A 144,179-nucleotide genomic window follows, 5' to 3' on the forward strand; every position below is an offset into this window, starting at 1 on the left:
AGCCTATGGTTATTGAGATATCAATAAACATGATTTGTGATTAGGCAGTGTGTTAGTGTACGTACAAATTGGACATTAGTTTTCTACCCTCCATCGAACTATCAGCTTCTAACTTGTAGCGGAATCAGAGAACAGCTTTCCATACATTGCCTAATCACTCTGAGTTAGGTTCAGCGAAGAGAAAATAAAAACATTTGTAGTGCCTTTCCTACACATTACACATACCCTTTCTCTTATTTCGGTCTTTCAGAGATTGTCTAACTTCAATTATTGAAACTGGACTTTTAACAAATTCACAGAATCATAACTTGAATAATATTTAAAATAGATCTGTAGGTTTTCACTGGCATATTTCCTTATTCTATAACTATTACTACAATTCGTTTTCGGTCTATTTTTGAGGAACCCTGTATATACACATATACTGTAATTACAAGTCATTTTTTTCTTTCTAGAAAAGAAGTTATGTCCTCAGATTATATTAACATAACCATAAATTCATTTAAAATATCCTCTGACTTCACTCGCGATCTTACCTTTCGCTCTGCAGCTAGTCTCTCTCCCAACGGAGCTGTCTACCGCCACTTCGAGAAATCACAACGTGTCTAATCCCGCAATATCTGTGTATGTAAGTGAAACTTACAGGAAGGTGAGTTGGAATTTGACTCTTAAAATTCTCCACAAAGGAAGTGTAACAGTGACATAAGAACTTATTTCATTTTCATTCCCACAGTTATATCCATTGCAGATGTGTTATAAAACAGTATTTTAAAAATAAATTTACGCTCCGGAAGTTGTACCTAACTTATTCAGCTGGTAACTCGCTACAATTATGCGAAAAATGAAAGAAGGAAGTAAACCGGAACAGAAGACTCTAGGTGTAAGTTACTGTACCGGAAGTAGGTTCATATTTGAATATTTCCGTAACTAGGATCGCATTATGTGGATTTATGATTGATAATATTTCAAAGTCCGTTATCCAGTATTTAATTGTCTTTAGGTCGTTGCTTAGAATTTGTTAGTGAAAACAAGTCGTGGTCCGTGGCCCTTTGGTCATCATAACTGCCATTTCATTTAAGATTAGCGACTTAGAATTTGTGTCGTCTCAGTAGTCTACAATGTTGTCATGGCTACCTTTTTATGTAAAGTTTAGGCTATATCTTCATATCTGACCTATTTTATGCCCCTATTAATTGTTTCCGCCTATCATCGTATGATCGGGGGTAATGAATTCCACTTCACCGGTGTCCTCACGTCAGAAATTGAATTTTTCGAACTATTCAAACTGTAAGCTTCTGAGAGCTCTGGAAGATTCTAATTGACCATATGAGTAGACATTGGACACCAAAAACTAATAAAAATCGTTATAATCATCAATGTTCCATTCTACTAATATTTAAATAAATGTTATACATTTTGCTGACGAAGACAAGAAGGATGCTTTAGTAGGAGTTAAGCGAGATGACTTGTAAGTTACAATTTTATTTAACTTGTACGGCTCTCGAATATTATGAGGAAATCCCACCCACTCTGTGAATAGAAATATTTGGGGTGTACTGCTGCCAGGAAGTCAAAAAGAGAATAGTAACGACAAAGGAGGCTTTTAATAGAAAATGGAGCATATTCTGCGGAGCTCTGGAACTAAGGAAGATACTAGTGAAGTGCTTTGTGTGGACTGTGGCATTGTATGGAACAGGAACATGGACATTACGACGAAGTGAAGAGATGCGACTAGAAGAATTTGAAATGTGGATATGGATAAGAATGGAGCGTGTGAAATGGAAAGACGGAGTAAGAAATGAAGCTGTGTCTGTTGGAAATAGTGGGTGAAGAAAGTACTGTATAATGCTGAAACTGATCGGGAAGAAAGAAAGAAATTGGCTGGCTTATTGGCTGAGAAGAAACTGGCTACGGATGACTGCACTGAAAGGAATGATGAGAGGTAGAAAAATTCGGAGCAGAATCATATGCAGAGATTAATAGGAAGGCAGGAAATAGAAAATATTGGAGAATCCTGGCTTTGCAGTGAAAGACCTTCTCTTGGGCAGAAAATTATGAATGAATTAATGAATGAATACCCCGTTATCCTAACGGCTAGAGAATCAGCTCTCAACGATTAAGATTGAAGTCCGAGAAAATCTAGCTATAATTTTTAGTCAACATTAAGGCTATTTGGGACATTTCTATGCATGGAGTAATTCCGATTCTCCTGCACGAATGACGTAATTTTTCCGATAATCATATTGTCTTGCTGTAACGTACATATGGTCAACTTTGAAGAAGCTAACGTGAATTAAAACTTCAACGCATTACTCATAATCCTGCTAAATGAGCAATCCATATCATCGACCCTTGCTTGCCATGGATTTTTCGAGAGTCGTGTCTGGGACAGATCAATACAACTAGGCACTTTTTTCTTTCCATTGTGTACAGTGTACATACAGGGTGATTTACGAGGATTTATTGTCCTTTAAGAAGCTTATTTCTGAAGACATTTTGAGCAAACAATGTCATATACACATTCCTATTCTCAATATTTTCAGAGTTACAATAATTTAAAGTTGTTTGTAAAATACTTTTTTTCTTTAGTTTGGAGGTAAAAGAATAATACAAATATAGAATGAACCATTCTGAAGTATCATTTCTTTAATTGGCAAGTATTATGAAGCTAAAAATGTGCTGTGAACTCCTTAGTTGCTTCGTACAGATAACTTTTCTATTTTTAACTAGAAAATTACACTATTCTTACGCACTTATCACAACAATTACACCACTTCCACCGACTTAATTATTTGCAGTTAAATTTTGCATCCTAACTTACAGTCTTGGAGAGTTTACAACACATTAAAAAAAATGTCGCCTTCCGCTTGAGTACACTTGGCCGCACGCTTGTGAACGGCACTCGTCGCTCTACGTGACTGCATACGGCTATCTTTGATTTCCGTAGCGCTCTCACTGGCTGCTGACTGCACGCTGACCAAGATCACGCGATCACAGCAATGCGTTCCAATAACGAAACGTAACTCTGTAAATATTGAGAATAGGACCCATGTTTATATGACATTTATTGCTCAGAATGTCTTCTGAAATAAACTCCGTAAAGGACTGTAAAACCTCGTGAATCAACCTGTATTTGGGATGATTGTTCAAGTATATACGACAGGTAACCTGGGTTGCATTCATTTACCCGATTTTGACTGGCTGACTATCCTGCCCAAGACATTATGGGCCGTATTCATAGACATTCTTAGCGCGGGCTTGCGGTGGATGATCAGCGAACTAACGTTTTTCTTATTCATAAACCAATATTAGCGATATGATATGATATGAATCCTGTACAAGTAATCAGTCGATAGCCGGGGCTAGTTTAGCACGCTCGTAGCGCGGGCTAGCGAAATGTCTATGCATAGCACCCTAAAGGTCTAGACCCAAAGCCTTACTATCAGACGAGTATCTGACAAGTCCGAAGGCTCGAAACCCCAATATTTTAAGTTCTACGTCAGTATCGGACATACCTACATTACTCCCAACACTTCACTCCAGCCTGTTTTTAACTGAAAATAGAGGGCGTTGGAGTGTGCTTGTGGAATGCAGGAGGGAAACGGGAGTGCTATGATAAAAGCCCTCTGCAAGGTTTGCTTTGTCCACCACAAATTCCATCACAATCTGCTCGGGACTCGAACCCGGTCTGCTTGAATGGAAGACCAGAGCGCTAGCGCTGAGTCACAGATGCGTCCAACTGTTGCTTTCATTGCTACGTGTCAAAGTTACGTAATCACTAAATGCCCATAAAAGGGATTTATTAGAACGACATCCTTAGAGCTGAGACTGCTCTTCTCTACGACCACCATTGCACTGTCAATTGCTGTTTACAATGAATGGGGGGAACTCGCTCGATTGTAAAGAAGTTCCACTTTCACTCCGCGATGCTTGGAAGCTCCTGTTGTTAATGGCAAGTAACACAACCATTGTTTATTGCAGCAATTCAATTATCTGCGCATGCGTGGAGTAACGCAAATTTAAGACCTGTCATTAGTTTACGTCATCGCAGTACGACACAACGAAAGACGAGCATTTAATCCAAAATACAAGGTTAGAACATCGTCTGAGATTATCTATCTGTCTACCTATCCCTTTGTCTGTCACTACATCTATCCACATGTCTACTTATTTAATTCATCTAACCCAGCGTTGTCAGACAGAGACTAAACGGAGCGGAGCGCCGGTGTTTCCACAGACATAAGCAAGTTCACGCTCCGACTCTAGCTCCACAACCGGTTTTGGAGCTTACAACTCTGACACTACTGATCTAACCAATTGTTCTAACTTGTCTCTCTGTCCAGCTGTATCTCTATCTCTGTCTATTTATATTCTGTTTTTGCTCGTCTCTCTGTCTATGTATCTCTTTGTCTGCACATCTATCTGTATATGCTTGTGTCTATCTGTCTATGTCTGTCTTCGTCCGGTGTGTGTCTAATGCCTACCCACTTCACTTTACGTGATTCGGGTTCCGCATACTGGGGATAGATGGCAGGACTGTGACCCACTTTCAAATTGCACACCACTTCGGCTGGCTACGTTATTCATGATGTGTATCTGTGAAGAGTTATGTCGTGTACTAGGTTGAGTGTATGTTAAAGTGTTCATGTAAGTGTAGTGTAGGGATTGGGTGAGGATGATGATAAAGGTGAGGAAGAGACAAGAGGAAACCCGGTGCCTGCACGTAGCCTACTCCTGTCGAATAGCACCAAAGAGGCCGCCAGGCTTAACGTCCCCATCCGACGGGCTCATCACTATCTACAGCGACATTATGACCCAAAAACTGATCTGTCGCTACTGCATTCGATCTGTCGTGCCTGGCTACCCAAACAAAGGGTCAGGCATATTCAGATCTTGGACAATATGATCCTTAAGTAGCTTTGAAACGTCGAAGACAATAAATATAAAATTCTTCTTCGTATGTTAGAATGATTTTATTGTCATTCGTCTCAATTATTACACCCGGTTCCACGCCTTACAGTTTTCAATGAATTCACATGCACTCATTGTAACTCCAGCGCTTTTCACGCGCTTGTTTATATAACCTTGATCCAACTGGGTAATTCTGCCTCTCTCAAGACATGGCGATTTCATGCTCATCCCCGTGAAGACGTTGACCGCACCTTCAATTACCCGGTGAAACCTTTACTCTTAAGCAAGCTGTAACTAAACGAAATGTTAACACGTAATACTCTCTTACGTCACAGTAATTAAAGGGCGTTCCGGCAGACCTATATTGCTCAGTGTTGACTGTTTGAAGTAGCCCCAAGAATTAATTACATACTAGAGTTTCGTCATTTGCTTTATATATGTACAGTAATATAACTATTGCAAAATTGCTCCTACGTGTTCTCGATTCTACAGTTGGAAATTGATTCCTATTTGGAATATTTGTCGACCTAACTGTAGGTCAGAGACAAACAATTAAAAAAAAAAAGATAACTATCCTTAGTTATAGTGAGGATCATGTTAGAGTAGTTACTAAAAGTCTAATTTGCCATCTCTACGTGTTGCTAACTAATACCAGATATCACCAAAGAGGATAAAATCACAATGCTACGTACTCTAATAATAATAATAATAATAATAATAATAATAATAATAATAATAATAATAATAATAATAATAATAATAATAATAATAATAATGTTTTCCTTATTTACTACATTTCATCTTTTGTTGCGAGGTGTTTTCTAAATGGTTCAATAATTTATGAAGTAACATATTTTTCTCCTGGACTTGTCGCATATTATGTTTGTAATGTGGATTAGTATGATCTAATGTTAAAATTTATTTTGTCTGGTAACATGAAATTCCTTGCTTTTACTAAACAGTTCACGATTCAGGAGACCTGACCTAAAAATGTAGTTTGTCACGTGAAATGATTAGTACGAATTCCGAAAACAGAACACCACTTTGAAATGTATAGTCTACTTAAAATACTTGTAAGCACTTTCTTTCTTGGAGAAGTCGCTACCATGATATTTCCTCTATTGGACATATTAATAAAAATCTAAACACGAAAGAAATTCATTAAAATGTGCTTGCTTAATTACACTTAGCCTACTTGAATATGGAATTAAATTAAACTCACAACTCAACAGAACGGAATTGTATATTGATATTAATATAAATACGAGCATTACTAATTTATTAATTCACACGCCTTGGTATTTGCATTTTCATCAGTTTTTATTACTGCAAACCGAAATTATTGCTGCCAACGTAAAAGTTAGAAAATAACTGCTAATTTTATTATTCGTCGTACCCGAAATTCGAAAGAAGTTCTAAAGAAAAATTCAACCTGAGAGCTACAAAATCACTATAATCCACTAGCATATGTAGGTAGTAACAGAGGAAAAATGGTTAGGTTTCACCCTTAATGTATTAAGTAAGCTGATCTGGACTATAATATTTTAAAAGAATTATTAAAACTGTTGTTAAATTACTATAGGGTACCTTCGTCGGGTCAGTGTCTGTTAATACATTATTGTTCCGAAAGAGAAAAGGCAGAAATTACTACAAGATACCTTCGCCGGGTCAGTGTCTGTTAATACATTATTGTTCCGAAAGAGAAAAGGCAGAAATTACTACAGGGTACCTTCGCCTGGTCAGTGTCTGTTAATGCATTATTGTTCCGAAAGAGAAAAGGCAGAAATTACTACAGGGTACCTTCGCCGGGTCAGTGTCTGTTAATACATTATTGTTCCGAAAGAGAAAAGGCAGAAATTACTACAAGATACCTTCGCCGGGTCAGTGTCTGTTAATACATTATTGTTCCGAAAGAGAAAAGGCAGAAATTACTACAGGGTACCTTCGCCTGGTCAGTGTCTGTTAATGCATTATTGTTCCGAAAGAGAAAAGGCAGAAATTACTACAGGGTACCTTCGCCGGGTCAGTGTCTGTTAATACATTATTGTTCCGAAAGAGAAAAGGCAGAAATTACTACAAGGTACCTTCGCCTGGTCAGTGGTTGTTAATACATTATTGTTCCGAAAGAGAAAAGGCAGAAATTACTACAAGGTACCTTCGCCTGGTCAGTGTCTGTTAATAAATTATTGTTCCGAAAGAGAAAAGGTAGAAATTACTACAAGGTACCTTCGCCGGGTCAGTGTCTGTTAATACATTATTGTTCTGAAAGAGAAAAGGCAGAAATTACTACAGGGTACCTTCGCCTGGTCAGTGTCTGTTAATGCATTATTGTTCCGAAAGAGAAAAGGCAGAAATTACTACAGGGTACCTTCGCCGGGTCAGTGTCTGTTAATACATTATTGTTCCGAAAGAGAAAAGGCAGAAATTACTACAAGATACCTTCGCCGGGTCAGTGTCTGTTAATACATTATTGTTCCGAAAGAGAAAAGGCAGAAATTACTACAGGGTACCTTCGCCTGGTCAGTGTCTGTTAATGCATTATTGTTCCGAAAGAGAAAAGGCAGAAATTATTACAGGGTACCTTCGCCGGGTCAGTGTCTGTTAATACATTATTGTTCCGAAAGAGAAAAGGCAGAAATTACTACAAGGTACCTTCGCCTGGTCAGTGGTTGTTAATACATTATTGTTCCGAAAGAGAAAAGGCAGAAATTACTACAAGGTACCTTCGCCTGGTCAGTGTCTGTTAATAAATTATTGTTCCGAAAGAGAAAAGGTAGAAATTACTACAAGGTACCTTCGCCGGGTCAGTGTCTGTTAATACATTATTGTTCTGATAGAGAAAAGGCAGAAATTACTACAGGGTACCTTCGCCGGGTCAGTGTCTGTTAATACATTATTGTTCCGAAAGAGAAAAGGCAGAAATTACTACAAGATACCTTCGCCGGGTCAGTGTCTGTTAATACATTATTGTTCCGAAAGAGAAAAGGCAGAAATTACTACAGGGTACCTTCGCCTGGTCAGTGTCTGTTAATGCATTATTGTTCCGAAAGAGAAAAGGCAGAAATTACTACAGGGTACCTTCGCCGGGTCAGTGTCTGTTAATACATTATTGTTCCGAAAGAGAAAAGGCAGAAATTACTACAAGGTACCTTCGCCTGGTCAGTGGTTGTTAATACATTATTGTTCCGAAAGAGAAAAGGCAGAAATTACTACAAGGTACCTTCGCCTGGTCAGTGTCTGTTAATAAATTATTGTTCCGAAAGAGAAAAGGTAGAAATTACTACAAGGTACCTTCGCCGGGTCAGTGTCTGTTAATACATTATTGTTCTGAAAGAGAAAAGGCAGAAATTACTACAGGGTACCTTCGCCTGGTCAGTGTCTGTTAATGCATTATTGTTCCGAAAGAGAAAAGGCAGAAATTACTACAGGGTACCTTCGCCGGGTCAGTGTCTGTTAATACATTATTGTTCCGAAAGAGAAAAGGCAGAAATTACTACAAGATACCTTCGCCGGGTCAGTGTCTGTTAATACATTATTGTTCCGAAAGAGAAAAGGCAGAAATTACTACAGGGTACCTTCGCCTGGTCAGTGTCTGTTAATGCATTATTGTTCCGAAAGAGAAAAGGCAGAAATTACTACAGGGTACCTTCGCCGGGTCAGTGTCTGTTAATACATTATTGTTCCGAAAGAGAAAAGGCAGAAATTACTACAAGGTACCTTCGCCTGGTCAGTGGTTGTTAATACATTATTGTTCCGAAAGAGAAAAGGCAGAAATTACTACAAGGTACCTTCGCCTGGTCAGTGTCTGTTAATAAATTATTGTTCCGAAAGAGAAAAGGTAGAAATTACTACAAGGTACCTTCGCCGGGTCAGTGTCTGTTAATACATTATTGTTCTGATAGAGAAAAGGCAGAAATTACTACAGGGTACCTTCGCCTGGTCAGTGTCTGTTAATACATTATTGTTCTGAAAGAGAAAAAGCAGAAATTACTACAGGGTACCTTCGCCTGGTCAGTGTCTGTTAATACATTAGTGTTCCGAAAGAGAAAAAGCAGAAATTACTACAGGATACCTTCGCCTGGTCAGTGTCTGTTAATACATTATTGTTCCGAAAGAGAAAAAGCAGAAATTACTACAGGGTACCTTCGCCTGGTCAGTGTCTGTTAATACATTAGTGTTCCGAAAGAGAAAAGGCAGAAATTACTACAGGGTACCTTCGCCTGGTCAGTGTCTGTTAATACAGTATTGTTCCGGAAGAGAAAAGGCGGAAGTATAAACTTTTTCTACAATAGGTTTATGGGTACCTTTAAGTATCTGTAAAAGGTTTGTGAGATAAACTCTTTAGAAACACTTGTGCCTTTAAGAATCCTACCAATTTTAATACCGATCTTCGTAGCTAGCAATATGTTAATAGATGAAAATACTAATATGACCTTGAGCTAAGGTAAAAGCATATATGCCCTTAAACCACGCAGTTTATAAAACATGAACTCATAAGTACAGGAGTCATGAGATGATAAGAATATGGTCTCTTTTTAAACGTAGAAAATTTAAGTGAGCAATTATTCGGAAAAAAATATTCGTAATACTGTAATACCCCACAAGCATCTTGTTCATTAGCAACCTCAGTTTTGTTATTCTGGTGTAGTTTAACGCCATTAAGCATTGTCTTCCACACTACCAAATACGTATAAAATAACAGAATAAATCATTCTATGCGATACATCGACGAATAAGTGGCAGACCTATCGCGGTAGATAATAGAAAGATAGACTAAAAGTGATGATTACTTTTAATGAATATTGGAAAGAAGTCGGATCGTGGCCCTTTAAATTTATGCTATCCCACATTAGCCTGGAACGATTTTGGAAATCTCGAAAAACCCCACTCAGGATACCTGGCTCCTTGGATCGAACCCGGAACCTCCCGAATTCAAAGTGAGAATGATGAACATTGCTCTACCATACTTGCTTTTTTGTTTGCAATGCGCAAAACTAAACTTTATCTTTTTATTTGGATGAACACTGAAAGATTTAATTTAAGTTTGTATTGAAAAATGATGATAAAAACGAAAGTAATAATATACGAATCTGTCATAAGGCCAATATTAACTTATGACTATGAATACCGACCAGGAATTAAAAAAAAATAATATAGAAACAACTTAAATGAAAGTTCTGCAAAAAATAAAATCACAAGAAATTCCTTAAGAGAAAAAATTCTGACGAAAATGCCAAATCGAACAAATAAACCAGCCATGAGCAAAATATTTGGATCCCCGAATCAGTTAAGACGCAACCTTCAATGCCGTTATAGAAGATAGTACAGAAAAGAGCGGAGAGATGGAGAGGTGAACGGATAATGCGAGCAGTGGCGGATTGCTGATTCTTAGTTGTATTACAATATTGATTATCAGTTCATATGTAGCGTACATTATATTATGCAATGTTATGGACCTAGTAGATTTCACTGTTATTTGTTTTTTTTTTTTTTTTTTTTTTTTGAATGTGTAATAATTTTACAAAAATCTGAGTTTATTTCAATTGCCGGCACTTCCAATTGAGCCGATAAATACCCGCAACTCAATCTTAATTTTGATTTTATGTACTTCATTTCTGCAAACATTGTTGCTCACAAAAATAAGAAGATGCAAACGTGGTCTCAATTTCAGCTGCATTTTAAAATTATTTAAATACATCAATACCTAATTTATCTTGATACAGATGATTCAAATCAGTAGCATTTTGTACTGATATTAATAAATTCGAGCTGAACATCCAGCCTCACTTTGCAGGTTGTGAATTTCCATAGAGACACCCATTCGCATTTTGAACACAAAATTCATAGACAATTTTCTCGCTTGAGAACACAGAAGAATTATTTTTCCCATTCATCACGAAATTTGCGTTTAAATGTTTGTTTCTTTTTCTTCTAAAGCCCCATGACGACTTCCTGCTTGAAGTCCGCCAAAGAATGTTTTGATTTGTACAGTACAGAACGAGTGATAAGAAACCGGCACTGTGGATAACAGTCCCATCTCTCGACATTTGAGAGAGGATCTCAAACCAATTCTGTTTCGCGAACCAGTAAGTGCCCGTGCATGCAATAAACCTTAGCATTAGTGACAGAGGAAAGAAGTGGAACGAAATTTATGGCAACACATTAGTGAAATGAGGACGCGACTGAATAACTCAACAAAAACACCTTTAGAAAGACCTCGAAATTGAAATGAATGGTTATGCAACAAATTATTAGCTTTCAGAGGTAGATCAAAATTTCACCCAAAACTAAAACAAAAAAATGTTGTAACTCTTTTGAAGTAAATTCCAATTCTTTGTATTTAAAATGTTTATCTGTCTGAAGATTCCGAAATTTTTCTCTGTATGATTTTATGTAGGGTAAATTAGGGTCTGTTGGACAGTCGGGCATGTTGGACACTTTGTACTTTAACGTGTTACCTTGCCACTTGTGGGCACCACATTCTGCTAGAAGTCAGTGACGGAAGTAGCCACGAGTGGCGAGGTAACACGTTAAAGTACAAAGTGTCCAACATGCCCGACTGTCCAACAGACCCTAATTTACCCTAATGAGAAAGAAGCTAATAATTTTTGCGAATTTTTATATGAGATTATAGATTGAGAAGTGTACTGAGCTGCAAAAGAAATGCCGAGTCGAAATCCTTATCGATTTTAAATATTATCGTATTATGAGGATTAGGAAACAATAGAAATAGAGACACACAGAAGGCATTGCAATAAAATAATTATACAAACACATCTGAATTGGCCGTGGCTATAACGAGAAAGACAGACTACGGTGCGACGTCACATTCTTAGTCATAACATGGCCAACATTGAACAAGTTTATATATAAATGCAATTTTAACATGAGTTTAATATAGCAATTCCTTTGTTTTTTTAGAACTTTGAACGTGTATTTATATTAGGCAATTAAAATGGCCATGACTAGACCATGATAATCACGTGACTTTGATTCGTGCCGAAATCTGTCTTTCTCGTTAGCCACGTGAACTGGCTTGAAATTTCTAAAGAGTTTTTATTCCACGCTAAGGAGAAATATGCAGTTAAAGGTTTCAATTTGATTCAATTTTCAGTTCTATATCTGTATTTATAATAAAATTTTATATTTATATTTATAATAAAATTGATACTTTACAATATGAAATGTAACTGGCCGTATATATCGATTGTAACAATGACAGCATGCATGGATAATAAGAAAGGCTGTGGAATACTACCCTATAAAATGCAGTTTTAGCCTACTATTTTCGTGTAGTATTCTTATTAATGTTGTAAAATAAAAGTATATGAGTAATTTAAAAAAACTAACTTCATCTCAGAAAAATATCTTTGCATCTCGCCATGTTTGCTAAAGTTCTCGGAAAACGATATGATTTCATATCGGCATTTCTTTTGTAGCCCAGTATACTAGGTGTTTAATTTCATATAAAGTAATAAAATAGTAAAAATTAAAGTACCTAAGAAAATATTTTATTTACCAGCTATCATGTTCCCTCCGTACACTGAGCTGCAAAAGAAATGCCGAGTTGAAATTCCTATCGATTTGAAATATTATCGTGTTTCGAGGAATTCACTTATGAAACAATATGAATAGAGATACACAGAAGGCATTGCAATAAAATAATGTATAATTATTATACAGACACATCTGAACTCGCCTGAATTTTCTAAAGAGTTTTTATTCCATACAAAGGAGAAATGTGTAGTTAACTGTTTTAATTATGTTCACTTTTCAGTTCCTTATCTGTATGTATAATAAAATTTTATATTTATATTTATAATAAAGTTGATACTTTTTTTGTTAATAGAATATCAAACGTAACGGGCCGTATATATCGATTGTAATAATGACAGCATCCATGGGTATTAAGGAAGGCTGTGGAATACTATCTATAAGCTACAGTTTCACTATTTTCGTGTAGTATTTTTATTAATGTTGTAAAATAAAAGTATATGAATAATTTAAAATCAATTCATATTAAATAATAAAGTGAATATGTTATAAAGTCGTATTTAGATATTTTTAAAGAACTGACATCAGGAAAATAGCTTTCCACCTCGCCATGTTTGCTAAAGTCCTCGGAAAACGATATAATTTCATATCGGCATTTCTTTTGCAGCCCAGTGTACTAGATGTTTAATTTCATATCAAGTAATAAAATAGTAAAAATTGAAGTACCTAAGAAAATATTTTATTTAGCACCCCTCGTGTTGCGTCCGTACTCTGACGAGGATACTCAGCTAATATTAGACATTCTTGTCCAAAATTACTTCCTTCATACCGGCCAGCATAAACTAGTGTAGTAGCACAATTTAAGACGACAGAAATATGAGAAATACTCGAACTGAAATTGTCACTCCTATCCAGGAAATCTAACTCAAGTGGACTGGATTTGTAGCTACTGCTAAGTACTAACTTATTCGAACTAATGACTTATTTTCTCAGACAAACATAAACAGTACATTTTGGTCGTTCCTTGAGGTCGTCACACAGTTCTGAATGTCACTCAACACTTACAAGCCATGCTCTGTTGAAGCTTCCTCGATACACAAGACTACCGTGCGTTTCCCACCGAGTTACTTCCATCGCACTTCGCCACTGACTGAACGACACAGATCCCTTCCACGGCAACTCAACCTAACGAACAGTTGAATGGGAAGGAGAAATTGTCATATGGAGCTGACATCGTTAAAAATTGGTTAGGTTCAAATCTTCAATCTCTTGTTATTAATAACATAGCCGTTATACCCTTTTCTTTAATAAAACAGTTCTTCCGAAATAACTTTAAAATACTGTAACTTTACATACCGGAAATTTTTCAGATACTAACCCTTGCTTATGTACTAAAATTCTTATCTGAGAGGGTCAGAAGCAAAGAGTAGGGTGACCAGATTCACATCGATGAAAAGAGGACACAAAGCTTCAAAAAGGAGGACATTGTTCGAAAAAAGAGGACAGAAAAATGTATTTAGATTTAGGCTTATACATGTAGTTTAAATTCCTTCAATATCTATTTTATTAGAAAATATTTACACTATAGATTTAGGCTTATATCATACTACTTAAAAGTAAATTAATATCTTATTTTATTACAAAATAATTATGAAAAACTTAATACAGTAATAATGATTTTACAGTTAGCTACATATCAAAGTCAAGGGAACTATAATTGAATCGATTATTTCGAAAACGTAACTTGTGACATTTTCGTGCATGTTGCTTTTTTTAACTAGAGTGCTCTTTACTCTTTCCTATAACATAGTGTTGTTAAAAATCATAAAATAAGTCGTATATTTCATCTATAGAAATGGATAACAAATGGACTTTGTTTGGTTAATGTAATAAGAAGCAGTTTGCGCAGAACAGTACATGTTACGTTTTCGAAATAACTGATTAAATTATTAAAGAGGACAGACAATATCTATTTGGATTTAGGATTAGGGCTATATTATACTTAAAATTATGTCAATATATATTTATTACAGCATAAGTCTACTTATGACAAAACTTAATAATATAAAATGATTTTACAGTTAGCTACATGTATGAAAGCAACGACAATAAGAAATAGGAGCAAAGAGACTTATGATCGTTGGCAAGGAGTATATTCCGTCGTTGCTGCTGCCATCTACAGGCAAATTACTTGAGAAAGGCGTCAAATCAGATAATTTCAAAATATCAGGCATACAAGTTACGAAAAGGAGGACTTTCTTGCATTTTTTAAAACCACCCGGACCCCGGACAAAGGTCTAAAAAGGACGACATGTCCAGACAAAAGAGGACGTCTGGTCACCCTAGCAAAGAGCCTCTATTATTTTATGGAACACGTGAATAGAACATTATGTGAGCGTTTAACTCTTTTGTTCCTTTTAAATTCTTTTTGGTCTTAATTTTAATATTGGAAACATCTACTTTCACTTCCTTCTGCAGTCCTGTTTCGTTGTGTGTAAGCCCTCTGACATTCCATGTAGCTACAGGAATGTCTTTCATTGCACTTACCATAATCGTTTCTGCCTGTGCTTGCCTTTTTTGTGTTGGTTTTGCTCAACCCAATAATTTTTCTATGGATCATCACACATCAGTAATAAAAATTTTCTTTGATCGCGTTACGAGCGCTGCGCAGGTTAAGGCTAATGGCGGGGCTGCCACCTCTGAGCATTCAACCTTGCTCTAGAGTGCATGACCTCCACACAGGTGGTTACTTCTTCCGCTTTTCAAGTATTTTTTTGGAACAGTTGAAGACTTCACAGATTTTCTCAGTGCAAGAGTGATGATTACTAAAAGACTTTTAAGAGTTTTATTCGGGATGTACTTCCCCTAGATGGTTAACGTCACTATACCTCATGATAGTCCTTCTTCAGAGTCTGTTTTTGGAGTTTTTTATTCTCTTAATCCTTTCCATTTGTTCATATATTGGATAATGCATGTAGGGCAGTTTTTGACGGTAATGTTTAGATTCGTCGTCTTCAATAAAAACAGAATCACCTAGGTCAGGCTGTAGTTCTCCACCATGGCTATAGATATTTCAATCTTCCTCAACTCAGACTTGTTTTCGCGAGGACTAGTGTTGGTTCTACTCTTAACAAAATTACTATCTCTGCAATCCTTACACTCCAATTTGAAGAGAAATGATCATAACAAATAGTGCTTCTTAAGTATTTATTTTTAAATTGAAAATAAATACATAAATTAAATAAATATTTACATGTTATATATTACATTCCCGGGACACGCTGTTGATGGAGTATGTCACTTTTATATTAAAACTATTTCGTGATCATATCCACATCCGTTGAAAAGGACAACCAAGTACAGCAATATTGTCATCAGCAGCAGCCATCTGTAATAAATTTATTAATTACCGTCAAGCAAGGTTCATTAACATAGACACAAATTTTATTTGTGAAATCAAATTTATACTGTAAGTTAAAGTTATAGTTTGATTATACATCTTGATTACACATTTTTAACAATTTTGTCACTTAAGAATTTTGTTATAATAACAAACTTTCTACTGTTAGAATGAGAACTAAGTGAGAGATTATCTAGTTTTCATTTTAACATTAGAAAATTTGTTAATATAACTAAAGTCTTAAGTTATAGTTTCTCATTATACAAAATTAGGAAGTAAATATTATTACACTGCATTAAAAAGAAATGTTTTGAGTATTATCAACATCTTTAATACTGAGAAACTGCTTTTCGTCTTGTTCCTCTCTGTATTTTAATTTCTCCTAAACTATTGAATGTGTTTTTTTCTTCATATTCAGATTTATTATTATCAAACACTTTCCCTGAACAGGGATTGCCTAGAAGAGAAAGTATACCATTTACAATACAAAATTTTGAATAGTACATATTACATGCATAATTTGTTATGAATATAAAAACCAATGCGAAAAAGAGAAAGAAATAAATTACAGTGCAATGTCTTATCAATTCAATCAGGAATTATTCACTTGAAGTAAAATAATTGCAGTATATGATATTCAGCCAGTTGATTTTCCGCCAATTTGCTTGATTTTTTGGTCGACTGGACTATAATTACGCAGTCTACGCCGGCCACGCAAGGATGTCTGATGCACGTGCTCTAGGCCGGGAAACAAGCTGAATGCCTTTAGTTGAAGATGCTCAGTGTACTGTAATATGGTAAAATATTAATACCTGATCGTGATCTAGGATTTAGAAGGATCAGCCACTCTACCAGCAAACAGAGGCAAGACGTTCTGATTGTCGATTAGGAAATGGAGGAACGGGTGATTCACGATGATTGGAATGCTGCGCCGGATGGATCGACTGCGTATCACGGAGCCTGAAATAAAGCAATGACATTACAACTGAAAAATGTTGTTGTAGTTCAAATTATCTCAATCCAGAACCTTCCAAGTTAACCATTAACAGCATATCTTAACATTTTTAAGTTATTTTTTATAAAGAGGCATTTAATAGTACATTGTGCAACGAGCCTATAATGATAGTAATTAAGACGCAAGTATGTTTGTTTATGAAACGAGCGCAAGTTTCATGCTCGACCATATTTCTATCTTGAAATTATTCATAAGTTTTCATGTTATGGTTATGTAAGTCACGAACGGAATTGACCTGAATTGTGAGATGTGCGCAGACGCGAAAGTATTGATTTTTTCCGAGGCACGAATATCATTGACCTTGATATAACCTAGAGAACATTAGTCTTGATATAACCAGGAAATTGATTTAGAATTGAAAAATGAGATGACAAATTGAATTTATTTGAATATTATTCACAATTAACGCTAATTATTATAGTAACAGAACATAACCTTCTGCGACAGTATTGGATTTCCAGCCTCCGTGACATTTCCCTAGTTGTCTTTCGATTGCATATCCGAGAATAATCGAAAACTTGAACTTTAATGAATAGGTGTACTTTAATGACATGCATTAAAGGACTGCTACCAGGTGTATAATTACTACATTTCGGCATGGTCGAGCATAAAACTAATTAAATAATATTTTACAATATGCAGCCTGCAGATGTTTCAGATTATAATTTCTGCTTTCGAGCGGACTTCAGGAGAGCAAGGGATAGTCAGAGAAAGATTGTTTCTGTGGGTAATGTCTGCTTCACAGTTAATTTCTCATTATACGAAGTGGGGAGAAAAGCATTATGGTGCTGCAATAAGTACTAGGTGTAATCAATAAATTTCAGAACTGTCCTTGTATATTTTATTGTACCGTTAAAAAACATGCGTGTGTAACTGAAGATCATTGCTTCCATGCCTGTTGAGTCAATCTATCAATCAGCGACAGATTGTCTTTAAAAACTGAGATTCTACAGGTAGTTTTGTGTAAACATGTCAAGGACTTATTGCGATTTTTCATGGAATCTCTCCATATATGCTACCCCTTATGGCTCGTCTTCTTCTCTGCCTTTCAAGTGACGCATTTAGCAGAGATCTGAGGCATTTCTTTGATTATAGATAACTTCTTCGTTTCCCATGTTCTGTGTGTTGCCTACATTCGGGGCAGTCCGGAAACTTATTGATTGTCGCTTGTATAATTTCGAGGTTGTCACAGAAATACTTATTTTTAACATCATCTGTAACAATAATGTTTTGGCATACCGCCTATCTTTTTGTGTACAGCGATTTTTCCTGAACTAGAAGACAAATTTTGTTCTTATACAGTATCTATGAATCAAATAAACTAGAAATGGTGTACGTTAAATGTAATAATTTTATTGGAAGTGAAGACCCCTGTGCCTTTAAATAACTCTCAAAGGCCATTTAGTATACAGAGTGGAAGTGTAATAATTCTGCAGAATGAAAGGAACGATAGGGTACACATAAAGGAATTGAAAACCTTTATTACGTTTCGTGATTATTGCACGGTTAATTAGAAAATTGAGTTGGAAATTTCAGCAGTCTGGCAACATCGCCGCTATCACAGTCTTCCTTCTTCTCGGAATGCAGTTGTAAGAGGTCAACGAACTCAGGTCTGTCTCTGTACGCGAACCTCCCTCTCACGCTATGACGTTGCAATATGTTCACATCATTCACTGGCTTGAAATTAGTGGTATTTAAATTAAATTTACACGAAAACCGTCCACGCTATTCAAATACGCCTCAGGGATAATTTGTTTTTCATTAGATTTTCTATTTTTTTTTTCTTAGAAAACTATGAACGTTCCACCAATATGGTATTACACGTTTTTGTTATATAGTCCTACAACATGAGTTATTCGCTCTGAAAATTTGCAGTGTTATTTCACTTCCACCCTGTATATTAGTTGTAACATATTATCCTTGACATTATTTCTTACATTCCAAGATTAGTTTATAAATAAAATGGTATAGACAGTTTGTCTTCAAAAAACGTTCTTTGGAGGGAAACTAAAATTTACTTATTGTTTACGTAGTAATGCTTCTAGTAGAAACTTTATCAGATAACTTTAGTTCTCAAATATATACGCCTACATAGTGATTCAGTAAAAACCCACAAAAATTACAAGGAAATAGAAGGTGCTCTACTGAAAATATTGGGTTAGGGAACTTAGTCTTCGAAGCCAAATTAAGGAGATGTAAGCTTAAGCATATCTATCGATATCGCTTATTTTTTCCATATTACTTATATTTATTATTTTCATTTTCACTTATTATCTATACTTCAAAATTATTTTCATATAATTTACAAACCTGAGTTAACAACGTGTCATTTTCTACTGCACAACAATTGCTTTAAAATGACTGTCACCAACCTCAATGCAAGCACGACATTGGTGTACGAGATTCTGTAACAGCCTTTCAAATATCCCTCGCGTGATTTTGATCATATAGCAGGCGGATACAATCCTAGCAATTAAATCTCTCTGGAGCTTATAAATATTGCATGTACATTGTTATTTTTAAAAATGAATTTTTCATTTCGATTGCAATATTTTTCAGATATTTTAAGCCAAACTTTAATTATTTTGAAAGCGTCGGGATGCCCTAACGTTCATGGACATGTACTGTTTCTCATATGCAGGGTGTTAAGAAAGAGGTATCCAATATTTTAGAAGGTGATATTATGCATCAAAACAAGAAAATAATGTCTAATAAAAATGGGTCCTACAACATATACTTTCTGAGATCTGAGCACTTGTTCATAGGAGGTGCTCAATGTGACGTCCATTTATGGCAATGCATTTCTCTGCCCTACAATACAGCAGACTACCAGATTATCATACCATATTTGACACCCCTGGTATGGAATATTGATACGTCGCAAGAAATACTGAAAAAAAGTCTGGTTGCGGATATGAGCGGGGTTCAGTAGAGATGGTGTTGTGAATTTTCGTAATCAGCATGAGTGGGCTGATGAAAATCCCCATGCAGTTGAAGAAACAAGACATCAGCATCCATTCTCAATCAACTTGGTGATAGATTAATAGGGCCATATGTGCTACCACAGAGATTAACTGGGGATCGTTATCAGGACTTTCTTATTAACGCATTAAAACAAATTTGAAAAAGTACGTGATTCCTTATGTCGAAGGACAGAGGAATGCATTGCCATGAATGGACGTCATATTGAGCACCTCCTATGAACTAGTGTTCAGATCTCAGAAAGTATGTGTTGTAGGACCCATGTTTATTAGACATTATTTTCTTGTTTTGGTGCATACTAGCACTTCCTAATATATTGGATAGTTTTTTAACACTCTGTATATGAAATACTTGCTATAAGAATTATGATATGTTGTATTTATTTTGTATGTATGCTAATGAGAATAAAAGCTATTCAAGTACAAATTTAGTTTATAACAGAAAAAATTTAAAAAACTATTCTAAAATATAATTCATAATTAAAACCGTTCAAATAAATTCTACACTACAGTTCCTCAGATGCGTCATCTCTTATTACTTCATCAAATCTTTTGCTTTATCTTCTTCAGGGAAATACTATCATGACATAATCACATAAAATAAGGCGAACATGTTACTTTGTCCTACAGACGTTTAAATACACTTATTAGTGTAAGAAACACAATAAACTCGTTTTGGCTAAAAATGGACAAAAATGGACTTGTGTGGTCTCTCAAATAACCGATTTATATTCTTAAACATATCCAAAAATACCATTGAAAATAATAAGTGTAATTCAGTAAATTTTACTGTATTGTCAAATGTACATGTACAATACGAATGAAAAGAAAAATCAAGATATTTTAATTGAACAAGCCGGATTTTCCACAGAAATGCTGAACATTATATAACGTCACACGTGACGTGACGCTTATTTCAGTATTTTACATAATGAGATAAATTAGCTATACAAATTATAAATAACCTTATATCTTGTTTAATTTCCTGATTGTTAATACTTTTCTGATGACTCAGTCTCTTTGAGTATTGTTTGTTATCCAGCAAATATATGTGAAATTCACACAAGATAGATGTCTTAAATTAAACTTTACAATTTCTCTCTTGGGTTGTCTTAAAGCTAAGGAGAAAGATAAGCAGGATAATTCCTGGTTTCTACAATGTCTGACCCGACGCAGAAGTCACAGTTCAATTGAAGAGGTGGATTCCAAAGTATCCCAAGTCCTTTTTTATATTTTAACTTGCTTTATTCAAGTTTTAATTCATCCCTTTCAAGCATATATACAGAGACATTATTATGACGTGATGCGAGTAAACGGCAAGAGACTCATGCCCCACTGCTAGCGTGCTTTCTGGTAAGCGCGTAACCATTTCTCCGGCACTTCTCCAATATATAACAGTACTAATAATAAAGGTTCAGAATTTGGATTTACCATGCTCACAGTCGCTACTGAAAATGGCCTCCAATCTTTCATCAATCTCATCTAATTTTTCTTCTGCAAAAACACTACGTTTTCTGTTCTATTTTCGATTGTTCACTGAGCCTGTTTCTTTAAAGATTTTAGCGAGTCTTCTAATTGTTTCGGTAGAAGGCATAGGTCTGTTTGGAAACTTTATTCGAAATTTACGTATTGTTTTTGCACACGACTTTCTGCCTTTTATGTAGCCTACATATTGTACATATACACACGTTTATGCAATGCGGATTTGTTTGTGGGTATTACCTGAACACACAATAATCACTAAACTTTATACACTAACTTTGTACACTTGAAGAATCAACACTTTGTAACACGACTTGTGACTAAAGTGAAAGCCATATGGCGATTGAAGATCTACTACGCCGCACCTCTAACAGCCCGCACATCGCAGACCTTGCAGGGCCGCCAGTAACCCGCTGTTTTCTCGCATCACGTCATAATAATGTTTCTGTATAACTATGTAGGTTTATTTACGAGACTCTCCTAATTCTTGACTTAATGTCTGCATATGTTTTGTCACACGGATCTAAGGATGTCAAATTTATTTTGTCAGTTGTTGCCATTTTTCTTATAGCTTTTCATTTGGACTTAGGCCAGTTTGGAATCGACCTCTTCAATTCTCTTTAGAGTAAATGCAATTTGACGATCTACTGAACTTTGACATTCTTTATACAGGGCGATTCACAAGGATTTACCGTCACTTATGGAGCTTATTTCCGAAGACATTTTGAGCAAAAAAAGTCATATAAGTTAAACATTTGTCCTCATCTCAATATTTTCAAAGTTACATTAATTTGAAGTTATTTGTAAAATACCTTTTTTCTTTAGTTTGACGGGTAAAAAAATATATTACTAATAGAGAATTAACTATTCAGAAGTGTCATTTCTTTAATTGACTAGTGTTCTGAGGTTAAAAAGTATTGTTAATTGCTTTGTACAGATTTTGTTTTTCAATTTTTAACTACAAATGACATCATTCTTACGCACTTATCACAATAATTGTTATTCAAATCATACGACTTTAGGAACTTGATTCTTTACAGTTTAATTCTGCATCCTAATGTACAGTCTTAAAGAATTTACAAGAGTGGCGTGATTTGTAACAATTGTTATGATAAATGCGTAAGAAAATATAATTTTGTAGTTAAAAATCGAAAAAAAAAATCTGTACGAAGCAACTATGGAATTCACAACACATTTCTAGCTTCAGAATACCAGATAATTAAAGAAATGATACTCCTGAATAGTTCATTCTTTATCTGTAATATTCTTTTACCCTTATAACTAAAAATAATGGTATTTTACAAACAAATTCAAGTTAGTGTAACTCTGAAAATATTGAGATTAGGACAAATGTTGATATGACATTTTTTGCCCAGAATGTCTTCGGAAATAAGCTCCGTAAGGAACGGTAAATTCTCGTAAATCACTCTGTATAATATTTGTCTGACGAAAGTTACATAATACCAATACTAAATTACCCAATTTGTTTCATATATTTCACAACTGAACCGTTCAGAGCAGAAGTGGTGTAAGTCAAAAATGGGTAATGAGGGTTAAAGTAAACATTCTGTAAAATACTGCGCAAAGTAGCAATTAATATTCAATTTATTTAAACTATTACTGGTCAGTGGATAGCATGAAGGACACATTAATTGCTACTTTGCGCTGTATTTTACAGAATTTTTACTTTAAACCTCATTACCCAATTTTGACTTACACCACTTCTGCTCTGAACGGCTCAACTTTCCACTGTCAGTAGTGCTAAATATTGAGTTCCTTTAAATGGATTTAATTTATAAGATCTCAAATATTCAGTGAATGATGATAAATTATATTTTAATTGAATAATTAAACAAAGTTAAAAATTAAACTTTATAGGGAATTAAAATGGTTAATTTACTATTGATGTTATGGAATTATTAGATATTATGTATAATTCTTCAATTATTGATTTTCTAATAATTAGGAATAGTAGAGTTGATGATGCTAGAGCTTGTACAATAAAGTACTTTATTGAGGCTTCTGTTCTATATACATTTTGTTGATATTAGAAGAATAAATGATAATAAATTAATTTCTAATCCAATCACCACACACGTCAACAAATATGGATGAAAATGAAAAATCCACTATGAAGAAATTCTACAATTAAGCTGACTCAAAACAACTTAGTTGCAGATCAGAAGGGAGACGACATAGTCTGTCGAAACCATAACGAGTCACTAGGTTTATAGTACGAGTTAGATGATTATGATGGTGATGATAATAATTGTGGTGGTGATGGTTATGATACTAATTTTCTTCTGCTGAAATAGGACAGATTTCTCTTGCAACTCTTCAACAACAATGAAGTTAATTATGGTTTTACCTCTAAACAAAATTACAAGATGTTATACGAAAATAAACTAAAATCAAAATGAAATTTCTTTCGGAATTGTTCTACTTATTGTACAGTAAAAGTATATTAAAGCATTATAGAATTCATAAAAGAATTAATTAATTTTTGGAATGAAGTTTCTAGGTCATAGAAAATAAATACTTCCACGAAATAAAAGATGACATTATTTATTTATGACTGTTTCTATTACAATTTTCGTATCAATTATGTTTTTTTTTTTTTTTCAAAAAGGAACACGATTTATTTCAGTTTAAAATAAAATTTAATTTCATTCATAGATTTTTTATCAGGTTGTAGAAGGGTCAGAAACTTTGAGGCTGAATAAGGGCAAGCCGTTCAGTGTATCCAGTAAGAATGCTAGGAAAGCGTGATCTGCTTTATATTCAAGCACTTCGGGAACAGCATCTGTCGTGACAATGACTCCTGAAACGAAATAAAAAGTAGTTGAGAGTAAGTTTTGATGTCTTCCATAACGAAGGTTCTAATATGTGTGGTTGAGCATCAATCATTGTCAACATATTCGTAACAGCTATGGCTAAATCAACTGCAAAAATTTATTGTTCTAAGAATTCAGGCCTATGTTCTACTTAAAGAAATACATTTCTGTAAGTATGAAGATCCTCATGTGCTATAGTTTCAATACTTGGATACCTAAAAATATTGTCATAAAATGTAATACTTTTATGTAAAGGAAAATGAACAAATTAACTAAACAGACTCAAAATTTTAGTTCGAATGGACGAATGGACTTATTACATTCGAGGAAGAAGCTAGACTTGGTATGATTCCAATCATTGATAGATGAAGTTGTCGATTGTGATAATGGTGGTGATGGAGGTATAGAGGTGCTCATTGGGTGGAACTTCGAGCATCTCTGAGAACTTCACATCAAATAGCTTTCTTGTGCACCCGTGATGAAATGAGTTATGTGACGATTGCTCTAGACAGCACCACTATCCACCACATCAAGTAATTCCTTTCCAGTCGTCAAATCCGTATCCTATATCTCTGGAGGTGGTCTACTGAACTCACAGATTTAGGCTACATTACTCTTCATGTACCCGCAAGGAAAGAAAAATCATGAGTGACTCCAGTGCCTACTAAGGAGATCTATGAGACACCATCGCTCTAACACCACTGCCGTCTACCAAATTTTATACAAGACTCAACGAACACCTATTCGAACATCATTCGGTGTCACACAAACACATGTGGTGTCATATTTTTCGTGATGGAGATGATAATGGAAGTGGAATTATGAAGAGTGTAGGTGGAATTACACTGAAGAAAATCTTCAGAAATTTGACTTTTTCCACCACCAATATAAATTCTAGATTTGAACTCGGGACCGCGATTATCGTAAGCCAACACCCTGCCAATTGTGCTGCGAAGGTTGCTATGATGGTGATTATTATTATTATTATTATTATTATTATTATTATTATTATTATTATTATTATTATTATTATTACATTGTCCATTTTTTTATCAGTGATTGTATAGATTGTCATGCTCTCTATCCGTGTATAGCGCATTCACCCGAGCTATGGGACAAATTTATGCATAATCAGTATCTACGAGTCAATTTGTGCTAGAATGATACGTAAGAATTGTCACGGCGCTTCCGGTGGGTGGTACTGGACCAGTTCCCCTACAGCCCAGACCTGAGACCCAGTGTAGACGTAGAAAACAAGGTAGGCTTAGGATTACGTGAAAAGAAGAAATAACTAAAGCAATGGAAATTCGCAACCGAGACGACAATCAATGGTAAGATGGACAAAGATTGAAATTAGGAATACAAGGCAGCTGCCGAAGGATGGGAAAACCTTATTAAAATAGGAAAGGTTTGTGCGTCATGGGATCCGGAATTTTCGTCACCGATTTTTCGTCGCCCGGTGATTTCGTCACATATTACATTTTGCCACTGCAACATTTTGTCACCGATTCACTTTTGTCACTAAATTACTTTTGCCACTACCATATTTTGTCACCAATTTAATTTATTCATCACTATTCGCCACCACAATTTTCCTTCTCTTTGTGTCGCTTCCCTTGATGATACCTATACAAAATAATACGTACATGAAATTGTCACATTCGTACCAGGGAAAACCTGCCCACAACAACAAATACTTACAAAAGGTGGCATAGACGTCTCAATACTTTAACCGGCAGAGTAAATCCCTCTTCTTACCATGCCCTTCAGTTACTACAGAAGGAGACTGCAAGGATACATCAGGACATTGAGAAATTAGAAACAGGTCAATTTCTACGCAGAAAAAGAAGAAATACACGTCCTTAGATAACAGGACTGCAAGAATTGTCGATAGGTATGAAGCCTGCAGAAAACAAGATAACATCCTTGGTTACCTGCGTGCCATAGGTCACGTCAGTGGAAATTTTTGTTGAAACTCCATAAAAAGAGAATGAACGTATGCAACTTCAAATTCCATGTTAATACAGAGCAATAAAATAATTATACAGTGATGGTTTTGGACTTATAATAAAAACAGCCTAAATGTAATATTCTGTATTATTTTGGTGACGAAATCCCCTGAGTATAAAAACTATGATGACAAAATGTATATCATGACGAAATATCTTCGGTGACAAAATCTCCTCAGTGACAAAAACATGATGACAAAAGGTATTTGATGAACAAAAAACTAATGACGAAAAATAGGTGACAAACTGTAACGGTGACGAAATTTCCGGTTACGAAATGCCCTAAACCCATGCGTCGCACAGTGATCCTTTTTCGCTCTCTGGCTGCGCAAAATACAAAAATTGAGTATCACATATTTTCATGTTTTATGGAGTTTTTAATAACTATAATATCCAAGGATACGAGATTTGTTATAGTTACGCTTATTTGTGCAGCCCTTGTGTTACAAAAGAAGTCAGCAGTATGGTGTTTTTTATCGTATCCCCGGCCTGAAGCCGTGCTCATAATTTATGTTCGATAACTGTGCTTGAAAGGACGTACTTTTTGGACGATGTTCATCGGTTACTGGTGGATATGGGAGACCAAATTATGTGTTATATTTGTGATATTTTAAAAATCCTACAGAACTTGCTACTTTAAGTGAAATTCTCATGAAAATTGAGAAATTATTGCTATTTTAACTTCCAGTTTGGAGTATTTTTACACCCGGAAATTTAGAATTGTTAACTATTGATCAAATTGTTTTCAGAAGACTAAAGCCAATATCTTATTCCTTCTCCTATAAAAAAAACTAGCTACTACTTTTAGCAACTTTGCCTTTTTTCAGTTTTAGTACTCTCAGAAGAGGTATCGCGGAACGATCTTTTTCATGTCTGGCGCCATATAGATGACAAAGCAAAAAAATGTGATGAACTGTTTAACTGTTTACTGTAAAATAATGGCTTTGAAAACGTACAGATAATCCGTTGTAAAGATACTATTAAGATTGCTAATTTTGCTTGCTTGTCACCGAATCCTCAGTAAATTCCAGTCACAAAAAGAAGTGGCTAGAGAAAAATTTGTTTTATACGAACAAAATATAGAAAAAGCTTCCATAAGTGGCTTGTCATCTAATGCTGAATATGCTTTTGGTATCGTCAGATCTGTAATATGCAGTCTCACAAAGAAAACGCGAAAGAGAAGTGGACCTATACTCAATGAAGTTCTTTGTTTATCAAAACCCCGCGCCCGCTTCAGGAACTTAATATGAAGCTTACAGCAGCACTGAGAACTAAATATTATTGAAAACACTTTTAACACTGAATTACATTAAGGGAAAAATTAGTAGTGACAACTGTTCATTATTAGTGTACATCATATAATCTTCCCCATTACTTTATACTTGTAAAATTTTCCTCACAGTTTATAATAAAAAACTAGCTATGTCATAATAGAAAACACTGAAGTAATAAATGTGTGGTACATCCCTCAAAATGAATGTTTGATTGCAATACCACCATCCTTGGAAGGACCACATGAGTAGCACATAGCTGCAGGAATGGCACGCGCCTCACTGCGACTATAGAGCTGAAATCATTACTGTGAATATATAAATATAGAGAACGTGTATCTAATTTTAATGTATTATGTATTTTGTTATGATAAACTTGTTAAAATTTGAGGCACCCACTACTTTATCTATGGAAAGAAAATGTACTTATTGTAGTGAATTTATATACTTGATTAAAATAAAGGAAATCATATAGTGTTTTATTGAAATATTAGTGTCATATGTGAAGTTAAGAGTGCAATTAAAATAAAAATTATAATGTAACTGATTTCTTCCATATATTTTACTTATATATTTCATACTTGAAGTGATGAAAACCTGAAGTCCTACAGTCTTGTAACCAACAGAATCCCTATTCCTGTGATTGAGAGTTAATATAAGCCTAAATTGAATTCGAATCATGTCGATATGGATAAGGAAAATGCTTGACATAAGTACAAATTGTTATTTTAATCTTTCTACATCATTTTAATATTAAATCATATTTTGCGCGACCAGTTAGAGTAAAAGGATCACTGTGCGTCATGGGGATAGACACCATTTTTACCTTCTTCTGACGATTAAGTACGTCAGTCTTTGATAGCATCATCTTTAATGCTGGATATGCTTCATAAAGAGATAATTATGTTCTCAGAGAAATAAGAAAGAGCTTTGGCGATGCTAATAGAGATAACCAGTCAAACAATTACTTCTATGCATCGTGAAATGCCTATACCGGCTGACATACGCGATCGATATGTCCCCAGTCCAGACAAAAGACACTTTTGGTAGTACTCGAGGGATGGTCATAATAGTCGGAGTTTGCATAAGTGAAATCTCACTGGTGATCGGAGATGGTTTGTGATTACTGGTGGTTGTTGGAAGACATTCTTGAGTAATCTCTGCTATACCTTCATGTCTGAAAATCAATTTAGGCCTACCTTCCCCAGACCGAAAACAAACAGCGCACTTCATGTGGCACTTCGCTTCAATTAGGTCATTAATATATGTCTAAGGCAGGGTTACAGAACTGGTAAGAGAGGGGTGGAAAGCGGGAAAGCGTTGGTTCCCCGCCCACAGAAAACTAGGATTGAATGACGTCATTGTGCCTCATACGCTATCACATAATGCAGACACTGAATACAAATCCCCTCTCCTACCAAGTCAATGACGCGGGGGTAGAAGGAAGGGATGTGTGACGTTTCGATGAGTGACGCAACGCCACAATTGTCGCCCTGTTCTGCAAGCCTGGTCTAAGGCATTGGTTTAATAAGTGTATTTTTAAGTACATATCATTTGGACATATGCACATCGGTATAAAGTGGAGTACATGCATTACTTCAGCAATATTCAGCTAGGACAGTGTTAACAACACTGCTCAATTGTTCATTATCTTGCTAATAATTATTTTAGGGAGAGGATAGGAAAGAAGGGATGATTGCATTGTGTGTAATGAACGAGCGATGTAAATGCAAATATCGTAATTATTTTTATATGTACTATTTCAATGTGGAACGTACAAATTAATTACGATTTCGTTGGATTAGACACTTTGGAGGAAAACAGAAACAGATGATTGAACCCATCCAACAGGAAGATTAGAAACGGATGGTCGATTTTCAACTCGAGCACTTCTCTTACGCCAACGGAAGTAATACCTGCGGAAATAATTCCTGAAACAAAGATAATAAAATTCATACGCCGCCATTTCTTGCAACATATTATGTTCAACCAAATTCATGGCTACTCATCACTAGCTTGAAAATTGCAGGTCACTTTGGACTTATAGATGTTGCTGGTGTTGAATCATGCGAGATGAAGATTATGACTTAAGGAGAGATTGTACCATAAAAACAAACCCTCACCTGCATGTATATGCTGCTTAAAAAGAAATGTCTTTATCTATATCTATGTACAGGGTTTTAAAAAATAGTATCCAATATTTTAGGCGGTTCTAGTATGCATCAAAACAAGAAAATAATGTCTATTAAACATGGGTCCTACAACACATATTTTCTGAGATCTGTAAATTTGTTCATAGAAGGTGCTCAATGTGACGTCCATTCATGGCAGTGCATTCCTCTGCCCTTCGGCGTAAGGAATCACGCACTCTTTGAAATTAACCTGGTTGTTCTTGATAACCCAACTTCTAGGAGGTTTAGGTTTGGAGAACAAGCAGGCCAAGGTGTGAGGCCTCCCCATTCAATCCAGCGGTCCTGAAATGTTAGCGTCAGATGTTCACGCTCATTGCGGAAAAAATGTACTGGTGTGCCATTATACATTGACCACATTTGTGATCTTTGCTGACATGACACATACTCCACCAAGGTAGGCAAATACGTTAATAAGAAAGTCCAGATAACGAGCCCCAGTTAATCTCTGTGGTAACACGTATGGACCTTAATCTATCTCCAAGAACGCCTGTCCATAAGTTGATTGAGATTTGGTGCTGATGCCTTATTTCTTCAACTGCATTGAAATTTTCATCAGCCCACACATGCTCATTACGAAAATTCACAACACTATCTCTACTGAACCCCGCTCATATCCACAACCAGACTTTTCCTTTCAGTATTCCTTGCGATGTATCATTATTCCATGCCAAGGGTGTCAACTATAGTATGATTATCTGGTAGTCTGCTGTATTGTAGGGCAGGGAAATGCATTGCCATAAATGGACGTCACATGGAGCACTTCCTATGAACAAGTGTTCAGGTCTCAGAAAGTATGTGTTGTAGGACCCATGTTTATTAGACATGTTTTCTTGTTTTCATGCCTACTATCACCTCTTAAAATATTGGATACTTTTTAAACACTCTTTATAATATATATAGTGATTCATAAGTAGCCTATGTTTAAAACTAAAATATCGTCAACATGTTGCATGGAAAGTAAAAGCAAATGTTCACATGACAAATAGGAGTCAAAGGTTCATTGTCTAAGCAATGACTACAAACAGATTTCGAGCAATGGCTTCTAATTCAATCAATACCTTTCTATTTATAAGAGATGCTACAAATGTTCGTCATTATTTTCTACACGTGTCTGCGCAGTCGTTCAAACACTCAAGATTTGTACGGAATAACTGACAAGCATTCTCCACACGTATACACAGGTGATCTGATAATTTGCTGACGTTTCATAGACAATGGTCTTCAAATAGTCCCACGGATAAAAGTGTAGTTGTATGATGATCGCAATGGCCATGACACTGAGCCACCGTGTCCAATCCATCGCCCAGGATAACGCACATTAGAATGGTTTCTTATTCTATGAAAGAAGTGTGATTTAGCTCCGTTCTGTATAATCTACATGTGCCTCTTTACATGTATTTCTTCAGGGAGGGTTGGAATGTTAAGAAATACAATACAATACAATATAATACCAACTATTCCCCCTGGATCACTCTGTATATTTACAAGGTAAAAGTCCGGCGCAGTAGCGTCATGGCTTGGACTAGCGTTATGGAATAAGCGCTGGTTCGAATTTTCATTGGGAAGAAATTGTTTCATGAAATTTCAGTTAGTCAGGCTAGTGTATGAAATAATGATCACCCTGCATCATGATGAATTTGAGGCCCTGTAATTGGTAGCCAAATCCAGTTTCGCGAGCCACATATAACAGCTGGGAAGGATCATCGTGCAAACCACACTTTATCCCCGTACTGATTGGAGGAATATTCACCTCTTGTCAGGAATTTGAACGTGAGGCCGTTAGTTGACATATATACCTTGGCCCTCTATGAGTTTTCGAGCAAAGAATTATATTTTACTATATTTAAAAAAAGTTGAAAGTGATATAAGTGGCGAAATTTATATAATGGTACAGTACAATCCATTAACAAACACACTTCATAAACCTTCCTCCTATCTTACGTATTAATTTCAGTGTAATAAAATATAATGTACCAGGGATAGTACGTAGGCGCTGACCTATCTTAAATCTTTTTTTGGGTAATAGCAGCAAACGCGGATGTGCAGGAAATCGTGTCTGAAGAAACCATTCTTGAAGGACTGAAATGCTATATCTGCAAGATATTTAGCCTCTCCATAAATGAAGTGAATACGACAAAATTCCTGAATAGTAAATCCATAAACTCCGTTCATATCTATCTCACTGATATTTGTATTCCTCAATTGAGTATCTTGAATCCTACCCAGTTATTGGCTAAAACAAGAATGTAAACTTAAAAAAAATATATTAATATTCGGGAAAATTATCAGAATTAAAACAAAAGCTTATTAGACTATATTGGGCAGCGGAATTTTTCTGTACTACCTGGTGGTTTTTAGCTTTCACAGACTGTTCTCGTCTGGATGGATGGATGGATGGATGGATGGATGGATGGATGGATGGATGGATGGATGGATGGATGGATGGATGGGTGGATGGATGGATGGACGGATGGACGGATGGACGGATGGGTGGATGGATGGATGGATGGATGGATGGATGGATGGATGGATGGATGTAAGATGCATTTCATACAGAAAAGACGTAGACAGGATGTGGCTCAGACGTCGGGCGGAGACATGACGTGAACAAAGAATACTGAAAAGTCAAAAACCCTTACGATATTTCCTTTTCGCACAGCTTTCATGATGTCTTCAGACGATGAGGATGTCCTGGCTTTCGTAAAACTCGCCAATATTAAAAAAAACAGGTAAGATTTTGTGTGCACTCTTTGTGATTGAAAAAGGGAACGAATTATGGCAGATTCGACATGATGAAAGAATTTAACATGTATCTGGACCATTTCCATATTTTTTATAAAATGTTTCTATAACATATTATAAAATCTCTTTACAAAATCGAATACTAAATTCGAAATCGTCGTGTATTTCCTTTTACAGTCAGACGCCACATGTCGCTTTGAAGGATCACTCGTGACTGGAAAGACAGACAGCGCTATATTCGAAGTAGCATACTCCTACCCTGTCTTTTCTGTATGCATTAATACATTTGTTTACATGGGAGAGATTCGCAAGGTCATCATGTCTCCGCCTGATGTCCGAGTCACGTCTTCTCTGCGTGAAATACACCTAAGTTTTGAGGAACAGATAAATGAACATTCAGATATACGGAAGGACGGACGGACAGACAGACGGGCGGGGTTGGAAGGAATAGATTGGTAAGATGGAAGGGGTAGGAAGGTGGATAGATATGCTAAATCCTTTATTCAACATGTCAAATTACAATTAATAATTAAAGATTTAACGGGATGCTATTGAAAATTACAGTAACAGAAAACTGAAATTTTCAAAGAAAATCTGTTCTATTTCCACTCAAATAGTAATAATTATATTGGTAATTAAACTTTGGATTACTTGATGTGAAGCCAGTCTCAACAGTAGACTAATAATAATAATAATAATAATAATAATAATAATAATAATAATAATAATAATCATAATCATAATAATATCATATGTATTATTATTATTATAATTATTATCATATTTGAAAATAATTCAAGTTATACGGAAGAAGAAAAATAATCACAGATCTGATAACATAATTCATTAAACCCGATATAACATTATCAAACAACAAATAAAGAAAAACTTTTCTATCAGATCTGGCGGTTCCTCTAAATAAAAAGTTATAAATATACAAGGTGATATACCGTTCTTTATGGAGTTCATTTCCGAAGACATTCTGAGTAAAAATTTCATATAAACATGGGTCCTATTCTCAATATTTACAGAGTTACATTTCGTTATTGGAACGCATTGCTGTGAACGCGTGATCTTGGTCAGCGTATCGTCAGCAGCAAGCCCTAGCGCTACATAAATCAAAGATAGCCGTATGCAGTTACGTAGAGCGACGAGTGCCGTTGACTAGCGTTCGGCCATGTGTACTCAAGCGTACGACGACATTTTTTCAAATGTGTTATAAACTCTTCAAGACAAAATTGAACTGCAAATGGTCTAATTAAGTCGGAGGAAGTAGTGTGATTTGTAATAATTGTTGTGATAAATGTGTAAGAATAATGTAATTTTCTAGTTAAAAATAGAAAAAGATGTCTGTACGAAGCAACTAAGGAGTTCACAGCACATTGTTAGCTTCATAATACTTGCCAATTAAAGAAACGATACTTCTGAATGGTTCATCTCTATTTGTATTATTCTTTTACCTTCAAACTAAAGAAAAACGTATATTTTACAAGCAAATTTAAATTAATGTAACTCTGAAAATATTGAGAATACGAACTACAGTATGTTTATATGACATTTTTTGCTCAAAAGTTCTTCAGAAATAAGCTCCGTAAAGGACGGCAAATCCTCGTAAATCACCCTGTATAAAGCATCATGGAGAAACGTCCTAAATATTCAGATCTTGCACAGCTATAGCCTATCTAAGAGATGTGAAATCGGAATAAGTCTAAGTTATTCCGTTTAATTTCCAAACAAAAATTAATAACAAACATTAAACGGATTCAGTTCAAAATATTCATAATCCACCACATAAAAAAGTAGTGCCATTGGACATTTGAGGAATGCAATGGGTTATTTTACAACGCTGTACAACATCTCAGATTATTTGGTATCTGAATGAAATAAAGCCGACAATGCCGGTGAAATGAGTCCGGAGTCCAGCAACGATAGTTACCCAGCATTTGCTCATATTGGATTGAGGGAAATTCACGGAATAACCTCAATCAGGTAACTTGCACCGACCGGGATTCGAACCCGGGCCACCTGGTTTCGCGGCCAGACGCGCTAGCTGTTACTCCAAGTTGTAGACTAATAACGTTTATGAAGCTCAAATGTTCAACATTCAGTGTAAATTGTAAATTATGTATTTAATACATTCTGTTCATTGTAGAGATAATTCACAGTTGAAGTACTCGAAAAACTTGTCCAACAGAAAAATTATTCTATATATTGTATGTCAGAAGATCTGCTCCTTTACAGTGAATGTAACAAAATTAGGGATGGGATCCTCTTGTGATAAATCTTCTCTGACATCATGTCTGAATTTTCCTTGTGGAGGAATGACAATTAATTGCAACACAAAAAACTCTGTCCAGTAATTGCTATATTGATTTGGTTACAGTCATAATACAATGTACATGATACAATGAGATACAGTATGAGAGAGTGTAAGGACGGAGATGAAAAGATTAAATGAAGTGTTCACATAAATAATGGCTTCGAAGTCACTTCCATAGACTTATGAAGCCATAAGATACAAATTAGGATTTCATAGGATCAGACAATTTAGAAGCAAAGAGTGGCAACTGGTTCAGATTATCCAATAAAAAGATTAAAGACGGGCGGTTGATTTTGATTTCAAGAACTTCAAGCGGAAGAACAGCAGGAGTACGAATTTTAGAAATAATCCCTGAAACAAAAAGAATCCTCTGCTCACCCATCTGTATTTTTCCATGGCATTATTGAAATGATGTTATAATTAAACAAGGAATGATATACTGTAAGATTAGATATATCTGCATAAATATAAAATTAAGGTAAAAGTATAAAACTGTCACAACGGATGGATGGATGGATGGATGGATGGATGGATGGATGGATGGATGGATGGATGGATGGATGGATGGATGGAAGGATGGATGGATGGATGTATACACACAGTTGGTTGAATAGATAGATGAATTAATGATAAGATGTGTGAAAGAAATTGTGTATGTGTGTGTGTTGGGAGAGATTATTTGCTGCAGTGGTAGATGAATTGACTAACCGATAAGGGCTGTTGTGTATATAATATGAGTGTGAAAGAGACAGAAAAATGAATGCGTTGGTGATTTGATGAGTTGAAGGATGGATGGGTGGTTGGATCTATAATATACATCTGTATAGTTTAGGGACATCTCGACACGCCAAGGAAAAATGTTAATTTTGGGACCAATTTATGCAAATTTTATTTTAATTTTTCTCCTAATATGTATGCACATCTTTTTCGTAGGTTTTACATATCTGGTGCCAATGTGATTATTTTATATTACTATATATAAGAAATACTAAATCGATGCCAAAGTGTCGATTTCTCCCATAATGGGAGAGATTTTGACGTAGTATGGCAAACGTAGGAAACACTTTAAATTCCAACATTCACAACACAAATTTTGCTCCTGAAATATAAATATTTTATCATACTCTTACTAGCGTTACTCACATGTACATTTTCATCAATGCCATTTTCCACACATGCCGCTTGAAACCAATTTTGGCATTCTACAACACATTGAGACCAAAGATGTCTAGCATTTGTCATCGCAGTAATATACGAGGTACAATAGTTTTTGAATTGTCCATACTGTTTGTTGAACTGTGACCCTCCCTTGCATGCAAGCATTAGATGGCTTCCTTTTCTGGGAAGGTCTAATTTCTTTTTCTTCTGTTTAATCTCTTCAGTCATTTCCTGTAGTTTTCAGACATTATTAGTCTGACGACCCTTGCAGTTGTATTAGTCTTTTGCTCTCTTAAAGAGCTTAAGGAAAGAGAAAACATCAGATGTCATATACCCTGATTCAGACATAACAGCGAATCGAATGGACATTCCTTTGGGATAAGCATCTCTTTGCCTAACACCTTTCATTATGAGAAATGGTGGCATAGCCTAACAACAGCACTTGCGCAAATTATAACGGTTAGATACTGTAGAACCCTTTTTTCCTCCGGTTGGGTGATAGACACATCCCTCTTTCCTTTAGCATTTAATACTTTCCCCAGTTTGAGTATCAATTGAAGGCCGGATTTATCCGCATTGAACACTCTGCCAGGCTCTTCCCATCATTTTAATTCATCTTACATGATGCTAAGATTTTTGTGAAACTTTTCAACTTCTTCTCTATTGTGACCTCTTGAGCGGGCATATGACAGATCCTGAGCATTCCGGAAACTAAATTCAGATTCCTGTCTCGAAATGAATACATACAATCTTATCCGGCAATTGAGTACTCTTTATTAAATTTGTTTATCAGATTATTCCTGTAAGCGAACTTAAAATGCCAAACCTCTTACATCATTAATTGTTAATCAATGTAGCTTTTAGAATCAACGCGAAGGATATATCGAACTAATTGATCTTTCTTTATTGTATCGAGAGTTGTACCTTTTCCTATTTTTCCGATATCAATGAAATTTGAAATGTAAAGTTTACTTAAGATTAGTGAAATTGAAGACGAGTAGTTTTATATATGCAGACAGTCATAGAGGAAAAGAGATAGACGGACAAAGTCGCACTAAAAGCTCCATGAAGGCATTTCGAACTCTCCTAAGACCAAACACACAACAAGGTTGATAGAGGCAGCTCCCCAGATCATCTGAAAAGGACCACAAGCGAAATCGGAGAGAACTCGACACATGTTCGAGGCAGAAGTAGATATCAGATGATTGACGACGTTAAGATATAAGGATCATATGCGGAGACTAAGAGGAAGATATAAAATAAAAAAATATTAAAGAATGTTGGGTTTGCAGTGAAAGACCTACCCTTGGGCAGAAGAATATATATACGTGCGTGTGTGTGTGTACATGCACACACAGACAGTTGGACAGATGAATTAATGAAAGGATATGTGAAAATTTGTATGTGGCGGGATATGGATGGATGGATGGATGGATGGATGGATGGATGGATGGGTAGTAGGTTAATAGGTGAGTGAATGGATGGATTAATGAGTGATTGGATAGATGGATGGACGGATGGGCGGATGGACGGATGGATAAATGGATGGATGGATGCATATAAGGTGTAATTCATACAGAAAAGACGTAGACAGGATGTGGCTCAGACGTCGGGCGGAGACATGACGTGAACAAAGCATACTGAAAAGTCAAAAACCCTTACGATATTTCCTTTTCGCACAGCTTTCATGATGTCTTCAGACGATGAGGATGTCCTGACTTTCGTAAAACTCCCTAATATTAAATAAAACAGGTAAGATTTTCTGTGCACTTTTTGTGATTGAAAAAGGGAATGAATTATGGCATATTCGACGTGATGAAAGAATTTAACATGTATCTGGACCATTTCCAATTTTTTTATAGATTTTTTCCATATCATATTATAAAATCTCTTCACAAAATCGAATAATAAATTAGAAATCGTCAAGTATTTTCTTTTACAGTCAAACGCCACATGTCGCTTTGAAGGATCACTCGTGACTGGAAAGACAGACAGCACTATATTCGAAGTGGCATACTCCTACCTCGTCTTTTCTGTATGCACTAATACATTTGTTTATATGGGAGAGACTCACAAAGTCATAATGTCTCCGCCTGATGTCCGAGCCACGTCTTCTCTGAGTGAAATACGCCTAAGTTTTGAGGAACAGATAAATGAACATTCAGACATACGGAAGGACGGACGGACAGACGGGCGGGGTTGGAAGGAATAGCTTGATAAAATGGAAGGGGTAGGAAGGTGGATAGATATGCCAAATCCTTTATTCAACACGTCAAATTACAATAAATATTTAAAGATATAATGGGGTGCAATTGAAAATTACAGTAACAGAAAACTGAATTTTTCAGAGAAAATCTGTTCTATTTCCACTCAAATAGTAAAAATTATATTGGGAATTAAACTTTGGATTACTTGATGTGAAGCCATTCTCAACAGTAATCGTAATAATAATAATAATAATAATAATAATAATAATAATATTATTATTATTATTATTATTATTATTATTATTATTATTATCATGTTTGAAAATAATTCAGGTTATACGGAAGAAGAAAAATAATCACGGATCTCAAAACATAGTTCACTAAACCTGATATAACATTATCAAACAACAAATAAAGAAAAATGTTTCTATCAGATGTGGCAGTTCCTCTAAATAAAAAGTTATAAATATACAAGGTGATCTACCGTCCTTTACGGAGTTTATTTCCGAAGATATTCTGAGTAAAAAATGTCATATAAACATGGGTCCTATTCTCAATATTTACAGAGTTATGTTTCGTTATTCGAACGCATTGCTGTGAACGCGTGATCTTGATCAGCTTGCAGTCAGCAGCTAGCGCGAGCGCTACGGAAATCAAAGATACCAATATGCAGTTACGTAGAGCGACGAGTGCCGTTCACAAGCGTGCGGCCAAGTATACTCAAGCGGACGGCGACATTTTTTAAAATGTGTTGTAAACTCTCCATGACATAATTGAACTGCAAATAGTCTAATTAAGTCGGTGGAAGTAGTGTGATTTGTAATAATTGTTGTGATAAATGCTTAAGTATAATGTAATTTTTTAGTTTAAAATAGAAAAAGTTGTCTGTACGAAGCAATTAAGAAGTTCACAGCACATTTTTAGCTTCATAATACTTGCCAATTAAAGAAATGATACTTCTGAATGGTTCATCCCTATTTGTATTATTCTTTTACGTTCAAACTAAAGAGAAAACGTATTTTACAAATAACTTTAAATTAGTGTAACTCTGAAAATATTGAGAATAGGAACTATGTTTATATGACATTTTTTGCTCAAAAGTCTTCAGAAATAAGCTCAGTAAAGGACTGTAAATCCTTGTGAAACACTCTGTATAAAGCATCTTGGAAAAACTTCCTGAATATTCAGATCTTTCATAGCTATAGTCTATCCAAGAGATGTGAAATCGGGATAAGTCTAAGTTATTCTATTTAATTTCCAAACAAAAACTAGTAGCAAAGATTAAACGGATGCAGTTCAAAATATTCATATTCCAACACTTAAAAAGTAGTGCCATTGGACATCTGAGGAATACAGTAGGTAGTCATAGTCAAATGATAAAAATAACAAGAGAATATCTGGGTCTTCATAATTGTTACAAATTACTCTTTTACTGTATTCTATAGTTATCCGTTATCCTGAACTGAAATAATATTGGATCAACATATTATGTAAACAGTGATTGAAAAAAATAATAATCATCTTTATCATCATCATCATCATCATCATCTTCATTGACATCATCATCTTCATTGACATCATCATAGCAATAATAATGTTTATTTTTTTGTCGGTTATTTCACAACTCTGTACCATAATCTCAAGGTTATTTAGCGTCTGAATGAAGTGAAATTGTTAATGCCGGTGAAATGAGTCCGGGGTCCAGCACCGATAGTCACCCAGCATTTGTTCATATTGGATTGAGGGAAAATCCCGGAAAAACCTGAACCAGGTAACTTGCTCCGACCGGGATTCAAACCCGGGCCACTTGGTTTCGCGGCCAGACGCGCTAGCTGTTACTCCAAGGTGTAGATTAATAATGTTCATGAAGCTCAAATGTTCAAAATTTATCGTAAATAATTGAATCGGTTGTTGTTGAAAGGAACTAAGTCCACTTTTTAAAGTTTTGAGATGATCGAAAAATACTATTTTGTGGATAATCTATCGAAGATTAAACCAACATATGTTGTACACATAAAAAATAAGTGTACAATATATGTTGGTTTAATCTTCGATAGATTATTCACAAAATAGTTTTTTTCGATTAACTCACAACTTTAAAAAGTGGACTTAGTTCCTTTCAACAATAACCGATTCAATTGTAAATTCTGTATTTAATACATTCTGTACACTAAAGAGATAATTCACGGTTGAAGTACTAGAAAAACGTATCCAACAGAAAAATTATACTGTATATTTCATCTCAGAAGATCTGCTCCTTTACAGTGAATGTAACAAAATTATTGATAAGGTCCTCTTGTGATAAATCTTCCTTGACACCATGCCTGAATTTTCCTTTTGGAGGAATGACAATTAATTGCAACACAAACAACTCTGTCCAGTAATTACTATATTGATTTGGTTACAGTCTTAATACAATGTACATGATACAATGAGATACAGTATGAGAGAGTGTAAGGACGGAGATGAAAAGATTAAGTGAAGTGTTCACATAAATAATGGCTTCGAAGTTACTTCCATAGCCTTATGAAGCCAAAAGATACAAATTAGTATTTCTTAGGATTAGACAATTTAGAAGCAAAGAGTGGCAACTGGTTCAGATTATCCAATAAAGAGATTAAAGATGGACGGTTGATTTTGATTTCACGAACTTCAAGAGGAAGAAAAACAGCAGTACGAGTATAAAAAATAATCCCTGGAACAAAAAGAATTCTCTGCTCACACATCTGTATTTTCCCATGGCATCAGTAGAAATGATGTTATAGTTAAACAAAGAATGATAAAAGATTAGGTATATCTGCATAAATATAAAATTAAGGTAAAAGTAAAAAACTATCACAACGGATGGATGGATGGATGGATGGATGGATGGATGGATGGATGGATGGATGGATGGATGGATGGATGGATGGATGGATGGATGGATTGATGGATGGATGAATGGATGGGTGGGTGGGTGGGTGGGTGGGTGGGTGGTTGGGTGGGTGGTTGGGTGGGTGGATGGATGGATGGATGGATGGATGGATGGATGGATGAACACAGTTGATGAATAAATAGATGAATTAATGAAAAGATGTGTGAAAGAAATTATGTATGTGTGTGTTGGGAGAGGTTATTATTTGATGCAGCGGTAGATGAATTGATGGGTGATAACTAGAGACGAGAATTTCATGCTCTGTAAAATCTCAAAATATGCATGCATTCATGCACTATCAAACAATGCAACATATACGATTAAGCGAAAAATACATTAAAATATGCACCTTCATTTTTGTTCCAAATTTCTTATTTCACTATACTTTTTTCTTGCACGGTTAACAACTAACAATATTTCTAAATTGGTTTCTGTGAGGTTCCTGCGCTTATCAGTCAACATGTTTTTGTATTCTTGCAATATGTGAAGCAGGTGCGACATGCTGGTCGACTTGAAATTTTTTAGTACATTTTATCTGAAATTATAATAGACTTTACGGTTACCTAGATATGATTTAAAAACTGACATCATAATGCAATTAATTATTTTAAAGAAGTTTTGTAATTTTTTACAAAGAACAACTGCCATAGAAAATATTCGGAAACAGAATAGTAGCGCTTACCTATCTACTGCAACAATCGCAGAATATGACATCCCCATCCGATCTAATAAAAATCCTTTCCTTTAATCCAATGTCCAAGAGTACACTTTTGAAACCTTTAATTGGAGGATATTAGAACCATATTAACACGCAAACAGAAAAAACAAACACATTAACCACTTACGGGGTTCACACACTGCAAAGACAGTTTCCAATTTTAGAAGAATCTAAATTGCTACTATTACTGGAAAAGGGAGAAAGTACAAATATTTGGGACTGAAAAGTAATAAAATGGATAAGTACTAAGTTTGAGCTATGTCATCTGTTCCTATAAAATATGTATTTGCATGGAATTCTCGTCTCTAGTGATAACTGACCGATAAGGACTATTGTGTATATGAGCGTGAAAGAGACAGAAAAATGGATGCGTTGGTGATTTGATGAGTTGAAGGATGAATGGGTAGATGGATATATAATATTTATCTATATACTCGTACTTAATACCGTTTAGGGACATCTCGACACGCTGAGGAAAAATGTTAATTTTGGGCCCTAATTTATGCAAATTTTATTTTAAATTTTCCCCTAATATGTATGGACATGTTTTCCGTACATTTCACATATCTGGTGCCAATGTGATAATTTTATATCACTGTATATAAGAAATACTAAATCGATGCCGAAGTGTGTCGATTTCTCCCATAATGGGAGAGATTTTGACATAGTATGGCAAACATAGGAAACACTTTAAATCCCAACATTCACGACACAAATTTTGCTCCTGAAATATTAATATTTTATCATACTCTTACTCGCGTTACTCACGTATACATTTTCATCGGTGCCATTTTTTACACATGCCTCGTGAAACCAACTTTGGCATTCTCCAACACATTGAGACCAAAATTGTCTGTTTGTTGAACTGTGTCCCTCCATTATACGCATGAATTAGATGGCTTCCTTTTCTGGGAAAATCTAATTTCTTTTTCTTCTGTTTAGTCTCCTTCAGTCATTTCCTGTAGTTTTCAGACATTATTAGTCTGACACTTGCAGTTGTCTTAGTCTTTTACTCTCTTGAAGAGCTCAAGGAAAGAACAGAAAACATCAGTTGTCATATACCCTGAATCAGACATAACAGCGTATCGAATGGACATTTCTTCGGGATGAGCACCTCTTTGCCTAACATCTTTCATTATGAGAAATGGTGGCATAGCCTAACAACAGCACTTGCGCAAATTATAACGGTTAGGTACTGTAGAACCCTTTTCGCCTCCGGCGGGATGATAGACACATCCCTCTTTCCTTTAGCATTTAATACTTTCCCCAGTTTGAGTATCAATTGAAGGCCGGATTAATCCGCATTGAACACTCTAGCAGGCTCTTCCCATCATTTTAATTCGTCCTACATGATGCTAAGATTTTTGTAAAATTTTTCAACCTCTTCTCTATTGAGGCCTCCTGAGCGGACATATGACAGACCCTGAGCATTCCGGAAACTAAATTCAGATTCCTGCCTCGAAATGAATACACACAATCTTATCCGGCAATTGATTTTTCTATATGAAATTTATTTATCAGCCTATTTCTGTCAGCGAACGTAAATGCAAATTCTATTACGTCATTAATTGTCAATCCATGTAGCTTTTAGAATCAAGGTGAAGGATATGTCAAACTAATTGATCTTTCTTTATTGTATCGAGAGTTGTGCCTTTTCCTATTTTTCCAATATAAATGAAAATTAAAATATAAAGTTTATTTAAGATTACCGAAATTGAAGACGAATAGTTTCATACATGCAGACAGTCATAGAGAAAAAGAGATAGACGGACAAAGTCGCACTAAAAGCTCCATGAAGGCATTTCGAACTCTCCTAAGACCAAACACACAACAAGTTTGATAGAGGCAGCTCCCCAGATCATCTGAAAAGGACCACAAGCGAAATCAGAGAGAACTCGACACATGTTCGAGGCAGAAGTAGAGATCAGATCATTGACGACGTTAAGATATATGGATCATATGCGGAGACTAAGAGGAAGATATAAAATAAAAAAATATTAAAGAATGTTGGGTTTGCAGTGAAAGACCTGCCCTTGGGCAGAAGAATATATATACGTGCGTGTGTGTGTACATGCACACACAGACAGTTGGACAGATTAATTAATGAAAGGACATGTGAAAATTTGAATGTGGCTGGATATGGATGGATGGATGGATGGATGGATGGGTAGAAGATTGATAGGTGAGTGAATGGATGGATTAATGAGTGATTGGATGGATGGATGGATGGATGGATGGATGGATGGATGGACAGGCCGTTGAATCTTTAAATTTTAATAATTATTTTACTACGTAGGCATTAATGCTCCTTTATATAACAGCTAAAAGTGTGACATTTGTATTTTAATATAATCTTCATGTTCTTGTTCTTCTTCATCATTTGATATACGGATTAAGCTTGAAGGCCTGTTCCGATTTCGGAGTGGTATAATATTTCTTTGCCCAGCGCTTTTGTGCGGGAAATCGTGACTGAGGGAGCCATTCTTGAAGGACTGAAGTGCTATACCTGCAAGATGTTTAGCCTCCCCATTACTGAAGTGAATACGACAAAACTCGTGAATAGTAAATCCATAAACTCCGTTCATATCTATCTCACTGATATTTGTATTCCTCAAGTGAGTATCTTGAATCCTACCCAGTTACTGGCTAAAACAAAAATGTAAACTAAAAAAAAATATTCATTTTCGGGAAAATTATCAGCTTATTAGACTGTATTGGGCAGCGGAATTTTTCTGTACTACCTGGTGGTTTTTAGCTTTCGCAGACTGTTCTCGTCTGGGTGGATGGATGGATGGATGGATGGATGGATGGATGGATGGATGGATGTAAGGTGCAATTCATACAGGAAAGACGTAGACAGGATGTGGCTCAGACGTCGGGCGGAGACATGACGTGAACAAAGCATACTGAAAAGTCAAAAATCTCTGCGATATTTCCTTTTCGCACAGCTTTCATGATGTCTTCAGACGATGAGGATGTCCTGGCTTTCGTAAAACTAGCTAATATTAAAAAAAAAAGTAAGATTTTGTGTGCACTCTTTGTGATTGCAAAAGGGAATGAATTATGGTATATTCGACGTGATGAAAGAATTTAACTTATCCTGTCTTTTCTGTATGCACTAATACATTTGTTTATATGGGAGAGACTCACAAAGTCATAATGTCTCCGCCTGATGTCCGAGCCACGACTTCTCTGCGTGAAATACGCCTAAGTTTTGAGGAACAGGTAAATGAACAATCAGACATTCGGAAGGAGGGAAGGAAAAGCTTGATAAAATGGAAGGGTTAGGAATGTGGATAGATATGCCAAATCCTTTATTCAACACGTCAAATTACAATGAATAATTAAATATATAACGGGATGCTATTGAAAATTGCAGTAAAAGAGAAAACTGAAATTTTCAGACAAAATCTGTTCTATTGCCACTTAAGGAGTGATAACTCTATTGGAAATTGAACTTTGGATTATGTGCTGTGAAGTCTCAGCAGTAATAATAATAATAATAATAATAATAATAATATCATATCTGAAAATAATTCAAGTTATACGGGGCAGAAAAATAATTATGGATCTGAAAACATAGTTCACTAAACCTGATATAAATTACACTAGTCTGCGATGAAATTCCTGCCTCCAAAATTTTAATGTTTTTAAGGTATTTTTAGCATGCTGAAATCAAATTCAAAGCCAAAAAGTTCTATCACGTACCATTTTTTTGTTATTTTAATTTTTTTATAATATATTACGACAATTTATAGCGTAATTATTTAAACTATAATACTTTAACATATGTAGGTTTAGTATGTTAGGATATGAAAATCAAATGTATTCAACATATTTTTAATGTGTTTATATTGAAAACCAAGGACACTGGATGTTTCTTAGCAGATAGGGGGTGCAAGCACATAAGTTAGGGCGAAATAACGTGCAGCCTTGTCATTATTTTTATTTGTGAAAGACAGAAATGTCAGCCACTCCTTGGTGAGAGACTGAACTCAACTCGTCTAGTTTCTCTCACATTTCATTAGTCTGCGTTTCATCTGGAAACGAAACGAAATCAGTTTGAAGCTTTATTATGGAGTAGAATGTTGAAAGTTTTTAGTTTAGTAAGAAAGTATTTACCATGTTGCATCGAGGATGTCTAAATAATCCAGACCATTTTTGTTATATAACTTATGTAGGATATACACATTGCCTAAGCAGAGGTGTAATATTACAGATTTTGTGAAAAAGTCATACCATGCCTATTTTGGAATCAAACTTGGAGACCAAAGTAAAGCTTGGGCACAACACAAAGTATGTAGAGTATGGATTCAAGAACTTCGTCATTTGATCAAGTGGAGAAGACCGTTGCTATCTTTTGGAGTACCTATGGTTTGGAGAGAGCAGTCGAACCATAGTAATGACTGCTACTCCTGTTCGTGTGATGTGAAGGTGTATTATTCTAAACATAAGAATCAAATCGTGTATTCAGTTGTTCGGTCAGCCATTTTATCTGTGCCTAATGTATCAATCCCTGTGCGACCAGAAAATCTTAAACAAACATCATTCTATTGATACTGACAACGTGAAATGGGTTTTAAAATACTTTTTCTCCGAAGATGATAATCTTGTATATTGCAGTAATGTGAAAGAATTTATGCTAAAACTTGGACTTCCAAACTATGACCTAAGTGATTGGAAACTGTTCATTGATGCTTACAGGCGAAGTTTAAAAGATTTCCTCCTTCATAACGGAAACATTTTTGGTTCAGTGCCCGTTGCCTATTCAGTGATCCTCAAAAAGTCATACACAAATTTGCAACTGCTGTTATTGCGACTAGACTATAGGAACACAACTGGCAAGTTTGTGATGATTTCAAAGTTCTTACTATGTTGCTGGGTCAACAATCTGGTTTTACTAAATTTCCATGCATTCTTTGCCTGTGGGATAGTAGGGCACAAGTTGATCACTGGACTATGAAAGACTGGCCACCTCGACAAAATTTGGAAATCGTTTGTAAGAATGTTGTGCGCCAAAGCCATGTGAGTTCTTCTAAAGTTGTGCTGCCATCTCTCCACATCAAACTTCGCTTAATGAAACAGCTTGTAAAAGCTTTAAATAAGGAAGGAGACTGTTTTAAATACATATGTGAGAAATGTCCACTACTATATGTATCAAATTGAAAGAAGATATATATATATATATATATATATATATATATATATATATATATATAATGGTCCTGACATAAGAAACATGTCTGGTGCAGCATTTAAAACAGTATGGATGAAAAGAAGAAATCAGCATGGATGTTGTTTTGTGAAGTTGTTTTAAAATTTCTTGGCAACAAGGATCTTAATTACGAAACATTATAGCTAACATGCTTGAAGCATACAAGGAATTTGGTTGTAGCATGAGTATCAAAATTTTCTGTTTTCCCAGCTAGATTATTTCGCCGAAAATCTAGGATTTTTCAGCTAAGAGGAAGATGAACGATTTCACAAGGATCTGCAGGAGTTCGAAAGAAGGTACCAGGGACGTGGGAGCATCAGTATGCGTGGTGATTATTGTTGGATGTTAAAGCGTGAAATACCTGAAGAGAAACATAAAACAAAGAGGAACAGGAGGACTTTCTCAACTAAGAAGCAAGTGGTGTAATTTTTTGGTTGACACATTGTGCTAATTTATCCATCCAATAGTGAAGTAAACAAGACAAAACAAAGCAAAAAACACTCTAGTGACATGTATGAACAACCATACACATAATTTCAGCAAGTTGTGTTTTTTAAATATTGTTTTTGAATTTTGAAATAAAAAAGTTAAATGAAAAAGTTTGTGATGAAATTCACGTAATTATAAAGTATATTTAAAGTGATTTTGCAAACAAACCTGACGTAATAGAAGAAAACGGATTGAAAATTTGGATTCAGCACATCGACATTATATAAAATCACATTAATTAGTTTAGGTAACAAACACAATTCGCAGGCTAGTGTTATCAAATAACAAATAAAGAAAAACTTTTCTATCAGATGTGGCAGTACCTCTAAAAAAAGTTATAAATATACAAGGTGATCTACCGTCCTTTAAGGAGTTTATTTCCAAAAACATTCGTTATTGGAACGCATTGCTGTGAACGTGTGATCTTGCTCAGCGTATAGTCAGCAGCCAGCGCGAGCGCTACGAGAATCAATGCAGTTACGTAGACCGATGAGTGCCGTTTACAAGTGTGCGACCAAGTGTACTCAAGCGGACGGCGACAATTTTTTTAAATGTGTTGTAAACTCTCCAAGACTGTAAATTAGGATGCAAAATTGAACTGCAAGTAATTAAGTCGGTGGAATTGTGTCATTAATTGTAATAATTTTTGTGATAAATGCTTAAGAATAATGTTATGTTCCAGTTAAAAATATAAATAAATGTCTGTAGGAAGTAACTAAGGAGTGCACATCACATTTTTGGCTTCATAATACTTGCCAATTAAAGAAATGATACTTCGGAATGGTTCATCTCTATTTGTATTATTCTTTTACCTTCAAACTAAAGAAAAAACTTATTTTACAAACAACTTTAAATTATTGTAACTCTCAAAATATTGAGAATAGGAACTATGTTTATATGACATTTTTGCTCAAAAGTCTTCAGAAATAAGCTCCGTTAGGACGGTAACTTCTTGTGAATCACTCTGTATAAAGCATCTTGGCAAAACTTCCTTAATATTCAGAACTTGCATAGCTATAGTCTATCCAAGAGATGTGAAATCGGGATAAGTCTAATTTATTCCATTTAATTTCCAAACAAAAACTAGTAGCAAACATTAAACGGATGCAGTTCAAAATATTCATATTCCAGCACATAAAAAGTAGCGCCATTGGACATCTGAGGAATACAGTAGGTAGTCATAGTCTTCATATTTGTTACAAATTACTTTTGTACTGTATTCTGTTGTTATCCGTTATCCTGAACTCAAATCACATTGGATCAAAATATTATGTAAACAGTAATTGAAAAAAATAACAATCATCATCTTCATTGACATCATCATTGCAATAATAACGTTTATTTCTTTGTCGGTTATTTTACGACTTAGTACCATAATCTCAAGGTTATTTAGCGTCTGAATGAAGTGAAGGTGATAATACCGTTGAAATGAGTCCGGGCTCCAGCACCGATAGTTACTCACCATATGCTCATATTGGATTGAGGGAAACCCCCGGAAAAACCTCAACTTGGTAACTTGCCCCGACCGGGATTCGAACTCGGGCCACCTAGTTTCGCGGCCAAACGCGCTAGCTGTTACTCCAAGGTGTAGACTAATAATGTTTATGAAACCAAATGTTCAACCTTTAGTGTAAATTGTAAATTCTATATTTAATACATCCTGTTCATTATAGAGATAATTTACAGTTGAAGTACTCGAAAAACTTGTCCAACAGAAAAATTATACTATATATTGTATGTCAGAAGATCTACTCTTTTACAGTGAATGTAACAAAATTAGGGATGGGATTCTCTTGTGATAAATCTTCTCTGACTCCATGCCTGAATTTTCCTTGTGGAGGAATGACAATTAATTGCAACACAAACAACTCTGTCCAGTAATTGCTATATTGATTTGGTTACAGTCATAATACAATGTACATGATACAATGAGATACAGTATGAGAGAGTGTAAGGACAGAAATGAAAAGATTAAGTGAAGTGTTCACATAAATAATGTCTTCGAAGTTACTTCCATAGACTTATGAAGCCAAAAGATACAAATTAGGATTTCATAGGATTAGACAATTTAGAAGCAAAGATTGGTAACTGGTTCAGATTATCCAATAAAAAGATTAAAGACTGATTGATTTTGATTTCAAGAACTTCAAGCGGAAAAACAGCATCAGTACGAGCAGTAAAAATAACTCCTGGAACAAAAATAATTCTCTGCTCACCCATCTGTGTTTTTCCATGATGTTATAATTAAACAAAGAATCATATAAGATGAAATATATCTGCATAAATATGAAATTAAGGTAAAAGTATAAAACTATCACAACGGATGGATGGATGGATGGATGGATGGATGGATGGCTGGATGGATGGATGGATGGATGGATGGATGGATGGATGGATGGATGGATGGATGGATGGATGGATGTATGGATGGATACACACAGTTGGTTGAATAGGTAGATGAATTAATGAAAAGATGTGTGAAAGAAATTGTGTATGTGTGTATGTTGGGAGAGGTTATTATTTGCTGCAGTGGTAGATGAATTGACTGACCGATAAAGACTATTGTGTATATGAGTGTGAAAGAGACAGAAAAATGAATGCGTTGGATATTTGATGAGTTGAAGAATGGATGGCTGGATGGATCTATCATAAATATCTGTACACTCATGGTATCGTTTAAGGACATCTCGACACGCCAAGGAAAAATGTTACTTTTGGGACCAATTTCTACCAATTTTTTTTTACTTTTTCCCATAATGTGTATGGCAATGTTTTCCGTATATTTCACATATCTGGTGCCAATGTGTTCATTTTATATCACTGTATATAAGAAATGCTTAATCGATGCCGAAGTGTCGATTTCTCCCATAATGGGAGAGATTTTGACATAGTATGGCAAACATAGGAAACACTTTAAATCTTAGCATTCACAGCATAAATTTTGCTCCTGAAATATAATTACTTTATCATACACTTACTCGCGTTACTCACATGTGCATTTTCATCGGTGCCATTTTCCACACATGCTTTGTGAAACCAATTCTGTCATTCTCCAACACATTGAGACCAAAGATGTCTTATCGTTCATGATTCCCGAGAATAATTTTGTATTTCGATAAAAAAAATTCCGTACTTCAATTGTTCAGGAAATATTTCTGTATTTAAGGCGTAATCTTGCATTTTAAATGATAGTACTGTATTTCGAAAAAGAAAAAATATATATTACATCTGATTGAGTTTCTAACTGATATGTACATATATTATCAGGCAGTACATATCACTTGACGATATTTGACAGAGGAAGAAAAATTCATTGTTTGTATACATCTGAAGTCTGATTAGTGTAATGTGTAGGGCCCGGATTTTGATGACCTAAAGAATACTAAAAATGACCTTAAAATGATGACTTTATGACTTTAAAATCAATTAAAAATGATCTAAAAATAAAAAAGAATGACTTAAAAATTACCTTTATTTGTCGACCTCCTTGCGCAATATGGCAATATCACTTAAACTTTATAACTCAACACTGCATTACAATAACTTACAAACACCTTTTGCAAGTTTTCAAATTTGAAGGACCGTCAATTGTCAACTAATAAGGACTTATACATGAGCTGTTCAGAGCAGAAGTGGTGTAAGTCAGTTTTGACTTAAACCACTTTTGCTCTGAACAGTTCAAATAAATCATATACAAAATACAATTCCTACTTTCTCTTTGTTTTCTTTCTCTCTCTCAATTTCTCTGTTCTTGTATATACATTTACAAGCAAAATATATGTTCATTTCATTTAAATTTGTATAATAACGACCGAATCATTAGCCTAGTTTATATGAGCCGTTCAGAGCAAAAGTGGTGTAAGTCAAAATTGATTTACACCACTTCTGCTCTGAATGGCTCACATGGAAAAAGGTTCTTTCCACATCGACTGAAGATACAGGAGCATACTTAAAGCAGCAAATATCGCCGGCTTCCAGCTCTTCTTCAACGAATGAATACTTCTTGCCTGACAGTACATCAGAAATCTTGCACATTGTGTCATATCCACTATTCTTTTTCAACACATTTTCCATTTTAGCAAATGCAAGTTTGCCCACTTACACTCACACGACTTAAATCACTGAAGCCTACAACTGATTTCACCAATTCTATTTGAGTTGACATAGGACATCCACGTTGTTCCAGGGAAGTGATAATTCGTGGCAGAAATCCAAAATTAGATCTTATGTAGGCCAATTTCCCTTGAACTTCTGAGTGAGAGAGAAGGTCATGGGATATTTTTATGGATGCTGCACTGTCACTATCAAAAGAATCTATGACATTTTTTCACAATTTCAAAATGTTCACAGTAATAATTACAGGCATCTAACCAGATTCCCCACCTAGTAAGTATTGGAGCTGGTGGAAGCGGTATCTCATAGGCTTCACTTTGGAACATATTCACACGAGATGGTGATTTCAGAAATACTTTTTTCACATTTCCGATTAATTTATCCATGTCTGGAAAATTACCCCTTATTTCTTCTGTAACTCTGTGGCAAGCATGTGCCAAGCAGGTCACATGTACCATCTTTGAATACAGCGCCTTAAGGGAGTTTGCGGCCTTAACCATATATGGCGCTGCGTCCGTAAGAAAGAGAAGCACAGAATCATGTTGAACACCGCTAGGCCACTGATAGTTCATTGATTTGTCAAATAATTTGGCTATGGTGGAGAAGTTTGCTTTCTCCAAGACTTCACAATTTAAAAGGAAAATGTCACCACTGTTTTCTTCATTCATTTCCCCAACAATTATATTTACAACATAGCGACCCATGCAATCTGTGGTCTCATCAATTGAGACCCAGATTTTTTTCCCGTCCAGTTTTGCTCGTATGGCATCAATAGTTTTGTTGTAACATGATTCAATATAATTTTTCCTAATTGTCGACTCATCTGGGATGGATTTTCCAGTGTATTTCTGCAGGAAATCTAGGAAGACATTATTATTGAGTTTGTGGAATGGGATGTTTGCCGAGACAAAAGCTTGACATAGCTCTTCGTAAAACACTGAATTCGCTGAGTTTGCACTAGTGCACTGCCCGAGAAGCATCTGTTGTTTTTTTCTTTCTCCTGCTTGAAGACCGTGTTTATGTTTCTCTCTGTTCACATGCTGGTCCACGGTGAATCTCTTCTCTGCTGAAACTTTCACTTCACACATTTTACAGTACAATATAGTACCATCACTAGAAAATACAGTGTCGCCATACTCCGATACAAACTGTTTTAATTTCGCGGAATTGCTTGTTTTTAATTTCGGCATGGCAAAATAGAAATATTACTTCAGTACCTTTAAACGACTACCTTCCGCTCTGTGAATGACTGAATTGTAACCAGTACACAAGAACCCGTGACAGTGCGAACCTCAAGCAGGTAATTTCATCTCCACATTCCTTTAGAAGACAAAGTCTGTCTTAAAATAGACATGACCGGTTAGTTGGACGAGTCCAAATGTTTAACAGAACATGAATAGGGGAGGCCACAATGCAACAGATTTCCAAGAATTCATAGATTTCGTGCTTCAGAAACATAATTTTACTAATATTAACAATAATGCAATCAAAATCGCTGAAAATGACAAAAACCCGGATTTGTTCTTAAAATATGACTAATAGAAAGTAATAATCCGTAAAAAAAATGCCCTATCAGAGAAAAGTGTCCAGAAATGCATAAAAAATTACCCATCAAATTGGTATAATTTCACTGAAGATAATATGAGCTACATTTATCTTCCATAGAGCATTGTCCTAGCATCATCAGAAAAAAAGATGCAAAGTCATCGAAATCCGGGCCCTAGTAATGTGTAACTAGTCAGCGATGTATGCAATGGAGGAGGAAATGAACTGGCCATTCTGTCCCATGATCTCTGACTTCGTTGCCGTATGAGTGATGCCTTATTTGTGTCATTTGTGGGGTTCAAACTTGTCCTTGAACAGGTGCCCAACAACTACAACAATATTAATGATATTAATGTGTCTCACAGAACTTTTCTCTATTTAAGAATTTAGTTTTGTACTTAGATAATAATTCTGTAAATAGTATTCTACACTTTAATTTACATATCAGTGCTTGAAGAGTAATTTCCATGTCTTAACAAATAATTGTGCATATAAGAATTCATTATTTTAATAATTCAATATATATTTCAGGAGAAAAGTAAAAAGATTCTGTATTTCAAGGAATACAGGGTTGTTTCCGATCCTGATAACGAATTTCAATGACATCATGTGCATCAGGAATCACACCGACAGCTGAATTGCGGCGAGAGGTGACAGACTAGTAGTGAGTGATTTCATAATCAGAGTGCACGTTGTATCACAGTAGCAATGCCCAAGAAAATCGAGCCTTTTTGGGAGGGGTACATAACAACCCTTTCCGATGCCAAGTATAGTTACGTGAAAATCATAGGAGCCTGCAAAAAGCGTGGTTTCGTTATTTTCAAGAAAGGCATCTTGTGTGTACTTAATAAGACTGGCAAAGCTCAGATGGAATTAATTACAGAGTGGAAAAATCAAGCAAATCCATCCCCCGTCACAAGTCGCCGCACCCCACGAGATGATACAAATTAATTCTATTCGAGCTTTACCAATCTTCTTGGAAATAACAAACCTCGTTTATTGCAGGCTTCTTTTATTTTCACTTAACTGTACTTGGCATCGGAAACGGTTGTTATGTACCCCTCCAAGAAGGCTCGATTTTCTTGGGAATTTATGCTGTGAGTCGCCGTGCACTTTGACTATGAGATCACTCACTACTGGTGTGTCACCTCGCGTCACAGTTCAGCTGTCGTGTGACTCCTGACGCACATGATGTCATTCAATTTCGTTATCAGAGATCGGAAACAACCCAGTAGTGTTACATTTGAGAAAAGTTTCTCATTTTAAGAAATAATCTTTTGCTTTAATAGATAATTAATTATTTATATAAAAACATTATGAGCTTCAAGACATATTCAGGTACTTTATGATAATTCTCTAGCTCAAGAAATAATGAATTACGTCCAAAATATATATGCTGTACTTTGAGTTAAAATTTAGTATCCCAATATATAATACTAGCCTATATTCAAAAATATAACTATGCATTTAATATGATAAGTCTGTATTTAAGAGGACTATTTTTTATTTGAAGGAATAATTATACATTTCAAAGATTATTTGTGTGACATAAAAGCTAATTGTAAGCTCTTAAGACTTATATGGATTGGATATTTTGCTGACAAACAGAGGAAAACCGTTGAGTTGATCCGTTAAGATAGCTAAGAACGGGTGGTCAATGTCGTACGTAGGTATACGCACAGCTGCCTTGATTACAATAATGACTCCTGAAACAATAAAATAGCAGTCTTTTATGTTACCGAGTACCTAGTTTATCTTCATATAATTAGCAGCTTGTTTTACAAAATTCTCAAATCCCACTTAAAAGCATACACAATTAAAAGAGTTGTTGAAGATACCCACTGCATTGTTTTTATTAGTCCTAATGTATATCTTCTAAAGTTGTAGATTGAGGCTTCGGTGGTATTGGCGTGTTAAAATAAGATTTCATAAATTCTATATATTGCAATGAAAAAGAATGTCATAAATCTCGTCATGGCTTGAAATTATTTAATCAATCACGCCATAATATCGTTATTGCGATATAAAAAGGTTCTATTTTATGTCGTCTGTCCCCTCTATCTAGACCTATCTATGTACAGCGATTTAATTTCTGTTAGGATAGATTTTGTTCATATTTAGTATCTATAATTTTATTCAACCAGGAATGATACCCAAGAAACAGTAAAAAGTTTATGAATTTTGTTTCAAATGAATAGCACACAATCACAATTTATTCAATGTCGCAGAAGATAATTTATTTCGTCATTTTTATTACTAGAATATCACACCAAAAAGTAGGACGAGTTTTCTCCAGATAATTGCTAATTTCTCCATTATTCAGTTTTTTTCTGTATATAAAACTTATATATACATTGAAGCAAAACGAATGATAGAATAACTGAAAAACATAGAAATTAACTATTATCTGGAGAAAAATCTTCTTAATCTTCGGTATGATATTCTATCCAAGTCTGCGCTTCCCTTTTTCTGTCTGCAGAACAAATCAGTCGGTCCAAATGATAATACAATAAATTTTAAAGACAGGTAGTATAACCGAAAAATTTAAATTTACTCTTTCTTGATAGATTAGCGGTCGCTATAAGATAACTTCCTATTTTTATCGCGTGGGCAAATATCCACAAAGCATACTTTTTCATTTCTTCCTTCAACTGTCTGAATTCTCAGTTCTATCGTTTCTTAAAAAGAAAGTACCGTAGACGCAATACACATTAGAGATCTAGTACGAACCGTATGATGAGAGAGAAAGAATTGACAGATGGTGTTGGAACAAACTGATATTGAGAATCATTTAACGACTTAGTCTTGGAGAGGCTCAGTTAATAATGCGAAGCTGCTACTAGCGGAGTGCAGGTGTGAATTATCATGTTCAAGCAGAAAATTAATGCAGTCTTCCACGTCGTTTTTCTTCAATTTAGGCGGCAAAGCGTCTGAGTTTTTGGCAATGTCAGAAGTTATGGTTACATTCCTGGGAAGCAATTTGTAGTACACGACGCCTTCTTTATTCCACCAGACGAGTAACATCATCTTCTGTGGATGGACACCAACTTTTGTACTGGGTATTGTGCTTTGAAACGAGAGAACCTTCTTCTTGCAGTGCTTTCTCCGATGGCATTCTCTCCATACACGGTGCGAATGTTTCGAGCCGTCTCCTTTTCCTTTGCTCCTCTATTAAACTCAAACAAAAGAATATGTCGGAAGTGTTCTTTCTTTCCACTTGACACTCCATCTTCTTTAACCCACAAATAACAGAAATTTCCTTCAAATCCTCAAAATTCAAGACGTTTTTACAAGCACAACACTCTAAATAACAAATGACAAAGCGATAAACAATCTCCTAAAAACGAAGTGTTGTGATGAACAAAAACGCTTGGAACTTGTGTATCAATTCAATAGAATTATTTTATGGCATGTAGTTAAACATATAGCTAACATTATTATTCTAGAAATGAATTTTTTATTAGATTATTAACGGATAACAATATTACAGACAAGTGGCAATGAGTGCAATACTGTATGAAGGTTTTCTCGGCACATACAATACTTCCTGCACAATCTTAAGACTAGCGTTGTCATACCGAAGTAATTCAGTAAAGATGCTATAAACACAAATTTTCATTTGAAAAACTATTCGATTGGAACCACAGTTTCTGTAACAAGAAAATTACTATTTGGGCCTATTGGAGTACCGGTACTATTTGATTATACAGGGTGATTCACGATGAATTACCGTCCTTATCGGAGCTTATTACCGAAGACATTCTAAGCACAAATATCATATAAACATGGGTCCTATTCTCAATATTTACAGAGTTACGTTTCGTTATTGGAACACATTGCTGTGAAAGCGTGATCTTGGTCAGCGTGCAGTCAGCAGCCAGCGCGAGCGCTACGGAAATCAAAGATACCCGTATGCAGTTACGTAGCGCGACGAGTGCCGTTCACAAGCGTGCGGCCAAGTGTACTCAAGCGGACGGCGACTTTTTTAAAATGCGTTGAAAACTCTCCAAGACTGCAAATTAGGATGCAAAACTGAACTGCAAATAATTAAGTCGGTGGAAGTTGTGTGATTTGTAATAATTGTCGTGATAAGTGCGTAAGAATAATGTAATGTTCTAGTTAAAAATAGAGTTGTTCACAGCACATTTTTAGCTCCATAATACTTGCTAATTAAAGAAATGATACTTCGGAATGGTTCATTCTCTATTTGTATTATTCTTTTACCTTCAAACTAAAGAAAAAATATATTTTACAAACAACTTTAAATTAGTGTAACTCTGAAGATATTGAGAATAGGAACTATGTTTATATGACAAGAATGAATGTGGCACACTACGAACAAATTCATATAAATACTTAGGTTTGCTTTGCTGAAACACTGTGTCTGATACTGATCTCACCAAAGCGGTGTCTAACGTATGCAATTACTGTCCGAGAAATTATGATTTTAAATGATTTTCCACAACAGGCTCTAAGTTCTAGAAAGTTTATTTTCTGCATTTTATTTACAATTACAGTTTATTTTCTTACATATTTTACCTTTATATTAACCTCTGATTAACAGGTTAAAAGCTCATAGCTTGCCCGTTTTTACAGAAGAGCGAACATTACTCTCAACATCGATAATTTTTCATCTCGCTTGTTTTGAACTTATTGCAAAAAGACTTTTATTTCGTATTTGTGTTATTATTTCAATTAATTTTAAGCTTCTGCCGTCAAAAAGTTTATTTATATTTACGATTTTGTCTCAAAACTCTCCTCGGTGATTTGCACTTGATGTTTTGTGTGACGGTAACTTGTAAGCACAGAATTAATGCCACCCAATTGTAATAATTCCATTTCCGAGTGATTTTTATAATATTTTACATAACTTTAACTGAAATTTAGAAAGCGATTACATGATTGCTATTGCTTATCAAAATCTTCTAATGTTTTTGTTAGTGTTTTGGATATTCTGCGTCGAATGTTTGATGGTTCCGTTGATTAACATTATTGCATTCAGATAAAAATGAACCTCATCTATGAACGAAATTTTGTTTTTAGACAGCCATTCCTAAAAGTATATGTTTTAACGCTGGGTAAGCATGTTAAAAGTTTTAATATTACGTAGTGACGTGGGAAAAGTAGGGGAGAGTCGGGTAGTATCGGACATCGGGCAGTATCGGACAGTGCGTTTCTTTCATCTACCACCATATGGTAGTACCTGAATGACATGGTTACGTTTCTCTATGCGACATCACAGAAACGTAACCATGTCAATCAGGTACTATCATCGTGTGGTAGATGAAAGAACCTCACTGTCCGATATTACCCGATGTCCGATAATACCCGACTCTCCCCTACTCCTAATAGTAGTGCGAACATTTTTTTAACAATTTCTACTGTTTGTCAATTGTTTTCCACTAGATGTCTCACGACAGCAATAGGCCTACGCTCGTTTTGCAAATATACCTACTCGCAAGATAAAATTCCATTTTAAACACATGTGTCGTATATAGGTCACTAGGCCCTATTATTTCACCAGAATTTTATTTAAGGTAGACATAAATTAATGGGAAAATCGTAGTCAGATTTCTTAGAATTTTAGTTCTTGATACATTTGGTTCTCTGAAGGAATTATTTTGAGATATGTTCGGCGTATTTTGTAAGTTTAACTTCAATGCTCAGAGATTACACAAGATATGAAATCGACTTCGTAGGCCTGCTATCGTTTGTTTCTATCCACACTGTCCTCATTACGTGCATTTCTCTTGTAGCTGATCACACCTTTCAGATTGCCTGAAACGGATCCTGTTGCAACGAATTTTGTTATCAAAATCATTATACAATTCATAATTTGTGATTTACAAAAGTAAAAATACGAGTATCCTAGAGAAAATATTTGCACGTTTGTTATACATCTACAGTCTTACTAATAAAAACTCTTATCCAGGCGTTTAACTGTCTTATACTTACACAGCGAATAGCTCGTTTATAAGTCGCGTGCAAATTTCTAACTAATAATCACAACATACGTCGCGTATAACAATACCACTGTTACACAGCCACTTTATAGTTTCGTCATTATTTTATTACGAAAGGTAACCGAATAACTGAGATTCTCTATTGCACTCGATAGTGTGCACTAGTATGCCACACTAAGTATCTAAATTACAACTGGGTCTGATCGATTACTACGCTGTATTTTGATCAAAGAGTAAAGCTACAGCAATATTATTCTAATTATTCTGTGCTCTTTGTTTTCCTCTTCTGTTGCTACAAGACAAACGTCATCATAAAATGATAATAATCGATACGAACAGCTGTTAAAAAGCAACCATTTTTTTCTACATAAAACATTTAAACAAGGGTTTCGTGTGCATAACTACTGCGAAGCAATTCCAATGCACAGTTACATGCTAGTTAGCCTATTCATCCATCGCTTATGCATAGTTTATTAGCTAAAGTTTTCTGTCCCATCTCTGCATAAGTCTCGCATAAAAATTATACACGGTTTATTAGTAGACCGTTAAACTTTTAAAAATATTCGACAAGTATTGGTATCTCTACAGTGTTTCCCGTCATTTTGATTACTATTGTTCATAAACTAAACTTCAAATTTGTAAACGCAGTTACCCCAAAATTGAAAAGTATAAGCCTACATACATATGAATAAAAATGCAGTATTGCTAATTCACACTAATTAGTCTTTCCATAAAAATCGCCTAGTTCTTGGAAACGAAACAGCCAAGACATTAAGATTCCAACGGATTGGAAAGTTTAGAGATGAACAACGGCAGGCGGTTGATCTCATCCAATAAGGTGATTAAAGAAGGACGATTAACGTTGTACTCAGGCACTCCGAACACTGCAGACGCTTCTTCTAGAATTATTCCTGGAAGAAATATTGAATTGTCTATTGGTTTTTTAATTCAAATGAATTTTAAATATTGTATTTTACACTCAATTAGTTTTCTATAAAAAATGTTCGTCTACCACATTTGAATATTTTATATTAAGAATTAAAGTAAAACACGTTAAACTTTAACAGAAACCTGCACGTGGTAGCAGTGCTTACAACCGGTTTACATACTGCGATCAACATCTTATTGCATGCTTTAAATCTAGAAAACTACTGCTCATCTGTCATTCACACCTACTGAAATCAACATCTGTCAGCATGCCTTATTTATAAATTTACTGCTCACCTTTTTCTAACGCCTGCTACTGTAAATATCTTACTGTTAGCTTGCCGTATCTGTAAATATACCGCTCACTTATCTGTGGTACCTATTGAGATCGACGCCATACTACTGATATGCCTTTATCTATATAATTAAGCTTTGGTTTTTCTGAGGTGCGAGGCTCGCATCGCGCAAATCCGGACTACACGAGAGATAGTGAGTGGTTTCTATAACTGCGAGATGCGAGGTCTGCGCACCTCGCAGCTATAGAGACCACTCATTATCTCTCCTGTAGTACTGATTTGTACGAGGCGGGCCTCGAACCTCGCACGTCGCATGCGTCTGTTCTGAAAAACCAAGGCTTTACTGCACATCTATCAGTGACACCTACCACGGAAAACATCTTACTGCTACCAAGCTTTATCTAGAAATTTACTGCTGAACTGTCATTGACACATATAACAGCCAACATCCTACTGCTGCTGTGCATTACCTAGAAATTTACTGCACACTGTCACTGACACCTATCATGGCCAAAACATCTTACTGTCGGCAGGCCTTATCTAAACATTTAAACAGTCAGGGGGGGAATGTTTACTCTAATAAAGAAGAATCTGAGCCAAACTGCCTAGAGGACCTAAAGAAGAAAGGTAAGAAGGTCAAGAAATAAAAACAGAATGTCAGAAAATTTAGATAGCCGATAGAATGTGGAAATATTGGTTCAATGAGGAAACAAGAAAGAGTCAAAAGAGTCAGGATCATTCAATAGGACGTAATGGCGACACAAAAAAACACAAATCCAGTAGGACCCAAAGAAACCCACAAGAGCGTAGCAAAGAAAGGTTCAATAGAAACTGATTGTAGGATCCCTGAGTTTTATGACATAACCATGAGGACGACAGGAAGGGAACTAAATTCGATCACTCAGTCCAGGGATTCAAATATGACTTAATAGTGTTGACCACTTTTTAAACCTGGTGCCAAAAGATGTACTGTTTCTTGAGGAATAATGTAGTGAAGATTTCATCGTAATATTCATTCTAAGTTGGAAATTCAGATGTACGGTTTCTTGAGGAATAATGTAGTGAAGATATCATCGTAATATTCATTCTAAGTTAGAAATTCAATTTATCCTATATAAGTGGCTATTATATTCAGAACCCATTTTACAAAGTTTAAAGTGATTTTGCCACAAATAATAGTTTTTTAATTGGAAGTTATTGGAAGTGAAATATCTCCTAATATGGCTACACCAGAGTCCTAGAGTAATGAAACTTTGCACACATATTCATAAAAGGTGTCATGAAATGCTCCATTCATGTGCACATATGATTATTATTAATGAAGCTGCGATTTTTTAGCAGTGATCAGTGATGTTCAAACCTCCCCCTCTAAAAAAAATCAAATGTTCAAAGTTAGAAAAAAAAATAATGAAGCACATTAACCAGGAAAAGCCAATGCACAATTTACTTACAGAGATACTTATCTTCATTTTAAATTTTGAGGAAATTGATTATTGTCTTTGGTGAGGCCCAGATGATTGTTTACTAAATATAGAAATTATTTATAACTATAAAATAAAAAATATTATGTTCACATTTTTCAGAATAAAAATTATATATATATATATATATATATAGAGAGAGAGAGAGAGAGAGAGCAGTATCTAACTGATGAAAAATTTTCAAGAAGATAATATGAAAACTGTAGAAGTTACAAAAAACTCAGAAGCGCGTCATCTTAATCGAAGTGAGGAGAGAGAGTGAAATAGTCACAGGAAATGCTATGGGAATGTGTTAAGCTACATTGAGAAATCAACGAGACAAAAGGAGTGGAGTTTGTAATATATAAAAGGATTGAACACTGCATAGAAGGAATGAAAAGATTAAGTTGTAAAATCGTGGAATGTAGACTTTCATGGCCGGCATTATATGGATCGATGTTATCCGGTCTAAAGGGCCTTGGTCTGTTGGCGCTGTTGCTACCAAACGTTTCGTTTGCTGCTACGGCAGACATCGACAGTGCTCCCGTGTGCCACACCACTGACGATGTCTGCCGTAGCAGCAGACGAAACGTATGGTAGCAACAGTGCCAACAGACCAAGGCCCTTTAGCCCGGATAACATCGATTCATGTAAGTTGTAAAATGTTCTTTAAATTGCTGTAAGTCAGGTAAAATTTGTAATAATCTGAATATACGCACAGACAACGAGCACAAACTACGAGTTTGAACATTTCTATAGCGGGATCGATAGAACTTCACATTCGTATAAAACGCAAACAACATTAGTAATTGGTGATTTTAATAGTAAAGCTACGTCGAGTAAGAACTTATGGGACCATATTGTTATGGAAAAATGAACACTGTAACAGAAACACTGATCAATTTGTACAGTAACACAAGGTAAAGATTATGAACATATTTTCCAATAAAAGCGCAGTTTCAAAATGAACCTGGTTGGTCCCAAATGATAAAATAGGAAATGAGATTGATTGCAGCTTAAGTGATGTGATTATGAATAGCCCTATATGTGATGTGTAAGCGCTAAATGATTTGAAGTTCAGTACGGACCATTGGTTATTTGGAGCATCTATTAGGCTTTCCAGCAGAAGATTTACATCAAAGCGAAATAGCAGAAAAAATCAATATTGAACCTTTTAATGCTTCCTAAAAAATACCTAAGATTGAGAAATTCAATATTATCCCAAGGAACAACATACAAATAGGAGATAATTTTAATGCTATGGTCCCCTTCGTGTATGCGTGTGTGTTTGTGGCTTTGTGTGTGTGTGTGTGTATGTGTGTGTGTGTCTACTAAATTTTTATTCTTTAAATAGATTTTATCTCTACAGACAATAATGTAGGCCTATATTAGTTTGGCAATAAGGCATACGAAAACGGATCTGTCAGTCTGTACATTATGTCATCCACGTAGTTCACTGTCGTTTCGGCTATGTGGCGACTATTCATTTTTCTATTACCCTATAGTTAGCCCAGTGGTCGTCAGCACTAGCTGAAATGGGTAACGGATAAGCAGTGCATCGTGATATGCCCCGTCGTGCAGCACGAAAAGAGAGAGAGAGAGCATACCCGCCAGCAGCACCATAGTGCAATGTCTTATCCGCGGGTAAGAGACGCTAGCCCGAGAGTTCACTGTGCTGATGACCGCTGAGTTAACCTTTGATTTAATGGAGAAATTAAAAGCGTTCTCTAGTCACGTGATATTCTTTTTTTTTCTCTCATTTTATTTGCATTATTTTTGTCAAGGATGACAAGAGTTTAAGTTTTCAAATACACACGGCAAGATTATAACCATGTTCCTCATAAAAACACCTAGTTTTGACTGAAAATAATAAACGTTTATGTTCCCCAGTATTGAAATTAAAGCATTCTCGGTGACTACTTCTTGGCTGGATCGGCCACTCTTGCTGCGAATAGAGGCATATTGTTAAGGCAGTCAACAATGAATACCAAAAATTGACGGTCCACCACCACGACGTTCTTCGGTATAAAACGTGCAAGTTTCTTCATTACTATACCTAAAACCAAAGAAAAGAACCGCTCTTAATTTTATTTGTAAAATAATATAATCATTAACATTATTATTTTTCATAAACCAAATCATTGAATTGTACCAGAACACTGGAAGGAGTTCATAATCGTACCAATCTTTAAGAAGGGGGACAAGACTAACTGTAGTAACTTTCGAGGACAAAATTTTGTCCAATATTATTTTGATAAGATTAACTCCATTTCTAGATGAAATTATTGGGGATCATCAGTGTGGTTTTAGGTGTAATAGATCAACTATTGATCAGACATTTTGTATTCGACAGATAATGGAGAAAAAATGGCAGTATAAGGGTACAGTGCATCAGTTATTCATAGATTTCAAAAAGGCATATGACTCGGTTAAGAGAGAAGTTTTATATGATATTCTTATTGAATTTGGTATTCCAAGAAACTAGTTCGATTAATTAAAATGTGTCTCAGTGAAACTTACAGCAGAGTCCGTATAGGTCAGTTTCTATCAGATGCGTTTCCAATTCAATGTGGGCTAAAGCAACGAGATGCACTATCACCTTTACTTTTTAACTTTGCTCTAGAGTATGCCATTAGGAAAGTTCAGGATAACACACAGGGTTTGGAATTGAACGGGTTACATCAGCTGCTTCTCTATGCGGATGACGTGAATATGTTAAGAGAAAATCTACAAACGATTATGGAAAACACGGAAATTTTACTTGAAGCAAGTAAAGAGATAGGTTTGGAAGTAAATCCCGAAAAGACAAAGTATATGATTATGTCTCGTGACAAGAAAATTGTACGAAATGGAAAAATAAAAATTGGAAATTTATCCTTTGAAGAGGTGGAAAAATTCAAATATCTTGGAGCAACAGTAACAAATATAAATTATACTCGGGAGGCAATTAAACACAGAATAAATATGGGAAATGTCTGTTAAAGTTTGAGAAGCTTTTAACATCCAGTCTGCTGTCAAAAAATCTGAAAGTTAGGATTTATAAAACAGTTATATTACCGGTTGTTCTTTATGGTTGTGAAACTTGGACTCAGACTTTCAGAGAGGAATAGAGATTAAGAATGTTTGAGAATAAGGTTCTTAGGAAAATATTTGAGGCTAAAAGGAATGAAGTTACAGGAGAATGGAGAAAGTTACACAACGCAGAACTGCATGCATTGTAGTCTTCGTCTGACATAATTAGGAACATTAAATCCAGACGTTTGAGATGGGCAGGGCATGTAGCACGTATGGGCGAATCCAGAAATGCATATAGAGTGTTAGTTGGGAGACCGGAGGGAAAAATATCTTTAGGAAGGCTGAGACGTAGATGGGAAGATAATATTAAAATGGATTTGAGGGAGGTGGGATATGATTATAGAGACTGGATAAATCTTGCTCAGGATAGGGACCGATGGCGGGCTTATGTGAGGGCGGCAATGAACCTCCGGGTTCCTTAAAAGCCAGTAAGTAAGTAAACCAAATCATTGTTGGATTTAAGAACTGGTCTCAAGGAAGTTATTTCCTAGGGGAAGATTAATTTCCTTCGGAGATATAATTATATTAAAATGCGGTAAATTAATATTTGGATGAACAATCATCACTAGGTATGCCATTCATATAATAAAATCATCTGTTGTATGCAAATATATCAATTAGTAATAAGAATCCGATGGTATGGCTATATGATTATGTTTATTTTACAGCTTACTCTCTCAGATCACTATGTTAAATTAGAGTATATGGCTCTTGGGCTTTTGTTTTAATGAGTCGAATGGTCTTTTATTACGTCAGTGAAATAGAATTTGTTTCGATTTTATGGGGTTGATTGAGGCAAAACTGTGTCTTACTTTGTTGTGTCGTCTAAGGTTGGGTCCTTTACAAGGTGTTTATCAAGCGGTCAATTGGGATGCAAATATCCACTTGTCTTATTTATATATTATTAATGTTATTGTATGCTATCATTTGCTTTGCTCCATTAAAACTCTTTCTTATAAGTGAAAAATACAACTTCTACTCCATTATTATTAATTCAATAATAACTTTGTGCATCCCTGCAATATAGGAGTAACATATAGTTTGATTACTTCTAGTAGCAAGGGGTTTGTTTTAAGGTAATTCGCGTTCAATTTATTTAATAACGATCGTCTTAATAACAATTGCCAAAATAAAGCGATAACATTAAGTACCGTATGTGAGCGAAATATTTTATTATACCATCTATTATTTTATTATTCATATTGTATTACTTTCAGTGCACCTGTTCAAGGATTTAATTTTGCTTCTAACATTTTATATTAAAATGTCGTTTATAATGCTTTTTAAGACTTTGCTGGGTCGGAGACTTTAGCCATAAACAATGGCAGTAGATTGAACTCATCCAGTAGGATCACTAAAAATGGGCAGTCAATGTTGTACTCAGGCACTTCCAATACCGCAGACTCCGCCACAATAATAGCTCCTGAAACAGATATCGAATGATCGACTGGTATTTGGTTCATGTATTGTCTCTTTTTTATATTAATCACATGATATTAAGAATATTTTTGTACTTTACTTCATTAATTCATAATTTTATTCATATAAACTGTCTTTTAATTTCTTTTTTGCACTAACATTTTATAAATTCAGTTCGTAGTATTATATCCAAACATTTAGCAAATATTTCTGTCATTGGAAGGTCTATCGAAAAGATAGAATAATTGTAACATTCAATAAAAATTACCACCAACAACATAAATAATAATTATGGTTTATTTAACGACGCTCACAACTACCGAGGTTATATCAGCGTCACCGGTGTGCTGAAATTTGTCCCGCAGGAGTTCTTTTACCTGCCAGTAACTCTACTGACATGAGACTGTCGCATTTAAGCACACTTAAATGTCATCGACCTGGGCCGGAATCGAACCCGCAACCTCGAGCACAGAATGCCAGCGCTACACCGAACACGCTACCCAGGCCGACCCAACAAAATAAATATGATATTATTATTTAATCTGCTATCAAGGTTTGGAAAATTCCGTTTTCAAATTCTCAGAAGATTGCTTACAATATGAAAATTCTTTGGACCTTAAGGCTTTCGACAAAACGATTCGGATGGATTTTGATTAACAAAGAACAGAGGAAATTCAATTAAATCTAGAATTATAAATAAATAATTTTGGAGATATGTAAAATCCACTTAGAATTAGGCCTATATAGAGGTGTCAATACCTATAACCACAGGATTTGGTCGACACAGAATCCGAACCTTGCTATTCAACAAGAACTATATACTGAAAACGTTATTTTGGAGTGATGTTATATCACAATTCATCGTAGGACCTGTATTTAATTGAAGAGATGAAGTTACAAGACGAGTGTGCGAGATAAATACTGCTAAGAATCATCTATGTTGAAGGGGCAGATGAATTCTGAGCCAAGTATTGAAAATCTTACAAAGGTCTATCTTTTTAAGTTTTCCCCATTTACATCCTGTGATATGTATGTTCATTTTCAACATACGAGAATGTTCCTGGCTTTAAATGTTGAAAATGACCCAGCCAATTCCTTTTTCTCTTCTTGATCAGGTTCAGTATTATTATTTCTTCACCCACTCTTTCCAGCACAGCTTCATTTCTTATTCTGTCTATCCATTTCGCATTCTACATTCTTCTCCATGTCCACATTTCAAATAGGCTACTCCAAGTTGTTTCTATTCACTTTGTCGTAATGTCCATATTTCTGCCCCCATACAATTCCAAACTCCACACAAAGCACTTCACTAGTCTCTTCCTCAGTTCTTTTTCCAGAAGTCCGCAGAAAATGTTCCTTTTTCTATTAAAAGCTTCCTTTCCATTGCTATCCTCCTTTCGACTTTCTGGCAGCAGTTCCTGTTACTGCTTATAGTACATCCCAAGTATTTGAAGCTGTCCACTTGCTCTACTGTCTCGCTTAGAATTCGTACTTTTAGCTTCTTTATTTTCCTTCGATAACCATTATATTCGTCTTGTTTGCATTTACCTTCATCCCATACTGTTCACAGCTGTCATTTAGCTCCAGTAGCATATCCCTTAGTATCATCTTCTCTTCTGCTAACAACGCCGTATTATCAGCAAATCTTATGCTTTATATTCTTCTTTCTCCCACTGTCACTCTTCCCATGTTCCGAAAACAGTTCTTCATTAAATCCTCCAAGAAGATGTTCAACAGCGTACGTAATAAAGAGCATCCTTGTAGTACTCCTCTCTCTACTCGTATTTCACTTCCTTCTGACGTTCCTTCTCCTATCCTGACTAGGCAATTATATAGCCTATTCGTATAACATTAAATTAAAATATGCATTTTCACCAAAACTTTTGAATTATTCACAGTATGCAATATGAAACTCGTCTCATTCGATTATTCTTCATTCGAAAAGCAGATATAATACTTCTTAAATATGACGTATCAATAAAAATATACATTTTCATGTAAATCTTCGGTGTATGCCTACCATATTATAAAGCCACCGACACTTTTTAATATGTACACCGCATTAAACGAACGATTTTCATAAAGGAGCGCAATAACGTTTTAAATTATTACAGTATACGAATAGATATTTTAAGTGATTTGTATGTAATTGATGACATGTATGTACTCATGTCATGTAATTGATTAAATGCATGTACCCAAATCTTGTAATTGATGACATGCATTTACTCAAATCATATAATTGATGACATGCATGTAATTAAATCATGTAATTGATGACATACATGTATTCAAATGATGTAATTGATGACACGCATGTATTCAAATCATGTAATTGATGACACGCATGTATTCAAATCATGTAATTGATGACATTAATGTATTCAAATGATGTAATTGATGACACGCATGTATTCAAATCATGTAATTGATGACACGCATGTATTCAAATCATGTAATTGATGACATGCATGTACTCAAATCATATAATTTATCACATGCATGTAATTAAATCATGTAATTGATGACATGCATGTACTCAAATTATGCAATTGATGACACGCATGTATTCAAATCATATAATTTATCACATGCAAGTAATTAAATCATGTAATTGATGACATGCATGTACTCAAATTATGCAATTGATGACACGCATGTACTCAAATCATATAATTTATCACATGCATGTAATTAAATCATGTAATTGATGACATGCATGTACTCAAATTATGCAATTGATGACACGCATGTATTCAAATCATATAATTTATCACATGCATGTAATTAAATCATGTAATTGATGACATGTATATACTCAAATTATGCAATTGATGACACGCATGTACTCAAATCATATAATTTATCACATGCATGTAATTAAATCATGTAATTGATGACATGCATGTACTCAAATTATGCAATTGATGACACGCATGTATTCAAATCATATAATTGATGACACGCATGTACTCAAATCATGAAATTAATGGCATGTATTCAAATCATGTAATTGATGACACGCATGTACTCAAATCATGTAATTGATGACAAGCATATACTCAAATCATGTAATTGATGACACGCATGTACTCAAATCGTGTAATTGATGACACGCATGTACTCAAATTGTGTAATTGATGACACGCATGTACTCAAATCATGTAATTGATGACACGCATGTACTCAAATCGTGTAATTGATGACACGCATGTACTCAAATCGTGTAATTGATGACACGCATGTACTCAAATGTTGTAATTGATGACACGCATGTATTCAAATCATGTAATTGATGGCATGCATGTACTTTAATCATATAATTGATGACACGCATGTATTCAAATCATGTAATTGATGGCATGCATGTACTTTAATCATATAATTGATGACACGCATGTATTCAAATCATGTAATTGATGGCATGCATGTACTTTAATCATATAATTGATGACACACATGTACTAAAATCATTTAATTGATGACATGCATGTACTCAAATCATGTAATTGATGACATGCATGTACTCAAATCATGTAATTGATGACATGCATGTACTCATATCCTATAATTGATGACACGCACGTACTAAAATCATGTAATTGATGACACGAACGTACCCAAATCATGTAATTGATGACACGTATGTACTCAAATTATGTAATTGGTGAACATAGAAAATGTCTTACTTTTTGAGGGATTATAGAAAAAGCATTTCATACCCAGTCCATAACACGAAACTGTATCTTCTTATTTGGAAGCATAATAAATTACTTAATTGATGTAGCCTATGTCGTTTGAATAATAGCTCAAGAAAAAACCGGTGACAAGGGATATGATTGGCAGCATTATTAGGGAACTGGAGAATGTGAAAGGGGTAAATCTCATAAGGCGTAGTATAGCTTATTTTCGTTACAGTAATATTGTTTGCATGTGTTTTATCTATAGTTCAGCGAAGTAACTAACAGTTCTTTATCAAGAAGATTCAAGTTCGGCATGAAAAACATTTGCAAGAGTTTTACCAGAAAAATATCTGATACGTAATTTCATTTGCTTAGGAAATAAATTTTTCTTCTTATACAATTGCTCCGCTGACACATATTATGTCGCAATTTCTGGAAAGATCCAATAGTTCAGAAAGAACATAAAATGAAGAGTTGCTAGTTACGTTAAGCGCATGAATTTATTTCGTATCACAATTGAAATGAAATGTTACATTTATGACACTGAAGGGTTCGCCACTTTGCAAGAGAAGAGAGGGATGTTGTTGCGTTGGTCTAGAAGGAAGCCAAGGAATGGCCGGTTCGCTGTTATATCAACTGTTTCTCTAACAGCAGTAATTCCGACTATGATACCTAAAACATACAGAAGACGCATTTTTAGGGTACAATATTTGTCATAATTTGATACACTTTCCCACGAGCAGAAGCCATTATGACAAACGAAGAACAGAAGTGTAATGTAACGTTATTATCTTCCATCATGTCTCAAAACTAAATCCTTTGGCAATATATCTAAAAGAAATTAAAGTAGACCTATGTTACGAAAATACTTTGATATCTATGCCCGGTTTCTGGTGAACCTCAGTTATTAGTGGGTTACTTAATTGATTTTCTAAATTTAACTACATTGGTAACTTTCAAGAGTTTCCGGAAAGATAAAAGTAGATTTCGCTTGTAACCAACAGCTCTGATAAATACATATGTATTATCTCTTGTCGTCTCTAGAATATGTCTCCACTAATATTTTGTTAGTGATTTTAGTTGAATATAGTTACTTTTGTTTGTAGAAGTCTTCTGGTGTGACATGGCTGGTAGGTGCTCAGTAAGTTCTATACCATTGTAGAATATATAGAATTATATAAAATTTGATAATTTTTTTTGTATTTTATTAGATTTGTAAATACTGACAGTGTCTATAGTGGAGTATTCCACTCACTGACAATAAAGATTAGACTGTTATTATTATTATTATTATTATTATTATTATTATTATTATTAATTTATTACTTGATTAAAGTTTCTTTCGACTTCTGACAGCTCGCTTGTCGCGTGGGTTACAGGCGTACATCAGCACATATTGCTACAAAATTACTTAACTCTCACCTCTACAAAATTAACACAAGTGCAGACACTAGAGCCCGGGGATCCACGTAGGAGAATCAATTTTTGTAATTGGTTTACTCAATCTGTAAGTGGCGGCCAATTTAGACTCACAGTTTGTGACTTTTAGTGACGAGGCGTGGTTTCACTTCCACGGACGTGTTAGCACTCAAAATAATCGGTTCTGGTCAGTAGGCAATCCACGACTTATTCAGGACAGTCTATTACATGATCCTAAGGCCGGTGTATGGTGTGTATTAAATACGAAACGAATAATCGGTCATATTTTTTATGAAACCATTAATGCTGGCCGATGCAAAACTCTAATTTTGGATAAGTTTTTTCTTCAATTAGCTGAAGAAGAACGAATGTACGGTGTGCTTCAGCAAGACGGAGCTGCAATCCATACAGCTCGAACTTCATTATGTGCTATTGTTAATGTGCTTGATGAGAGGATGATTAAATAAGGTTGTGGACTGCTCGATCCCCATACTTAACGGCCTGCGATTTTTATTTATGAGTCAGTTTAAAAGACAGGTTCTATAGGCTATTAAATCAAATCCACCAACATTTAATGAATTATACAACAACATTACAAGAAATAACCAACATTTCGGAAGCTGAGCTGCAAGTGTGAATCAAAAAATGCTTAGGGCTAAACGTATATGTCATAGCAAATGGAGAACACTTTCAATATAGTATTTGAAAAAGGCAAGCACGTTTTCTGTACTTCACCGGTCGTGCGGTGTTTGGGTTTGTGCAGATGTGCAGCTATGCTGTGCATTGCCGTTTCGGCTCTACTTTCGTAAGCGGAGGAATATAAAATGTATGCACCTTATTTGTCCATATGAATGAATTCATTTAAGTGTTCAAATGGACTTTTCAGAGCCCGAAACACTATTTCAAGAAGAGCGCCGGAAAGAATAGAATATTTATCGTTTGACGACATAGATTCTGAAGTTGATGAGGAAAACGGAAATGAAGATGGTAATTCCAAATTGTATTTAAAAACATATTATGCATCGTTATCTGCCATAGAAATGTAGAATATTTACCAAAGTTACACAAAAAACGCTAAAATGTTCAAAGCTATAAATCAGTAAATGATTATTGTAGACTGCAGTATTACTATTATCACTTATTATAGTTTACGAATTAGTAATGTTGTAGCGCCGCTGATTGGATTTAGTTCGAAATCAGTACCGTAACTAATAGTCATGTAACTATAGGTTAGGAACATTTACCATATCTAGGATTGACAACTGTAAAGATGACGATAATAGACTTTCGTTTCACAAACTTGTTTTAAACACATCAGCAATTTAAATCATAGTTACCTGGCTGTAAATGTGAAGGAAACTGTCGTTTCAGAAACCGTGTATTAGTATTTTAGTCAGGACTTGCGCTTCAAGATTCGTCCAAGGACGATGCAATTTAAAGGTAATAAAACCGGCCATTAGCAAGTCATTAGGAGTTTTGTACTATTAGCTTAAGATACATAAAAAGTTATTTTCAGAATGAGAGGGATACTAGAAAATTTAACTGTTTCTTTATTGCCACGTTAAAATTTAATTCAACTGATACTCTTCCCTTACATACCTATCACTAATACAACATTTATTTCTCTTCACAGGGTCCTTATGTCAGAAATAGTATTTCAAATGATTAATCCATTAGAAAACAAGTCCCAGCTAATGTATAGGTATGTCTGAAGACATTGTCGTTACAAAATATAATATGACTGTATTCCGACAAAAAAATAAATTTAAGCATAAATAATCACATTTTTTTTAGTTCTTCGCAGCGACTTTCTTCCAGTTGGCTCTTATTGTAGAGCTCTTTTTGTAATGTGTGATCCGGTATTGTTTCCAGGGAACATTTAATACTACTTAAATGTTTCTAAAACTGAAGATTTTTTTCTTTTTACAAAAAGCGGTCTATAAATGAAACAAGTAACTAAGTTTTATGATTTTAAGATATTGCCAGAGGACAAAAACTTTAGATTTCAAAACTCCAGTCAATTCTTCTAATATATTTAGCTATGGATCAATTTACAACAAACATGTATATAGAAGGTAAGCTAGTATATTTAAATATTCTGAGCTCTAGTAGAAGGTCGTAAGGAAAATAATTTTGTAAGGTGACTCTTTCATACTAAAGTAACGTCTTTTACTTCATATCATACGGAAGTAAAATATTTCATGTATGGTAGTTGGTGACCCAGCAGCTGAACTCGCTCCCCTCACGGCGGGAGGGGTGGCCTACATCTCACACCGTTGTTGGCCAGACAAAAGGGTGGCTTACACCTCAGACCGTTTCAGGGGGGAATGTGGGGGAGGGCTGTTGGGGTGGAATGGTTTACGGACTTAGAGGGATGTCGGGACTGGTCGTTAGAGTGTCAGGAGTAAGATCGGTTCGGCGTGGGTGCGGTCGTTGGGTTACAACTCATCTCAGGGGCGCACAATAGACCTCAGGTCGCGTTGCATAGGGATGTTCCATTCCCAGCCTCATAGAGAGAGAGAGAGAGAGAGAAATATTTCATTCGGTGTAGTGAGACATGAGATGATTAAGAGCGACGTAAATGAGAGTTATGACATGAAGAGCTTGGAACAACATAGTGACAAGCCACATTTGAACTTACCTTCTCTATGAATAGTATACAATAATCAATATTTCATGTCCAAGAGATCATGGCATCTCAAATTTCAGTTTAAAGCCCGGGCTTATTAATTGTTATAATTTTAACAGTTCCTTTCCTGTAAAATCTCAGTGTGGCTTGTTACCCCACGCCCTTAAAATGAATTTGCGGGATACAGACCCTTCGGTAGGCTTAATTCAATACATATAGTATGAACAAAATTAATTAAGTATGACTAGAAAGTTTCGGCTAACTTAAGCAACGACTCTTTGAAATTAGAATCCAAGAGGCTATAGATTACTTGGAAGACCGAAAAGAATTGGAAGAAACAGTTCTGTTGTGACAGAAAGAAATATACGTGACAAAAATTAAACAAAAATATGGCCATGATGATGAGAGTGACAGATACGATTATGGTGTTGATATACAGAGGCAATTAAATGATCATATAAAAATCTTCTTCTACATCATGGACTAGGTTTTACGGCTTCTTCCATTCTCAAGAAATTTGGTCTTTCCATCTATCTTGGTTTAGGCCTTTCAGTACCCCTAGACCCTCTTGGTTGTTAATTCAGCAGCATTTTTGGAAGTCTGTTTCCATCCATCCGTAATACATATTCATAAAAACTTCTTTTCTGATTAATGTGAGCATATCATTTAAATTGTAAATATTTGATTACCTTCATATATAAGTGCCTCTTTGTTGAGAACATTATATTCAGCTACTGATCTAAGAATATCATCTCTGCAGAATCTGCTTTTCTTTTACCATTTGTAAACAGAGTAATTCACGAGGATTTACCGTCCCTTATGGAGCTCATTTCCGAAGACATTCTGAGCAAAAAATGTCATGCAAACATGTTTCCTAATCTCAACATTTTCAGAGTTACTGTATATTAATTTGAAATTGTTAGTAAAATACATTTCCTCTTTAGTTTTAAGGGTTAAAAAAATATTACAAATAGATAATGATCTATTCATAAGTGTCATTTCTTTAACTGGCTAGTGTTCTGAAGCTAAAATGTGTTGCTAATTGTTTTGTACAAATCCTGTTTTTCAATTTTTAACTAAAAATTACATTATTCTTACGCACTTAACACAAAAACACTTACAAATCATACGACTTTAGGAACTTGATTCTTTACAGTTTAGTCTAATTATGCATCCTAATGTTCAGTCTTAAAGAATTTACAAGAGTGGCGTGATTTGTAACAATTGTTGTGATAAATGCGTAAGAAAATGTAATTTTGTAGTTAAAAATCGAACAAAAAATTCTGTACGAAGCAACTATTGAATTCACAACACATTTCTAGATTCAGAATATTAATTAATATTAATATTAGAGGAGAACAATTTGCTCCGGCGCCGGGGATCGAACTCGAGTCCTTGTTTCTACATATCAACTGCTCTAACCATTGAACTACGCCGAAGTTCAATTCACAGCACCAGATCGAATTCCCCTCCTCCAATGTTTTTCCCTTTGTGGCCTGACTCCAAGTTCGACATGTATGTTGACATTTTTATATTAAGTCAACTGCCAATATACAAGGAGCGTACTCAGTTGAGTGACTTGGTGGTCGGGATTCCACAGTAATATGCACTGTTGCACTGGTTACGTAGAACCAAGGATCCGGGTTCAATCCCCGGCGCCGGAGCGAATCTTTCTCCTCTAATATTAATTGTTACCTTAACAGACGTATTCTGTAGGACCAAAAAATTAATCTTTACTTAGATTCAGAATATTAGCTAATTAAATAAATGATACTCCTGAATAGTTCATTCTTTATCTGTAATATTCTTTTACCCTTAAAACTCAAGAATAATGGTATTTTACAAACAACTACAAATTAGTGTAATTCTGAAAATATTTAGATTAGGACAAATGTTTATATGAAATTTTTTGCTCAAAATGTCTTCCGAAATAAACTCCGTAAGGGACGATAAATCCTCGTGAATCGCCCTGTATATTCATTGTAAAGTTTTCACAGCTCTTGTAAGCAGTCATATTGCCATCACTTTATAGAATTTAAGTTATGCTTCTTGTAGAGCTTACTGCTCCAATGTTCTCCGCAGAGTACCACATATTTGTCCATATTTATTTAATTTAAGATTGTAACAATAAAACATATTAAAACCTAAATATTTAAAACTCGACACCTGTTCTGTTATTACTGTAAATGTCATTATTAATTACGAGACTGATTTAACAAGGAAGAGCGCCCGCCTCGGCAGAGGCAGTCCGCGTTCGTTTGTCGCTGCGCAACCTTAGAGACTCCCTGTATATATAAAAAGAAACTAAATTTTATTGTAAAATAAAACTGAAGGGGGGATCAAATTCACTAAGATCATGTACATGAAGCAATATTCAAGTATACACGGTTATGAATATGGTAAAATCATAGGAACTGAAGAACCGTAAAAGGAAAAATTTCAGCATATGCTGTCATTCCAGACAGAACGTATAAATGGAAACCGAAGTTATTCAACATTAAATTATTACAATTCTTCAGTCCTCAATATCTTATTTTTTATTTTTAATATCCTTAACTTCCGCTGTAAGTTGTTGGGAAGTAACATATTAACGTAACGCTCCGAACGAGTAAAATTCCCACTCTTCTTGTCGCTTTGTATATTTCAAGGTAAACATGTAGGCCTATCTAATCAGTGTAACCAACTACACAAAAATGTATGTAGATCTATAAAATTTTGAAACACGTCAGTTAAAAATAATTTATTTATATTAAATCGAAAGGAATTTTGCCATTACTTGAATGAGTTATTGATTTTCTCATATGAGTAACAAAAATTCGTGTATAAATATAAATTTGTAACTCAGTATTTTTGTATTAAACTATTGTAAAAAAAGAAATAATCATGTTACGTGCATAGATTTATCTAAATGTACTAAACTTACACTTTATGCTGGTTGTGTGCAAGTCTTCCGACCTTATAGATATAATTAATTTCTGTGATTGGCATAATTGTAATTATCACATGTTTACCACGTTCCTGTATGAGATGTTGAGAGCCATAGGCCATTCGTTATCGTGCAACCATGGATGTGTGCGCCATAAATCATAGTAAGAACCTTATGGTGGGGGTAAGTGAACTAGTTAGGTACAAGTGGAAGCATAGTGAGGGAGGGAAGCATCCTAGTTCACTTTTCTTTCCCTCACGCGCAAGTAGGTTCCACGAGATAACGAATGGCCTGTACTACTGTATAGGAACGTGCGTTTCATCAGTATTATTAAATACGTAATTCTCATGCTTATACTTCTGCGAGTTTGACATTTGTAATGTTTCTAGTGACTACAACAGATGTCTTTAAAACGACGAGTAATGTATCATTTACTAATAGGCTATTATTGAGGAAAATAATATGTTTAATATACGCTTCACATATTTATTCGGAATGAACCAACATTGTTGTCGAGATCGTTTATTAAAGTAGGTCTACACGTGCAGCAAGAAAACGAAAGACTAAGTAGGTCTATTGGACTTCTCCTCCCAAATAACATTATGGGAACAGAGTAAAAGTTATGATTCTTTTGCAACCTAACTATAAAATAACGCCATATTTTCGTGTTGTGTTTTACTTCATGCGGAATGTAAAATAACGTAATTTTAACTGTGTACAATAAACCAATATAAAAAGTATCTTTATTCAAATATCTTGGGTGCAATTATATCCTACAAATTAATGTGAATATCGCATCAGAAATTCTTAATTACAGTTGTCAACAGTTCCAGCCAACTAAAGAAATCTTCACAGGTCCAAATGCATGCAAAGCTTGAGCAAATAAGACATTAGCAAAGCCTATCTTAACGTATGGTCGTGGAGCGTCGACCATACGCAAATATGACAAGTCCAGAATTGTGGTTAGTGGAATACGATTTTTTGAGACGTACGAAGGTTATAAACTCCACGATTCCATAGAATAAAAAAATCAGACATACTCAAAGAATTACACGTTACTGCACTTCTCTTATCGAATATACCATACTGTAAATGAAAAATTGAAAGCAGCATGTACAAAAGATGGACCGATCCCGTATTTTCTTTCATTACTTGAGTTTTCGTATTGAGGTCAGAAGATCTTTAGGAAGACCCCTTAAACGCTAAGAGAGACTCCTGATACGTAAGAAGAAAAAGAAGAAGAAAATGAAGAGTTTGAATTATCTTTGTCACTTACGTGAATTGTTATGACAGAGAACATTAAGATATTATATGGATCATATGCGAAGGCTAAGAGGAAGGCGAAAAACAGGAATGATTGTACAATGCTGAGTTTACAGTGAAAGACTGTCCTTGGGCAGAAGAACTGTGAATGAATATATGAGGCACCAGGTTCCAAAATACTTTGGATGAAATTGTGATAGCAGTAGTTTCTGAAAATATTTCCTTTTCTCTATCATTCTATTTACATATCATGTTGTGCCAAACTATGTTTTATCCCCCTTTTTAAATGTTAAAAATCTGTGACTATTCCAAAAAATCTTCTAATCAACTAATTTGTCGATTCCTAAACCAATCTTGTCCATGTTATTTCCATTAACCGCCTCATCCTCATGCAATTATATTGATTCAGATGATGATGGTTCCTTAATGCTGTTTACCTATTCGTATCTTTTTTTAAGAGAAGAATTTGGTTGATATTTTAAAGTTTATGGACATAATCCAATATTGAAATAAAACAGTATGGAAAGTGTTTTATTTTTATAGAAAATCACCACTGCAACATAGTGTTTAGGTTGCTCGTTATACATGGTTTTGTATGCCTGGCATATTAAGGTTTCTTGGTGCTTCATTGTAGTTGAATAATTCAAGACCAGCACCATCAATTTCCTACTTTATGTTCATATATTACATTTTATACTTTACATTCAGCTCAAGATCAATTTCTTTTCATTTATATTTGTTCTGTTTTCATCAGGATGCTAATGACTTATGATGACGTATCATTTAGTTTATAATATCGAAATAATGATATTTCACACTTTTTGAGTAATGTAGATAAGTAATATTTTTCAGTTAATATTTTATGATACTCAAAAGAAAAGGATATCTAAGAATCAACTTTTGAAGAGATAATGCAAATTATTTGTTTTGGTTCCAAATACCTTCATATTCTACCCATGAGTTGCAGTTCCAAAACCAGAATATTTAATGTATTGTACTCACCAAACTTAGTCGACCCCAACTCAGAGGAAAGAATTCAAAGAAGTCACGTCAACATGCTCTCGATGTTTATGTTATGCAGTTGGCCTCCTCTGATAACTGAATTGCTTTATAACAGCGTTGCCAAACATAGACGGCCTCAGCCCGAGTAGAGAGTCAGCTACTAACTTCTATTTTAAAAAACATCGTACTTGCCTCAGCCCAGCGACTGGACTAATTCAGAGTCATAATGTGACAACGCTGCGAGAACAATACTATTCCAGTCAACATCTTATTCATAATATTTTACCTTATTTTATTATCATCTTTAAAGTTCCGAAGTATGACACATTGCAGACTGATTTTTTTTATTAGTTTTTAACACATAGGTTTAAGTAGATTAGCAAAAAGTACCTTACAAACTGGGTAATAAGGATTTTGGTACCTGATGCCTCATATATTCATTCACAGTTCTTCTGCCCAAGGGCAGTCTTTGCCTGTAAACTCAGCAGACTACAGAAGCCTTGTTCATGGTACATATTTACGTCATCATAGACAAAAATCGCTCATTTTACGCAGAATAAACCTTAAAATAAACTTTGAAAACTACTTCTACATTTCTAAAAATTATTCCAAGAAATTAAGCTAATCCTCATTGGTAATGCCGTCTGTAACTCGTGAAATATGATTTCTTACGCTGTGATTCTATAGCAATGAAAAGCCCAAGCTGCTACTCTTCTGACAAATCAATCACTGATTCCTCTCTCATTTAAAATGAACGCCTGAGTATCTGTGTGAGACTGGTTACCTAAGCTAAAAATAACACATCTTTCTCTTCCCAGAAATGATGCCTTAGGTAACCAGAAAATATCTCACGATGCGTGCATACCTTTGCATCTAACCTCCTGTGAATTTATTTCCACTCTAAAACTCCACAATATAACTAATTTTAAGTAATAATTAATCTGCAGATAATGTGACTTTTTCTACCAACTTGAAACATATGCAGCTGCATCATGCAGAAAATTAATTGTTCCTCCATGCCTGTACTTTACCTGTAGCTGCGGACGCAGTTGCTCCTTCCTCATCAACCTCCATCTCGGCTTTCTGAACGACGTCTGACACGTAGACCGCTTCTTTGGAGATGCCTCCTAGTTGGGCTTGGATTGTGAATAAATCCTGAACACCAAGCTGAACAAAAGAAGGAAAATATATTCAATTTTCTTCCTACAGCACGTTAAGTAAGGAAGGAAGTCCGTAACTGAAATTTAATTAATTATGTGCTATTTTCTTTCTCTTTCTCTCTTTCAAACTAATTCCTTCATCCTATTCACCCTCATTCCTCCCTCTACAACCTACATGGCTCCTGGCCTTCCTCACTTCATCAAGATTGTTTTAGCTGTCATATATAATATAGATTTAGTTTGATGAACTTAAATGTACTATAATTAGTGCATAAAACAAATGTGACAAAGCCATACTCAGTTTATATTTTAGACATTTGTATAATTGATCTAACTGTACAATTTTTTTAAATATTTCACACTGTAAAACAGCGGTCGTTATTTCGTGACTCACGAATCAACCCCGTAATACACAAGCAGGGCGGAGAAGTAAGGCATGATCTCCCTCCCCTTAGCCATCACTTGTTCATTCAATATTAAGCAGTTTGCGTATCCTCCCTCTCCTACCTTCCCCTTTGCTGTGTATTGCAGGCTGCCGGCCACTGTTGTACAGTTATGATGACTCTCATATAGCATAAGTATTAGATATTGCAAAGGTCAATGCAAATCTGACAGACCACCCTACCACATTATATCCTGGCTTAGATTCCTCATACGTGATGCCTTATTGGTGTCACTTGAGGTTGAAACCGGTCTTCGGACAGTTGATTAACAACAATAATGTAAACTTGTTGATGGCAGGAGGCGAAAACATTTATTTTGTAGTATGTCAATAAAACAGTAAGTTTTTCTCATAATTCCATTTTCATAAGCCTTTAACATTTGAAATTCTTAAAAGCAATATTTCACTGATTTATTATCATCAGATCTATCGGATCCAAAAACATCAATATCAATTATATTGTAAGAAAAATCTTCCGATCATCCTACGTTTTTTTTTATTCGACATCTTTTTTTTTTTTTTGCTGCTTCCCTTCATCCTGCCTCCATTAATTTTTTTCCTTTTATCCTGCTTTCATCCAAACTTTTATATTTGCTTCTTTCCTTCATCCAGCATTTCTTTTTTTTCCATCCTACTACTCTTTTCCTCTATCCCTCCACTCTTGTTTCCATCCTATCTTTCTTCATTCATCATACCTTTCACATTTTATTCTAATTTTCTTTCTTTACTGTTTTCATTCAATCTATCTTTCCTTCATTCCTGTACTTTTCTCCATTCTTATATTCTTTCTTTGTACCGGTATCTTTTTTTTTCGTTTACTTTATCATTGTACAGAGAGCAAAGACAAAGTGGGCCTACTATGTATTTACTTTCAAGATTTCTAGTAAGTACATAATTTCAGAGTCCCTGATATAGAGAAAGTGACTGTAGTCATATCGTTTGTATGTCTACATGAAGAGATTTTGTACTAAACCCTTGTACGGATTTTGATCGTATTAATTAGGCTAGAAGTCAATTTATCCAGGAATAGTGCAAAATGTTTAATTGAAATCAAAGATAGAGAATGCTTTTCGTGTAAAATCTGCAGACGAAAATGTATCTTTTTACTCAGGTGTATAGCAAGTAACATGTCATTTTCGTAAGATTTTAATATAATTTACCATCATTCGTAACATGATAAAAGAACAAAGTGTGAAACGTATGAGGTAATATACGTGTCATATTCATGACAAATCACCTTTTTTTCTCTCGAAAAATTCTTCTATTTTGTTTTGTTACTTTTCTTTCCTTTCTTTCTTTCTTTCTTGATTTGTATATTTGTTTCTTTCTCTCATTCTTTTTTTATTTTTTCTTTCTTTCTCTCGTTCTTTTTTCTTTGTTACCTGTTTCTTTCTTTTTTCTTTCTTATTTCCTTCTCTCTCTTTCTTTCTTGCGTTGTTTCTTTTTTATTATTTCTTTCCCTTTTTCTTCCTTTTTCTTTCTTTCTTTGTTTGTTCCTTTTTTCTTTTTCTTTCTTTTTTCTTTCTTGCTTTCTATGTTTCTTTTTTCTTTTTCATTTCTTTCTTTTTTCTTTCTCTTTTTCTTCCTTTTTTCTTTCTTTTTTTCTTTCTTGCTCTGTTTCTTTTCTCCTTTTTTATTTCTTTCTTTCTCTCTTTCTTCCTTTTTTCTTTCTTGCTTTGTTTGTTTGTTTCTTTTTTATTCATTTCTTTCTCGTTTTCTTTCTTTTTTCGTCTTTTTTTCTTTTTTTCTCTTTCTTTCTTTTTCTTACTTTTTTCTTTCTTCCTTCCTTTGTTTCTGTTTTCTTTTTTATTTCTTTCTTTCTCTTTTTCTTCCTTTTTTCTTCTTTTTTTCTTTGTTGCTTTGTTTGTTTGTTTGTTACTTTTTTATTTCCTTCTTTTTTCTTCCTTTTTTCTTCATTTTTTCTTTCTTGCTTTGTTTTTTTCTTTTTTTATTTCTTTCTTTCTCTTTTTCTTCCTTATTTACTTTCTTTCTTGCTTTGTTCGTTTCTTTTTTTCTTTATTTATTTATTTATTTATTTATTTATTTATTTATTTATTTGTTTGTTTCTTTCTTTCTTTCTTTCTTCCTCTCTCTTTGTATTTCTTCCCTCCTTCCATTTCACGCTTAACAAAACAAGTTGTAGCATCTAAAATAGTAATGTTATAGTGTAGGAAACTAATTCTAGGAAAATAATTTTTTGAGAAGGAAGTACCGGTAGTGTTACAAGTGATGTAGTCATGCAGCAGGATGTCTCGCCGCGCATTTATACTCCTCCACCCAACCCCGCTCCCCACTCACAACCCTACCCGAAAGTTCACAACAGTGGAAAATTCTATTGCCTTTGTATATTACTAGTTAAGTCTTGGTTCATGTGTACTTATACTTTTTTCTGTTTTATTTTTGTGAAAATATGAAAAACAAGTAATTCTAGTCTTCATCACAAGGTCTTAAAAAAAAGACGCTCAAAACTGTTTTCATTTACATAAAATTGTATAATAGGACCTAATTTTATTTTAGTTTTAAACGGATGTCTCATAGTGCAGTGTGGCTATTTATTGCCTTCAATTGCTTTGTGTACTGAAGTTCTATAAAGAAAGAATTGATTCCACCGCTATGTACTAACGGTTAGCATGTCTGACCGTGAAACAAGCGGGCCCGGGTTCAAATTCTGGTTGTGACAATCACATGGATGAGAGTTTTTCCGGAGTTTTTCCTCAACGCATTAAGAGCAAATGCTAGGTAACTTTCGGCGCTGAAACCTGGACTCATTTAGCTGAAGAGAGTTAAACCAATAACAGAATATGGCAAAGACTAAACTTGGACATTAATGCTCAACTCGAGCGCATTTTTCTCATTATTATTATTATTATTTAGCTTCCATTATCACCTTCTCATTCAGATGTTAGATAACAGTCGCAGTTGATATGGCATAGTAAAATAAACCAATTAAAATAATTGACATAGTTGATCATTATATACTTATACACAGTATAGGTACATGTACGTAGGCTATGTATGTGTGCTAATAGTGGTGGTGGTGGTAGTGGTAGTAGCCTAGTAGTGTTAGCAGCAGTACTAGTAATAGCAGTAGTAGTAGTAGTAGTAGTAGTAGTAGTAGTAGTAGTAGTAGTAGTAGTAGTAGCAGTGATGTTATTCTTATGTAGTTAAGGCCATTAGTCCTTCTCTTCCACACCTTCATTCAGAAACACTATCCGGTACAATAACAGAAAAAATAAAAGCGTAAATATAAAATAAAACCACACGGAAATATAATTATACAGCTACATTCACAGCTCTCAATGATAAAAATAACTAACTGAAATGAAAAAATGTTTTTTCTGAACGGCTTAATAGGCTATTCAAATTTCTGCGACATGCATTTGATATATAAAGGGGGCCATTTTAAGAACTGGTGTGAATGACTAACCTTCTGAAGAGGTTCAACGAGGTTTAAAGTGGACTCCAGCTTAAACTTCGGGAAAGAAAGGTTGATCTCAGTGGGCCAGGTTTTGTTTAGCGAGCCGATGATATTGAACAACGTGTCTCCCGTGATGCCCTCCACAAGAGCGGACAGGCCGTCCACTTCATCTGGTAAAATCACCAATGTACTGAAGCGATCACCCTGTAGAAAATAATAAATTTATACAAATACTTTAAATTTTAGACATTGACGTGCCTTTCATCATATCTCAGAAGAACAGATTTTTCTATTTCTATGAATAAAATTTGTTTAACGCTTTTACAGAAGTATAACGGAAAAAATAATAATACATTAATGTATGAATTGATGGAGAGATGAATGTGTCAATCGATAAATAAATTCCCACATATGAATGAATGTGGAGGGATTAATGGATACCCACAAGTATAGAATATCGCCAGTTAACCATCTTCATTCATCCACCCAGTCACAAAAACATTCACTCATTCATCCATTCAAGCAGCTACCCATAAACCCATCTATTTATTCGCCAATCAATACATTCCTTCGATGAATGGATGGATGGATGGATGGATGGATGGATGGATATGGACGGACGGACGGACGGATGGATGGATAGTTTGATAGATGGATTGCTATAGGAATGGATGTATGGATGGATGCATGTATGTATGGAAGGTAGATATAGGGATAGATGGGTGGATGGATGGATGGATGGCTGAATATGAAGACGGACGGATGGATGGATGGATGGATGGATGGATGGATTGCTATAGGAATGGATGTGAGGATGGATGCATGTATGTATGGATGGGTAGATATAGGGATAGATGGATGGGTGGGTGGACGGATGGGTGGGTGGATGGATGGATGGCTAGATGGATGGATGGATGGATGGATGGATAGATGGGTGGGTGGGTGGGTGGGTGAGTGGGTGGGTGGGTGAGTGGGTGGGTGGGAACGAATCAGTAGGCCAGTGAATTGAGAAGTGGATATTACTTGGTTGGAAGGGTGAATAGATTAAAGGACATGTGATTGGATGTATAATAATGATACATGAGTAATTTTTTTACTTCATTATTTAATGACGCTTTATCAACTACGAGGTTATTCAGCGTCGATGGAATTGGTGATAGTGAGATGATGTATGGCGAGATGAGGCCGAGGATTCGTCATAGATTACCTGACATTTGCGTTACGATTGGGAAAAACGTCGGAAAAAACCCAAACAGTTAATCAGCCCAAGCGGGAATCGAACCCGCTCCCGAGCGCACTCCGGATCAGCAGGCAAGCTACGCCGGTGGCTACATGAGTAAATGAATAATTGGATGAATGAGTATGGATGAATAAGTAGATATAAGCAGATGAATACATCTATGTATGAGAGTAAGAATGAATACATGTATGAATGTCTGAGTGCTGAATATATGAGCGATGAGATGAATTAGTAAGAAATAAACAAATTACCCGTAATGAAGTAGCCTAATTAATTATTTAATAATCTATGATTAGATTTCCTTTTATAACAAGTATGCAACAGAATACCTACTTCGAATGGAAGGCTGATCCATGATGCCTTCAGTTCTGGTAGGGAGCCAATTTTGAATTGTTTCCTGTTTAAATGCATCATAGGAACTTGGATAGTGTTATCCTTTGAGAGATAAAATGTGTCATCTCTAGTATCTTCCTTCCGGAAAGGTGTCGTCCACAAGCCCTTGAAATACACAGCGTTGACCAACACGAGGCGGGTAAGAGCGTCCAGCATGTCTAGAACAGTTGAATGCATTAGTATTAGTATTTATTTATTTAACCTGGTAGAGATAAGGCCATCAGGCCTTCTCTGCCCCTCTACCAGGGGATTACAACTATAATATTAAGAATAAAATTACAATTAATATTAAATTTACAATTAAAATTACAATAAAAATTAAAGTACGACAAGATTACCTGATTAATGGAAGCTAGACAATTTATCATAGAAGTTAAGAACATAGAATATTTTTGTATTTACTGAATTACAAATTAAACCTAAAATAACAAAATTCTATAGTGATAAAATTACCATATATTGAGATATTTTGTTATAGATTAAGAGAACTAAGATGGGTGCTCCTGTTATGGCCATGTTCCTGATATGGCCACCCCTCTATTGTGAGTTAATTAACCAAAAAATCCGCTAAATTGCAGCAGCATCCAGTGAAAGGACATCCTGGTATGTCACTTGATCGTTTTACATCCAGTCAATTGAGCAATATGGCGTCAGTTGCCTGTTTTGCAGTTTTCATATGACCTCTTCTTATTTTTCTCTGTTAAGTCTCCTTTGTTTTATGCATGTTTTTCAAATACTTGTTTCATGAAAACCATAGTACTCCATTCAGTTTTTAATGTTCTGTTAATTGGTGTTGTCTTTGGTGGCGTATCTTTTACGAGTTGTTCATAATTAAACGATTTTCGTGAAAGCTTACCTGCTCCTGATATGGCCATATCAAATGCACCATGGCCATATCAAGTTCATTTCACTTTTATTTTTTCACCTGACAAATTTACATGCCTTAGAGCTGGGATTACGCAAAAGTTTTGTATTTTAAGAAAAACAACTTAATTTTTATGGAAAAACCTGTTTTGACTACACTTTTGAATTATAAACAAGATTATTAAGTGTCATATTTATTCATTTTACAACAAAATTACTTAATTTTAGCACAACTGTGCTATCAAACTGAAAAAAAATCACGATTTGTAGAACATGGAACAAGGGTGACCATATCATGTGCACATGTTCCTGATATGGCCACTAGATAGACTTTTGGAATTTGGGACTTTTTGGACAATTAAAGCTACTTTTATGGGGAATGGAAATTGTTTTAAGAAAGTCCATTAGACTGAGAACGAGTAAGAAAAAAGTGGCTTACATTTTTTTTCAAAATAGCGGCTAGAAAAATTCTCAAACCTTAGCATGGCTATATCAGGGACATCTACCTTATTTACGAGAAACCACATGTGAACGAGTCTCAATTACTGACCAAGTGCCTAGTTAGTTTGCGTTTGAATTCAATTTTATTTCGACAGTCCCTGATGCTAGCAGGTAACGAATTCCAGAGTCTTGGCAGGGCTATTGTGAAAGAGGATGAGTATGAGGAGGTGCGATGGGATAGTATTGTTAGTTTTTTTTAATACTGTACGCTCCGTTACATAGTCTCATTATAATTTGAATTACAATTAGGATTAGGATTACGAATGAACTATTTCGCTTACAATTATCATTACAATTCCTCTAGTTATAATAAAAACCAATAATTTCATTTTGCCTTAAAGTTTGTCAAAGTCGATTCTGGTAACAAATGTTAGAAATTCTTTTAAGTAGACCTTGACGAGATCGCAGTTACTTATCGGCCACTGACCTCCTTTTAGTCTAATGCTTAGTTTTAATGCATCCCTTTCACTGTTCAGTAAAGAACACTCATATATCAAATGATCCACTGTTTGGTCTTGTTGATCGCACTTACACCTTGCACTTTCAGCAATTTTGAATCTGTAATAGTAATCCCTAGTCTTACCGTGACCGGATAGGATGGGTATTGTTAGTACGGTATTGTTACATGGAGAGAGCGTGTGTTCAGATTGTAGTGGGAGGAAAGGTAAGTGAAGCGAGACGACAGGTACGAAGGAATAAAAGATTCAAGATTTCGAAGAGAAGGAGAAGTGAATGTAAATTTCTTTTCTTATCTAATTTAAGCCAACCTATTGCTTCCAGGGATGGGGTAATATGATCATATTTACGAACATTGCTTACGAAACGTACACACAAATTATGAGCACGTTGAATTTTCTTTTTGTTGCCGCTGGAAAGGTCAGTCATTTTTGTTGCCGCTGGAAAGGTCAGTCAGTAAAATGTCAGCATAGTCAAAATAGGAAAGTACAGGCGTCTGCACAAGGGACTTTTTAAGCAAGAGGGAAGATGAACATTTATCCCTTTTAACACATGGATAATAGAATATACTTTTCTGCAGGTTGAATGTTTAACCAAATGTGAGGAACACATTAAAAATGGACGGTTAATACCTAATTAGGTTTTAGATGCAGTTTAATCAGAAAGAAACACTGCCTTACGGCGGCCGAACAGTTTTATGTGTATTAAATAATAATAATAATAATAATAATAATAATAATAATAATAATAATAGTAATAATAATAATAATAACAATAATAATAATAATAATAATAATAATAATAATAATAATTTTTAGATCTATTTCAGTGCCACGAAGTAGAAATATCTCAGATTGTTCAAGCCGTCCTTCTTTTAGCTGCCAGTGTTTCCCTTACAGAAATTGTTTAATATTAATAATATGAAGTGTATTCAATACAGTCGTTTACAAAAATTCTAAACGTATTTCGTGTCTTATATCTTTTAATATTATAATTTTCAGTCCCCTCCTGGAATTTTTATTATTTTGCCATTTAGAATTGTGAAGCCTGTAATTTTCCTCAAAAACTCAGTTTTTCTCATTTTGTGGTTAGAGACCAAGTTCAGAGGAATGATAGAAACAAGCTAAAAATGCTTACTGAGGGGAGACCTTGAAGATATTTTGTAATTATATCGGTTCAATTGTAAAACTTAAAAAATAAATAGCATTAAAGAATCGCTTCATAAGGGAAAAATTTTCGGAAAAATATTCATCACTAGTTCAACTTTCAGCAGTCTTAAAACAAATGAAGAAAACATTAACATTATAAATATATGCGCAATTATCCGCAGTTTAAGACAAAATTTTTTTCATTTCTAATTCACCTAACATCATAGCCTTTCCATGAATTTATAAAATTAAACCTACCCTGACTCATTCCACTTAAGTTAATTCTTACCAGGTGATATGAGTTCCTTTATCCTGTTGTGTGTGTGATCTGACACCCAGGAGTTGATTAGATCAGCTGACTCCACATTGTTCGCGAAATTTACGGTCTTCATTTCTGAGCGGAAGTTCTTGACTAGAGTCTCATTATAATTGGGTTCAATTTCATATCCCACGTTCACAAACGCCCCGTTCGCGAACTCCAAGGTCTCATTGCCAGAATTCTCCTGTAAACAAAATCATAAATCGAATTATATAAATATTTTCTCATTAGATTTGTTTGTTTGACCCTAAACTGAAACTTGGTATTGTTTACGTTACATGCTGACATGAAAACAAACTTAGTATCTACTTTAAAGTAACATCTGAATGTAAGTAGTAGCCCAGATCACATATATAACAGATTGCTCATCCTATGTTAAAATCGACAGCACTTTGAAGAAAACAACTGCCAGGATCGCCACCCGTCCGCCTTAAACGAACACGAGATGGCAGTACAGTCGCTAATGCAAATCAAATGAGAGTTAGTATTAATATTAGTATTAGTATTTATTTATTTAACCTGGTAGAGATAAGGCCGTCAGGCCTTCTCTGCCCCTCTACCAGGAGATTCCAACTACAATATCAACAATAAAATTACAATTAGTATTAAATTTACAATTACAATTACAAATAATATTACAGTTAGTATTAAATTTACAATTACAATAAAATCAAAGTACGAAAAGATTACCTGAATGATTAAAGCTAGATAATTTATCATAGAGAAACAAAGAATATTTTATATTTACTGAATTACAAATTAGAGAGTTATGACGTGACTTCTTATGTAACAACTAGATGGCAGCATAGTAAACCTGACAAAAGTTGTTACCGTCAAAGCCTGTAAGACCGGGCAATCTGTGTATATATGATCTAGGGTAGTAGTCAATATATTAACATCGACATTTAACATTTTTAAGATATGAAAGCGTGACATCAATATTCATATATTCACATCAATATTCTCCTGAGTGTAACATAATATTCACCATAAAAATAGTATCATCATAATCATCATCATCATCATCGTCATCACAACAAACACTATTTTTATCACCATCCCCTGAACTAACTTCTACAGAGTGATTCATATAAAACGAGTGGGATTTAAAATCTTCCTATTTCTGTTTGATAGTAGTTACAAAAGTGCTACTTCTTTCTATGTGTAAAGTATCTTTGGGAGAATTGTTTACATCACAATAGATGTTGAAAATGACCACCTCCCTCCTGTACACACATCCGTACTCGTCGCTCCGCAGTTCGCTACAGTGACTATTAACTTTTCCATCTATTCACAGACGTAATAACTCAAGAATCCACACTTACACCAACAAATTATCGATCACTATCGATTAGTAGGGTCAGATATTCTTGAACGTCAGTGTACCTAAACAGCGGTACTCTAGTGCAGTGATGTCAAAGCAAGCGCATTTTTCTGACCTTGACGTCGTGCGCGGGCAGCAAGCGCAAAGTATGGAAAGAGGAAGGGTTGTGTATATGAATAACCAACCTGTTGGATTAAGAAAACAGTGGTGCACAAACGTCAAACGGAACGTGAAATTTTTAATGCCGTTATTTTTATATGGCTTCTTTCTGTTTAATATTATCTATATTGTCTGTAAAACAAAAGTACTAACACTGATTTCTTAATATTGCACTTGTATTTTAAATCTTAATAACATAATAGAGAGTTAAGAAGGAATATTCACTTAAATTCCATAGTAGTATAATATTATACTGTATTAAGTGGATGAAACACATCATTCATAAAGAAAGTGATATTCCAAAGAAAGAGATTGAGTATGACATGATAAGTTGGAATTGATATTGATGGTATCTTTAGCCTTGAAAGTAATCAATAAACAAATCAAAACAATATTACAGTACAAAGTAAAGTTACCTAGGCACTGTATCTGTTTTAAGTATAACTAATATTACAGAACAAAACTCTTATAGCATTATGCTTTTAAGGTGATATTTGTGAGCAACTTCCTATCATCAGAATATTAAATTATTTTCTCGAAATCTGCTGAAGCTATAGAGCTGACATTTTTAAAACACATGGGCACGTATCCTTTGCGTATGATGTAACAGTACAGTAGTTGCTTTGTTAATTCATTTCCTCACAAACAATTTCCATGCGAATATTTTAAAAATATTGAATACACTATCTTCAGTAATATGTACATACGGTATATTAGATTTACGAAAACATTCTGTAAGGCTACTAAATAAATAGACCTATACCTGAAAATTTCACTTTTCTATACGAAAAGTTGAGAAAATATTTCTTTTGAATAAAAAAATCAAACTTGTGAAAAATGAGCATTAAAATTAAGACTTACATTCTCATAATGCACTTATACTTCTCAGGCAAATCTAAACATTAACATGGAAACAGTTTTAATAAGTTCTCTTCACTTTATCTATTGAATCAGTGCTGGCCATCCCTGAATATAGCTCGACCAAGCGGCATATACCACCTCTTTCGTCTGTCTCTTTCCTTTCCGCTGTAAAGCGCTCAGGCTCTCCTGGGCTCTAAAGCGCGCGCTTGCTCCTGTGAGCATCAATTGACATGCCTGCTCTAGTGAGTCGGCGCTGTCATGACTTTAGCCGCCCAAGCTTAAATGGTCTGCTCCTAAAAATTTCATTGTTTTATTTTCTTACTAGCCATACCCGTGCGCTCCGCTGCACCCGTTAGAAATGAATATAAAGTAATTACATAATTAAAATAGGACATTTGAGTCAGGGAACATTCGTGTTTGATAGAAGGATAAATCGTTTAATATGTTACGTACTTAATTTAAATTGTATTTAAAATATTAAAATGCGATCATTTTGATCCAGAGACACTCATTTGGTTCAATGACAATTCCTTTAACATGTTTCTTAATTGTTATTACCAATTATTTTTGGAAAAGCGAAAATTAACAGAAAAATTTTGGCTACAGATTTATTATTATATTATATTATATTATATTATATTATATTATATTATATTATATTATATTATATTATATTATATTATATTATATTATATTATATTATATTATATTATATTATATTATGAAAAAGTGTGTTAATAACGGATGTACTCGAATTAGAAAGTTTTAATTTGTTGTGGGAGCTCTTGAATCTCAGGAGGAACAACTTTTACAACAGCGCAACATAATCTGCTTGGCTCATTACCCAATTTTTTTGCATTGCATTTATTGCATATGTATTTCATGTATTTTAACACGATTCAATTGAGCATAATTAAAATTTGAATTATAAAATAATGGATTGCTAAGCTAACGTACTATTACTGCATACTAAATCAATACACTCTCGTTGTTCGTTAATTCTCTGAGATAAAAATGAATATGTTCATAAACATTATTATAAGAAATACAGGAAATGAATATACAGAATAGCCTATCAAGTTTTCTGTGCATAAGAAGCTATTTTAATCTTACCTGTCCTCAATTCACTCAAAAGTTACTGTAATAACATTATAGCATTATGTCCATCCAGAGAAACTACACTTTCCAATGATGAAATAATAATTAATTATACAAATCGGTTAATTTAGCTTCCGATATATTACTTCATACAAACACAGAAACATTGTCTGTAGGCTATGTTTCATAGCTTTCGATTGTTGTGTCCAAGGCCCCTTATAGACGAAGTCATTTGTTTTTTATTTCAATACACCGCCTTAGATGGCAGTTATTTTAATTTTAAAACTCATTTATCTCATTAAATATCAGTCCTATCAAAATTTTTCAGAGAATGAAACTTATCAGAAATCATTTTTAAAGAAACTTTTGTTATGTTATATATTTCACAAAAATGAATAATAAGAGAGTTATTTCGATTTATTTAATTCAAGCCCCCTTATAACCCACCTTTTAAGTAACGTATTTTGAATGCCATATAGCCTATAATCTAAGTTACAACGAACATAATTTATATTCCAATTTTCATCGAAATAGGTTCAGCCATTATCGCGTGAAAAGGAAACAAACATACAGACAGACAGACAGACAGACATACAAACAAAAATTTCAAAAAAGCGATTTTCGGTTTCAGGTGGTTAATTATATATGTTAGGACCAATTATTTTTGGAAAATCGAAAATTACCAGAAAAATTTCGGCTACAGTTTTATTATTAGTATAGATTTAAACAAAATCGACTTTTCAGATAGATTGAAATTAATTCCTTTTATGCCCCATTCAATAAGTCGCGTAAAAAGTATTTTCCCATATTTCTAGGTCAAAGACAGTTAGTCATAAAAATTCAGCCCTAATCAGAATGTTGTCCCTTTGTAATGAGTTAAATAATCCAAATAATATTGATTTATTTTAAGGAACAGATTATATATTTAAGAAACACATTTGTGCAAATTTGATTAATTAATAAGCTACCTCTATCTCTCATTATATTCAGATTATTCAGTTTCTTCATTGTACATATTATAATACTCTGCTGAAAATATAAATTTGTTTTACATGATTAACTATTTACTTCTTTTTTCTTGTAAAATAAAAATGTTAAGAGTACAGAGACATGACGACTTGTCTATTTCAGCTCTTGAACTTGCAAATGACATATAGACCGTATTGAAACATTCCTATGTCACAGGTTTACGAAATTTATACTATGCATTAAACAATGCTTATAGTAGGCAATCTTTTGATGCAAATTAAGTCACTTATCCCCAACAGAATTCTTATAGGGTGCCCTCAAATACGATAATTAGAAAATAAATAGTTACACATGGTTCATCAGTTAGGTAGCCTACACATATCTCATGGAATTTTAGTCAAACCTCTCTAATTTTTTCAGGTATAATGAAAATATATCACATGACAAAATGAATCCACTACTTTCTTAACTAAACACCACATAGACTATATACAAAATATAAAAAAATGAACATTATTTTTTTTTTCCAAAATATTCCTTAATATTGAATTTTTTTAAATTCAATTAAGAAGTTTAAAAGCAAACCTTTCATTTTAAAGAGCTAATTAATATATCCCTGCCACAAAAATTTCATGACTCTATTTTCATTAGTTTATGAGATAAGTGTAGGCTACCTAAGTTTTGAAATATCAAGGTTACAGGAAATTCTAATTACTGTATTTGGGGGCACCCTATAAATACTATTGGTGATGACTGATTTAATTTTCCATCAAAAGATACTATAAGCATTGTTTAATACATGTTATAAATTTCGTAAACCTGTGATATAGGAATGCTTCAGTAGGGTTTATATGTCATTTGCAAGTTCAAAAGCTAAAATAGGCAGTCGTGATGTCCTAGTACCCTTAAGATGGTTCTTTTATGATCAGTAATGCCTGTGTACTTTCAAATAATTAAATAAATAAACAAATAAATAAAGAAATAAATAAATAAGTAAATAAAGAAATAAATAAATATTTCCAAGGTACTCCGTATATATATATACATATATATATACTAGCCATACCCGTGCGCTCCGCTGCACCCGTTAGAAATAAATATAAAGTAATTACATAATTAAAACAGGACGTTTGATCCAGGGAACATTCGTGTTTGATGGATAAATCGTTTAATATGTTACTTAATTTAAATTGCATCCAAATAATTAAAATGCGATCATTTTGGTCCAGAGACACTCATTTGGTGCAATGACAATTCCTTTACCTGTTTCTTAATTTTTATTACATGCAACCATAGTTTAATGAAGATTGACATCATTTAGTTTTAATGTACAGTATATATTTTATTTTACTTGTTATAGGTTTCCATTGGATTATGGTAATAACTTAATTTTAACCCTTGTTTTCTACGTATTCAGTAAATGGCACTTGGCCCACTATGTTTCTGAACCCTTCAAATAACTTAAATTATATAATATTACATATTATATTATATTATATTATATTATATTATATTATATTATATTATATTATATTATATTATATTATATTATATTATATTATATTATATTACATTATATTATATTATATTATATTATATTATATTATATTATATTATATTATATTATATTATATTATATTATATTATATTATATTATATTATATTATATTATATTATATTATATTATATCAGAAGTTATTGTAATAACATTATAGCATTAAGTCCTTCTAGAGAAACTACACTTTCCAATGATGAAATAATAATTAATTATACAAAGGGTTAATTTAGCTTCCGATATTACTTCATGCAAATACAGAAACATTCTCTGTAGGCTATCTTTCATAGCTTTCGATTGTTGCTGTCCAAGGCCCCTTATAGACGAAGTCATTTGTTTTTTAATTCATTACACGGCCTTAGATGGCAGTTATTTTAATTTTAAAACTCATTTATCTCATTAAATATCAGTCCTATCAAAATTTTTCAAGGAATAAAACTTATCGCAAATTATTTTGAAAGAATCTTTTGTTATGTAACATTTTTCACAAAAATCAATAATAATCGAGATATTTCGATTTATTTAATTCAGGCCCCCTTATAACCCCCCCCCCTTTTAAATAATGTACTTTGAATGCCATACACCCTAAAATCTAAGTTACAACGAACATAATTTATATTCCAATTTTCATCGAAATTCGTTCATCCATTATCGCGTGAAAAGGTAAGAAACATACAGACAGACAGACAGACAGACAAACAAAAATTTCCAAAAAGCGATTTTCGGTTTCAGGGTGGTTAATTATATATGTTAGGACCAATTATTTTTGGAAAATCGAAAATTACCAGAAAAATTTCGGCTACAGATTTATTATTAGTATATATATATATATATATATATATATATATATATATATATATATATATATATATATATATATATATATATATATAAATCTTCCAGACAGGTTTCGACTTTCCTAAAATCCGCCCAAGTGTACTTTACCTTACGTAGATAATACTATGTTTATTCTAACTGAAGTAATTTCTAATTTATATTTCCCGTAATTGCAATTATAAAACTGAAATTGTAATCTCTTAGTTTTTAGCTTCCAAACGCCTGCATATATGTAGATATCTCACCCTAAGATTTCTGGTTAGCTTGCTGTAGCCTTCCTTGTTCTCGCTGGGGTCAGCGTACAGTGCCTTGGTCAGTTGCTTCTCCGTGTCTCCCATTGCTCCTTGCTGCACCATGGCGAGTACGGTGGACAGACTGACGGGGCTCGCCACCAGGTTGTCGGAGCCCGCATCCTCCAACAATACCTGTAATGAGTGATATTCAATTCTGCATGTAGGAAATAGCGCAGAAAATCCAGCCGTACCATCAATGAATTATCGACTTTGACTCTTATTTCCTGTAGACTGTATAACATTTTCCAGCTCCCCCACATTTCTACTTTATTTCTTTCTTGTCTGTTTTTTAATACTTCATTTTACGACGCTTTATCAACATATATGGTTATCTACCGTCTAAATACAATTAAGGTTATAATGCCAACGAAATGAGTTTAGGGTTCAGCGCCGAAAGTTACCCAGCATTTGCTCTTAATGGGTTAAGGGAAAACTCCGAAAAAACCTCAACCAGTTAACTTGTCTCAACTAGGATTTGAACCCGGGCCCGCCCTTTCCACGGTCAGGCATGCTAACCGTTAATATTTGAGGAGAAAAATTCGCTCCGGCGCCGGGGATCGAACCCGGGTCCTTGGTTCTACGTACCAAGCACTCTGACCACTGAGCTACGCCGAATTCAATCCACAGCACCGGACCGAACTCTCAGATCACAAAGGGAAACATCGAAGGAGGAGTGTTCGGTCCGGTGCTGTGGATTGAATTCGGCGTAACTCAGTGGTCAGAGCGCTTGGTACGTAGAACCAAAGACCCGGGTTCGATCCCCGGCGCCAGAGCGAATTTTTTTCCCTCAAATATTAATTGTTAATATCACAGATAGTATTCTGTAGGACAAATTAATTAAATAACTCTATAATATTCTCATAGCTGCAGTGCATATATTTGTACAGATTACTGTGTACGTAACTGCGAAATCCCGGCCAAACAAGTCACTCAGCTGAGTGCGCTCCTAATGGCAGTTGACATTGGATATATGCGTCAACTTGGAGTCGGGCCACAAAGGGAAACATTGAAGGAGGAGGATTCGGTCCGGTGCTGTGGATTGAATTCGGCGTAGCTCAGTGGTCAGAGCGCTTGGTACGTAGAACCAAGGACCCAGGTTCGATCCCCGGCGCCGGAGCGAATTTTTCTCCTCAAATATTAATTGTCAATATCACAGATATTATTCTGTAGGACAAATTCATTGCATAAATCTATAATATGCTAACCGTTACTCCTCAGCTGTAGACTCTTATCTGTTAAACTGCCATTGCACATAGTTCGATGGTTTGAACGATAATTGCAACATATGTGGCCTTGTAGTAGACCTACAACCTGCAGTGCGTTGCGGTCGAGTTGAATGGCAGTACGGTGCTTCTACCAGTTTATCGAACAGGTTGCAACATGTAGAGGTTGTAACGACCGATAATAATACTTGTAGTACAATTTCACATATCTTATGCTAGGTGTATATAATTATATATTGTGTATAATTATATATTCGCCATGGACACAAAAGTTTTAGAAAGAATTTATATAATGTACAGAGTCTTTCATAATTAACGAGTCTATCGAAAAGTCAACTATTTTGAATATTTTTTAAATGTTCATCCTCATGAGAAAAGACCCTTCCCGGTGCCGTACAGTCGATTTGGAAACAAACACCCCCTCCCCCCGCCGCCAGAGGAAGCTACTTATCCATGTGTAATATGAATTTGATGACAACTTAAAATGACTTGGAGCATGGCCTTCTATACGCCAAGGACTTAAAATGACCTGGAGCATGGCCTTCTATACGCCAAGGACTTAAAATTACCTGGAGCATGGCCTTCTATAAGCCAAGGACTTAAAATGACCTGGAGCATGGCCTTCTATACGCCAAGGACTTAAAATGACGTGGAGCATGGCCTTCTATAAGCCAAGGACTTAAAATGATCTGGAGCATGGCCTTCTATACGCCAAGGACTTAAAATGACCTGGAGCATGGCCTTCTATAAGCCAAGGACTTAAAATGACCTGGAGCATGGCCTTCTATACGCCAAGGACTTAAAATGTCCTGGAGCATGGCCTTCTATAGCCAAGGACTTAAAATGACCTGGAGCATGGCCTTCTATACGCCAAGGACTTAAAATGACCTGGAGCATGGCCTTCTATACGCCAGGACTTAAAATGACCTGGAGCATGGCCTTCTATACGCCAAGGACTTAAAATGACCTGGAGCATGGCCTTCTATAAGCCAAGGACTTAAAATGACCTGGAGCATGGCCTTCTATACGCTAAGGACTTAAAATGACCTGGAGCATGGCCTTCTATACGCTAAGGACTTAAAATGACCTAGAGCATGGCCTTCTATACGCCAAGGACTTAAAATGACCTGGAGCATGGCCTTCTATAAGCCAATGACTTAAAATGACCTGGAGCATGGCCTTCTATACGCCAAGGACTTAAAATGACCTGGAGCATGGCCTTCTATACGCCAAGGACTTAAAATGACCTGGAGCATGGCCTTCTATACGCCAAGGACTTAAAATGACCTGGAGCATGGCCTTCTATACGCCAAGGACTTAAAATGACCTGGAGCATGGCCTTCTATACGCCAAGGACTTAAAATGATCTGGAGCATGGCCTTCTATACGCCAAGGACTTAAAATGACTTGGAGCATGGCCTTCTATACGCCAAGGACTTAAAATGACCTGGAGTATGGCCTTCTATACGCCAGGATAATGGCACACGTCCCTGCCTATACACATTGTTGTGATAAACTGAAATGATAAAATGCCACGCAGCCGCTGAACGTTATTGCAAAAGAGAAAAACTGCTGCCTGTTTTGAACTTGGAAACAGTGTCGCTCAAATTAAGCGTTTATTCCGTAGACGAAGTTTTTCCCGACAGGTGAATCGGTCGCACAGGCTCAATCCGTTGGCCTTCACGATCACCTGATTTGACTCCCCTGGACTTCTTTTTCTGGGGATTCATCAATGATCGTGTCTATGCGACTAAGCCACGCACCATTCCTGAATTAATGGAACGAACCGAACACACGGTACAAATGGTTACGCCTGACATGCTCACCAGAGTCTATGAAGAGTTGATACGTCGCTTACATTTGTGCATTCGGCAGAACGGAAGGCATTTTGAAAATTGTACACCATAATTTGTCACAATTGAAACTGTTTTTATATTTACGTGTTTTAATAAAGGTTTAAAACACTAACCATTCTTTCGTTTAATAGCTCTGGCGCGAGGGGGGGGGGGTTGTTTCCAAATCGACTATAAGGCACTAGGAAGGGTTCTTTCTCGTAAGGATGAATATCATTTCAAAAAATTATCCAGAATAGTTAATTTTTCGATAGACTCGTTACTTATCAAAGACCCTATATATAAAAGAGTTACTAGTGGAACGTGAAGTCAAAAGATTAATCTTCATATGAGTTTCCTGTTGTCAAATATCTTAGGGTAACAAACAACCTTCCCTCTGCTGTTATTAAATTCCTCATTATCATATTGTCTTTCGTAATTTTGTTTCTTACTAAGCTCAGTAAAGCTTTGGATGTTTCACTAACCATTCTTGAATAATTTTTCTAGTCAACATGTTCATTTTCACGTAACTCTCATAGTAAGTTCACATGAGGGTACATATTTCTTTTAACAGTCTATCCTTGTAACAATTTATCCTTTTCTTTTCCTTCTCTTATACATTATGTAACATAGCACTATCGCTAGAATCGCAGTTTTCTTCTTCTTTGACGACATAGTAGTAAATTACACTAAGACTAGTTTTTTCAACCCCGTCTACTCTGCAAACACCGCCGGCATTTTAGCGATCAGTAGAGATGGTAGATTTTTGCAGTAACGATAAACACGAAATGTACCCAAATGCTGTCAAAATAAATAATTGTATGTTTGAAAGCATGTTTTGATGTAGGACCCATTAAAATAAGTTTTCAATAGAGAATTTCTTAAAATCTCGATTTTAAAATAATTTTTCTCTTATGTGGAAGAGACTTGAAATCTGGAAATATGCCTTTAAAATAATTTTGTTTTCGTATCCAATTGACTCGAATTCGTGAAAAAGATTTCTGTCATCGAATTTTACCAGAAACGTTGGTCCACGTACCTGTTCTTTGTGTTCTTTGTAAGGCGAGTCCCATAAAGGGCTGATCTTACAGCACAATAGAAATAATATCCTCTTTGGAGAGCACCACATATAAGTTCAGAACACATTTTATTATATTTTGCGTCTTAATTCAAGCTGTTGTAAAAGTCGAAGTATACTGGACTCGACTAATAAGACCAGGGCTGGGCACATTACGTGATTCTGAGAAATGAGCGCTGTGTGTTTTAAAGAGCGGGAATTGGGAGCGCTGTGACGTATGCATACTGTACGTCATTCAGTGTCGGTGCAGTGGTGACTCTGCAGTATGTTGGCGAACTTTGAAGACGGAGCTTCCGCTCATACACTAAACCGTCCCGCTATTCCCAATGCGTTTAATGTATCATGGGAGGAGTTCTTTTTGGTAGAGAGCGGTGGATTAGCAAAGTGTTTAATTTGGCATAAAACACTCCAACTGATTAAGAGGTTCAATCAGTGGCGGTTTCTCGGGGGAGGGAAGGGAGGAACGTCCTCCTCACATTTTTCTTCTTTTGAAAGTAAATGCCAAATAAAATATGTGCCTTGAAATTCAAGGAAGACTCGATAATTTTTAAGTTCACAGCTATAAGAAAACCTCGGTTGATCGAGTTTTAAACGATGCGCGCTCATGTCCTGCTAGAAAACTGTGAGAAAGATGCGAGATTGTTTGTGTGGAGGAAAGTCAATCTATTCCTCCTTTACTGCAATATGCACATACAGAGCAGTGTATATTGGAGAGTACCGCATTCTTTTGATCCGACAAATGCCGCCGCGGCAGCCATATTTACTCCTGCGGAGAGACTGTACAACGCAAGACTTGCGTAGGAACAGAGGTTTCTAGTGCGATATTTCATTGTTATCTTGAAGAATGCCGTGTTGTCGTGCAGTTAATCAATGTGTAATCAATTGTCGATGTACAAAATTAGCACTTAGTCACAAACAAGAGGAGGAATATACTTCAATGATTAATTTCTCAATGACATAATATTTTCACTGCGGGCTAAAGCAAGGAGATGCACTATCACCTTACATTTTAACTTCGCTCTAGAATATGCCATTAGGTAAATTCAGTATAGCAGAGAGGATTTGGAATTGAACGGGTTACTGCTTCTTGTATATGAGGATGACATGAATATGTTAGAGAAAATCCACAAACTATTAGGGAAAACACGGGAATTGAAGCAAGTAAAGCGATAGGTTTGGAAGAAAATCCCGAAAAGACAAAGTATATGATTATATCTCGTGACCAGAATATTATTCGAAATGGAAATACAATATAAAAATTAGAAATTTATCCTTCGAAGAGGTAGAAAAATTCAAATAACTTTGGAGCACCAGTAACAAATATAAATGACATTCGGGAGGAAATTAAACGCAGAATTAGCATGGGAAATGCCTCTTATTATTCGGTTGAGAAGATTTTGTCATCTAGTCTGCTGTCAAAAAATCTTATATTTCCGGTTGTTCTGTATGGGTGTGAAACTTGGACTCTCACTTTGAGAGAGGAACAGAGGATATGGTTGTTTGAGAATAAGGTAATTAGGAAAATATTTGGGGCTAAGAGGAATGAAGTTACAGGAGAATGGAGAAAGTTACACAACGGAGAACTTCACGCATTGTATTCTTCACCTGACATAATTGGCAACATTAAATTCAGACGTTTGAGATGGACAGGACATGTAGCACGTATGGGTGAATCCAGAAATGCATAGCCTATAGAGTGTTAGTTGGGAAGCCGGAGGGGAAAGATCTTTGGGAAGGCCGAGACGTAGATAGGAGGATAATATTAAAATGGATTTGAGGGAGGTGGGATATGATGATAGAGACTGGATTAATCTTGCACAGAATAGGGACCGATGTGGAGCTTATGTGAGGGCGGCGATGAACCTCCGAGTTCCTTAAAAGCCGTAAGTAAGTAATGACATAATATTTATAATTGAAAACATCAAGGTGGGCAAAATCGGACGTTAGAAACCATTCCAAACTGGTATAATACTGGTAACAAAAAATAGTTCTTGATTCTCAAGAAAGTTGTCATAATAAAGCGAACTTCAAATATCTTATGCCAGATAGATCGACGCAGGATGCGTCAGAAAATTTATTTTCTACTTTCCATTCCATAAATCCAATCCCGGATGCAAAATAATTCAAAACTGCATTACGATTTCTCAATTTTTCTCATAAACGGAGCATGGATATTACGCAGTTTGCGATTCTGAATAATTAGTTGAGTTTCTAAGTACAGATGTAAGTAAACCCGAAGCAGAAAGGTCTAGTGAAGATGAATGTGAGCAAAAGGAAATTGATATAGGCTAAATTGTAATTTAATTGAAAACAGAAATATTAACTTGAATGAACAACAAGCTCTTTACTACTTGTTGGGATCAGTTTTGTTCAAAATAAAACAAAATAAGTTATAGGCATATCGTATTTGCGAAAAATGTTTTTCATCTCTAATAGTAATAACTGGTAACAGGGATGAATCTGTAAATTTTATTAGTACATTAGTGACTCTCAAGTCGTACAAGGATATGTCACTTGTATACCCTTGTAAATCTGTAAATGTAGAAAAATGTGTAACGTTGGTAGAAAATGAGTTTACAGTAAAGGATTTGAAGTCTTTAATTATTAACACTTCAACTCATACGTTCCCAACTTGTCATAATATTTTTGAAAAAGTCTTATCACTGTATTTTAGAACTAGAATGTAGGCCTATTTATTGTTAAGAAAATTGTCTGTTATAGCAAATGCACTACAGCAATCTGCTAAATGGTGGCAGTCGAAGTGTTGGTACGAGAACTGCATAGAAAATTACTGATGTTATCCCTATTGAAATGGACATTATATAAATAATAAAGTGTTATCTCTAATCAGTCATCCCACTATGACAATAATGTTTATTAATCCTCGTCTCCTGTATTCAATAAACCACAACATGTATGATATCGCCTTTAATGACCTTCCTTCTAGCATTACTGCTTATGCATCTGTGCCGAGCCAGGAGTAAATATGGCTGCCGCCGCCGAGAATGCGGTACTCTCTAATATACACTGCTCTGTGCACATATAGACAACAGCGCACTAGCGGCCAGAGAAAGAAGCAGAGTTTTAAAGCGAGTAAATGAACGGAGAGGTAGGAGATCCTCCTCTGAATCAGCACGTGGGCGGGAAATAGAAACCGACTGATCGTGCAGCAAGCTCGCAACCGCTGCCATCTAACGATCTTGCATTCAACCAGACTATAACACATCTAGGAGGAGGCACAATAAAAACAGTTTTAATGCAACGCTATGAAAGACACCATATAAACTTTTTTTTTTTAATTATAAATCAAAAATATTATTTATTGCACTTCATATAGGCTACTATTCATGGTTTGAATCTTTCAAGGATATTTGAAAGTTGAAGTTAGATTTATATAAAACAAAGAGGAAGTAGCTCTACGTTAGTATCGCAAATCTTTTTGGCCCCTCAAATTCACTTCCATTCATTATGTACTAGACAGGGCAACAGCCAAGTTGTCAGTTTTGTACAAATATATTTGAAATTGAAAGTAGTACTCCAAACTACAAATTATTTTTAACATAAAAAATTAATTGATCACCAGCAACTTTGAACAATAATGGTAGTATGACTTTACAAGAACTGATATTCTTCAAAAGCATGTGGTACTGGACTTTAAAAATGCACATGTGGCAACACAGACCACTTGGGTGGGTGCAGTGTTCTCGCTTTTCTCAGATTATTTCCCATTTCCGCGGTTCCGATTACGTGTTAGTAGCTATAGTCTCTTCCAACACGTCTGATGCTGTAGTGTGCTCGAAAAATGCTGCGAGGTGAATTTCCTTGTAATTGTTAATTGTTAATTTGTGCAATTATTTAACAATGAATGGAAGTGAAAACATTATATATTTTGGAAAATTTAGGAAACTCAATTTACAAGAACAGATTATTGCTATACAGTAGGGAACACCAACCCCAACACTACCTGGTCTTACATATATATATATATATATATATATATATATATATATATATATGTTGGCTAATTTGTAGCATGTTTCATTCAAGAAGGTGTCATTTCGTCCTGTTACCTTCTTTCCTCCTCTTAAGAAATACACAGGAGCCGCCACTGGGTTTAATATCCAACGATATTATTCTTTACAACATGCTACTGAATATGACAAATATGTTGGTAATGAACGCCATAAATTAATACAACTTAAAGAAAATGTTTCTCAGATACATTATATTAGAGTATCTATTTGATATTTACATTGCATTATAGGTTATTATACATTTAATTATATATAATTTTAAATTAGACAAGTATTATGATATATCATAGTACAGTATATTACAGTTCATGATATATCATATATCATAATATTATATATCATGAACTGTAATATACTATACTATGATATATCATAATATTTGTATAATTTAAAATTATATATTACTAAATGTACTATAATAACTTATAATGAATATAAATATCGAATAAATACTCTAATATAATGTACCGCTACCTGAGAAACATTTTAAGTTGTATTAATTTATGGTCATATCATATGACGTATCATATCATATATCATATCATATCATATAATTATATATCATATCATATTGTATCGTATCGTATCGTATCATATCATATCACATCATATATTATATTATATTATATTATATTATATTATATTATATTATATTATATTATATTATATTATATTATATTATATTATATTATATTATATTATATTATATATTAACAGAATGACAATAATGCACTTAATGAATCGGCTATGAGAATTAGCTACAAAATTTGCCACGAAATCGCAAAGAAATTGAAAACATTCAACGAAGGTAACTTCATCAAGCGATGTTTAATTATATTGGTAGATGAACTCTGTCCACAGCAAGTAGGGGAAGTGGAAGCCATACGCCTGTCTCATAGAGCCGTGGTGAGGAGATTGCAGTATGTGCGTATGGGTTATGTAAATAAGCTTAATGATTTGTATGTGTGCATAGAGCGAAGTTTATTCCATTAAATTAATAAGAGTGTTATAAATTCTGTACTGTACAATGGATTGATGTAATATCCTTATAAACTATTATGTACTGACAGACTTAATGACTAGAACAACCGTGTCTCTTGTTACATTAATGCAGGGAAGGTAGCTGTAATGCGAGTCCGCCACTGCGTGAGCGTTCTGCTCTGGCTTGGAGTTGAAGTGCCTTGCGGGGCGAGAGCAGCACTGGCCGACTAAATGGAGCCGCTCTCATGCCCGGCCCTGAATAAGACGGTTACACAATCTATGTGGACACAAATCTTCCAGCTAATTGTTTTGTACGAAACGTGAACAACACATTTGACGGATTGCACGGATTGTAATGATGGATGTATTCTGTCTGACAGTAACCACAGTCAGCTCTCAGCCAAGCAGGAAAGTTTGTGGGACGAGGAAAGGCTGGCAGATATTTTTTTTCCTGAACCCGTCTACTTCAGATACATGTGGCATGCAACAAAACTTCCGTCTTTACTTTCATATTGACTGAAGGCATGGCAAGTGTTTTTAAGGCCCCTTTAAAACTCTTTCGGCCGGGATTTAATCCTTGAATTTCGGAATTTGTGTGATAATCACTAGGATTTTAGGTTCTTAAGAAATCCATTTTAGGTTATTTGAATAGATAAAATATGTTTTTTTTTTTTTTTTTTAGGTTTTTGTCCAAACTGTGAAAGGTATCCCAAAGATTTCCTCTTTGTTAAAAATGTACTCTTACAGTCAATTTTAAATAGCATAACTTTTCCCTCGGTGATAAAAATGGAATCATTTGCAATCCATTGTCGTAATAAATGTGACTTCACTTGTTTTGACATAGCTTAACAAAATACAAAATATAAAAAATGTCAACACCAGAAACACCAGACTAAGACAGACTGCACAGAGACTTCAGAAAAGTTCACACCTCGTACCCGCACATGCAAGATCATAGTCTTCTATAAGGGGACATTACCGAAAACTTCATGAATTTCAACAATGTGACTTTTTCGCAGTACATTCACCTCAAGACAAATTTCAGTCATTTCTTACTTTTCTACTAGCATGTCATATCTGCGATCAGTGGAAATTCCAAGATACATACAGTCCCAATCATTGCCCTTGAGACGTTGAAGCCTCTCAAGGACGGTCCGTTGTACAAAGACCGTAGATTGGGTCAATTCCTCCAGTTCAAAAGAGGCCTGTTTATGTAAAACGCAGTAAATATAGAAGGATATATATTAATTACGATTTAGGTTTTTTTAGTTCTTAAGGTCCAATTTATGCTTTTTAGGTCCAACAGAATTTATGTATATAACTCTTGTCATATGAGATTCAAATCAGTCTTCGGACTGTTGTCTAAACATACATAAGCATACATCTGTAACATCTGGAACAAAATTGATGAAAGAAACGAATGTGAAGCATAGCGTAATTTTTACGGGTGGCGGAGCTGAAGAAGACGTTGAAACACGGATTAAAAAACAAATTAAGCATTTGTACAAATTTATAAGGCAGTATGGAAACTAACATTTGTACATTTAACGGTAATTTTAAACCTGTGTTGTATATCAGGTGTGAAATTTTGGGAATAACCAGTTCAATTACTCGTAACTTACAGACCTTTGTAAATTGCTGTCTGAGAAGAATACTTGATGTGAGGTGGTCTAATATAATAAATAATTCTGCATTGTGGGAAATCAGTGGAGAGAAACCAGCTACGAAACAAATTAAAATAAGAAAATGTCGATGGATAGGACATGTTCTGAGGAGGGAGAATAAATCCATTGAAAAGCAAGCATTAGATTGGAACATACAAGGAGTACGAAAAATAGAAAAACCGAAGAAAACTTGGAAAAAGACAGTAGTAGAGGAAGCAGCAATATGTGGCGGAACATGAAGGGAAGTCAAAGCGTTGGCAGGCAATAAAGACATGGAAGTGTTTCAAAAATGGCCTATGATCCTGACGGACGAGAGGACATGCTGCTGCTGCTGCTACTGAACAGACGTCGAAACTAGAATGGTAGGGTAAATCGATATACTTGAAGAAAAACAATCCTACAACTGGTTATTTGGCACAGATCTCACAACATCTATACAGTGGTTACTAGCAACGGGATTTATAGGTTTTTACCTAGTTTTTTTTTCCTTACTTCTAAACTTATAATTCCTTAGATAATTTTCCAAATTATGGTCATAACTATGACTTCCAGTACGACCCTCTGTATATACTACATAGACGTAGAACAGTAAAATATGAGCCTCACTAAAAGTTTCTTCATGTAGAAGGACTTGCAATATAGGTTATGAGTGCCATATTGAAGAGGTAGCGAGGCGGAAAATGTAAAATAATTAAAGTAGATAGCGAGGTACGTTTTTATGTTTTTTCCTTAAGTTTGTTATCACAAGCATAATGAACTCACTAGTCTGCATTGACTATTTCTACGTCATTCTCTGGTTACACAAAAACACTGAAAAGCATTTTAGTCCGTGCTCTCGGAAACTTTACAAAACATAGAAAAGAAATAGGCCTAATCTTTACGTTATGTAATGTTTAAAAGATACCGAAATATGAAAATCTATTGCAAATTCTCACTTACAACAACCATACTAATCATTTGTTCTTTCATTAACAGATGGATATTATGTAGACATAATAAAGTAATATTTGGGTACTTTATAACATTTCTAAAGGTGTCCAAATATCAAAATCCATTTTAAATTCTCATTTACAACAACCGCACTGTTTATTCTTAAACTCGTCAATTACCTCAATCACTTCCTCTTTCATTAACAGACGGATAGTTTGTAGACATAATAATGTAATCTTTAGGTACTTTTATAAAATCTTTATATGTGTCTCCGAATATCAAAATCTATTGCAAATTCTCATTTACAACAACCGTACTATTTATTCTTAAACTAGTCGATTACATAAATCATTTACTTTTTCGTTAATAGTGGCTATTCTGTAAACGTAATAATGTAATGGTACTGTTATAAAATTTCTGAAGCTTTCCTTAATATCAAAATCCATTGTAAATTCTCACTTACAACAACCGTACTCGTCGATTACATAAATCATCTACATTTTCGTTAATAGTGGCTATTCTGTAAACGTAATAATGTAATATTAGTATTGTTATAAAATTTCTGAAGGTTTCCAAATATCAAAATCCATTGTAAATTCTCACTTACAACAACCGTACTATTTATTCTTAAACTCGTCGATTACCTAAATCATTTGTTCTTTAATTAACAGAAGCTTCTGGTGTAGATAATAATGTCCTCATCTTATTTATTTGTAAAACATATTAAACAAAATAATTTGACTTTTTAAGCATAAGCTTTATTATATATATAGCTGACGAGGAGGACTTATGTTATAGTGAAAATGAACTTCAGATATCGCAGGCTGAGTGACCAAGCATTGATTTTATTCATATGTACCTCATTTCATTCAAAAATGTGAGTTTAAACTGAAACGAGACTTAATGAAACGATTATGTCACAATTTTAAATATCACCATAATTACTCATATATGTAGAGTTTATCTAAAACAAGAGGAACGTCATCAAGGTGTGCTATATGAAACATCAGGAACTGTGTCTTACTTTATTACATTCAAACTCCATCATCTGTATGACTGTCAGTGAAACAAGACGATTATATATTAAGTATTATTGCATCTGCTATTACTTTCGAGATCAGCAGGTTGACATGAATTTTTGATCATAGCATTCTTTAACAGCAAATGTTGCAATTGTCTCCTTAACTTAAAAAATACCGTTATTAGTGGCCGTAATTTAAAATTCTGCTTTTTAAATACAAAGATAAAACGCAGTCTACAAATTACTGAAATACTGAAATCAGAAGTAAACACTGAAATAATGAAACAATTGTCTTTAGAGACAATTAGGTAGCCTTCACAAAACTGGTCTCATTTATGCACTGACGGATCCTTGATCATCAGGAAACAAGGTACAGGTGCAAGTGTTACGTCTGTCTCTTCTCACTTTATAGATCTCTTGGATATGGAACAACAAGTTTTGGTGGAGAAATCATTGCAGTTAGTGAAAGTCTCAAGAATCTTCTATGCCACATCAATAAATTTAAGAATGCAGTTATATTTTCAGACTGCAAAGCAGCTATTCTATCAATAGTCTCGAGACACACACCTTCATTTCAAACAGCTGAAATAACTAAAATACTCTCTCAATTAATAACACTCAATAAAAGAATTGTATTCCAATGGATACCATCCCATTGTGGAATCCTGGGAAACGAGAATGAGGATGCTTTAGCAAAGAAGGGCATCCCTGCTACTTACAGACCTGTTACTAAGTCTACATAGGCCTATTACTCTGTGAAAAGATTTATTAAATCTACATACTTAGACTTCAACAAACAACATTTGATAACACGATCACAAGGTAAAAAATGGAACGCTGCATCATAATCCACAGTTAAATCCCGATTTACCACGCAAATCGTCTGTAGCTGCATTTAGACTGGCAACAAGTCATGACTGTTTGGCCAAGCACCTGTATAGAAATTGGAATATATCAGTCCCCTAACTGCCCATTCAATTCAAATCAAGAAATGGATTCGGAACACCTCAAAATCTATGCTTCAGTGGCTGACCATGACAATATCTTTGAAAAATATTGGAGTGCAAGAGGTCAAATGACTTTATTGTCAAATTCCTGGCATTAGAAAACAACAACAATTTATTTTTCATTCCATGTGGAAGAGAAAAATAAACACAAAGCAGAATAAATATCTCAGGAATGTATTGTGAAGCTGAAGAAGAACACTTCCTTAGTGTATAGAGGTCGAGAGATTAAGAATGCAGAAAAATAGATAAATAACTAATAAGTAAAAACATGCATACCGACATACATACATACATACATACATACATACATACATACATACATACATACATACATACATACATACATACATACATACATACATACATACATATATACATACTAGATAAAACATATTCGATACATATTTTAAAATAGGACTATGAAGCAAGATATACATTACTGTAAAAGCGTTCATACTTTCATCATGTCGACGGTGAACTTAGTGATGGCCTGGGCCGTTTCCCCATTGACAGGTGCTCCTCCATCTTCAGCGATGACTCCCACCGCAAGAAACAACGAAATCACTGAAATTTGAGAAGAAGGGAAACTTCAATATTGTGGATTTTTGCAATGTCTCAGTAAATTAAAATGTTACGAAACTCTTTTAACAGTGACAAAAATTAGATGCGGTCTTCCTCTCATTGTGATTAATGCAGATTTTTTTCGTGTGATTCGATGTTCCCCGTAATTCTAATTTTTACGTTGTAAAAGTTACAGACTTGTATTCCTCATATAGTTCAAGAATAAAATTGTCTGTATTAATTTTGTGGCGCCAGGTATTTGGACAACGTCATTGACAAATATATCGGCTCCATCATCAGGAAGGAGCAACTTACTGTTGGGTAAGCACGCGGTAAAGGATTCCTGCTTTCCTGTACCTCTAAAACGTTGGATGTCTCTACGTGTGTGACACGGTGCGAATATAAGAAATCCTGGCCTCATGCTTAATATTGTGAAAGTCTCAGGTCATAGTCTACTAATGTCTAAATTTGGAAAAAAGGACGTTTCAGCGATCTTCAAGTAAGATCTATCTGGAAAAGTAATACTACCAAGATAAATAAAACACTTTAAAATAATATATTCAGGATTTATTTACTTAGTTATTTACAAATGACTTTTAAGGAACACGCAGGTTTATTGCCGCCCTCACATAAGCCCGCCATTGGTCCCTACCCCGAGCAAAATTAATCCAGTCTCTATCATCATATCCCACCTCCCTCAAATCCATTTTAATATTATCTTCCCATCTACGTCTCGGCCTCCCCAAAGGTCTTTTTCCCTCCGGCCTCCCAACTAACACTCTATATGCATTTCTGGATTCGCCCACACGTGCTACATGCCCTACCCATCTCAAACGTCTGGATTTAATGTTCCTAATTATGTAAGGTGAAGAATACAATGCGTGCAGTTCTGCGCTATGTAACTTTTTCCATTCTCCTGTAACATCATTCCTCTTAGCCCCAAATATTTTCCTAAGGACCTTATTCTCAAACACCCTTAATCTCTGTTCCTCTCTCAAAGTGAGAATCCAAGTTTCACAACCATAAAGTACATCCGGTAATATAATTGTTTTATAAATTCTAACTTTCAAATTTTTTGGCAGCAGGGTAGATGACTAAAAGAATATAATCAGGATATTGAAGAGAATTCTGCTACCAACATTTTTATTTTCACTTTAACACATTAACACAGTATGGAACACATATTTAGGCTTAAATAAATCCATGTTAATCTTATGTTAGCACTAAAATTATTACCATCACCCATTGTGTTATCCACAGTTATTATTATTATTATTATTATTATTATTATTATTATTATTACTATTATTATTATTATTATTAGGCTATTATTATTATTAGGCTATTATTATTATTATTATTATTATTATTATTATTATTATTATTATTATTATTATTATTATTATTATTTCATTGCTTTCAGTGTTTCTGTTATTTATGGTCTATTTGCTATGCATTTTTATACTGACTGAGTGGAAGAGAATATGTTTTTAGTTGCATGTATTCCAAGAGATATACAATTGCAATTTAGTGTTAAATAAGACAATTTGTATCAAAGAAATAATAAACATAATGAAGGAAAATTGATAGACCTATACTATAAATAAAAGTCATATACTACAAAAGCAATATTTGAAGAAAGATCATATTCTAGAGAATAAAACAGTCTCTTTGACAATCGGCTTTTGAAAGTAGTTAATGTTTGACAGCCCATTTATACATTATTTACAAAATGAGTAGACTATAATATTAAGAAACACATAAAATACCTTGCATTACAATACAAAACATTGTACATACTGTAATAGTGTAAGTAACGTTTGATCAATGTTGGCCTGCATTCTTTATGATAGTATAAATAGTAAAAATAGCGTTTTCTAGTGTAGACCTACATAGTAAATTGTAAATATTACTGTGATTGTTAACCCATTAACGCCCAGTGGTCTATTTATAGACCCTTGCACACTCGACTACATTAGATTTTTTTATTGGCGCCCCATTGATTCAATATTAATGATCATCATAAATATATCATGTAAGATGTTAACTAAACTTGCCAACATTTTATCCTTCTTCAAGAATAAGAATTCATTAAGGTATCTTAGTTCGAATTAGTTGGGTATAAAATGATGTCACACTGTGTAAAGAATATAATTAATTTTCCGTATTATAATGTCTCGATATTGTTATTGATTTGTGATTTAGTAGTGTCAAGGTTACTACTATTGCATTGCACAAGAAAAACACAGATTTATGTAAACTGATTGGAGCAATATGAAATGAAACGTCTGCGGTCTATAAATAGACCGCTGGGCACTTATGATATCACGTGAAAATAACAGTGGAGAAAGGTGTGTCATTGCACTCTGTACCTTAACGGTTGATATTAGCAAGTGACTGTCGGCAGTAGTACTGTGCTATCGCAAGTAGATTAGCATCTGAAAGATGATTAGCACCTATTCGATCCCCAGAACGTGTTATTGTATGCCCTAAATTGGAAATAAATGTGATACGGTGTACGTCTGCAGTGTATATATAATGGATATATTCCTTTTTACTTCTAAGTACAGTGGTCTATAAAATATGCAATAATACTTCTCGACCAATAAAGAAAACCATGCATCATATTTTCACCAACATATTATAACAGTAAACAGGAAAAAATTCAATATTGTAATGGTACGATATATTGCTGTCCCGTGCTGTGGCGTCGTGGTCTAAGGCATCCTGTCTAGGACTCGCGTTACGGAATGCACGCTGGTTCGAGTCCTCATGGGGAAGAAATGTTGTCATGAAATTTCGGCCAGTGTATGGGACCGGTGCCCACCCAGCATCGTGATGCACTTAGGGAGCTACGATAGGTAGCGAAAATCTGGTTTCGTAAACCAGCTATAACGGCTGGGAGGATCATCGTGCTAACCACACGATACTTCCATTCTGATTGGATGATCGTCCACCTCTGCTTTGGCATGTGGACGTGAGGTCAGCAGCCGGCTGGTCGGTCTTGGCCCTTCATGGGCTGTAGCGCCAAGGATTTACTTTTTTACGATATATTGCTTCATTTTCTTTCGTAATATTATGTCAGATGGTATCACTTTTGACTAATTTCTTCTGTGACCAACACCACATTGAGGTTTTCTATTCCCTGTGTAAAAAATCTCTGGTAAGGACACAGCTGAAATGACGTCAGTAATAGGCACGACTTAGTCTTAGGCAGCAGAGTTGTGCTGAATGTGCTCGATTGCATTGTACATCCTCATGCTCGCGACACATAATTTGATAATTTTTTTTATAAGTAAGACCTTTTGCTCCACCTTCAGGATCTTGGTTTCCGGGTTACAGAAACTGTGAGAGAAAACAGAATGGATGCCTTTACTCTTCAGGATACGAAATTACTACAGAATGCAGTACGAGAGTCCTACGATTATACATTTGACACTAATAGTGAAATTCTGTTTGTGAAGTGGGATGACAACAGATATGTACCTGTAGGATCAAACTGTGATGTAGGGGCTTCTGCAAGCAGGTGGGACAGAAATGTAAGACAGAATATAAGTGTGCAGCAACTACAGGTCATATTTTTTAGTATGTTATTTTATGACGCTTTATCAACATCTTAGGTTATTTAGCGTCTGTATGAGATGAAGATAATAATACCAGTGAAATGAGTCCGGGGTCCAGCACCGGAAGTTACCCAGCATTTGCTTATATTGGATTGAGAGAAAACTCCGGAAAAATCTCAACCAGGTAACTTGCCCCGACCGGAATCGAACCCGGGCCACCTGGTTTCGTGGCCATATGCGCTAACCGTTACTTCACAAGTCATAAAGAAATATGGTAAGTACATGGGTGGAGTGGACCATCATGATTGGTTAGCAGGGAAATATACCACTTCAATCCATGGAAAAAAGTGGTACTGAGATCTCTTTGTCAGAATGCTGGATTGGCTATAGTAAATGGTTGGATTGTCTACAGAGAAATACAAGGACGAGACTCCCTGGACCTACTTGACTTCCGACGATGCTTGGGTGTTCAATATCTCTAGATGTTTTCGAACTGCAAGAGAATGGAGCGCCCTATTTCATCACCTCGAGGAGTGAAATTTGGTATTAGGATAGATAGTAGAAGTCATTTCATGGCAAAACGACTCTCTCAGAAACACTGCCGGATGGAATGGTGTAAATGTAGACCAGTAACATTCCGCAAGAAGTGTGATGAAACTCTCTGTCAAAGATGCTTTGAGCCTTACCACACTCGGTAAAGACAGATATTACTAAATAAATGTGTTTCATTATAGCTACAGCATTGTATTGTTGCATTAAATACTAAAACTGTCATAAATAAATTTATTTATATTGATGTAAATGTTTCTGGTTATACTACATTAAATACACAAAAAATATATTTACTTTATTGCAAATGAATACGCAGATATCATAAGTGCCCAGCGGTCTATTTATAGAACGGGTGATTTTCAGCTACTTGGTGCACGGAAAAATAAACAAAACATAGGCCACTTTAACCCATTAACCATGGATTAAATTTATGAAATAGTTATATTATTTTCGTTTTTTTTTAATAATTTGGGCGTTAATGGGTTAAAGTGGCCTATGTTTGTCCCACATAATTTTACCAACAAGAGTCGCGTGGGTAGTCAGAAGTACTTCGCTTGCCAAGATGCACGCGTGTCGTCCGCTACATTTAAAACTCCAGTAATACTTAATCTTGTAGCCTTTTGGGACAAAGTGCGGTCTCTACTAAACATGGACGAAAGAACAATTAACATACCTACATCGAAGATTCAATTAAAATGCATCAATTTGTGGGAAGATAATAAAATATCGTAGCTTTTTAATTTATTTATAGTTATACAGGTTGATTCACGAGGATTGCCGTCCTTTACGGAGCTTATTTCCGAAGACATTCAAAGCAAAAAAAATGCCATATAAACATGGGTCCTATTCTCAATATTTTACAGAGTTGTGTTTCGTTATTGGAATGCATTGCTGTGAACGCGTGATCTTGGTCAGCGTGCAGTCAGCAGCCAGCGCGAGCGCTACGGAAATCAAAGATAGCTGTATGCAGTTAGGGTACGTAGCGCTACGAGTGCCGTTCACAAGCGTGCGGCCAAGTGTACTCAAGCGGATGGCGACACTTTTTTTAGTGTGTTGTAAACGCTCCAAGACTGTAAATTAGGATGCAAAATTGTACTGCAAATAATAATTAAGTCGGTGGAAGTGGTGTGATTTGTAATCATTGTTGTGATAAGTGCGTAAGAATAATGTAATTTTCTAGTTAAAAATAGAAAAGGTGTCTGTACGAAGCAACTAAGGAGTTCACAGCACATTTTTAGCTTCATAATATTTGCCAATTAAAGAAATATACTTCTGAATGGTTCATTCTGTATTTGTATTATTCTTTTACCTTCAAACTAAAGAAAAAACGTATTTTTACAAACAACTTTAAATTAGTGTAACTCTGAAAATATTGAGAATAGGAACTATGTTTATATGACATATTTTGCTCAAAATGTTTTCATAAATAAGCTCCGTAAAGGACGGTGAATCCTCGTGAATCAGCCTGTGTATCTCTGTTGAAGTAATTTAAAGCGAGGAAATGAACTGTAATTTATATGTGAACGTAAATTTAGGCTTCAGTAAGTCTGAAGCTTCGTGAGTCATTGATAAGTTGTATAATTTCTTTAATTTATGTAGTCGAAATAGGTTCCAAAAAGGCAATAAAACGATAAAACGAAAATAGAAATCAAAAGTAATATATTTAATTACTTGAAATGACACGTATGAGTACTTTCACAGGGGCTGATTGATAAGTCCTGACATTTATAGATATCTGTGGTAAAAGCTCAAAATAAAATAGTATTTTATAAGATATTTCTGACTTGTATTGCTCCATAACGGCATATATTTGGTTATACTGGTATATTCTAAGATATTTCAGTCTTCACACTTTTACAGTACTTAACATGTACAAAGTAATATTAAGTTACGTTGGCACAGGAACCATATCTTGAAGCCGGTGTTCTACTTACCTATCGCGTTCATGGCCTCTGTCCAGGTCTTCGTCGTACTGAAAGAATAAGTTAGCGACTCTGAACGTTTATCTCTCTTTAAAGGACGTATTAGTTCGACCCTGACAAGCAACCGTGTCTATCAAGCCGGATTTTAGATAATGTTCATAATAGCAATATACAAGAAACGTGGGCAATGTTTCCACTTTATACCAATATCTATGTGCATTCCCTCTTTTTTTTCTTCTTTAATATCACTGAGTTCGTGTATATGTAGGCGTGTTATCTTCAACAGAGTCACCTTCACATTTCTTTATTCATACTCAGGCACATCCATTGTTCAGCGAACTGTTGGTTTTGTTAACATTCGTTCCATAGTATGTTAACGAAGACCTAAAATTTAAATATAAATATATCTGTTATAAACGATAATTGATTGAATATAGCACCAGGGACGATTTATATACACTTGTTTATTATATAGTTAAAAGGAGAATTTCAAATTTAGCAAGTAAAGAAGTTTTGATTGTTTAAAATAAATGCGATAGGGTGAAAACTTGCACTAAAACCAGAAGTATGTATAAGTTAAACCAACATAAATTGAATAGTTATATGATAGAAAATTCGTTATTAAATTATATATTTATTGTTTATAATCACTATTTGTGCATATGCCAGTTTTAATTATTACGTTTATTGCTTTTTAAGTAGTATATCGAAATGATAGCCATCCAAATCTTGGATTTAAAATATCGGCATTCTAATCAATTCAAATGAACAAAAAAGAAAATGTAAATTAATGTTAGAAAAACACATAATGAAATTAAAAAAAAAATAGGCCTAATATTCTGCGACAAGATGTTGTAGCTATCAAAACGATAAAATTTATTGAAAATAAATAATATTCACTGAATATTATAAATATGAATAGATATGGTGATTGATGATGTTCAGTGAAGATTTTAAAATGGTTGATGCAATTGTCTGAAGAGTCTTTAATTTTCTGAGGATCTCCAATGTAAATTTGGGAATTGTTCCTCGCGCACCAAACTTAAGTCCAATGACGTTCCAATCTTGAATATTATATTTATCTCTGAGATCATCACAGCGTGGAAGGTAAATAGCACACCTCTCTTCCTGTACTTGCTTTGATTGATCTTCATTAATTTCAAACCTTACTGCTGGGTCAAGAATGAACCAGTTTCTTTTTATTTCGGTCAATTATTATGATGTCAGCACGCCGTATGGATACTTCCGTAGAAAGACATTGAACTTCGTATACTTCGTATTCACCATGTTCCCTTAATCTGTTAGCATCTTAATCTGTTTAATTAATAAATATCAAATAAAATTAGCGTTCGTTCCTGAACGGATACTGTTAGGTTTATTGTGAACGAAACAGCTACAGGATATTATGTTCTTATTTCATACTAGACACAATAGAACTATGAACATGAGTATGTATTTTCCTTTGCGAACGCCATTGCCAATAGCGGCAGTGAAGGGGAAGAAATGAAACACAACATTTTCTGAATAATTTTAAGGAAAAATTGTTCCGGGACCGGGTATCGATCCCGGGACCCTTCGCTTAGCGCGCGAACGCTTTACCGACTGAGCTACCCCAGGAACCATACACGACACCGTCAAACTGCTTTACAGGGAGCTACTACCTGAAAGCCAGATTTGTACAACATTTTCTGTCTCGTTCTGATTTGCTACTAAACTTAACACTTAGAGGAATAACCAACTATTAGAATATCAGCTCTATTTTAAGCACGTAAGAGACATAATGGAAATGGATTTAATGATGGCGATTATCATATAAATATGAATGAATATTTCTTTCAAATATAAACTTCACAGAAACATAGAGATGAAAATAATATTTCTCATTGATTTAATTGGTCTTCACCGCTGAAAAAATATGACAGAAATATAGCTTGAAGGAGGCAATGAAATACGTTAAAAAATAAAGAGAATCTCTAAGGCTTTTATAATTAAGTGCATGGTTATTTAGAAAATTAGGCTGATAGTCTTTAGCGACAGAGCACCGCAGACGTAGGCCTAATCCTCCTCCAGTGGCAGTGATTCGAGTGTCGCTGACCAAGGATGTAAACAAACTTTACTTGCACGTCACTAATTCTTCACACTCGCGTATTTAAGTTATTTATTTGATAATTTTAAGTGATATTAAACAGTGAACATTTAATGTTTTAAATATAACATTCATTCGACACAGTAGCATGAATTTTAAGACTCTTGAAATTAGTTGAAAGTGTTTCGATGTACATTATGGTATGAAGTGACATGACACAAATGGTTGCATTACAGGAGATAGGCCTATGTATTATAAAAGTTCGTACTAATACCGTTTTATTTGAAGCAATCTTCGTCTGTAGCCAGACTGAAGTATATGGAACATGTCAAAAAATCTTAATATTACTATAAAGTCTTAATTATAGTCACAGTCTAGTTGAAATATACAAAGAAAAATTTTACAATATAGTCTACTAGTACAACACAAAGGTTTAGTATCAATACTTAATACAAGACAGAAATATTCATGAAGCTTTGTTGAATGTCATAATTTTTTTTTTCCACATACAAACCCAATTTTACATACAGTTTGCCCCGGTTTCTTCAACCTTAGTTAAAATGCACTTAACATAGCGTTAATTAACTATAAGTTAAAAGCATGAATTTCTGTTAAAAATATTGCGTTTCTTCAACTTTACATTTCACATTTTAACATTCTGTTTGTTAACTCTCTGTCAGGACCAGAGTTTCTAGAGTATAACCATAACTTATAACCAAGTATAGGCTCAATTCTGTTTTCTGAACTCTGACAATTGCAATTCTCGTTTGTTTCCGTTGTTTGATTCAGGGAGGATAGAAGTCTTTCTATTCTCTCAGGTTTGATTTCTGCTTCTTTCAGTCGTCTGGATCACAGTAGCGTGGAGCGGCGTATTGGTATCGCTGTTGTGAAATGGAAAACACTGGAACAGAAATAAATCGTCGGACTAATTTCTCTTCCTTCGAGAGAAGCCTTCTGCTGGAAATTATTTCGCAGTATAAACTAATTAATGAAAATAAACAAACAAACGGATCTAAGTTGAAAGAGAAAAGTGAGGCTTGGCAGAAAATAGCCTATATCTTTGTATGAACTTCTGTTCATGTCAAATCACAGAAATCATCCGCTCTGTTTATGTATTCATGGATATCATTTTCTAAATAATCCAGATAGCTCTATATAAGTTCAGCATCTAACGCACTAGCCATATTGGATACTTCTATGCTAACAGAGAGTTAAATGATTTAACTGCATGAAATTGGGCAGTTAAATTAACATAGGTTTTAACAGCCTGTTAGTAATAACAGTAGTTGAAGAAATGCCTCAACTGTTAAGTTTACAGTTAAAATGGAATAACACACTGTTATAACTTAACAAAGGTTGAGGAAACCGGGCCTAAGTATATTAGGGTTAAAGTTTTTAAATAAGTAGCGATAATATAATAACAATATAAGCATTCACATTTTTCTTCTGTTGATGTGAATAAGATCAATATAAACTTAAGTTTACAGCAGTTACAACAAGCTGCAGCGAACACTTGAGAGTAAGACATCAATCATACAATAAAGCGACTAATTATACAGAACACTACAACAAAACTAACCATAAGTACAATAACGTGGAACAAGAATGACATAGAATTTGACATGAAATATTACATATAGCATCCGTAAGTCAACGAATTATTAAAAGTGCTAGAGCAATATGGAAAATGCAGACATACAATATCACATAAACAACACAGATTTCAAACAGAATTAAATCGAAATTTACAAACACACTTTTTTTTTCCTCGCTGTTATTTATACTCGCTTTAACATGTTTGGTCATATCGCGAGTTAAAAATTTACAAACACACTTTTATAGCATAGCACAGAGGCATATTTTATAGTACGTTAGGGTTAAAGTTTTTAACTAATATAGACAATACAAGAATAATATTGACACTTACAATTTTTATCAATTTTTGTGCTCGACCATGCCGAAATGTAGTAATTATACACCTGATAGCAGTCCTTTAATGCATGTCATTAAAGTACACCTACTCATTAAAGTACAGGTGTTCAGCCAATGACAACTCAGCTTACAGGTGTTCAGCCAATGACAAGTCAGCTTTGTACCGTTATAAAACCGCAAGTATCGATTATTCTCGGATATGCAATCGAAAGAGAATTAACGAAAAGTCACGGAGGCTGGAAATCCAATACTGTCGCAGAAGGTTATGTTCTGTTACTATAATAATTAGCGTTAATTGTAAATAATATTGAAATAAATTCAATTTGTCATCTCGTTTTTCAATGTCGAATTCAATAATCAAGGTTATATCAAATTTAACGGGATTACATCAAGGTCAATGACATTATTGTTCCTCGGAAAAAATCAATACTTTCGCGTCTGCGCACATCTCACAATTCACGACCTAGAACAAGGTCACTTCCGATCTTGTCAGATACAAATAAAACAGGACCTCCTATATTTGTATACATCTGAATAATTTCAAGTTAGAAATATGGTCGAGCATAAAAAGTCTTATGAAACTTGCCTATAATAGTAATTAAGACGCTCGTATGAATATTATGAAACTCGCTTGCGCTCGTTTCATAAACATCCATACTTGCGTCTTAATTACTATCATTATAGGCTCGTTGCATAATGTACTATTATTGATGTGGTGAATAAAATTAATAAAGACTTTTCGACAACAGTTTCTACTAAAAACATTGTGCAATGGCTTGTTGTAGCTCATATTACACAAGTCATAAATTCACGTACAGAATAGAAGGTGTGAGAAATTAGGTGTATAATGCCTAATACATACTAAAGCATTATCGTTTTTATTTCAATATAACTGGATAGAAGGTACCAGGTGGCATTGACGACGACACTGAACTTAATTTATTCAGGTTCTTGAAAAATTAAAGAAGAAATTTTAAAAGTCAAATTATAGAAATGAGCAAAAATTGTTTCTTTTTTTAATTCCGGGACAAATATCACTCAATCCAGGACACAGGACACACCATTAAAATCCAGAACAATCCTGGGAAATCCAGGACGTCTGGCAACTCTGCTTCGCGCTCACCCTTTCTCAATGGAGTCCCTCAAAACATTTGTTCAAAAGCGATTTTAGGACTCTCGTCAGAGAAGTGCAGAAACTGATATAGGCTAAGACATTTTCAAAACTATATCTTTAATCAGCAGTATTACAACATTATCATCATAAATTATTAACATTTCGAAGTTACGTGTATGTATAAGAGATATTTACAATAGAGCTGTTTCGGTTTCATCCAATTACCATTTCAAAGGCTTAATTTTCACCTGTAACCTCTTAGTATTTTAATTCATTATTATTTTAGGTATTCTGTTTCTTATCATCATCAATACCATCATCAAGTGAAGAGTGTGATCCCAAAACGCGTTCAATCTATCTTTATGGAAGGACTAAGTTTTTTTATCAACCGGTCTACAGACTGAGCGGATTTCCAAGTGAAATGCACAATAACCAAACTTTTAAACAAGGATTGACGTTGTTTTGGAAGAAATGAAGCTATAATTATTGAAGTTCTAAAACTGGATAGGTCCTAATTTTGTGATATCCCTAATCCCGTGATAAAATTTCAATTGATTGCCATGGAGTTGTGGTCTCTGACTTTTAAGTTTTTGAAATACCTAACAGATGCCAGGAGATGTCTTCTTTTCAATTTTATTGACTACTCGTCTTTTGTATAGAAGCAGTCGACTACAGAAGTTTTGTTCAGTGAAAGATGGTTGACCAGTAAGTTTTTCTTTCTCTTGTGACCCTCCTGAAGAAACATTTTATGTTTGAAGTAAGAATTGATATAGCTTTATAAAAATGATATATAACTGTAGATTATAGCCAGTTGAATCAATGTTTATGATTATTTAAACATTATAAGACAATAACAATGAGCGTATTCCGAATCTCAGCGCTAAGCAATCTGATGGCATCACGGTGCCATCAGCTTGCAGAGGTGGTGGCAGTCTCCATCAGCCGCCATCAGTGAATCTGATTGGTTCTTGTATAGGGCGAGAATTAGCAGACGAATGACATCGTGCACTGTTGTGTCATGGCGATGTGTTCTGCTTTAGTTATGCTGTATTGTTTGTAATAACCACAACGTAAAAACAATATGTTAATGGCTTGTGAGCGAACATGTCAACGGACCAGTTATTACTACCGGTTCAAGAAATAAATTATTTATGCTCTCTTTTCTTTGAACGAGATGGCATACGGAAATTTCGCAAAATTTTGCTAGCTTAGCACAGACAACAACTTATACAGTCGCCATGACAGCCATCGATCTTTCCAGCAGTTTTATTCCTATTTCGCTGCAGCGTGACGTCATTGTTGTCCACCGGTCCGGTGAGATTCGGAATGCGCTGAATGCTACAGAAGCTTTCCCATTTTCGGATTTATTTTCATATTTCTTCTTCCTGGTTCACTCGACCAATGATTCCAACGCTAAATTGTGAAAATTAATATCTATGAAAGCAAATAGTTCGTGAAAATAATAATAGAAATAAGTTATAGAAAACATCAATTATAATTATAATAAAATAATATGGCATATATTTAACTTAATTACTGCTGTTGTTAAGAGTATAAATAATGACAAATAATTGTGTTATAACTCAATTTATTCAAATTTAATTTTGTATTGAATTTAACTTTCAGCTCATTTCGTTTATAATATGTAATATGTATTCCTGTAGTTACACAAGTATTTTCTATGGAATTTGTCACTTAGGCTCTTTTTCTATGTTGTAATTTCTTCCTTAATCCCTATTAAAACAATATACCAGGACTTTAATGTGTTTTTCCAAATACACGTTTGTTTTCTGAGCAGTTAATGAGAATTATTTAGCATATCACTCACGGAATTAGGAAACATACGGAATTTGGATCCCTGCCACGGATTTAGGAGCCACTGTATAACGATGAAGAATCATATATTATATACCAAACTTGTGAAACTGTTGACACTGAATGTTTTAAAAACTGTAGCTAAAGGTCGAAATAACGTTATTTAGGTGTTATTTGAAAATGTTTATTACAATTTGGTATAAATATAGACTTCATTAAATATGTCACTGAATTAGGCAACCTTATCCTACATGTATAGCCCTGAATCATAAAATGACCAAATGTACTGAGCGAGTTTTGGGACCACACTCTTGAACTATTGTTATCGCTCCCTGTAGACAATAGGACTTTGCTGAAACTCTTCCGTCTGGTACGGTTTCTGGCCAGTCTCTTCGCTTCTCTCTAGGTCTTTATTTTGTTTTTATCGCTTCTTAAAACATGTTGTAGGAAACTCGGCTAATTCCGCAGTAGTGCATATATGATTTTACTGCGGCTTTACAATATCGTGAACGTAAGTTTTGAGAGGCTGTCAACAGGAGGCATGTCCTCTGCAGTGCTATAGGAAAAAAAAAATCAAGGATATTGGTCGACACCTCTATCGGCAATACAATGAAACATCGAAAGTTGGCTGTTTTTCGTGTTTTGCTACACAGCTGTGAAGAAAGTGAGCATTGTTACATATAAATTGTTCCTTTTATGTTACTTTCGTAATGTATTTCATAATTATTTACGACTGCGGAATTAGCCAAGCCCTATTGCGGATTTATCCCCACTTTTGCGGAATTACCCGAGTTGTTCTTTCTCAACTGTAATGTATGTACAACTAAATACATTTGCATTTTAATCTTTTCTTTATCTCATTTGGTAATGGAAGGTTTCGTCCATGTCTACATACCTTGATAATATTTTTTCAATAAACATTTTGATAAAAAATGATAGATTTACTCCTTAATATTACGGAATTAGCCGAGTCTCCCCAACTAAGTTATTTTAAAGATTTTATGTTTTTTAATGATAGGTTTTACTTTTAATCTCCTTCAGTTTTGTCTTTAGTTTACATGTCCAAATGTATCCCTCCTACTGTTATTCTGTTGAAGTTTACCTTCAGTTTCAGTTTCCTTGTGACGTTTTAAATGACGCTTAAAATTTCATTGACACACAATAGATCAGCGTTTTTCAACATATGTCAAACTACAGGCGTCATTTAAAATCCCGCGGCACACTCATATAATCTAAACCAGTGGTCCCCAGCCAGAGGGAGGGATTTTGAGGGTTTTTGGAAGCAATATGTTTACTGGATGTTGACTTGTGCAGCTTTCCCTGAATATTGACTGTTGTCGTCTCACTTTTTAACTACTCTTTTCACTCTTATTTTTCCAATTTTTACTACAACCTTTATTATTTTCATTTTCTCGCTGCACATCGGTTCAAAATGGCTCCAGTAGACTGAGAAGGGCTAGTGTAAGACGACTAAAGTGTCATGGAGAAAGGAAGAAAGATAAAATAATCACTTTAATTGCTCAATAAATCACTAGTAACTGAAATATTAACATTTTAAATTCACTATCTATACACACAACATATACCGCATACGAATAGTTCAGTTGTAAAATATCCGGGTAATTTTCACAGAAAATTAACTAATTTAGTATTTCGGTTTCAGTAGGTGTAGAGCATGATAAAGCAGGAACATTTTAAAACAAGAATCGTTATTCACGAGCATATATTAGGGAAAATATCATGACAGCTTAGCGATAGCCTCACCGAAAGGAAATGTATATGACATAGCAGAGAGTGCATCAAGGTGAAGACAGATAAAAGCTGCTTTGTATATAAGTTCTATAAATTTTATTACAATTACAGCCCAGATTTCCATGAAAATGCATGTTTTTATAGGCTTGTTACACTTCTCCAACTTTTCAAATATTCGTTTCATGATTTATCGATTCAAAATAATCGTACTTTCTCCATGAATGTTTGTATGTTTTGGCCTCTTTACAGAGTAAATTCAAGCATAATGAATATTTTGAAGATTTTAGATTTAATAGTACATATTTAGATTTCTATATTACATATTATATCCTTTTTTCTGGCTTTAATGCATATCATTATTATGTTAACTTGCATAATAGTGCCTTTTATGAATGTTACTCCATAGAATCTGGTATTCCCACGTTATTTGTCTATTGAGAAAAAATAAATAAAGCTACCGATAATATATTTTCGTGGCATCCTACCTGACAACTAGTCTCTGGACTTTCTACTAAATTCTCTCTTTGTTAAACTTGAATTTCCAATTCCCAACTCTCGCTCGTCAAAACAAAATTTCGAAAGCTTCCACTAAAGTGAAACACTTTTCGACATATTATACTTAAGTTATATGGACTGTATTGTCTACTAATGGCAAACGTTTCCAACACATTTGCAAGAAGAAAAAAGTTTCTATTACAACGTAACGTATTTTCTACTGATTCAGTTTAAAAAAAAAGTGATTATGACGTCATTTTTCTTACAATACAAAATTTTTGCGTAATTCCAATTTTAAGACATGTAATTTGTCGGGATAAAATAAAAAGTGAAAAGAACTTGATATGGCCATGGTGTGAGCATATCAGGAGCAGGTAAGCTTCCACGAAAATCGTTTGTTTATGAACAAGTCGTAAAAGATACGTCATCAGCGACAACACCAATCAACGGAACATTAAAAACTATATGGTGTACAATGGTTTTCATGAAACAAGTCTTTGAAAAACATGTATGAACAAAGGAGACTTAACAGAGAAAAACAAGAAGAGGTCGCATGAAAAACACAAAACAGGCAACTGACACCATATTGCTCAACCTAACTGGATGGGAAACAATCAAGTGACACACCAGGATGACCCTTCTTTGGATGCTGGTGCCATCTAGCTGATTTTTTGGTTAACTAACTCACAATAGGGTGGTGGCCATATCAGGAACATGGCCATAACAGGAGCACCCACCTTATATCAAAATATATTTTTAAAATTTTCATTTCAACTGTCTACTTTCACAATACTGTTGACTTATTGATAAGTAAGTAGTCTTTAAAAGGTAAAATTATCCCGATCATAAGCCTGGGAGTCCCACTAATATTTGTACATCACTTTAAATACCAATTTTCGTAAACAGGGTGATAATATCATAAGGGTTTTCAATATACGAATATCCATTCTACAAGAAATATATGCAAAATAAATTACATACATTTATCATTTATATATTAAGTCGTGTAACTTTCATTTTGAAAATATAGCTAATAAAATGTACTTTAGTGACAATGCAGAAAACACAAGTTTTATTTTTTAGTTGGTACACATTGAGTGATTTCATTCATCTGAAGAACAGGAATCTCACAATCGACGACACAATTAATAGGAGGCAAGAAAGAATATTCTTCATGACACGATAAAAAGTTCGTGTGGTCAAAAGTCATAAAACATGTTATGCAGTAGTGTGTTACATAACATCGATGATTTTCCTACTCTTCGCTTTACTTTAGACTAAGGTTTTAATGCAATTGGTTTCTTTATATTGTTAAGTCCACGTTCTTAGACCTGTAATTTTTATTCCTTCAACGTTTTCTCTAGGATTTACTTGCTTGATTGTACTGCAGATTCTATTAACGCATAAAAAGTTATTAAGTGATATCCTTACCCAACTACAGCTGTGTATCTGTAATGTATAATGTTGGCCAAAAGAAAAAGCCTGACGATTTTATATCCTTGGTATTTATTATTGATATGTGTCTTAGAAAGTGGTATCTTCAAGCAACACAAAGGTACATATAATTTTCTTTATTAGTAAAAATGTTCTCAAGTTTCACAGAACATGTTCCTAAGCTGGCTCCCAGTTCACTGCATACATTGTTCGAATCTTAATTGTAGAGATCTTGATCACACGGTGCATCATCTCCACGGGGATTTGTGGTATTTCATAACGAAATCTTTGTTTAAGTCCTTCGATATCTTAAGGTGGAGGATGATTGAAAAGTTCTTCAATTCTAGAAAGCTTTATATCTTAATATCTACAACAAAAATGGCATAGATATTCCAAAATAAAACAGCTGCACGAGGTTAATATTCCCAGCAGCAAGAGATAGAATGCTCCTTGCAGATGATCCATTGTTAACGGAGTCAAATCTCTGTCTTCAGAGTTCCTGTAGATTATCGGGAGTATCTCCCGAACCTTTTGTTGCATTATTCCAGAAACTATATACCTCTCGAGAATTACGTTTATTCTATGGATCAATGACAAATGACGTTTCACACGAATACCAGCAAAAATCGTAATTTCGATTTCTTTCAAAGGTACAACACCCTTGAAATAATTGGCTTCCATTAAGGAAGTCAGAACATTTCGAGGATGCAGAAAAGCCATGTCACGATCATCTGCTGTTCTGTGGAAACAATGAGCAACAGTGCAATTAGGTTTTCCCCTACAGCATGGTGAAATTGACGATTCGAAAAACATTCTGAATTTCTGAATTCCTGATCTATCGAGTTCATCTATGGTTTCCAAAGGCGCTTCTTCTCCTGGATTTTCGAGAAATGCAATCAGAGCTGACTGGTAGGCCGTGTTGATTTGCAAACAATAAAACAGCCAGAGTGTTAAGAAAACATAAGGAATGGATCTCTTGTGATTGATAGATATACCAATTCCCAAATGTGTTCGCAACGAGTTCATCAAAGCTCGTATAAATTCATTACCTTTGATATTTCGATTGACGTAATTTTGGATCCAAAATACGAAAGTTCCCAGACCAAATGTTAGTCCCACAAGAAGCCACATCGGAGGGCTAAAAATTCTTACAAGTGCTTGCCAACGCGGAAACGAAAGGCCTTTAGCAACAAACCAGGTAATATCGACAGGGAGGTGAAGGTACGACGTAAGTCTCACAGGGTGAAGGTAATGTATTGAGTCTGACACTGCAACTGGGGCTATTACCTGTGCTATTTCTGGCGAATGGACAATGAGAGGTATAAAATTTTTCTCTTGAGATAAGTCAATAATTATGTCTAAAATTACTCCTCTTGCGTTCACAATTTCTCTTCCGTTCCTTCCTTGTACGAATTGTTTCATTGCATAGGGAGGCCAATGAACTGGGTACAGTGATATAATACATCTTCGCATGTCAGTAGGTTCTTTCGAAGGAAATAAATTATTATGATACAAAAAATTTTTGTCACTAGATTTCCATGTATCCAGTAATGTTACACGCCTACCACTTGTGCTGCAAGGATTTACTTGTAGATTTGGAAACCAAGTGTAAACGTCAATATCTGGGACTACATCTTTGGATCTCTGAGCACGAGGAAGCAAAACAATAATATCTGGCACTGACAAAAATCGGAGTGCTGGTGTTATGATATGAGATACCCAAACCAGTCTTTTTAATGATGGTGGAGGTTTTACTGATACAACTACGATACTTGCTTCTCGAGTCCACTCATCTATTCCTAATCTTAACATCTTAGAAGCAATGCTATTTATCTGATAATAGAAATCACCTTCGTATAGAATAACGAGTCCAGATTGCATCTTCTGATCTGAATACTTGCCTTCAACTGTCAGATTTGGTATATTTCCAAGTACCAACAGAGACAGGTTGCCGTAGTCATTAAGAATTCTAAGGAAGTCCTCATCATAGCTTTTGTAATCGTCAACACTTTGGCTTTCAGGTCCAACAAGTTTGTGCCACACATCGTGTGTCGTAAATGCCAGGGGCATGTCAGACCGGAAGTATCTCTTAGAGATCGCAAGAACGCAGGCAGAAATGTGATCTATCATGGTATCACAGAATGATGATGGAGTTCCCAATAATATGGCCGCCAGAATTAGCGACATATGTTGTTCAGAAAGCATTGTGACCTAAAAAGAGAAGACGCACTTAAAATAACAATGCATTAATTCGTCCAGCTCTAATTGAAGTTACTTTACTTTTTGAATATAAACATTGTTGCTCCGTCAATCAGCTGATCACTTCTCAGCAAAGTGATGGACGAACTGAATAACAGCATATTTTTTTCTCAAGGTACTTCGATTTTCATCTATGTTTTTTATGTCAAAGACATTCATAATTTCCACTATACCGGAAATGACTGCTTATCCTAGTTACCCAGGAAAGCTATTTCGTCAGACAATGATATGTTTTAAAATGAAACAGAGCCGTCTCCTCCAGCCTACCCTCTTTTGTATTTTAAAAATAAATTCATCAAATGCAATTCTTTTCGGAGAGAAAGCGGTTTCCATAACAAACTGAAGTGCAAATACTACTCGGAACAACTATTTTTACCGGCGGCGTGTTTATAAACAAAATCGACTGCGCTGCGATATCGGGAGTACAGGAGTACACTCAACAGCAAATTGATGCAATCAGTTGCATTTCTGCGGAAATGAAGTTACTTCGGAAGTATTATATACATAGTTATAGGATTATGTGTAATTTTGAAACATGGAAACTCCGCCTAGAAGTTACGCGGGGGAAAAATAAACGTTTCAGAAGTAGAAAACTACTATATTAGGATTACCAGGCGTCCAGATTTCGCGAGACATGGCTTGCTTATAGAAATGTGTCTTACGTCCTGCTTTTCTTTCTCGCCAATTCTTAGTAGACCAAAGAGAGAATCCGTATTTATGTGGGGTCCATTAGAGGAATTATGTTTGTAAAATTTAATTCAAGACAACTATAGTGTATAGATTTTTGCCAGTATTTATCGAATAAAAAAACATTTCTTGCTCAAACAAGTTGGGTCATAAGAGGAGTATTAACAATCATAAAATTAAACAAAGTAAAAGGTTATTTGCAATCCGTATAATTTAGTTAATTAATTCAATTCATGATAATACTTTTGTATCAATTTTATTGTACGAAGACTAACAAATTACCTTATAATAACATATTGAAAAAAGTCTTACATCAAGTATCAAGTTAGTTTATTATGTCCTGATTTTATGTCGAAAATATTGTTTTTTTTCTGATAAAATTTCCTGCGTCTAAATTTTTTCATCTGGTAACCCTAAATAAGTAATGTATTTAAGTTCTGTAACCTTGACTTTTTAACTTTGCTCTAGAGTATGCCATTAGGAAAGTCCGGGATAACAGAGAGGGTTTGGAATTGAACGGGTTACATCAGCTGCTTGTCTATGCGGATGACGTGAATATGTTAGGAGAAAATCCACAAAAGATTAAGGAAAATACGGGAATTTCATTTGAAGCAAGTAAAGAGATGGGATTGGAAGTAAATCCCGAAAAGACAAAGTATATGATTATGTCTCGTGACGAGAATATTGTACGAAATGGAAATACAAAAATTGGAAATTTATCCTTTGAAGAGGTGGAAAAATTCAAATGCCTGGGAGCAACAGTAACAAATATAAATGATACTCGGGAGGAAATTAAACACAGAATAAATATGGGAAATGCCTGTTATTATTCGGTTGAGAAGCTTTTATCATCCAGTCTGCTGTCAAAAAATCTGAAAGTTAGAATTTATAAAACAGTTATATTATCGGTTGTTCTTTATGGTTCTGAAACTTGGACTCTCACTTTGAGAGAGGAACGTAGGTTAAGGGTTTTTGAGAATAAGGTGCTTAGGAAAATATTTGGGGCTAAGAAGGATGAAGTTAGAGGAGAATGGAGGAAGTTACACAACACAGAACTGCACGCATTGTATTCTTCATCTGACATAATTAGGAACATTAAAACCAAGACGTTGTAGATGGGCAAGGCATGTAGCACGTATGGGCGAATCCAGAAATGTATATAGAATGTTAGTTGGGAGACCGGAGGAAAAAAGGCCTTTAGGGAGGCCGAGACGTAGATGGGAAGATAATATTAAAATGGATTTGAGGGAGGTGGGATATGATGATAGAGACTGGGTTAATCTTGCTCGGGATAGGGACCAATGGCGGGCTTATGTGAGGGCGCCAATGAACCTCCGGGTTCCTTAAAAGCCAGTAAGTAAGTAAAGAAGAAAAAAAAGGGTGGTCTAGCTATTCCTCTGAAAAGTGCTTTGGAAAGAACAGCGAAAGCAGTCGAAAAAAGGGAAAAGTAGGTGAGTAATATAGGAAAAGAATGCGGGCGGGGCACACAAATTGTAACACCCGACAAAAGTCGGAAACGACAAAAGAAATGTGAACCTTGCGGGTTTGGTAAGGCTGTCATCCGCAAAAAATTTTTGGAATATCATGCAGAGTGTAAGGAAATCCCATCTGTGAAAAAACGATTATTCTGTGCTACGATTATATCTTCGATATACCTAAGTTCACGCTCCAAGTTATTCATAGCCTGCATGTCTCGCGTAGTAGGCTAATGTATATTTGCAGCTTGTGTACATGCTCTCTCTCTCTTCCCCTCCACTCACAATTCCCACCATAACACGCATATAAACATGATAGCGGCGTCCTCGGAGAACAGTGGTATTCCTATTTGTCCCGAGTAATACCACAGTCTAGCATATACAGTCACGAAGCTTGAGTTTATGAGGGTACTAGATACAATAGGCTGTGTAGGTACTATTTCGCATTGTCTGTAATGAGGCGATAGTAGCGATCCTAGTGGATAGCGACTATCTATGGATGCATATTTACTACGTATTGAGCTTCGTGACTGTATATATTAAACTGTGGTAATACTTGGTCAACATTTCCACTTATTGTTCTCTCTCTTCTTTCTTCTGTCTCATGTTTACACTGAAGCAAGAGTATTAATTAACCCTAATGTGGAACTTACTGCAAAACTAACGTCCTAAAATTCACATATTTTAAATTAAACTACATTAATTACGGATAGCTGATATTTTAATAATTTCTAATGAAATTTCGGCCAGTGTGTGGGACAAGTGCCGACCCAGCATCATGATGAATTTAGGGAACAACGATATGTATTGAAATCCGGTTATGGAAATTAGCTATAACGGTTGAAGAGAACTTCGTGCTTGTCACACGATGCCTCTGTTCTGGTTCTCCGATGATCTTACACCTCTGCTGATGCATATGAACTTGAGACCAGCAGCCGACTGGTCATCTTTAACCCTTCATGGGCTGTAGCATCACGGACAGAGACGGGCCGATATTTTATTGCAGTGAAACGCAGGCGCGGCTCCTTAAGGTTGTAGCAAGTTTGCGCTACACCTAAAAAAATTTATAAGTTAAATTATTGTGGTCTATAAGTACACGATTGGTATGATCAGCTATAGTAAGTTTTTCATCCAACTAGAATCGTTTCTAGGAGCCTCATCGTTGACTTGCCACAGTAAACGACCGTGCTTCTTATAGGGACTGATTTGATCATTGGTATCTCTTCGGGGCAAGGGCATGAGAGGGGTGTTGTCCAGCGTGGATTTTAAGTTGTTGATAAACGAACAGGGAGGTAGTAAACGAGCTTTGAAAAATGGAAACAGATAGCAGAGCTACTGATGAGTGACAATGAATGAGTTGAGAGGTAGAACTTGCCCCGCGACTGCAGTTTGGTGCAAAAACAAGTTTTTTTTTTTTTTTTTAAAGAGAGAGTGAGCTTATATTTTATTAATGCTTTTGCTTTCCGTGTCCACTGCAGTTATTTGAGTTGAGTTGGTTGAGAGCACGTGGTGGCGCGTACGAGAAGTTTCAGTGATTATGTGGCTGTGAAAGAAGAAAATCTTTGTTCTATTTTCCTTGTGATTTGTTCGGAGAAGAGGCGTATACAAAGCATCTCCAGGATCGCTCTAGAAACATGAAAACTCGACAGAGTTAATAGGTGAGATTTTGAAAATTTTTACGACTGTAGCATGGTAGGCTTAATATTTTGTAGTAAGAAAGTAAAAGACCAAAATTTTGAAGTACCAGCCGCCACTGGTGAAACGTCTAGAGTCTCGTTGTCGGTTTCGCTGTTGGCAATATCGTCACTGTCTTCGCCTAAATGCAGTTCTTTACTTTTTTTTTGTATAGGTATTAATATAGGTTCCCAAATTTCATCACTTCATATTTCTTTCATGAAGCCGCCTCGTGTAGTTTTTAAGCATGTTGTGAGTAACATTTTTAAGTTTCTTTCTGTCACGTTGTCGATTTCTTGATTTAGACCATTATATCATTTTCTTTCAGGTTTGAAACCTGTATTACAGGGTTCCATGGGAAATAACACACATGAAATACTTTCAGTAATTTTCAGTATCTAAATGATTAATGAATGTTTTTTAAAATCAGCAACACGTGATTGCGATCTACTCCAAATCAAAATTCCTAATTATATGCCTGTTTTTATATTATATACAGAGTGTTAAAAAAAAGTATCCAATATTTTAGGAGGTGATAGTATGCATCAAAACAAGAAAATAATGTCTAATAAACATGGTCCTACGACACATACTTTCTGAGATCTGAACATTTGACCATAGGAGGTGCTCAATGTGACGTCCATTTATGGCAATGCATTTCTCTGCCCTACAATATACCAGACTACCAGATAATCATACCGTAGTTGACACCCCTGGCGTGGAATACTGATACGTCGCAAGGAATACTGAAAACAAAAGTCTGGTTGCGGATATGAGTGGGGGTTAAGCAGAGATGGTGTTGTGAATTTTCGTAATCAGCATGTGTGGGCTGATGAATATCCCATGCAGTTGAAGAAACAAGGCATCAGCACCTATTTTCAATCAATGTATGGGTAGGCGTTCTTGATAATAGATTAATAGGGTCATACGTGCTACCATAGAGATTAACTGGGGATCGTTATCAGGACTTTCTGCTCGTTCCTCAAACCTAAATCCCTTAGGGCCGTATTCATAGACATTCTTAGCGCGGGCTTCCGGTGGATGATCAACGAACTAACGTTTTTCGTATTCATAAACCAGTGTTAGCGATATGATATGATATGAATCCTGTACAAGTAACCAGTCGATAGCCGGGGCTAGTTTAGCACGCTCGTAGCGCGGGCTAGCGAAATGTCTATGAATAGCACCCCTAGACTTTTGGTTATGGGGATACATGAAGAAATTGTTCTACGCCACTCCCATCAACAATGTGCAGACACTACAGGATCACGTCTCCAAAGCATGTCAGCAAATAAAAGAACAGCCTGATCAATTTCTAAGAGTGCGTTATTCCTTACGGCCGAAGGGCTGAGGAATGCATTGCCATGAATGGACGTTACATTAAGCAACTCAATATGAACAAGCGTTCAGATCTCAGAAAGTAGCTATGTGTTGTAGGACTCATGTTTATTAGACATTATTTTCTTGTTTTGATGCATACTAGCACCTCCTAAAATATTGGATACTTTTTAACACCCTGTATAATAACCTAAATTAACCAATCCAAAGGTATAATTCTTATAAAAATAAAGTTATTCTACATATAAATTATTTATTAATTATAAAAGCATTTCTACTCTCAGTTGTGACTTCCATTTAGCTACTACCTATAGCATCAGCTATTCAAGAATCATCACAATAGACCACAACACGTACAACGGACTCTCTTCAACGATTAGCGACATTAGTTCTGAGTTCGTCTTATTATGAGAAGCGAAGTACTTTTAGTTTTATGATTTTAACATTCAAAATGTGATTTCATAATATTGCTGATTATTTGACACTAATAAACTATATTTAGAATCTCATTAATATATTTCAATATTTATCTCATCTATAAAAACGGATTCTTGTAAATGAGAAAAATGTTACTATAAATTACTACCATGTAGCTACTCTATGCAAATTTGTGCAAAATTAACGACATATATCGAGAAACCTACTTTTCTGGAATTGAAGACTGCCTAATTTACGCAAATAGCAAACATAAGTTTATTTTTATTACATGAGTCTACAGTAAATAATTTCATTTCAATATGTTTTTCATAGTAGTTCAAGAAAGTTAACTATTAATAGGAATTTCATTCATAAAGTGGCAAATTAAATGAATTTTTGTTGCGAAATGTATAAAACTATAGGTATAGCAAACATAAGTTTATTTTTATTACATGGGTCTACAGTAAATAATTTCATTTCAATATTTTTTCATAGCAGTTCAAGAAAGTAAACTATAAAATAGGAATTTCATTCGTAACGTGGTAAATTAAATGAATTTTTGTTGCGAAATATGCAAAACTATAGGTATTATGAGAAAGTATGTGATATTCTTCGGAATCAGTTGAGAAAAGAAAATTCTCACCTGCTTAAAAACTTTAGTCGGCTTCAGAAATCAGTTAGCTGTCCTTAATAAACAATATTCTCTTTCTTCCAGTTCGTACGACGATATTTGCTTTGAACTATGAACAAAGTGTGTACCAATCTGTATATAAATGTGAATTCAATCTCAGGAGCTAATTGTCTCAGTTATAACCGAAGGATACAAGTTACTTTAAGAATCACTGCGTATTTCTTTTCCTTTTAGGAACAGAACGTTTAATGAACTGTAATCGATGGAATGTAACTGCAATTTTCTTAGAGAAGTAATGGGATATTCATTCTTTGCTCGTCTGAACAATAGATTACGATAAGTGCATTCACGTTTATATTGAATAAGGTATCCATGTTTACACAGTAGCTAATAGAAATGATACGTACATAATGTAATAGCAGCTGATATAACTTTATGGACGATAGCAACAGTAATTTTGTTTAATGGTTTATAACACCTTTCTCTCAGTTGTGTTGTAATTTTCTGACAAATTTGTTCATATAACTATAAAGTTTTTCCGAAGTCTAAACAATTTGTTTATTTAAAAATATTAGAGAGAAGTTTTATATGATATTCTTATTGAATTTGGTATTCCCAATAAACTAGTTCGATTAATTAAAATGTGTCTCAGTGAAATACAGCAGAGTGCGTATAGGTCAGTTTTTGTCAAATGCTTTTTCAATTCACTGCGGGCTAAAGCAAGGAGATGCACTATCACCTTTACTTTTTAATTTTGCTCTATATTATGCCGTTAGGAAAGTCCAGGATAACAGAGGGGGTTTGGAATTGAACGGGTTAGATCAGCCGCTTGTCTATGCGGATGACGTGAATATGTTAAGAGAAAATCCACAAACTATTAGGGAAAACACAGAAATTTTACTAGAAGCAAGTAAAGCAATAGGTTAGGAAGTAAATCCCGAAAAGACAAAGTATATGATTATGTTTCGTGACCAGAATATTGTACGAAATTGTAATATAAAAATTGGAAATTTATCCTTTGGAGAGGTGGAAAAATTCAAATATCTTGGAGCAAAAGTAACAAATATAAATGATACTCAGGAGGGCATTAAACGCAGAATAAATATGTGAAATGTCTATTACTATTCGGTTGAGAAACTTTTATCATCCAGTCTGCTAACAAAAAAGCTGAAAGAATTTATAAAACAGTTATATTACCGGTTGCTCTTTATGGTTGTGAAACTTTGACTCTTTCTTTGATAGAAGAGCAGAGGTTAAGAGGGTTTGAGAATAAGATGCTTATGAAAATATTTGGAGCTAAGAGGGATGAAGTTACAGAAAAATGGAGAAAGTTACACAACGCAGAACTGCACGCATTGTATTTTGCACCTGATAAAATTAGGAACACAAATCCAGACGTTTGTGGTGGACGGGGCATATAGCACATATGGACGAATCAAGAAATGCACATAGAGTGTTAGTTGGAAGACCTTTGGTGAGACCGAGACGTAGATGCGAGGATAATATTAAACTGGATTTGAGGGAGATGGGATATGATTGTAGAGACTGGATTAACCTTGCTCAGGATAGGGATCGATGGCGGGCTTAAGTGAGAGCGGCAATGAACTTCCGGGTTCCTTAAAAGCCATAAATAAGTAAGTAATAATATATGAAAGGAAAACCAGCATTTCATTCACAAACTCATAGTGTATAATGTCATGTTACTTTATTTCAGTTGCTTCATAATTATTATTACATTGCCAAAGTTTATTTCAAAATGTAAAAATCAACAAATTTCAATAAATACTTTTGTGGTTTGTTGTGTTGTTTGTTCTTGGCATATTTATTCATTTAAACATTAGATTTTGTCTCTGCAGACACGAATTGGACAGGAATGTAGTTTAATATTTTCTCAAAATTTGAGAAAATTTAAAATTCTTAATAGTTTGACCTTATGCCTTCTAACCTATCTTCATTCTAAAAACTAGTTGCAAAATAACGTTCACATTTGAATTTTATTTTTCTCGTGTTTTCCATGGGTGAAATCATTTCCTCAATAAATGGAAACGTATTTTCATTTTATGGTGAACTTGGTCAGTTTAGATTGGGTCAGATTTAGCAACATTTCGCCGATAAAAAAAATATCATAACTAAAGCGTCAAACGAATTAAGGAATACGGTTTATAAGATATCTTAATATCGACTCAGAATCTGATAGATAAATATTTTGTATAAAATCGGAGCCCCCACAAGTTTTCATCTCACAGTCAGTATGAGGAGAATACTTCCTCGATATCCATTATGTTAATTGTTTTATGAGTATAAGAGTAAAATGGTTCAAGTAACATAGAGGTTTTCTCCGGGAGATCCGGTTCCCCTATGGCATCCTAACAAATCTTTATCATCATCACATCTCATCGTGAGTGTAGAGTAGACCAGTCTCCTATGGCAGACCCTGAACAACGACTCTGTTGGTAAATTTGTGTAGATAATTGGCTTGATATTATCAAGTATCCGCGATAAGTAAAAAAAAATCTTTGCTGATTAACTCTCTCCTAACATATTGTAATGAAACCAACGCACACGAAAAATATACAAAATCGTAAAAACAGTATATTTAAAACATATTAATAAAAAAACCTACCTATATTAAAAAGTAAAAGTATCTCACTTTTCGGTAGATACCGTTTCCCCTACATCCCAACCCTCCGGGAAGCCCTTATGTAACCATAAAAATGATTATGGTTCAAGTTAAATCTATTCTTTGCATTACAGAAATTTTTCCATAAACGGAACAAATTCTTTCATTCAACTCATTACAAAGAATGCTTGATATTTCATAACGATCATCTCTTGCGATTTATGGAACATTTTAATGTAATCGGAATTATTTATCATTAAGATATCAATGCATTTTTAATGGAAGCATGAAGATAGGGAGGCATATATAGGGACATCATTTTATTTTTTCTAACATTTTTAATATTAATCTGGCTATACCTTTCTATTAACGATTGAAAGAGGAAACACAGTTTGCTACCCCTTCCACGACTGGAGTTCGATGATACTGGCGTAAAATACAAACCACTTTACTAGGTATAGGAGGGAAGAAAAGTAGTTCAATTATGTAAACTAGGAAATATCACAATTTTGAGTTTGATAATTTTCATTAGGTTTTTGTTTAATAAAAATACAGTACAGTATTACCACTTAGTGTTTTACTCACGAACTGAGCTATCCATTCGGACGTATTAATTATGCAATGTATATTGTACTGTTACAGCACATTAGCGTACAATATAGAGAATGAAGTTAAATTGAAAAATAATCATAATATGGATATTTAAACACATTTTTGAAAATGGTGGCCGTTCATTTCGATACAGGCTTCAGTTCTTTTGTGCATATTATCACACTATAGACTATTGTACCTAATTCCAATTACCAGTTTCGTCCTTCGTACGAGTAACTCATGTTGAAATAATTCTGTACCTACTCTATAAAAGAGTACCTTACGTACTGTAAATTCAATCTTCACTTCTGCCCGATCCGAAAAGATAAAATTACACAGAAATGCTATCTACTGTCCGTTCAAGTTGTTTTGTCGCAGGGTCGTAGAAAGGGGAGGTGAATCAAGTGACAGTTAATTACTTAACGAGGCCCTTTTATTTAAGTTATTTTAAACACTTTTATAATATTACGTAGACGTCCAATTCCTAACAGAAATTAATGTTTTCAGAAAAGAGCTAAGACAGCCCAGCTACTATACTTTACAAAGGGGGAACAGAAGCAGGTGGGGGAAACCGGGATGCGACGTAGGCAAACGGACGACAGTACCTGTGCGAAAATATTATTCAATATTGAAAGCTCTTTCGTCAATGGAAAACGCGAACATATTTCTGAAACGTACTATACTCCTAACTCAGTACTGCTTACGCGCCTTCGGCTCTGTGTCGTGAACGGTTGGAAGTTTACTAGTAGAAGGGGTGGGAGTGAAGTACATTCAAAAACTCAGGTACAATAAAAATTGAAGTAAAAATAAAATGATGTCCCTGTATCTATCGCATGTATGGACTTACGGAATAAGAAGCTAGGGCAGTAGCGAGGGCCTGGATCATTTTATTTTTACTTCAATTTTTATTGTACCTGAGTTTTTTAATGTACTTCACTCCCATCTCGTCTACTAGCAAACCTCACCCGCCCTCCACACACAACCAATACCGCATATGCAGTCAAAGTCGCCTTACAGTCATTGTAAACAGTACTGAGTGGGTGAGTCAGTATAGTACGTTCGAGAAATATGTTCGCGTTTTCCAGTGACGAAAGAGCCTTCAATATTGAATCATATTTTCGCACAGGTACTGTCGTTCGTTTGCCTACGTTATATCTCGGTTTCCCATACCTGTTTCTGCTGGCCCCTCTGTAAAGGCTAGTGGCTGGGCTGTCTTAGCTGTTTTCTGAAAATATTAATTTCTGTTAGGAATTGGACTTCTACGTAATATTATACAACTGTTTGAAATAACTTAAATAAAAGGGCCTCGTTAAGTAATTAACTGCCACGTGATTCCCCCTTTTCTACGACCCTGCGACTTGGACGGACAGTAGATAGCATATCTGAGTAATTTTATCTTTTCGGATCAGGCAGAAGTGAAGATTGAATTTACAGTACGTAATGCACTCTTTTAGGTCTATAGAGTAGGTACAGAAATATTTCAACATGAGTTACTAGTTCGAAGAACGAAACTGGTAACTGCAATTAGGTACAATAGTCTATAGTGCGATAATATGCACAAACGAACTGAAGCCTGTAACGGCCACCATTTTCAAAAATGTGTTTAAATATTCATATTATGATTATTTTTCAATTTAACTCCATTCTTTAAATTGTACCCTAATGTGCCGTAGATAGTATAATATACACTGCATAATGAATACGTCCGAATGGATAGCTCAGTTCGTGAGTAAAGTCACTTATTGTTAATACTGTACTGTGTTTTGATTAAACAAAAACCTAATGAAAATTATCAAACTCAAAATCGAGATATTTCCTAGTTTACGTAAATGGATGCATTACTTTTCTTCCCTCCTATACCTAGTAAAGTGATTTGTTTGTATTTTACGCCAGTATCATCGAACTCCAATCGTGGAAGGGGTAGCAAACGGTGTTTCCAGATTTCAATCGTTAATCCAAAGGTACAGCCAGGTTAATAATAGAAATGTTAGTAAAAATAAAATGATGTCCCGGTATATATATATATATATATATATATATATATATATATATATATACATACATATAAAATATAGAAGAACGTACCGATATGGAAGAAGGCTTCCAACTAATGACAAGCAGTTGTTATTCAGGATGGATAAGAAACTAGACCACTCGTTTTACTGTCGGATAAGAGTGTTCTCGTGAATTTTTCATAGTCGATATGCCTACTGCAAAATTGGCTTGCATTATTCCATTGAGAATGGATTATTGACAAGGTTGAGATATACGTTGGTCGAGTCACAGAAGAATCTCTATTTAAAAAGGTTCGTAAACGTTTTGTTTGAAATCACATTTTTTTTTTCAAAAGAAAACTTGAGCTTTCTACAGTCAGAAGGAACATGTTGACATTAAAATGAAGTCCTATTTGCAGCAATGAAGTGATATGAACTAATGCCCTATGACCGTATTGTGCTGCTCTTTAGTAACACATTCTTAAACTGACTCGATGTCGGATAAGAATGTGCACAGAATGAGCGGGTGAGAGTGCGCGAGTTATGTTCAAGTTACGAAGAATTTGGAGCATTTGTATGCGACTATAGCACTTGAGCCCTTTTTTGTAATCATTGTCTATTATTTCTAGTTTCTACAATTTTAGTTAAATTTATTACTACACCTCATATTTCTGTTGTGGGCATTATGCTCTAAAATAATGTAAAAAAACTCAGTTATAAGTGTAGACTATTAAAACCTGAAAAATGTCTATGTCCGCCTCAAAAGTCTTCTCATATAAAAAAAATTGTTTCGACGTGAATTCAAAAGCAATTTGTTCGTTTACTTAGACACTCATTTCTTCTTTCTTTTATTATTTACTTTTATAAATTTTATTTATATATTTATTTTTCATTTATTTATTTATTTTATATATTTTTTTCAGTCTACCATTAAATTAGTCACCTCATTCATTCTTTCGTTTATCCATCCACTAATTCAATAATCCATTATTGCATTTATGTAAAAACCTCTAATAGTGTATTAATCATATTTTAAATTATTTGAGAGTTGCATTTGTTACAGTAGTTGTGTATGGAATTTAAAATAGCGAAGTACGAGTTCTCACTTACTAATTGTGAGTAAATTAGTTTAAGTGCGTCTAATTCCACTTTATCCTCAACAAATGTTTGTTACAGTTTAATGTGAACTCTGGATCAATAATTCAACGTAATTTCGATGTCACCATAATTACACACTTTAGAAGCTTTCTGTAGTAATTCGCACACACAAGTCTGTTATCGATTGAGCACAGCTCTTCCGCCTATAGTATTATGCTACGATGCTATTATGCGTTATTGTTTTTTTTTTCTAAAGAAAAGAAATCTGATTTAGTAAAAGTGGATGAAGAATCACAATTACATTAATGCTTCGTTATTAAGCGGTGGTCTTGCATCATGCTGATCACAGGAGCAGGGAGTACTATTTCATGTTAACGTTTAGTGTCTTTATAATCGACACACGATTGGGAACGGAGAAAATCGAAATTTCCAATTTTGAAAGTAGTTTAGGATGATGATGATGATGATGATGATGATGATGATGATTATGATGTTGATGGTGATGATGAGGACGATGACGACGAGGATGATGGTGATGATGATGATGGTGATGATGATGATGATGAGACAAGATTTTACTCAACCGGACTCTGAAATATGCCTGCTTTTTGGCACGATTGTCGGAGTCTTAGTTTGCACACTTTTCTGTTTCATAAAGAGTAAGGTTCATAATCGACGCCAGAATTCTTATTTGAAATAAATTTGTGATGGAGAAAGCAGAAGTGAGTAGGGGTGGTGGTTGGTTGGATTAATTTGTATGCTTTCCATTCTCATCATCATCTTCGATTAGAATAATCGTCTCTCAATAATGTGGATACTATGGTCACTAATTCTGTGTGATTATTTTTGTAATTTTCTAAGGTATTGATGTATTTTGCTGTTATAAACACTGTAATAGCGTAATATTTACATATCATACATAATTATGTTATGAGATGTATGTGCAAATTCCGAAAGTATAGTACAGTCTGATCCGTTTGGGTAATTTATTATTATAAAGCTATTATGATAGTAGGAAAAATGTATTGCTGGTTATATTATGATTAAAAGATGGGAGTTTCTATATATGACAATCAAGAATGCATAATCTCAAAGGACAAATGAAAATCGTAAATGTTAAAATGGCTACTACAAATCAACAGCGGGCACAATATGTTCTTTTGTACGCTAAATTTGATAATGTTAAAAGAGTTCAAAGGGAATTTCCACGTGAGTATGGTGTGCGTAATGTACCTAAATACGATTCTATAATGTTGTGGTATCGAACATTTGTAGAAACAGGTTCCGTGGAGAAACCCAGTACGAGAAGCAGCTATCTCTTGGTTTTGTCCCCAAACTCCCCAGATCTAGCCCCTCCTGACTTCTTCGTGTAGAGTTTTGTTAAAGACATTGTCTATTCACAGAAACCCAGGATCATTGATGATCTGAGAGTAAAAATTACTCAATCTTTTCAACAAATCACCTCTCTTATGTTACAACGGACATAGGCTGAATTGCATCACCGTTATGAGTTGTGCAGTGTACTCAATGGGGGTCATGTTGAGCTCTGAGGAATCTCCCATCTTTCAGTGCTGTAAGCAAAAAGTTTCAACAAATAGAGTTCAGTAGTAAATGTTTACGGTGTTTTTATTTTATCCTCACCAAAACGGATCACCCTGTATAATATACCTGCATTTGTGCTAATTATTATCCCTACTGATGGAGCAAAGGTAGCTCTGTTGCCTACTATACCAACTCAAATATACATTGGGCTGCAAAAGAAATGCCTATACGAAATTATATCGTTTTCCGAGGACTTTGGCAAACACGGTCCGCCATCGCTCCCTATCCTGAGCAAAATTAATCCAGTCGTAGCCCACCTGCCTCAAATCCATTTTAATATTATCCTCCCAACTAAGTCTTGGAGCCCCAAAAGGTACATACACTTCTGCCTTTAAAAAAAAGATAAATTTTGTAAATTTAATTTCTATTATCCTTAAGCCCTATTTTGATGAAATTAGTTGACATTTTTAACGTCTGAAAATTGCTCTTCGTTCTAATATAAAACTTATTGGATACATAACCAGTTTTCAGAGCAGTTAGTTGAAGAGCTCGGGGGAAAAGGAGCTAGCCCACAGTAAGTTAGTTTCGGGAAAAAAGCTATTTGAAAGTTAAAAAAATCCTACAATTCAGAATTGTGCGTGAATGTGCATGAAATTCTGCTGAAATATTATGTGGAATATTCAGTTTTGTTGGAGAGATATGTAAATTCTCTTTTTAAGACAATTAAAATAGTACTTAAAAGGAGAAA

The 144,179-nt window shown here is 34.9% G+C and overlaps 1 protein-coding gene across 11 annotated transcripts; it reads right to left on the reverse strand.

Moving 5' to 3' along the window:
- Positions 1-15,669: 15,669 nt before the first annotated feature.
- LOC138709094 (leukocyte elastase inhibitor-like) lies at positions 15,670-116,641 on the reverse strand. 11 transcript variants are annotated; one of them, XM_069839616.1, is made up of 9 exons: positions 116,490-116,641; positions 110,337-110,443; positions 96,062-96,241; positions 88,984-89,197; positions 85,666-85,883; positions 84,102-84,296; positions 80,104-80,239; positions 16,618-16,765; positions 15,670-15,793 (listed from the first exon to the last, which is right to left on the reverse strand). In XM_069839616.1, exons 1-8 carry the CDS (start codon positions 116,500-116,502, stop codon positions 16,629-16,631), a joined length of 1,200 nt encoding a protein of 399 aa, XP_069695717.1. In that variant the 5' UTR covers positions 116,503-116,641; the 3' UTR covers positions 15,670-15,793; positions 16,618-16,628. The 11 variants fall into 11 exon arrangements, 10 of the variants coding, with proteins under 10 accessions (XP_069695717.1, XP_069695718.1, XP_069695710.1 ...); XR_011334825.1 differs by lacking the exons at positions 15,670-15,793; positions 16,618-16,765 and adding exons at positions 63,570-63,712; positions 65,954-66,154 and having other exon boundaries at positions 116,490-116,640; XM_069839613.1 differs by lacking the exons at positions 15,670-15,793; positions 16,618-16,765 and adding exons at positions 63,570-63,712; positions 65,983-66,154 and having other exon boundaries at positions 116,490-116,640.
- Between the last annotated feature and the right edge of the window lie 27,538 nt (positions 116,642-144,179).

Source organism: Periplaneta americana, chromosome 11 (genome assembly GCF_040183065.1).
Source record: "Periplaneta americana isolate PAMFEO1 chromosome 11, P.americana_PAMFEO1_priV1, whole genome shotgun sequence".
Lineage (NCBI taxonomy): Eukaryota > Metazoa > Arthropoda > Insecta > Blattodea > Blattidae > Periplaneta > Periplaneta americana.

Coding starts and splice junctions, on each gene's coding strand:
- LOC138709094 (XM_069839618.1), bottom strand. Junction 85,884..88,983: donor AAAGGAACTCATATCACCTG/GTAAGAATTAAC, acceptor CAACTGTTCTAG/ACATGCTGGACGCTCTTACC. Junction 35,003..80,103: donor AACTGCGTCCGCAGCTACAG/GTAAAGTACAGG, acceptor TTTTTGTTTCAG/GGATTATTTCTAAAATTCGT.